Source organism: Oncorhynchus clarkii, chromosome 10, assembly GCF_045791955.1.
Source record: "Oncorhynchus clarkii lewisi isolate Uvic-CL-2024 chromosome 10, UVic_Ocla_1.0, whole genome shotgun sequence".
Lineage (NCBI taxonomy): Eukaryota > Metazoa > Chordata > Actinopteri > Salmoniformes > Salmonidae > Oncorhynchus > Oncorhynchus clarkii.
In genome coordinates this window covers 22,551,789-22,657,238 of record NC_092156.1, presented here as the reverse complement: position 1 = coordinate 22,657,238, position 105,450 = coordinate 22,551,789, and the positions used below count along the sequence as shown (strand labels likewise).

General features: G+C 42.9%; 3 protein-coding genes across 4 annotated transcripts in view; 1 reads left to right on the top strand and 2 right to left on the bottom strand.

Annotated features, from left to right (window-relative positions):
• Nucleotides 1-883: 883 nt before the first annotated feature.
• Nucleotides 884-32,082, top strand: LOC139418151 (fasciculation and elongation protein zeta-1-like). The gene is made up of 10 exons (XM_071167382.1): nucleotides 884-1,223; nucleotides 4,578-4,928; nucleotides 7,191-7,290; nucleotides 8,236-8,322; nucleotides 8,989-9,157; nucleotides 12,119-12,444; nucleotides 28,594-28,674; nucleotides 28,802-28,877; nucleotides 29,276-29,341; nucleotides 30,705-32,082. Exons 2-10 carry the CDS (start codon nucleotides 4,606-4,608, stop codon nucleotides 30,719-30,721), a joined length of 1,245 nt encoding a protein of 414 aa, XP_071023483.1. The 5' UTR covers nucleotides 884-1,223; nucleotides 4,578-4,605; the 3' UTR covers nucleotides 30,722-32,082.
• A 271-nt stretch (nucleotides 32,083-32,353) lies between these two features.
• LOC139418150 (endothelial cell-selective adhesion molecule-like) lies at nucleotides 32,354-88,263 on the bottom strand. 2 transcript variants are annotated; one of them, XR_011635277.1, is made up of 8 exons: nucleotides 88,059-88,263; nucleotides 46,649-46,794; nucleotides 44,961-45,162; nucleotides 42,085-42,240; nucleotides 38,415-38,537; nucleotides 36,347-36,476; nucleotides 35,497-36,169; nucleotides 32,354-34,395 (listed from the first exon to the last, which is right to left on the bottom strand). XR_011635277.1 is itself a non-coding variant. In XM_071167381.1 (7 exons), exons 1-7 carry the CDS (start codon nucleotides 88,123-88,125, stop codon nucleotides 35,671-35,673), a joined length of 1,323 nt encoding a protein of 440 aa, XP_071023482.1. In that variant the 5' UTR covers nucleotides 88,126-88,252; the 3' UTR covers nucleotides 32,354-35,670. The 2 variants fall into 2 exon arrangements, 1 of the variants encoding a protein (XP_071023482.1); XM_071167381.1 differs by having other exon boundaries at nucleotides 32,354-36,169; nucleotides 88,059-88,252.
• A 13,677-nt stretch (nucleotides 88,264-101,940) lies between these two features.
• Nucleotides 101,941-105,450, bottom strand: part of LOC139419475 (myb/SANT-like DNA-binding domain-containing protein 2) — an 11,433-nt gene continuing 7,923 nt past the window's right edge. Inside the window, exons 2-4 of the mRNA XM_071169423.1 lie at nucleotides 104,669-104,924; nucleotides 104,228-104,294; nucleotides 101,941-103,990 (exon numbers count right to left, since the gene is read on the bottom strand). Of these exons, the coding sequence (XP_071025524.1) occupies nucleotides 103,054-103,990; nucleotides 104,228-104,294; nucleotides 104,669-104,924 (1,260 nt within the window). The 3' untranslated portion in view covers nucleotides 101,941-103,053. The remainder of the gene's footprint in view (nucleotides 103,991-104,227; nucleotides 104,295-104,668; nucleotides 104,925-105,450) is intronic.

Below are 105,450 nucleotides of genomic sequence, written 5' to 3'. Positions count from 1 at the left end.
TGAAAAACTCAGCAACGTTGCAGTTCTTGACACAAACCGGTGCGCCTGGCACCTACCACCATAGCACCTTAACCATTGGGGTGGCAGGTAGCCTAGTGGTTAGAGCATTGGACTAGTAACCGAAAGATTGCAAGATCGAATCCCCGAGCTGACAAGGTAAAAATCTGTCATTCTTCCCCTGAACAAGGCAGTTAACCCACTGTTCCTAGGCCGTCATTGAAAATAAGAATTTGTTCTTAACTGACTTGCCTAGTTAAATAAAAATTAAATACCCTGTTCAAAGACACACATCTTTTGTCTTGCCCATTCACCCTCTGAATGGCACACATACAGTCCATGTCTCAATTGTCTCAAGGCTTAAAAAGCCTTCTTTAACCTGTCTCCTCTCCTTCATCTACACTGATTAAAAGGTGTATTTAACAAGTGACATCAATAAGGTTAAAAATAACCTTCTTCCTTCACAGGCTAGCAAGCAAGCTAACCACCACCACCAATCTCAGTGTCCCTCCTTTCTGCTCTGTTCCGTTCCAGCATCATTCTGACCCTGTCAAAATGCTAATCAACCAAGCTAACGTATTCACAGGCTCTGGTCAATGCAGCTAGTTTTCCTGCCATTCTACACAGAGAATGATAAGTAGCAGGTTCTAGGACAACCTAATAATGTAGCCATTGCGGACACAGTTAGCCTGGTCTCTACAGTACACACATGGTGCAGCTGCTTCTCCCTTCACCTCCTCACCTTCCCCCTGTCCTTTTCCTCATTAATATTGATGGCTTTGAGCCTTGGAAGGAGGGAGGAAGGGAGGGGGAGGAGGGAGTTATGGACAAAGGGAGAGAAGGAGGAGGGGAGAGGGGGATGATGATTCCGTTAGGCAGGCAGGTGATGTAGCGAGCGAGCAATGCACAGGCGCTCTCTCTTTCTCTCTCTGAGGCTGCTTACTATTTCGAAAACAACGCGCTGCTAGCAGCAGAAAGAGATAAGCGAGGGGGCTGTGTGTTAGTGGAGTAGAACGGACGGACAGAACAGCACCGGACATTGTCATGGTTCTGTCTTTCTTGTCCTCTTTTTCTCTCCAGTCTCTGGAATGACTGTAATTGCTGTTGGTTGGTCAGTGTTGGGATTTGCAGAGGAACGTGCCGTAGTGCAGATCTGCCTTGCCTAGGACAAGGAGGGACCGTCTCTCTGTTTCTAAGCCATTTTACAGGAGGCACAGTTACTGCAGGTAATCTATCATTCTATCTATCCTTCTCTACCTCCACCTCTCCCTCCATCATTGTTTTCCATCATCTCCCTCCCTCTTATGTAACCATGGTCTTGTCTTCCATCTCTTCGTCCCCTCATCCTCTCTCTTCTCTTCCTATCCCAAATCCATTTTCTTCCATAATGGCTATGGGAACTGACAAGCATGTTCTCATGTAGCCAATGAAAGTAATAGATGTAAACATATTCATATTCATGTTTACCACAGAGAGAGGCTACGGCAGGCAGCCACACAGCCATATGAATATGAATAGCAGGAGACGTGTTTGTATTGTTCTGAGATAAATATGATCCACCCTTCGCTAAATCGATTGAATTGTCCCAAATATGTCAAAAAAAGTATTATATATTTGTTATTTTATTGCCATAAGATCTTATGGAATGAAATTATGGCAATGGATTTGGCATAACAACAAATATTGATTTATTCTCCAGTCAGTGTGCTAGCGTTTGTTTTTGCCAATGTAAAATGGGGACAGCTATTTGGTTGCATTGTATTAAAGGACATCTGATGAGATTCTGCGATTGTTTTTTTTTGGTCTTGGTGGTTTGTGGGTGTTTTGGCCCTAGGCAAGGAGCAAAACAGTGGAAGGTTAAAAAAGTATTTAGTCAGCCACCAATTGTGCAAGTTCTCCCACTTAAAAAGATGAGAGAGGCCTGTAATTTTCATCATAGGTACACTTCAACTATGACAGACAAAATGAAAAAAAAAATCCAGAAAATCACATTGTAGGATTTTTAATGAATTTATTTGCAAATTATGGTGGAAAATAAGTATTTGGTCAATAACAAAAGTTTATCTCAATACTTTGTTATATACCCTTTGTTGGCAATGACAGAGGTCAAACGTTTTCTGTAAGTCTTCATAAGGTTTTCACACACTGTTGCTGGTATTTTGGCCCATTCCTCCATGCAGATCTCCTCTAGATCATTGATGTTTTGGGGCTGTTGCTGGGCAACACGGACTTTCAACTCCCTCCAAAGATTTTCTATGGGGTTGAGATCTGGAGACTGGCTAGGCCACTCCAGGACCTTGAAATGCTTCTTACGAAACCACTCCTTCGTTGCCCGGGCGGTGTGTTTGGGATCATTGTCATGCTGAAAGACCCAGCCACGTTTCATCATCAATGCCCTTGCTGATGGAAGGAGGTTTTCACTCAAAATCTCCCGATACATGGCCACATTCATTCTTTCCTTTACACGGATCAGTCGTCCTGGTCCCTTTGCAGAAAAACAGCCCCAAAGCATGATGTTTCAACCACCATGCTTCACAGTAGGTATGGTGTTCTTTGGATGCAACTCAGCATTCTTTGTCCTCCAAACACGACGAGTTTAGTTTTTACCAAAAAGTTATATTTTGGTTTCATCTGACCATATGACATTCTCCCAATCTTTTTCTGGATCATCCAAATGCTCTCTAGCAAACTTCAGACGGGCCTGGACATGTACTGGCTTAAGCAGGGGGACACGTCTGGCACTGCAGGATTTGAGTCCCTGGCGGCGTAGTGTGTTACTGATGGTAGGCTTTGTTACTTTGGTCCCAACTCTCTGCAGGTTATTTGTGTGGTTCTGGGATTTTTGCTCACCGTTCTTGTGATCATTTTGACCCCACAGGGTGAGATCTTGCGTGGAGCCCCAGATCGAGGGAGATTATCAGTGGTCTTGTATGTCTTCCATTTCCTAATAATTGCTCCCACAGTTGATTTCTTCAAACCAAGCTGCTTACCTATTGCAGATTCAGTCTTCCCAGCCTGGTGCAGGTCTACAATTTTGTTTCTGGTGTCCTTTGACCGCTCTTTGGTCTTGGCCATAGTGGAGTTTGGAGTGTGACTGTTTGAGGTTGTGGACAGGTGTCTTTTATACTGATAACAAGTTCAAACAGGTGCCATTAATACAGGTAACGAGGACAGAGGAGCCTCTTAAAGAAGAAGTTACAGGTCTGTGAAAACCAGAAATCTTGCTTGTTTGAAGGTGAGCAAATACTTATTTTCCAACATAATTTGCAAATAAATTCATTAAAAATCCTACAATGTGAGGCCTCTCTCATCAGGCCTCTCTCATCTTTTTAAGTGGGAGAACTTGCACAATTGGTGGCTGACTAAATACTTTTTTGCCCCACTGTACTCAGAGGCTTCTCTGCAGAAAATAAGGGTGGGTATGATGGGAGACAGAGAGACAAAGAGAGAGAGGAGGGGCTAAAGATTAATGTCTGTCTTTTGATGAAGTGGCACTTTGCTAAATAATGTGATGAGAGAAAGGAAGAGGCTTACACAATCTTGTTTTAAATGGATTCCTTTCCACGACACTCCCTGGCTATATGCAAAGATCCAGGAAAAACGTTAGTACATTTAGCTCTCACTCCTGTAATTGCACTGCATCAGAACTTGGACTGACACACAACTTTCATCAAACAGTCTTCCACAAGAATCAACTGTTGTTGTTAATTTTGTACAGATCACTCCATACTTACCAGGATAGCAATAACAAGAATTACATACAGAGTCATTTATCATTGAGGATGTCTGATAATTATAGCTATATGACCTCATATACTGTAGATTTAAGTGTTTAGGATTTGCACTTAAGTTGGTTAGTGTCCATCTTGAACAATGTTTCCCAAATTTCATGGTGCTTAGTACAATCTTGCTGTGAAACAGAATTTACCACAGCGATAAAATCTATAATTAGCACATTGTCTAAATTTAGGGCTAGCTATGCCCTTTCTTTTGTTGAGTATCACTCTTAAGACAACATAACTGGTGGACACTGTAGTGTCTTTATAATGACTGTCAGTCCCTGAATCCCTTTCCTCATCAATGAAATCCCACCAGTATTGCTTAATTAACCATTTTGGTTCCCCGGGGGACTGGGTCTTTCCTGGTCCAGCTGAGTCCCTTCCTCTTTATCTGGGAGGGACTTTGCCATTCCAGACGTGCTACAACATTTCTATGTGTATTTTATTGGTAAATATCCAATTGAAATTACTCTAGATAACTGATGTGTGAATTTATCATGTAATCAGGTATTTTTACTCCAGCCCAGCACTAACACACCTGATTCAACTAACCACCAAGCCTTTGTTTGTTGAATCAGATGTGCTACTGCTGATGTAGCAGATGGCCGAATTATCACTACTGTCTTCCTGAGACCTGAAGTACTGGTGCCGGTGCTGGGACCCAGAAATTCTTTGTCTTTTCTGGGTCAGTGGTATTGACAGTGTTTCTGGAGTATGATCCAATGACTCAAATTGAAAAAAGCAATCCCCTGTAAAGTCCATGTTGTTTTCAAATCTTGGTCTCTTCCTTCCCTATGCTAGGGCTTCTTTCTCTGTCATTGACTTGCGAATGGGGACACCCACCATGGAGGCCCCGCTTGTGTGCCTGGATGAGGAGTTCGAGGACCTCAGGCCCTGCCGGGTAGAGGACATGCCCCTCAGCCGACCCCCTTACAGCACCGTCTCCCTGACCCCCATCACCCGTGAGGACTTCTCTGAACTGGAGAACTTCTCTGAGATGATGAGTTTCAAGTCCATGGAGGACCTGGTCAACGAGTTTGACGAGAAGCTGAATGTCTGTTTCCATAACTACAACACCAAGACGGAGGGCCTGGCCCCCGTGCGCAACCAGTCTCACACCGAGGAGGACGAGGAGCGGCTGCAGGATGAAGAGTAAGTGTCGGCCACCACCTTTGTGGTTTTTAAGCTTAAGTCTGACCTCAGCATAAAGGGTCTGTGCTTTTGTGATAAGAGTTTAAGATACAAATGGTGTATCACGGGGGAAGTGATTTTTCACTTCATCTGCTTACCTTTTGAGTTGTACAATGCACCCCAGTAATCTTTTTGATAATATGGCACATTCTTTGCAGCAATCTTTTGAACAAAGCATTGGTCAATGCTTACTTGTTTAGGGAGTCCATCATGTCTGATGATGTCTTCCTCTTCTGTCTTCATACTGCATACTTTTGTGACTGTACAATCCTATTCATAAGGCACACTATTTACTGCAAACAGAGCATGTAAAGTCTGGGTATGGTGTGAAAGGAGCAGCTATGAACACTACACCTATTCATTCATTACAGTTTAGATAGCTGTGATGACTTGTGGTATTCTATCAGCTAAACACAGCATTGGCTGATATACCACTACTGTTATAAAAATACCACTGGATAGCTCATGACCCAGCACTCAGATCCTGATACTCACCTCACAGCGACCAAATCACCCACCAGCAGAAAAACAGAAAAACACAAACCACCCGTGTGACACTGCCCACTCCAGCAGTCCACAGCCGGTATAGGCCTTGAATTATTAAATGTATTTTTGAACGCTCTTTTGGTCTGTCGCTGCCTCTACCAGCAGGCAGCTAGCACTCCCATTCGCCAACAGCCTCTGAAGCAGAAACACAGACATTCTCGCATTGGGTGGAAATAAACCCTCTTGCTAAAAATAGCTTGGTTGTAGGTGCCCTTGGGTATGCCTATTGAACCATATTCAGAGTACATAGGACCGAAGGACAAAGTATTGATGATATACAATGATATACAAATTTGTATGTTGGGGATGCTGTTGTTAGCATGTAGGGGTGCATTAATGACCTTGTTTTGCATTTGATGATCTAGTGTATTCTACATTACACTGCAGAGTTAGAAACTGCATCATATGATGTTTCTGATTTGAATGTTTTGAAATTGGTTCCCCTATCCTTATGCTTGTAGTGATGCAATGAATATATACACACATTTATCCAAGCATTATTTTATCTAGCCAAATGTGATAGTTTATAGATTATTTATGTTATGCAACACAGTTGATGGAATGACCGGTTCAATCTAAAGGCCAGATTAGCTAAAGGTTTGCAAACATATGGGACAGTCCTGTACCAGCTAGTTCCTGTTTGGCAGATGGAGAGATGGCTGGTGTGTGGGTGTTTGTGTGTGTGTGGGACAACACAACAGGCATGACCTCTAAGGTCATGAGTCCTGACGAATGGCTGCTTGTTTCCTGCATGGTGAATGGCTGGGCAGTGCCACTAAGAGGATGGTATGGTGTGGATGCCATGCCAAGCTGGGTGAAAAACACGGAAAGGGAGAGTTCTACTCTGGTCATTTTCACAAGGCTAAAGCCTTGATTGGACCGAGGATCTTATAGTTCGAAGAGGACTTGCACAATGCTGTAAGGGGCTGTTTTTATCTATACTTATTCAAATTTGACACCTGTAAAAAATGTGTAAACTGTGAGTTTAGATTTTATTGTTAGTTGACTGTGTGCATTGCAGCCTGGACTGCAATGGGGAGGATTTTGATGTGCATTTAGATTTTGATTAATTATGTTGACAAGTTCAGGGACATCATTTTTGAGAGACCACCCAAAACAGAGTGAAATAAAAGAGCAACAAAAGAGAATGAAGCACAATAATGTGATGTGAACATCTCTTCTTCTGCATTCACTGTCTGCAAATATTCAACGGAACACTGATAGAAGAAAATGGCTGCAGATATACAATTGACCATTTCTATCAAATGTGATTTGGGTAGAGGAGGGTCATCTAGGGAGGAAGAGAAGGATGGATCTCTTCGATGTAATCCATCCTCCTCCTCAATTTGTTTTAATCACAAACCACCACTGAATTTGGGATTTGGGATTATTATTAAATTACCATTCTATGCCCCCCCAAAAATAGCCTGTTTCCTGATAGTTACAGCCTTGAGGACTGATAGTGTTTTGTGCTGTGTTGTGTGTGGGATGTCCTGACTGTTTCAGCATTGGTGACTGAGTGTTTGTCTTGTGCCGGATTATATGAGATGTCCTGTTGCAATGTTGGTGGCTAAGTGTGTTTGCATCTCCTTTTGTTTGTGTGCATTTTTACAGTGAATTTTTGTTGTGTTGCAGTGTTGGTGACTGAATGTGTGTTTGTTTATGTCCATGTTTCAGTGTGTGGGATGCGCTGATGGATAACTACATCCCTTCCTCTGTCTCCAGCTGGGACAACCCCAACTCAGAGGGATTCAACGGCAACCTCTCCGATCAGGAGGTAACGCCCTCCAATATACTCCAAAATACTTTAAGGTATTCGGAAGAATCATGTTTCTCCATTTTCCAACCCCCTTTCTTCTCAACTGGAAAGACAACATTCTGAGACAACATCTTGGAAGTACATTTTTTTCATTAGATCTTTAGACTTTTATTTGAATGGATATGTTTGACTGACTGCAGTGTGTTCTTTAGTGAGGCAATGTGGGAGAACATGCTGTAAGAGATCAACGTTTTAGCAAACGTGCAAGCTAGAGTGTGTCGTGCTTGTGGTGCTAACGTCACCTGACCTGACACCAAAAATCAAGGCTGAGCTGCCTTGATTGCATGCTACTTAGTATCTGTCAATCAACCCCCCTCCTCCTACACCTTCTCTCCATCTCCTCTAGCCTGCTCTCACATGCAACTGCAGGCACTGGGCCAGGGCCAATACGCAGACAGACAGTCCCCAGCAGGAAGCTACTGTATAAGCGACTCTCCAAACAGTGGAAAGCATTCCATCAGCATTTACCCTTCCATGCCCCCGGTTTAGTTTATTACTGATTGAGGCAAATGGCATAAAAACAATGCGCATCAAAAGCAATCAAGTAGAAAACAGACAGTCAAAGGACAATGGATATATTTGGGGCAATTTGAGTCTGATTAAGCACAACCCAAACACTTTCAAATTGGCTTCTAAACTCGAGGGTAGTAAATTGTATTTTAGGATGAAGAGCAGAGAGGGGGATAATGGGGTCATATTTGGGCCATGTTCACTAGCTCCCTAAATGCCAATGCTAATAATCTAAAAATGAATCCAATATAGGTGAATGGCTTTTCTGTACTCTTATTTATAAACCTTGTTTCCATGGTTTCTGTTTCCAATACTAAGAAGTTAAGCTACTTTAGCACTAATGTGGCTGAATGGGTTTCCATGGTTTCATTCGTTCTCTCTTGTATTCTACAGATTCATGAAAAAGAGGAGGAGGAGATGAACGAGAAGAACGACAATGCCAACTGCCTGAGCGAGGAGCCTCTCCTCACTGCTGATCAGGTGACTACAGACACATATACTTCCTGTTATCCAAAGGACTTGGTAGGACTTCCAGTTAAGTACTGAATATTACTGGGTTTAGTTAAAGTAACTGTCCAGTGTTTCCAGATTTCTATGAAATATGACCTATAATTATTTACAACACAAGTTAAACAGTTTTCCTTAAAAGAAAATGGTAATACGTATGTTAAAAAGCAGCTTTTCTGTGCTGGAATGGTGTGGGCGTACCCAACAACAGAATGGTGTAGGAGTATACCGGTCATTCAAAATATTAATGCAAGTAGACCGCTTATTGACAATCATCCTCTATGAGGAAGTAGCAAACATTTTTTAAATGGTCTCTTTGAGATATAAGTTAGAGGTGTGTTTTTCTCCAATTTATGCTTTGGCCACAAATACGAATAAAAGATGAGTCAACAAGATTATTTTGGTATGAGTTAACAGAATATTAACTTTTAAATGTGAGATTCTCTCTGGACAGTTACTTTAATCTAATTTAGACTCATTTAAAACATACACAAGTAAAATACATTAACTCCCCCATATACTATAATAATAGTGGTTAGAAAGGCCAAGTCAATTTAGGCCAAGGCTAAATGTATAGCTGCATTATAGCATAGGCTACTAAACATTCATCTACCTTACCTCCATCTCTCTCTCTCCAAGGTAATTGAGGAGATAGTTGAGATGATGGAGAACTCTCCGGACCCTGGTGAGACAGAGGAGGATGACGAGGAAGAGAGTGGACACTCCTCACCCAAGACCAACCCATCCCTTCTGGAAGAGATCAGACAGCTGTCCCAGGCCGCCAATAACAACATGCCTTCTTATGAAGGTAAGTGTACAAAAACTAAGGTTGACTGAAGGGTTAAACACCAAGTCACATTTACCAAGGAGTTAAATGAACATTTTAGCAATTCAAGGTCCAATTGAGATTTTCATTGGAGTTGTGGACAGACCAAAATCTATTTCCTGTTTATACAATAGTGTGTAAAAGGAAAGTGACCTTTGACCGATCTTGTAGTGGTTAAAGATGTGCTCTATGAGCTGTGACTGAATCACTGAGTAACCTTGTCTGAGACAAAAATATGTAAAGTTGTTTGAGTTAATGGCTAGGGTTTAGCTCAGTAGGCTAACACCCTGCTTATAGGACTTTGATTGGGTGAGGGTTCCTAGTTCAGACAATGTGGTTGTCTTATCAGTTTACCTGAGTAAACATCTGGAACTTTCATCAGTCTTCAGCCTCTATGGTGAATATAGGATGAATAACTGGACAAACCTGCAGCAGGCATTTTTCGTATGAGTCGATCATTTCAGAGGGCCATGTCACACACTCAATATGGTTCCCTGTGGAAAGACATTGTGTGACCATGTGGCTCTCCTGCATGAGACACATTTTTATTTGTCCTGCTTGGTGTGTGTTTGTGTGTGTTTACTTCCAAAAATAGTAGTAATATTGGACAGTATCACCCACAGTCACAGAAACAGTCAAAGGCCAGTTCCTCTTCTCAGAATTTAATGTCAAGACTAATGAAAAACGTCATAGGTGACATATGGGTGATATCATCCCATTTTCCTCCCATTTATGTAGTCAATTCATATACTGTATGCAGTAGCGGTGCATGGGTAACATCACTGGGGAAGCCAAGCCCATCCCCCCAATAAAGACATTACAATCTATGTGTTGTGATAATTGCATTGTTTGCTCTATAACCTGTTAATTCATATGCCTTGCAACTGTGATATATAGGCCTTATGACCGAGAAATAAGAAGACACAGTGGCCAGAATAAATACAACCACACCTTTATTTTATCACAAAACCAGATAGCAATCTCTGTCCAGTGAAGTGGTTCGAATCCTGGTTCCAATCCAGGCTGTATCACAACCGGCCATGATTGGGAGTCCCATAGGGCGGCGCACCATAGGCCCAGCATCGTCTGGGTTTGGCCGGTGTAGGCCGTCATTGTAAATAAGAATTTGTTCTTAACTGACTTGCCTACTTAAATAAAGGTTAAATTAAAAATTAAACAAAAGGCCACAAAGAATATTGCATGTACAGTAACAGACAATTACATGACCTACAAGCAAGTTAATGTTTCCGACATTTTCAGACCACTAAACAAGTATTGATTTAGAACCTCAGAGAGTTACTGCAAGTCGCAAAGAAAACAGCAGCTGCCTCCACTATTCCAGCACCATTTTAACTTCAACATCATCAAATCACATCTACTTAGTCTAATAGAGTGACAACTAAAATATACCCAAAAATGTTTTGTTCAATCCACGTAAGCTAAATGTGATGTGGCTGTCCATGGTTCTGATTTATGTGTGTGCGTGTGTGTTTGTGAATGTAGAACATTTTTTTGACTCGTAGAGAAATTCCAATGTCATCCTCCTCTCTTTCATGTTGAGGAAACAGTCAATCACAGTCTGTCATACCTATACACACTTTTATTGTTTATTGTCCTAGGCTACCTGGCTAAAATGCTAGCTCGCTACCCTAACTTCCATTCATGGGAAATGTTAGCTAGTTAACATTAGCCTTCTACATCTAGCTACATATTGAACTTCCATCCTCCCAGGTCAGGGGCACAACAATGTATGACTTAATGGTTGGATCAGAATCACTGTTAAAGTCATTGGCCAGTACGGAGAATGAAGTAAAACCACAAGTCCAAATCTCTATTTCCATCCATGGCTAATTTAGGAAAAGGCCGATTTTAGCTAGCTGGCTAGCTAGCCACCGGAGGACACCAACACAACGAGGTGCAACAGTTCAAGTATGCTCTCAATGGGATTTGATAGGAGTGACGCCAAATCCAAGCTGGCTTCCCTTGTCACTTTTTCTGGTACGCCAGGACCATTCACAGTTGAGCTCGCTCAGTTTAGCTCAATGCTGATTGGTACATTTTTTATACTTTTTTTGTCAAGCGAGGCTAGATACTCACTGGCTTCCCTTGCATTCAATGCTACGGGCGGCAACAATGTCATACTCGTTTGAACCAGACAGCATCAGTTTGATGGCCTACATGTAGAGAGACAGAGGGGCGCTGTTTCGCTCGCTTGGATGCTTTCTCCTTTAAGATACATTCAGCCTCTTGTGAATTGAAGTACAATTATGAAACACAGAGAGACAAAATAAATATTTGTATTATTATTATAAATTTTTATTATTGGTCCAAAAGATTGTGAAGCCTGGCTTCCCATGGCATCCATGAATACACATCAATTCAATTCCTGCCCTTGAGGCCTGAAGTGGTGCTGGGCTCATATTCATAAAGTGTCTCAAAGTATGCTGATCTAGAATCAGTATTGCCTTTTATATCACAATGAATATGATTATATTGACAGGGGGAACCTGATCCTAAATTAGCACTCTGAGATGTTTTATGAATACAGGCCCAGGTTTCCTTTTTCCCAAGCAGTTTATGTCATTGTGCTTTGTCCCTCAAGGAAAGCAATTTGATATCCCTTCTACAGTATATAACATTATGCATATTGAATCTCTGTTCACCTCTATGTACAGTTAGCCTGGTCCTAGATCTATTCGTAACAATGACTGTAAGAGTTGGCTATACAGCATTTGGAATCAACAGGCTAATGTAGCATAGCTCCATACCTGATTACAACCATTGTCTCCTCCCTTCTCCCTCCAGACCTATGTCAGTTTGCCTGGGTTCAGATCTGTCTGTTTGTGACAATGACCATAGGATTTGGCTATTCAGCTCATGCAGAGCGGGGCTCCAGGCTAATGTATCTCTATACCTGACCTCCATGCCTCTCTCTCCCTCCAGGCTTGAGTGTGATGCCCAGCTCGGCTCTGGTGGAGCTGCTGTGCCGGGTGGAGGCGGCCATCAGAGAGTACTCCGAGGAGCTGGTCACCCAGCTGGCGCGTCGTGACGAGCTGGAGTTTGAGAAGGAGGTGAAGAACACGTTCATCACGGCCCTCATGGAGGTGCAAAACCGCCAGAAGGAACAGCGGGACACGGGCAAGCGTAGGCGCCGGATCGACAAGGGCCTCAGTCTGCAGGGTAACGCGTTAACCACGACTGTGGTTGGTGGAACACCTACTTTGATCAACGCCTGCACAGACTCCAAGCCCGCCTCCATGCTTACGAAGGTTAGCACTGAGGGATTGACACATACCAATGTTGTATGATGATGATGGTGTTTGCATCAAAATCAAATCAAATCCAATTTTAGTCACATGCCCCTATCCAACAATGCAGTTAAAAAAATACAAATAAGAATAAGAAATAAAAAGAACAAGTAATTAAAGAGCAGCAATAAGATAACAATAGCAAGACTATATACAGGGGGTATCGGTACAGAGCCAATGTGTGGGTTAGTGCCCTTAGACTAACCATCAAACAAGCAAAGCATCAATACAGGATTAAGATTGAATCTTACTACACTGGCTCTGACGCTCGTCAGATGTGGCAGAGCTTGAAAACTATTACGGACTACAAAGGGAAACCCAGACGCAAGCTGCCGAGTGACACGAGCCTACCAGACGAGCTAAATGCCTTTTATGCTCGCTTCGAGGCAAGCAACACTGAAGCATGCACGAGAGCACCAGCTGTTCTGGATGACTGTGTGATAACGCTCTCGTTAGCCGATGTGAGAAAGACCTTTAAACATTAACAAAGCCCCGGTGCCAGATGGATTACCATGACGTGTACTCAAAGCGTGCACGGACCAACTGGCAAGAGTCTTCACTGACATTTTCAACCTCCCTGACTGAGTCTAATACCTACATCTTTCAAGCAGACCACCATAGTCCCTGTGCACAAGGAAGCGAAGGTAACCTGCCTAAATGATTACCGCACTGTAGCACTCACAACTGTAGCCATGAAGTGCTTAGAAAGGCTGGTCATGGCTCACATCAACAGCATGCTCCCGGATACTCTAGACCCACTCCAATTCACATACCGCCCCAACAGATCCACAGATGACGCACTGCACACTGCCCTTTCCCACCTGGACAAAAGGAACACCTATGTGAAAATGCTATTCATTGACTACAGCTCAGCGTTCAACACCAAAGTGCCCACGAAGCTCATCACTAAGCTTAGGATCCTGGGACTACACACCTCCCTCTGCAACTGGATCCTGGACTTCCTGACGGGCCGCCCCCAGTTGGTAAGGGTATGTAGCAACATGTCTGCCACGCTGATCCTCAACACTGGGGCCACTTCGGGGTGTGTACTTAGTCCCCTCCTGTACTCCCTGTTCACCCACGGCTGCATGGTCAAACACGTCTCCAACACCATCATTAAGTTCCGTAGAGGATCCTCGTCAGTAGAGGATGCCTGGTCGTTCTTTAAAAGTAATTTCCTCACCATCTTAGATAAGCTTGCCCCTTTCAAAAAAATTTAGAACTAAGAACAAATAAGGTCCTTGGTTCACTTCAGACCTGAAGGCCCCCGACCAGCACAAAAACATCCTGTGGCGGACTGCACTAGCGTCGAATAGTACTCGCAATATGCAACGTTTCAGGGAAGTCAGGAACCAAAATACACAGTCAGTCAGGAAAGCAAAGGCTAGCTTTTTCAAACAGAAATTTGCATCTCGTAGCTCTAACTCCAAAAAGTTTTGGGACACTGTAAAGTCCATGGGGAACAAGAGCACCTCCTCCCAGCTGTCCACTGCACTGAGGCTAGGAAACACAGTCACCACCAATAAATCCACGATAATTGAGAATTTCAATAAGCATTTCTCTACGGCTGGCCATGCTTTCCTCCTGGCTACCCCAAACCCAGCCAACAGCTCTGCACCCCCTGCAGCTACTTGGCCAAGCCTCCCCAGCCTTCTCCTTCACCCAAATACAGATAGCAGATATTCTGAAAGAGCTGTAAAATCGGGTCCTGTACAAATCAGCTGGGCTAGACAATCTGGACCGTCTCTTTCTAAAATTATCCGCCGCCATTGTTGCAACCCCTATTACCAGTCTGTTCCATCTCTCTTTCGTATCGCCCGAGATCCCTAAAGATTGCAAAGCTGCCGCGGTTATCCCCCTCTTCAAAGGGGGTGACACTCTAGACCCAAACTGTTATAGACCTATATCCATCCTGCCCTGCCTTTCTAAAGTCTTCGAAAGCCAAGTTAACAAACAGATCACAGACCATTTCGAATTCCACCGTACCTTCTCCGCTGTGCAATCCAGTTTCCGAGCTGGTCACAGGTGCACCTCAGCCACGCTCAAGGTACTAAACGATATCATAACTGCCATTGATTAAAGACAGTACTGTGCAGCCGTCTTCATCGACCTGGCCAAGGCTTTCGACTCTGTCAATCACCGTATTCTTATCGGCAGACTCAACAGCCTTGGTTTCTCAAATGGCTGCCTCGCCTGGTTTGCCAACTACTTCTCAGATAGAGTTTAGTGTGTCAAATCGGAAGGCCTGTTGTCCGGACCTCTGGCAGTCTCTATGGGGGTACCACAGGGTTAAATTCTCGGGCCGACTCTTTTCTCTGAAAATATCAGCGATGTTACTCTTGCTGCGGGTGATTCTTCAATCCACCTTTACGCAGACGACACCATTCTGTATACTTCTGGCCCTTCTTTGGAGATTGTTAACAAACAAGCTTCAATGCCATGAAACACTCCGTCCGTGGCCTCCAACTGCTCTTATCTTCTTGGTGACAGGGAGGCAGTATTGAGTAGCTTGGATGAATAAGGTGCCCAGAGTAAACTGCCTGCTACTCTGTCCCAGATGCTAATATATGCATATTATTAGCAATATTGGATAGAAAACACTCTGAAGTTTCTAAAACTGTTTGAATGATATATGTGAGTATAACAGAACTCATATGGCAGAGAAAAATCCAACCAGGAAGTGGGAAATCAGAGATTTGTCGTTTTTCAACTCTTTGCCATATTCCAATATACAGTGTAAATGGGGTCATATTGCACTTCCTAAGGCTTCCACTAGATGTCAACAGTCTTTTACCACATTCTCGTGAGGCACGTTCACGAGAGAGTTAGCTCTCGTTCCATTGCTTTTCCGGATTCTCCGGTTGTAACATTATTGAAGATTTATGATAAAAACATCCTAAAGATTGATTCTATACTTTGACAAGTTTCTACGACCTGTAATATAACTTTTCGAACATTACGTCCGTCGTTCGGCTGGACCTGAACGAGCGTTTGGATTTGTTTACCAAACGCCCTAACAAAAGAAGCTATTTGGACATAAATTATTAACTTTATCGAACAAATCAAACATTTATTGTGAAACTGGGATTCCTGGGAGTGCATTCTGATGAAGATCATCAAAGGTAAGTGAATATTTATAATGCTATTTCTGACTAATGTTGACTACACAATATGGCGAATATCTTTTTGGCTGCTTTGTTGCCTGAACGCTGTACTCAGATTATTGCATGGTTTGCTTTTTCAGTAACGTAAATCTGACACAGCAGTTGCATTAAGCAGAAGTATATCTCTAATTCCATGTATAACACTTGTATTTTCATCAACATTTATGATGAGTATTTCTGTAAATTGATGTGGCTCTCTGCACAATCACTGCATGTTTTAGACTGAACGTAATGCGCCAATGTAAAATGAGATTTTTTGATATAAATATACACTTTAGCGAACAAAACATACATGTATTGTGTAACATGAAGTCCTATGAGTGTCATCTGATGAAGATCATCAAAGGTTAGTGGTTAATTTTATCTCTATTTGTGCTTTTTGTGACTCCTCTCTTTGGCTTGAAAAATGGCTGGGTTTTTCTGTGACTTGGTGGTGACCTAACATAATCTTTTGTGGTGCTTTCGCTGTAAAGCCTTTTTGAAATCAGCCACTGTGGCTGGATTAACGATAATTTTATCTTTAAAATGGTGTACAATACTTGTATGCTTGAGGAATTGTAATTATGGGATTTTTGTTGTTTTGAATTTGGTGCCCTGCACTTTCACTGGCTGTTAGCGAGGCGGGACGCTACCGTACCACATGTCCCAGAGAGGTTAAACGCTAGTAAAACCAAATGCATGCTTTTCAAACGATCGTTGCCCGCTCCTGCCCGCCCGACTAGCATCACTACTCTGGACGGTTCTGACTTAGATGTGGACAACAACAAATACCTAGGTGTCTCGCTAGACTTTAAACTCTCCTTCCAGACTCATATTAAGCATCTCCAATCCAAAATTAAATCTAGAGTCTGCTTCCTATTTCGCAACAAAGCCTCCTTCACTCACGCTGCCAAACATACCCTTGTAAAACTGACTATCCTACCGATCCTCGACTTCGGCTACGTCATTTATAAAATAGCCTCCAACACTCTACTCAGCAAACTGGATGCAGTCTATCACAGTGCCATCCGTTTTGCACCAAAGCCCGATATATCCCCCACCACTGCGACATGTATGCTCTCGTAGGCTGGCCCTCGATACATATTCGGCGCCAGACCCACTGGCTCCAGGTCATCAATAAGTCTTTGCTAGGTAAAGCTCCGCCTTATCTCAGCTCACTGGTCACCATAACAACACCCACCCGTAGCAAGCACTCCAGCAGGTACAGTGCCTTGCGAAAGTATTCGGCCCCCTTGAACTTTGCGACCTTTTGCCACATTTCAGGCTTCAAACATAAAGATATAAAACTGTATTTTTTGTGAAGAATCAACAACAAGTGGGACACAATCATGAAGTGGAACGACATTTATTGGATATTTCAAACTTTTTTAACAAATCAAAAACTGAAAAATTGGGCTTGCAAAATTATTCAGCCCCCTTAAGTTAATACTTTGTAGCGCCACCTTTTGCTGCGATTACAGCTGTAAGTCGCTTGGGGTATGTCTCTATCAGTTTTGCACATCGAGAGACTGACATTTTTTCCCATTCCTCCTTGCAAAACAGCTCGAGCTCAGTGAGGTTGGATGGAGAGCATTTGTGAACAGCAGTTTTCAGTTCTTTCCACAGATTCTCGATTGGATTCAGGTCTGGACTTTGACTTGGCCATTCTAACACCTGGATATGTTTATTTTTGAACCATTCCATTGTAGATTTTGCTTTATGTTTTGGATCATTGTCTTGTTGGAAGAAAAATCTCCGTCCCAGTCTCAGGTCTTTTGCAGACTCCATCAGGTTTTCTTCCAGAATGGTCCTGTATTTGGCTCCATCCATCTTCCCATCAATTTTAACCATCTTCCCTGTCCCTGCTGCCACCACCATGTTTGACAGTGGGGATGGTGTGTTCAGCTGTGTTGCTTTTACGCCAAACATAACGTTTTGCATTGTTGCCAAAAAGTTCCATTTTGGTTTCATCTGACCAGAGCACCTTCTTCCACATGTTTGGTGTGTCTCCCAGGTGGCTTGTGGCAAACTTTAAACAACACTTTTTATGGATATCTTTAAGAAATGGCTTTCTTCTTGCCACTCTTCCATAAAGGCCAGATTTGTGCAATATACGACTGATTGTTGTCCTATGGACAGAGTCTCCCACCTCAGCTGTAGATCTCTGCAGTTCATCCAGAGTGATCATGGGCCTCTTGGCTGCATCTCTGATCAGTCTTCTCCTTGTATGAGCTGAAAGTTTAGAGGGACGGCCAGGTCTTGGTAGATTTGCAGTGGTCTGATACTCCTTCCATTTCAATATTATCGCTTGCACAGTGCTCCTTGGGATGTTTAAAGCTTGGGAAATCTTTTTGTATCCAAATCCGGCTTTAAACTTCTTCACAACAGTATCTCGGACCTGCCTGGTGTGTTCCTTGTTCTTCATGATGCTCTCTGCGCTTTTAACGGACCTCTGAGACTATCACAGTGCAGGTGCATTTATACGGAGACTTGATTACACACAGGTGGATTGTATTTATCATCATTAGTCATTTAGGTCAACATTGGATCATTCAGAGATCCTCACTGAACTTCTGGAGAGAGTTTGCTGCACTGAAAGTAAAGGGGCTGAATAATTTTGCAAGCCCAATTTTTCAGTTTTTGATTTGTTAAAAAAGTTTGAAATATACAATAAATGTCGTTCCACTTCATGATTGTGTCCCACTTGTTGTTGATTCTTCACAAAAAATACAGTTTTATATCTTTATGTTTGAAGCCTGAAATGTGGCAAAAGGTCGCAAAGTTCAAGGGGGCCGAATACTTTCGCAAGGCACTGTATATCTTACTGGTCATCCTCAAAGCCAACACCTCATTTGCCCACCTTTCCTTACAGTTCTCTGCTGCCAATGACTAGAACGAATTGCAAAAATTGCTGAAGTTGGAGACTTATATCTCCCTCACTAACTTTAAGCATCAGCTATCTGAGCAGCTTACCGATCACTGCAGGTGTACACAACCCATCAGTAAAAAGCCCATCCAATCTATCTACCTCATTCCGATATAGTTTTTATTTAAATTTTTGTTATTTTGCACACCAGTATTTCTTCTTCCACATCATCATCTGCACATCTATCACTCCAGTGTTAATTTGCTAAATTGTGTCGCACTGCTTTGCTTTATCTCGGCCAGGTCGCAGTTTTAAATGAGAACTTGTTCTCAACTGGCCTACCTGGTTAAACAAAGGTGAAATATAAAACATTTTTAAAAAGTTTGCTGACCACACAATAGTTGTAGGCCTGATCACCGACAATGATGAGACAGTCTATAGGGAGGAGGTCAGAGAACTGGCAGCGTGGTGCCAGGACAACAACCTCTCCCTCAATGTGAGCAAGACAAAGGAACTGATCGTGGACTTCAGGAAAAGGCGAGCCGAACAGGCCCCCATTAACAGGGCTGTAGTGAAGCGGGTCGAGAATTTCAACTGCCTTGGTGTCCACATCACCAATGATCTATCACGGTCCAAACACACCAAGGCAGTTGTGAAGAGATCATGGCAAAAATATTTGGTATCCATCCCCAGATCCTCAAAAAGTTCTACAGCTGCACCATCGAGAGCATCCTGACCGGTTGCATCACCACCTGGTATGGCAACTGCTCGGCATCTGACAGTGAGTTTCTACAGAGGGTAGTGCGTGTGGCCCAGTACATCACTGGGGCCAAGCTTCCTGCAATCCAGGACCTATATAATAGGCGGTGTCTGAGGAAAAAACATAACATTGTCAGAGACTCCAGTCACCCAAGTCATAGACTGTTTTCTCTGCTACCGCACAGCAAGCAGTGCCGGAGTCGACTCTTGATGTGCTTGGACCATGTTAGTTTGTTGGTGATGTGGACACCAAGGAACTTGAAGCTCTCAACCTGCTCCACTACAGCCCCATCAATGAGAATGGGGGCATGCTCGGTCCTCCTTTTCCTGTAGTTTTCTGTGTGTGTGCATGCGTGTATCTGTCAACACACAGGCATGCACACACACACACGCATGTGGGCTTAATGTCCATACACATCCATTTCCAAGCCAGACAGCTCTCTCTCTCTCCCTCACACATCAACATGGATAATGGACCGAGAGGTCCTAACTAACTGAACTTACGGGAAGAACAGACCGAGTACTCACAGAGGAAGTAACCATAGGTTCACTTACAGTAACAGCTAGGGTTGCAAACGCTCTGAAATTTTCCATGGGAAGTTGACAGTTAACAGTGAACCTTTTTTTGTAGGATACACAAGGCAGTTCTAGGTCTTGTGGCATATTTTCTTTAAAATATCCACATTCAATGGAATTACAACCCTCTGCATGCACAGTGCATTCTTCCATCACATGTGGAGTGCACTCTTCCATCACATGTACAGCTAATTCTCAAAATCTTGCACACTAATGAGATGCTATTGAGCCCACACTACTACACTGTCTGAGCCAAGGACTACATGCTTTCTGGTAAGTTTTGATTACAATACTGGGTGGTGTGAATATATTTTAAATGACATGCATGATTTTTTGTTAACTAGTAAATAGTAGCCTACAGCAAAGTGTGTTTAAATCATTTCTAACTTGTTAACAATTTCTGCTAGTTAGTTTTTGCTACCATGTGAGTTTTAGCTTGCTTTAGCCTGCTAACTGAGGAGTGTTAATTCACCTGTTTCATCTTAAAACAATTATTTTACAAAGGAGTTGTTTAATCTAAGTGCTTAACTATTTATCTGTACATGGAATTATATTTGTTTGTGTTTTTACTAGTTTTTTCCCGTAATCTTTACAGGAGAATGCCACGGGCTCTATCTGATGTGTGGAGACATTTCACTGCAACAAAGATGCAGAATAATCTGGCCAAGTACATAAAGTTCCTTCAGTGCTCACAACAAGCAACCTCTGACAAAAGTCCCTCTACTTCTATTTGAGGTGAAAATTATGAATCGGACACCTGGAGGAACGTAGTCAGAGAAATGCTGATGAATGTCTTGCTCGAGCTGTGTATGCAACTGGTGCACCTCTGATGCTCACAGGCAATGTGTATTGGAAGAGATTTCTGAATGTTCTTCACCCAGCATACACCCCTCCAACCAGACATGCTTTGTCTACTAATTTGCTGGATGCAGAGTTCAAGTGAAGGTCAAGCAAATCATAGAGAAAGCAGACTGTATTGCATTCATCTCTGATGGGTGGTCGAATGTTCGTGGGCAAGGAATAATTAACTACATAATCTCCACCCCTCAACCAGTATTCTATAAGAGGACAGACACAAGGAACAACAGACACACCTGTCTCTACATTGCAGATGAGCTGAAGGCAGTCATCAATGACCTTGGACCACAGAAGGTATTTGCACTGGTGACAGACAATGCTGTGGACGTGAAAGCTGCTTGGTCTAAAGTGGAGGAGTCCTACCCTCACATCACACCAATTGGCTGTGCTGCTCATGCATTGAATCTGCTCCTCAAGGACATTATGGCACTGAAAACAATGGATACACTCTACAAGAGAGCCAAGGAAATGGTTAGGTGTGTGAAGGGTCATCAAGATATAGCAGCAATCTACCTCACCAAGCAAAGTGGGAAGAACAAGAGCACCACATTGAAGATGCCCAGCAACACCCGTTGGGGTGGTGTTGTCATCATGTTTGACAGTCTCCTGGGGGTTAAGGGGGCTCTCCAGGAAATGGCCCTCTGCTGATATGGACAGCCCCATCAAGAGGATCCTCCTGGATTATGTATTTTGGGAGAGAGTGGTAAGCAGTCTGAAACTCCTGAAACCTATAGCAGTAGCCATTGCAAGGCTTGAGGGAGACAATGCCATCCGGTCTGATGTACAGACTCTGCTTGCAGATGTAAGAGAATAAATTCGTACTGCCCTGCCCACTCCACTGTTGCTCCAAGCAGAGGAAACTGCAGTTCTGAAATACATCAAAAAGCGACTTCTGCCTGAAGCCCAAACATGCCGCAGCGTACATGTTGGACCCCAAGTATGCTGGCAAGAGCATCCTGTCTGGTGCAGAGATCAACAAGGCCTATGGTGTCATCACTACCGTGTCTCGCCACCTTGGCCTGGATGAGGGCAAGGTTCTTGGCAGTCTGGCGAAGTACACTTCCAAGCAAGGGCTTTGGGATGGCAGTCATGCCAACATATCTCACAGCCACATGGTGGAAGGGACTTTGTGGATCTGAGGCCCTTTCCTCTGTTGCCTCCATCATCCTCCAAATCCCACCAACATCAGCCGCCTCAGAGTGCAACTGGTCCTTGATTGGGAACACACCAAAGCACGCAACAGGCTGACCAATACAAGGGTTTAAAAATTGGTGGCCATCTGGGCAAATTTGAGACTTTTTGAGCCTGACAACGAGCCATTCTCAACAAGGTTGAAAAGTGACAGTGAAGATGAGGCCATCAGATGTCTAATGTTCAAGAGGTGGACATTGAGGAGGTCCAGGGAGGAGACACGGAAGCCTGAGAGGAAGACAACCAAAGCTTTCGTTTCTAGACATTCAAACATTTTTGGGAGATGCGATGGATCATTGAGGATCATTCAATATTCCCTACTATTTTCGACATTGTAGAATAATAGTGAAGACATCAAAACTATGAAATAACACATATGGAATCATGTAGTAACCAAAAAAGGGTTAAACAAATCAAAATATAATTTATATTTTAGATTCTTGAAAGTAGCCACCCTTTGCCTTGATCACAGCTTTGCACACTCTTGGTATTATATCAACCAGCTTCATGAGGTAGTCACCTGGAATGCATTTCAATTAACAAGTGTGCCTTGTTAAGTTAATTTGTGGAATTTCTTTCCTTCTTAATGTGTTTGAGCCAATCAGTTGTGTTGTGACAAGGTAGGATTGGTATACAGAAGATGGTCTTTCACCAAATAGGGCTAAGTCCAGCGCAAATAAGCAAAGAGAAATGACAGCCCATTCTTACTTTAAGACATGAAGGTCAGTCAATCCGGAAAAATTCAACAACTTTGAAAGTTTCTTCAAGTGCAGTTGCAAAAACCATAAAGCGCTATGATGAATGAGATCCACCACAGGAAAGGATGACCCAGAGTTAACTCTACTGCAGAGGATAAGTTCATTAGCGAGTTACCAGACTTAGAAATTGCAGCCCAAATAAATGCTCCACAGAGTTCAAGTAACAGACACAACTCAACATCATCTGTTCAGAGGAGACTGTGTGAATCAGGTCTTCATTATCGAATTGCTGCAAAGAAACCACTAATAAAGGACACCAATAAGCAGAAGAGACTTGCTTGGCCAAGAAACACGAGCAATGGACTTTAGACCAGTGGAAATATGTCCTTTGGTCTGATGAGTCCAAATTTCAGATTTTTGGTTCCAACCTCCATGTCTTTCTGAGACACATTGCATTTTTTATTTGTTTAACACTTTTGTGGTTACTACATGATTCCATATGTGTCATTTCATAGTTTTGATGTCTTTACTATTATTATTACTAGTAAAAATAAATAAATACCCTTGAATGAGTAGGTGTGTCCAAACTTTTGACTGGTACTGTACCTGCCCAATACCATGGTAGTTCTATCTATTTAGTAATGACAATGTAAGAATGGAGGCTAGAGTCAATTACTGTAGCCCTCATCATAATGTACAAACAGTCAATTTACCATTGACCTGTGGTGATGTCTGATTTTAATATAATAAGCATTCATAACTGCTCCTTTTAAATTAACAGCCTTCATAAATGCTGTTGGGTTCAAATGAAAGTTTATTTGTCACGTACGCTGAATAAACAGGTGTAGATCTTAGTGAAATGCTTACTTACAGGCTCTAACCAATAGTGCAAAAAAGGTATTATGTGAACAATAGGTAGGTAAATAAATAAAACAACAGTAAAAAGACAAGCTATATACAGTAGCGAGGCTATAAAAGTAGCGAGGTTACATACAAACACCGGTTAGTCAGGCTGATTGAGGTAGTATGTACATGTAGATATGGGTAAAGTGACAATGCATATATGATGAACAGAGAGTAGCAGTACCGTAAAAAGTGGGGTTGGGGGGGCACAATGCAGATAGCCCGGTTAGTTTGTTGTTGATGTGGACACCAAGGAACTTGAAGCTCTCAACCTGCTCCACTACAGCCCCATTGATGGGAATGGGGGTGTGCTCGGTCCTCCTTTTCCTGTAGTCTACAGTAATCTCCTTAGTCTTGGTTACATTGAGGGATAAGTTGTTATTCTGGCACCACCCGGCCGGCCTCTGACTTCCTCCCTATAGGCTGTATCGTTGTTGTCGGTGATCAGGCCTACCACTGTTTTGTCGTCTGCAAACTTAATGATGGTGTTGGAGTCATGCCTGGCCATGCAGTCGTGGGTGAACAGGGAGTACAGCAGGGGACTGAGCACACACCCCTGGGGAGCTCCAGTGTTAAGGATCAGCGTGGCAGATGTGTTGCTACCTACCCTCACCACATGGGGGCTGCCCATCAGAAAGTCCGGGATCCAGTTGCAGAGGGAGGTGTTTAGTCCCAGGATCCTTAGCTTAGTGATGAGCTTTGAGGGTACTATGGTGTTGAACGTTGAGCTATAGTCAATGAATAGTATTTTCACATAAGTGTTCCTTTTGGTGTTGATGTGAGCCATTACCAACCTTTCAAAGCACTTCATGGCTACGGACGTGAGTGCTACGGGTCTGTAGTCATTGAGGCAGGTTGCCTTTGTGTTCTTGGGCACAGGGACTATGGTGGTCTGCTTGAAACATGCTGGTATTATAGACTTAATCAGGGACATGTTGAAAATGTCAGTGAAGACACCTGCCAGTTGGTCAGCACATGCCCGGAGCACACGTCCTGGTAATCCGTCTGGACCTGCAGCCTTGTGCATGTTTAAAGGTCTTACTCATGTCAGCTACGGAGAGCGTGATCCCACAGCTGATGCTCTCATGCATGCCTCAGTGTTTCTTGCCTCGAAGCGAGCATAGAAGTTATTTAGCTCATCTGGTAGGCTCGTGTCACTGGGCAGCTCTCAGCTGTGCTTCCCTTTGTAGTATGTAATAATTTGCAAGCCCTGCCACATCCGACGAGCGTCGGAGCCGGTGTAGTATGATTCAATCTTATCCCTGTATTGACGCTTTGCCTGTTTGATGGTTCGTCGCAGGGCATAGCAGGATTTCTTGCAAGCTTCCGGGTTAGAGTCCCGCACCTTGAAAGCGGCAGCTATATCCTTTAGCTCAGTGTAAATGTTGCCTGTAATCCATGGTTTCTGTTTGGGGTATGTACACTGTGGGGACGACGTCCCCGATGCACTTATTGATAAAGCCAGTGACTGATGCGGTGTACTCCTCAATGCCATCGCAAGAATCCCGGAACATGTTCCAGTCTGTGATAGCAAAACAGTCCTGTTGTTTAGCATCTGCTTCATCTGACCACTTTTTTTATAGACCGAGTCACTGGTGCTTCCTGCTTTCATTTTTGCTTGTAAGCAGGAATCAGGAGGATAGAGTTGTGGTCGGATTTACCAAATGGAGGGCGAGGGAGAGCTTTGTACGCGTCTCTGTGTATGGAGTACAGGTGATCTAGAATTTTTTTCCCTCTGGTTGCGCATTTAACATGTTGATGGAAATTTGGTAGAACTGATTTAAGTTTCCCTGCATTAATGTCTCCGGCCACTAGGAGCCCCGCCTCTGGGTGAGTGGTTTCCTGTTTGCTTATTTCCTTATACAGCTGACTGAGTGCAGTCTTAGTGCCAGCATCTGTCTGTGGTGGTAAATAAACAGACACGAAAAGTATAGCTGAAAACTGTGGCCTGCAATTTATCACAATTTACTCTAGAGACTTCCTTAGATTTCGTGCACCAGCTGTTGTTTACAAATATGCACAGACCGCCCCCCTCATCTTACCGGAGTGTGCTGTTCTATCTTGCCATGCTATCTTGCCATATCCATGTCGTCATTCAGCCACGATTCCGTGAACTTAGGATATTACAGTTTTTGATGGGCACCGGCGCAGAGGAAGGTTCCGGCCTTGGAGCTGGACTGGACACCTTGCCTGGAAGCTCCGGACCGTGGAACGTCGCAGGAGGTTCCGGACCGTGGAACGTCGCGGGAGATTCCGGACCGTGGAACGTCGCGGGAGGTTCCGGACCGTGGAACGTCGCGGGAGGTTCCGGACAGTGGAACATCGCGGGAGGTTCCGGACCGTGGACCGTCGCGGGTGGTACCGGACAGTGGACTGTCGCCGGAAGCTCCGGACAGTGAACCATCGCCGGAAGCTCTGGACTGTGAACCGTCGCCAGAGGCTCCGGACAGTGAACCGTCGCCGGAAGCTCTGGACTGTGAACTATCGCCAGAAGCTCTGGACTGTGAACCGTCGCCGGAAGCTCTGGACTGTCAACCGTCACCGGAAGGTCTGGACTGTGAATGCGTACTGGAGGCCTAGTGCGTGGAGCTGGTACAGGTGGCACCGGAATGGTGACACGCACTTCAGGGCAAGTGCGAGGAGCAGGCAGAGGACGTACCGGACTGGGTAGACGCACTAGAGGCCTGATGCGGGGATCTGGCACAGGTGGCACCGAACTGATGACACGCACTTCAGGGTGAGTGCGGGAAGCTGACACAGGACGTACCGGACTGGGAAGGCGCGCTGGAGGCCAGATGCGTGAAACCGGTGCAGATGGAACCGAACTAGTGTCACGCTGTTCAGCACGCCTGTATGGCAGCATTCTCATCGCTATCACCTCTCTCTGGAATTTTTCATCAAATTCCGACTCCGACTCCCAAACAGGCTCTGGCAATCTCCGCTGCTCGACCGCCAGCTCCATGTGCTACCCCCCCCCCCAAAAACCTTGGGGTTTCTGTGGCCAAATGCGACGCTGTCCTTCCATGCTCCTTGGCAACTCCCACCAAGGAAGGGTCTCGTGTCATCTCATGTCCTCCCAAGTCCAAAACTTCTTTACCTCATTTTCACGCTGCTTGGACCTTTGTGGGTGGGGTATCCTGTCACGATCTTGGAAATGAGCGGACCAAGGCGAGTATCGTCCCACATATTTATTTAAGTGAAACTACCAAAAACAAAACAACAAAACTTACAAAGACCGCGAGGACGTAGTGCTCAAACACACTAACACAAACAATCAATTTGTTTTTATCCCACAAAACACAGTCAGAGGCAACGATAAACAGCTGCCTCTAATTGGGAAACACATTAGCACCAACATAGAAATAATTATACTATATCACCCCCTAGTCACACCCTGACCTACTACACCATAGAGAACCAAGGGCTCTCTATGGTCAGGGCGTGACACTAATCTACTACACTGCTCAAAAAAATTAAGGGAACACTTAAACAACACAATGTAACTCCAAGTCAATCACACTTCTGTGAAATCAAACTGTCCACTTAGGAAGCAACACTGATTGACAATAAATTTCACATGCTGTTGTGCAAATGGAATAGACAACAGGTGGAAATTATAGGCAATTAGCAAGACACCCCCAATAAAGGAGTGGTTCTGCAGGTGGTAACTACAGACCACTTCTCAGTTCCTATGCTTCCTGGCTGATGTTTTGGTCACTTTTGAATGCTGGCGGTGCTTTCACTCTAGTGGTAGCATGAGACGGAGTCTACCACCCACACAAGTGGCTCAGGTAGTGCAGCTCATCCAGGATGGAACATCAATGCGAGCTGTGGCAAGAAGGTTTGCTGTGTCTGTCAGCGTAGTGTCCAGAGCATGGAGACGCTACCAGGAGACAGGCCAGTACATCAGGAGACTTGGAGGAGGCCGTGGGAGGGCAACAACCCAGCAGCAGGACCACTACCTCCGCCTTTGTGCAAGGAGGAGCAGGAGGAGCACTGCCAGAGCCCTGCAAAATGACCTCCAGCAGGCCATAAATGTGCATGAGTCTGCTCAAACGTTCAGAAACAGACTCCATGAGGGTGGTATGAGGGCCCGACGTCCACAGGTGGGGGTTGTGCTTACAGCCCAACACCGTGCAGGACGTTTGGCATTTGCCAGAGAACACCAAGATTGGCGCCCTGTGTTCTTCACAGATGAAAGCAGGTTCACACTGAGCACATGTGACAGACGTGACAGAGTCTGGAGATGCTGTGTAGAACGTTCTGCTCCCTGCAACATCCTCCAGCATGACCGGTTTGGCGGTGGGTCAGCCATGGTGTGGGGTGGCATTTCTTTGGGGGGCCGCACAGCCCTCCATGTGCTCGCCAGAGGTAGCCTGACTGCCATTAGGTACCGAGATGAGATCCTCAGACCCCTTGTGAGACCATATGCTGGTGTGGTTGGCCCTGGGTTCCTCCTAATGCAAGACAATGCTAGACCTCATGTGGCTGGAGTGTGTCAGCAGTTCCAGCAAGAGGAAGGCATTGATGCTATGGACTGGCCCGCCCGTTCCCCAGACCTGAATCCAATTGAGCACATCTGGGACATCATGTCTCGCTCCATCCACCAACGCCACGTTGCACCACAGACTGTCCATCAGGAGCATGCCCAGGCGTTGTAGGGAGGTCATACAGGCGCGTGGAGGCCACACACACTACTGAGCCTCATTTTTACTTGTTTTAAGGACATTACATCAAAGTTGGATCAGCCTGTAGTGTGGTTTTCCACTTTAATTTTGAGTGTGACTCCAAATCCATGGGTTGATAAATTTGATTTCCATTGATAATTTTTGTGTGATTTTGTTGTCATTACATTCAACTATGTAAAGAAAAAAGTATTTAATAAAAATATTTCATTCATTCAGATCTAGGATGTGTTATTTTAGTGTTCCCTTTATTTTTTTGAGCAGTGTATATTCATAATAACTCCGCATAAGCTGTATGAATGCATAGAGGAATGTTATAATGTATTTAGAATGCATCACAAGAAAGCTGTCTCATAGAAAGTGTTACTAAATCCGTGTTGTGATGACAGAGGGTTGTTGTTACTCACTGCCAGTGATTGTCTGTGTTCCAGCGTTTCAGTATGGAGGGTCTCTCCAACATCCTGCAGACAGGCATCAGACAGACATTTGGCAGCACAGGGATGGACAAACTGGTCAGACACTTAAGTATTTACAGCTCTTAGCCACCAAGTATATCAGTGTGTTAAATCTACAATGAAGCATGTGGGTTCAACACTGCTACATTACTTCCTTAACTGTCTCTTTGTCTTCATTGTTCAGTATCTAAACACGGTAATTCCATATGAGAAGAAAGCAACTCCTCCAACTGTGGACGACCTTCAGATGATCACTAATAGTAAGTAGGCAGGGAAATAAAATGTAATGCTAAGCTAATGGGTCGTTTTCCTAGTTTGTTTTTTGCCCAAGCACTCCGCATCTGATTCAAATAATCAAAGCTTGATGAAGAGTTCAATATTTGAATCAGCTGTGTAGTACTAGAGTAATAACCAAAACATGCACTCGTTAGGGTCCCCAGGACCGAGTTTGGGAAACGCTGTCTGAAACACACAAATTTACCCTCAAAGTTAGTTTTCTTTAGATAGTCTGGTACAAACCTCATTTTCTATTTGGTTAGTCTGTGTCCCATCTGTTAGGCAACTTGTAAGTCAATGCCTACAATGTTCAAAGAACTCAATCCCCAGCAGTGCTATACTCAGTGCTAAGAGCCACCTTGCTTTGCTTTTCTCCCCACAGTTCTTTATGCCATGAAGGAGGACAGTGAGAAGGTGCCTACACTGCTAACTGACTACATATTAAAAGGTAACTAATGCTTTATTAGGTTTAGAAACACTTAACATTGCATAGGTATAACTCTAAGTGTAAGGGAATAACTAATTGAAAAGCATTTACAGTATATTGTCCAAGTAAGGGTCAACAAAAGTGGAAAGTACAACATAACCTGATACATGGTACCTAAAGGGGCTATACTGGTATAATAATTAAGTGAAGCCAGTTCAGATGGGGAACTCGAGTGTTTACATAGTGTGTTTGATAGCATCAGCTGAAATCGTACCAATCGGATTCAAACAACACTTCCTACCTTAATATGGAGGTCTATAGAGTACCACAGTATGAGTCATAATACCCATAAAACCTAGCAGCCAAACTCGGAAATTGTTTCAATCGCTTTTCCACCATTCATTTTTTCCTGTTGTTTTTTTTTTAGAAACATTTAAATTAACATTTAAATTTCATGTATGCTTACTCTGGCGTGACATTTTGATAACTGTGTAAATCTCTCTAGGACAAGGTGACTTTTATCCATATATATTTGCCTGTATTTACCCTCCAAAAATGAAATGCTAATTATCTGCTAATGTAGCTATCATAAAGAACTACAAATGCCATGATGATCTGGACAAGACTTCCGAATCGAGGCAAAGGTAAGAATCTCTGGATTAACGATCTAATGTTAGCTACATTTAGTCATTAATAAATTGGCCACATTTCTTTAAAAATTGACAATTCTGTGTCTTACACAGTTATCAAAATGTCATGCCAGGGTAAGCCTACACGAAACAGAGCCCTTATTTTAAGTGTTTCGAAAATAACCTAGGGGAAAAATTAATGGTGGAAAAACAATTGGAACAATTTCCCTGTTTGACCACTAAGTGTTATGGGTATTATGACACCTCCACTGTGGGGCTCTTTTTGAGTTGATCAGTTCTTCACACACATCATCTGCTGCTGTGCTAACCTATATGATTGGCTTCTCTTTGCTGCTTAATATGGCTGCTGCTGCAGCCATTGTTCCCTCCTGCTATTTATTGTCTGTTTTCTGCTAGCCTACTTACTACCACCCCAGCCTCCAGCTGTTTGGTTCTGCTTTTGTTCCCGTCAGGGGGATTGGTATATCTCGCTCACTGCCTGTATTCTAATGGCACTAAGCTCCCCCGAGGGAGCAGAGCCTAATGCCAAGACCACGTGTTGTCATCTATTTTCTAATAAATGGTTAAATGAATGTGAGTTTCCTGTCTGAACTTATGTCATGTGAAAGGGGGCTGTAAAACAAAAAGAAATAGGCTAATGATAACGTTTAGCTAATATGATAGTTGACAAAGCATATAATTATTATAACGATGATTGAAGTATCCCTAATTAACCACAAAATGTTTGTATCCAGTGCTGTGTCCTACTTAAAGAATTCAAGCCATGGGCTGCTGTCTGACGGAGACATCGGAGGAGACTCTCCAATCTGGCAACCCTCCACCCGTCCAAGCTGCATGAGCTCCCCCCGCTTTCATTGTCAGCCATGGACCGTTACCATCTAAAACACTGTACCTTACTCATCTAATAAAACTACTCCTTTTTGCTGAGCTCACCTTGTCCTTCCTGCACACTAAGATCCATCCGGAGCCAAAATGGCTGTCTCCTGAATACTACTGTATGGGGCCACTGTACCCCCACTGACAAACTGATTTCTCTTCAGAGCATGACAAGCAAATACTGTCCAGTGACCACACAGTTATACAGGGATGAGTTTGTTTTGTTGAACAATTTGTACAGAGATGATTTGATGTTGTTATGAGATATTCACACGGCTAAGTTTTACTTCACTACACCTCAGGCCCAAAGAGGTTTGGTTCTGATGCCATTTTGTCTGTAGACCCAAATGTCACATTGTAAAGATTATAGAGGAGTTCTGGGTTCAAGTCCAGGCTCTGTCGCAGCCGGCTGCGACCGGGAGAACCATGGGGCAGCGCACAATTGGCCCAGCGTCGCCCAGGTTAGGGGAGGGTTTGGCCGGCAGGGATGTCCTTGTCCCATCACGCACTAGTGACTCCTGTGGCGGTCCGGGCGCAGTACACACTGACATGGCCGCCAGGTGTACTGTGTTTCCTCCGACACATTGGTGCGGCTGGCTTCCCGAGTTAAATGGGCATTGTGTCAAGAAGCAGTGCGGCTTAGCAGGGTCATGTTTGGGAGGACGCACGGCTCTCGACCTTCGCCTCTCCCGAGTCCGTACGAGAGTTGCAGCGATGAGACAAGACTGTAACTACCAATTGGATACCACGGAATTGGGGAGAAAAAGGGTTAAAGTTTAAAAAATGTTTTTTTAAAGATTATTGAGGAGTGATGGGTTTCACTTACATGAAGGAAAGTTGGGCTGAACAGTTCTCATTATTCAACAAACTTAACTCATTTGAATAAAAAAGCCATTTAGCTTTTCTGCCATGGTAGCACTGTAGCTTATTACAGGTGCTGTATATTTGAATGTTTTTGTTATTTCAGCCAATGATGTTTGAATATCCAGTGCTCTTTTCACTTTTGATAATTTATTTTTACTGTGATCTTATATTTGATATAGGTCATCATGATACTGTTTTGTTCATTTTATACTTTTATTTAATGAATAGAGTGTGTCACCCCATTCTGCCACATGGAGTTATATCATGGAGTTTGTCAATGATGAGATGGGCTCATTTTATGAATTCCTTTGAGCCATGTAGGAGAATACTACATTGCTAATCACAAGTTCAAATAAACATGCTACCCTAAAACTGTGTGCCAGAAGTGCTTTTTTGTCCCTCCCCTCTCTGCTGACTGAATCAAGGCAACACAATGCAATGAAGGTCTGTTTCCCCAGACACTGATTAGTTCTGGACTCAAAACCTCTGCAATGTACACAAACTGCAAAGTTATTTAGGCCACAGGGTGGTGACATAGTGACTCACTTTCGATTAATAAAATCATGCATCAATGTCAAGATTCCGGCCATAATTTTGTAAGCCTTCACACAACTGGGATCTGCATACAATATATTGTTAACTCTTCCTGTTTGAGATGTTTTTATTGGATCATACAATTGTAATGCTTCTCCAGGAGGTAAAATATATCAATTATACAAATGTTTTATTACACACAATCTATTGATACAATTCTATTCCATATACATAAGTATAAGAAACTCATGCACATAGTGGTCTATGGTTGAGCATATATGCACCATCTTGGCCATCAGTGTCTGTTCCATTATCAGTTCAAACGAAGCTAGTATTTAAAAAATATTCTGTAACATTCAACGTTTATATAATTCATTTCTCTTTTTGAATTCTATTCCTGTGTTACAATGCATATACATTACAATATCACAAAATAAAAAAGGCCAGTATTCATATTTTCCCTTTAATACAAAATAATTTGCCGTTGATGATTACTACTACATACACTTATTTTGAGTCTGAGCAAGTCTCCATACTCAAAGTTACAGCACACACACAAACACTCAATCCTTTTATGCACGTGTCTTTTTCTCCCCAAGCCTGACCTTCTGTGCTCATAAAAACAGACACAAGACAGTGTCTCTCTCTGCTCCAGTTTACTGACAATATATACTCTCAAGTGACAGAGGTTGATGTTGAGGGTAGGGTTAGAAGTGACAAAATGACATGCTTCATTGAAACTGCATTAATTTCAATCCAGCCATAAACATGAATCAGTCAACCAATTTAAAGTGACACAAACCTCCAACTTTTCATATTTAAAAGGGTAGTCTTAAGTGCAATATTTAGTTTCTTGGATCGCTAACAAGTCTTGTTCATAACCTAAGTCCTAGGGGAACAACATTACCTTGCTACACATAAACATGTCTGAATACATCAATCAAGAGAGTAAAAACTGGACAGTAGAGTCTTGCAAAAGTAAATGGTATCAAATAACACCAGATTGACTCGAGGGTAGTTTGATCAGTGACATAGCCAAATCCCTTTATTAAATCGAATTGCAAGGTCAGGTTGGTAGCAGTCAATAATATCTACAAAGCTGAACCTAATCATCGTTTAACAATAAGGGAGAGTTGAATGTTCAGGAAAAGGGGTACGGTAAGTTGAGCCAACATTGATCATACACAACATATACCATTTGACCAAATATTTAAGAGGTCATTATTTCATGGAGTCTGAAGAAACCACATGGAAAAAATGATAAGTTAGGTCCAATTTATTGTGTTATAGGGGTCATAATTCTTGTATCGAAACCATAGTATGTCATTTTTATATTGTTCTATAAATCAGCTGGAGTCTCTATAATCTTCAATATGAGATCCTAAACTTAGCATGAAAGTGCATCCTTGAAGCAGTGTGGGCTAATTTAGTCAAAATGTTTGCATTGGGGTAAGTGGCGCAAAGCAAGGCATTATCACTGGGATATGAGGTGACAGTACAAAGTTTGTTAGGTGTTAAGTCAGTGATAAAAGATTAAAATAAAACAACGCTATTGTGATTGTGTTGAATTTAGTTTGGGTAATAAAGATAGACATGGTTTTAAAAAGGTTGTGGTAATATTTCATTAAGTACACAAATTTGTATGCGGATTAATGTACCCTGTCCCGCAGCTTAATTTACCCCAGGGATACACAACATCCGGAAATATACAGTATCAGTCAAAAGTTTGGACACCTACTCATTCAAGGGTTTTTCTTTATTTTTACTATTTTCTACATTGTAGAATAATAGTGAAGATATCAACACTATGAAATAACATATGGAATCCTTTAACCAAAAAAAGTGTTAAACATCTTGTATTTTCGATTCTTCAAAGTAGCCATCCTTTGCCTTGACCACTTTGCACGCACTTGGCATTTTCTCAACCAGCTTCATGAGGAATGCTTTTCCAACAGTCTTGAAGGAGTTCCCACATATGCTGAGCACTTGTTGGCTGCATTTCCTTCACTCTGTGGTCTAACTCATCTAAACCATCTCAATTAGGTGGAGGTCGGGTGATTGTGGAGGCCAGGTCATCTGATGCAGCACTCCATCACTCTCCTTTGTCAAATAGCCCTTACACCGCCTGGAGGTGTGTTTTGGGTCATTGTCCTGTTGAAAAACAAATGATAGTGGGACTAAGCGCAAACCAGATGGGATGGTGTACCGCTGCAGAATGCTATGGTAGCCATGCTGGTTAAGTGTGCCTTGAATTCTAAATAAAATCACAGATGGTGTCACCAGCAAAGCACCCCCACACCATCACACCTCCTCCTCCATTTCAAACAAGTGCCTCATCTTACTAATTTGATATGATGACATTTGGGTCTATATCCATCAATTAACTTGTCGGCTTGGGATGTTGACAAGTAGAAACTCTGCTTTTGTATCCAGTCAGTCACAAGTGTTAATGAACAGCCTCAAATACAATTGAAAGCAAACCTTATTTACAATTTCCTTGCAGAGAGCGACCCAAAATCATTACAGCTCGATGGTGTAACCATAATCTTAGTCGCTAAATTCCATGTAATTGACAAAATGTGTCAAATTGTATTTTACATAATATAAAAAGCTATTCCTATGTGGTAAAAGACATACGTTTTAAGAGCTGTGTCTAAAGAGAATTGTCATGAAGTTTGAAACAAGGAACATGAAAAGGCAAAAAGTGTACTTTGCATTTAGAAAATCTAGTATGCCCAGTCAGTTTATTCTCTTAACTGCATGATGCTACGCAGGTATTCAGCAGTAGTCCACCATATTTGTTTACACTCATTTGAGAAGTTGAAATAGATTGAAGAACAGCATATTATTCATTTTATTCTAACTAATTTGGTCCTTCATAATCTAAATTGCAGGAATGCACAAAGAAGTAAAATCAGGGGATCTAGCACCAGTGTGCCATGACATCTTGTCAAATCCCTGTTTTGAAAGTGACATCATACAATGGCCTTGATAGGACGTGATAGAGTGAATACAATCTTGTCAGAGAAAGACCGATGACTTAAATAGTTGCATTGGAAAACTTTGTAAAAAAAATACACTGATTGAATGTGCAATAGAAAAAATACGAAATACTTCCCAAATGTATGAAATCCAGATCTGTACATATTTTGTATACATATGGAGAATAAAAAACATTTTAATACAATGTACTTCTGTATACTTCATTAAATAAATTAGCCATCTCTTAATCTCCATCTCTTAAGGTCTTACCAATGATCTCACTGCATTTTGAGCAGGTCAAACGCTCCATCTTCGATGGCCAATTCAAGCTTTAATCCTCGAGTTAGCTATATCTTTGTGGCATTTTAATCTTTTCCTTTTGAAAATCTATGTGAGTAAGTACAGTTGAAGGGTAAAGGGACACTGCACCACGACAGACTGGCACTACACCAGCGAGCCGGCCTGGTTCTGAGCTGGCACCATGATGGGAACCCCTCCCATGCGGGAAATGTTGGACGCGGTCACGACAGTGGGCAGAGGTGGCGGGTGCGGGGCTGTACGTGCTGTCTGGGGCTGGGTATAGCTCTGTGGGTGCTGGGTTCTGGGACTAACGTTGGCACTGGGTGCTGCAGAATTAGACAGTTGTCCGTGGGTCAGGGTTGTATCAGCGTTGTAGCTGTAGCCCGGCAGGGCGTGGCCATGGGTGGGTGTGGAGGCTCCATTGCGCGGCCCGAGGCGGTAGCCAGAGACGCTGCCTGTGGCAATGATGATGGAGGTGGTGTCAGAGGGAGGGTGGTGGGGATATAGCTGGGAAGAGGGCTCCCTCTGGTGGGGCCTGTTGGCGGTAGTGATGGAGGAGAGTGTGCCCTTTTTGGAGACCACGTCCGAGCCAGAGCCGCCGCTCTTGGCCCACGAGACGCGCTTGGGCGCCTGAGCGTCCTCCCTGGGGGTGGAGAGGAGGAAGAGAAGGGGTGAGAGACTGGCTGACATCCATTTGGCATACGCACACCTTCATGTCACAGGTATATAACAGTATACATCTTTGTATAGTATACTAATATGTGCACATTGATCACCACACACACACACACACACACACACAAGTGAAGGTGAATCTAACTTGATGTCATTGGCCAGGTCCTCCTCAGAGTCTCTCCTTCTCCTCAGGAGACCAACGAGGAAGAGGATGATGAAGATTACACCCAGCACCGAGCCCACCGTGGCCCCAGCAATCCTCCCTGCGTTGGTCGCTGGGGAAACACACAACATTAAAAACACACTTGCACTACAGATCTGTGGTATAGTACTTCACTCTCCAGGGGAAATGAAATAAATACATATATGTTTAGATGCTGTAGTAATTTAGCCGCTGTGGTCCAAAAGATAATAAAACTACGGCAGCATCATGTTATTTGTACATTAGTTTTGTTCTTACATTCACTCAATACCCAGCTCTCTTAACCCAACAGTACATGTACAGCAGCCTGTGACTGTTCAGTCTTTTTCAATGACTAGGCAGAGATCTGTCTTTGTGGCAATGTAAAGATAAGAACGTACAGACAGAAAAGACAATTAATCCTCTAAATTAAATGTCAATTTAATTAACAGAGTAGCATCAACCAATGTCCCTTTTCCACCAAATTGAGGTTTCCTTTAAAGAAGATGAATTGCATTTTTTGTCCTATTTTATACTGTAGTCTCCCAGCAAACTAAGGAAAGAAATGTTAGGTGGTAATAGATAACAGAAAGAGATAGCTACCACGTGTAGGAATTGACACACAGACACACCGTGTGTGTGTGTGTGTGTGTGGATATAGTACCAGTCAAAAGTTGACACACGTTCTCATTCAAGGGTTTATTTGTACTATTTTCTACATTGTATAATAACAGTGAAGACATCAAAACTATGTAATAACACATATGGAATCATGTAGTAACCAAAAAGTCTTAAATCAAAATGTATTTCATATTTTAGATTCTGCCAAGTACACCACCCTGCCTTGACAGCTTTGCACACACATTCTCTCAATCAGCTTCATGAGGAAGTCACCAGGAAAGCATTTCAATTAACAGGTGTACCTTGTTAAAAGTTCATTTGTGGAATTTCTTTACTTCTTAATGCGTTTGAGCCAATCAGTTGTGACAAGGTAGGGGTGGTATACAGAAGATAGCCCTATTTGGAAAAATAGCCCTATTTGGTAAAATAGCCCTATTTGGAAAAATAGCCCTATTTGGAAAAATAGCCCTATTTGGTCCATATTATGGCAAGAACAGCTCAAATAAGCAAAGAGAAAGCAAAGAGAAAAGACAGACCATCATTACTTTAAGACATGAAGGTCAGTCAATCCGTAAAATTTCAACATCTTTAAAAGTTTCAAGTGCAGTGTCAAAAAACATCAAGCACTATGGTGAAACTGGCTCTCAGGAACGCTACAGGAAAGGAAGACCCAGAATTCCCTCTGCTGCAGAGGATACGTTCATTAGAGAGCTGCCAGCCTCAGAAATTGTAGCCCAAATAAATGCTTCACAGAGTTCAAGTAACAGACACATCATCAACTGTTCAAAAGAGACTGCGTGAATCAGACCTTCATGGTCGAATTGCTGCAAAGAAACCACTACTAAATGGACACCAATAAGAAGAAGAGACTTGCTTTGGCCACAAAATACAAGCAATGGACATTAGACTGGTGGAAATCTGTCCTTTGGTCTGATGAGTCCAAATTTGAGATTTTCTTTCCAACCGCCGTGTCTTTGTGAGACGCAGAGTAGGTGACCGGATCTCTGCATGTGTGGTTCCCACTGTGAAGCATGGAGGTGGTGGTGTGATGATGCTTTGCTGGTGACAGTGATTTATTTAGAATTCAAGGCACACTTACCCAGCATGGCTACCACAGTGTTCTGCAGCGATACGCCATCCCATCTGGTTTGCACTTAGTGTGACTATCATTTGTTTTTTTAAGTGCACATTAAATGAAGGAAAACTAAATTTAAGTGAAGGCAGTGAATCAGTCCCAATTAAAATGCATTCTTGATGACTTGCTCTGGATATCTGCATGCTCTGGTTTTCAAAACGGTTTCACATACCAGGTGCCAACTGTTTTAGGAAGCACATTTCTCTACATTCTGACTGGACCACATAGTATATAGTGAGTTGTGTGTGTCCAGTGTTGCACTATAAAAGTACGTACAGGTGATGACCTCCAGGTTGATGTAGCATCTCTTTGTGCCAGCCGTGTTGCTGGCCAAACACACGTACTTCCCCGACATGTTGCTGCTCAGGTTGCTCAGCTTCAGGGAGCCTGTCTTCTCATCTGTAACACACACATAACCCCATCAGTGGTGGTCATGCCATTCAGGGAGGATGATTATTTGTATAAGCATGGCCTTATTTCTATTACAGCATATTGGATGACTGTCATTCATATTCCATTCACCCAGCTCAACGTAACATCGATAGGTTTAGGCTTCTACATGACACTCATTTTCCCTATACCTATCATGAGGTTGCTACAACCTAGCCTATGAATTAAAAAGTTTACAACATAGGTAGGTGCACAGGTCGAGGTACATTTGAGCAATCAAGGTGACAGACCATTGACTCATTCAACACTACTTTGCACTTTTCCCTGCATCTAGCTGATCTAGGGTGTGCAAACTAGATTTTCTATTGGACAAATTCATGTATGTTAATCACCGTTTCGTTAGGTTAAAAAAACTAAAATTTTTCAACAGAATCGGCAGAATGAATTACACCCCTGATCACACGCAAACACAGTTCACTTTCATAGCAGTCACATAACAGCATAATTCCCTTTGGTCGTTTTATTCCTTCTCTTACCTTTTCAATTCGCTTGTGGACTTCAGTGCACAACACATCAGCTTTCTGTGACCAGCCGGGAAAAAAACATTTCCAAGCCAAATCTTCATTTTATAACCACTATAAACAGCCTATGTCGTTGTCACCATATTAACGTCAGTCAACATAGCTACTAAAACTAATGCTCTATTAAACCACATACAATCATGCAGTACAGTGTACAGTCAGCAGTTACACAGGTGGGTCTCGTGGCAATACATTTATAAAACCAAACGCTTACGTTTACTTGGAAGAGTTCCAGTGTTGGATAGCCATAGCCAGCTAGCTAACATAGCATCCCTCACTGTGGGAGCCGGGACTTTGAGTACGCGAAATTAGCTCGCTGAATTCGCTAGCTAAGTGAAAGTGTAAAAACAAATCTCTCGCTTCTCCTTCATTTTTGAATAAATTCAATTTGTTCAAAACTGTTAAATTGTCTTCTCGGAGTCAACTACTCACATTTTATGCACTACAATGCAAGCTAGCTGTAGCTTATGCTTTCAGCACTACATTAATTCTCTGATCTTTAAAATTGGGTGGACAACATGTCAGTTCATGCTGCAAGAGCTCTGATAGGTTGAAGGATATCCTCCGGAAGTTGTCATAATTCATGTGTAAGTCTATGGAAGAGGGTGAGAACCATGAGCCTCCTAGGTTTTGTATTGAATTCAATGTACCCAGAAGACAGAAAAGAGCTGTCCTCTGGCTACACCATGGTGCTACCCTACAGAGTCATGTTGAAGCTACTATAGACCTTCATTGCAAAACAGTGTGTTTTAATAAATTATTTGGTGACGTGAATATATGTAGTATAGTGTTAACTTAATGTTTCACTATTTTTATGAAATTCACTGAGGATGGTCCTCCCCTTACTCCTCTGAGGAGCCTCTACTGACACCCATACAGTGTCCATATTAGGACAGCATCGTCAGCCCTGCCACTTCTGCGGCTGTCCTTATATGGAAACTGTGCATTGATTATATGCGCTTTTTCCTCATCATTAAATCACCACTAACCAGAAAATTAAAATGTACCAAACAATGTGGGATACTTATCCAATTATTGCACCCCATTAATGACAGGAAATACATTATCTAAGTATGGGAACACTGACTATGGGTTTGGGAAAAAAGTGGATTTGAGCAGTCACATTAGGATGCAACCTTGTGTGCTTCAATCTCATCCTAAACAGATTAGCCCCTAAATCTCCAAGTCAAAACAAAAACAGAACAATGACACAGCTATGCCTACTGAAACTATGATTTGTTTATGCACAATCCTTTTGATTGCCTGTTTCATTTCACATTAAGTGTCCTTAAATGCACAGATACAGTTGAAGTATTCCTGACAATTCCTGACATTTAATCCTAGTAAAAATTCCCTGTCTTTTATCAGTTGGGATCACCAGTTTATTTTAAGAATGTGAAATGTCAGAATGTCAGAATAGTAGAGAGAAGGATTTATTTCAGCTTTTATTGCTTTCATCACATTCCCAGTGGGTCAGAAGTTTACATACACTCAATTAGTATTTGGTAGCATTGCCTTTAAATTGTTTAACTAGGGTCAAACATTTTGGGTAGCCTTCCACAACCTTCCCACAATAAGTTGGGTGAATTTTGGTCCATTCCTCCTGACAGAGCTGGTGTTGGTCCATTTCTCCTGACAGAGATGGTGTAACTGAGTCAGGTTTGTAGGCCTCCTTGCTCGCACACGCTTTTTCAGTTCTGCCCACAAATTGTCTACAGTACTGAGGTCAGGGCTTTGTGATGGCCACTCCAATACCTTGACTTTGTTGTCCCAAAGCCATTTTTTCACAACTTTGGAAGTATGCTTGGGGTCATTGTCCATTTGGAAGACCCATTTGCGACCAAGCTTCAACTTTCTGACTGATGTCTTGATGTTGCTTCAATATATCCACATAATTTTCCTCCTCATGATGCCATCTATTTTGTGAAGTGCACAATCCCTCCTGCAGCAAAAATACGATCTTTGTCCCCATGTGAAGTTGCAAACCGTAGTCTGGCTTTTTACGGAGGTTTTGGAGCAGTGGCTTCTTCCTTGCTGAGCGTCCTTTCAGGTTATGTCGATATAGGACTTGTTTTACTGTGGATATAGATACTTTTGTAGCCAAAGGTCAAGGTCCTTTGCTGTTGTTCTGAGATTGATTTACACTTTTCTCACCAAAGTACATTCATCTCTAGGAGACGGAACGCGTCTCCTTCCTGAGCGGTATGACGGCTGCGTGGTCCCATGGTGTTTATACTTGGGTACTATTGTTTCAGGCGTTTGGAAATTGCTCCCAAGGATGACCCAGACTTGTGGAGGTCTAAAACAAATTCTGAGGGCTGATTTCTTTAGATTTTCTCATGAAGTCAAGCAAAGAGGCACTGAGTTTTAAGGTAGGCCCTGCAATACATCTCCAATTGACTCAAATTATGTCAATTAGCCTATCAGAAGCTTCCAAAGCGAAGACATAATTTTCTGGAATTTTCCAAGCTGTTTAAAGGCACAGTCAACTTAGTGTATGTAAACTTCTGACCCACTGGAATTGTGATACAGTGAGGTATAAGTGAAATAATCTGTCTGTAAAAAATTGTTGGAAAAATGTCCTAAGCAACTTGCCAAAACTATAGTTTGTTAACAAGAAATTTGTGGAGTGGTTGAAAAACAAGTTTTAATGACTCCAACCTAAGTGTATATAAACTTCCGACTTCAACTGTATATGGCAGCCACACACACGTTTGTATAGTGTATTACAAAGTACAGATTGATACAACACACTCATAACCATTATACCCAGTTGGTTGTGTACAATACATAGTACATGTAACTTTAGACTCAAAGTCTTATCAAACTGCAGAAAGAGAGCAAGCTCTCCCTGAAATACAGTACATTTATAATAAATACACTATTTCTGGGTAAACAAAAGGTTTTGGTTATGATGTTGGTTAATAAAGTTAGAACTCCATGTTTCAGATGTCAGACTGCAGTTAGTTACTCACTGAGCATGGGAGAGAAGAAGACTTCAGATGTGGGGCTGGTCTTCTGCCACTTATACATGGGGATGGGCTTGCCTGACTTGGACATGCAGCTCAGCGTGACGTTGCCTTTCAGAACTGGCTTCCCCGACAGAGCGCACTCTGGTACAGCAGGAGGGACTGAGATATAGGAGAGAGGTTGAACATTTGTGATGAGATGCTAAGTTACAGTATTTGAATAATGATAGATAAAAGAATGCTAAGGATTTAGGGTAGTGGCAAACAGTGAAACTATTGTGTGAAGATACATACAGGAACGTATGTACAGGTATGCGGGTGCGCATGTACTGTATGCGGGTATATGTGCAAGTAGAGCACATCTGTAAGTGTGTGTGTGTGTCTTATCAGCATTTGATCATATACAGTGCTTTCAGAAAGTATTCATACCCCTCGACTTATTCCACTTTGTTAGGTTATAGCCAGAATTCAAAATTGATGCAATTTAGCAAATGTATTGAAAATTAAAGAGAGAAATCTCATTTTAGATAAGTATTCACACCCGAGTAAATACTTTGTAGAAGCACCATTGGCGCCGATTACAACTTTGAATCATCTTGGCTATGTCTGTATCAGTTTTGCACATCTGTATTTTGCAATTTTCTCCCATTCTTCCTTAACAGAGCTTGAGAAAATCTGTAAATTATTTTATTTTATTTATTTATTTCACCTTTATTTAACCAGGTAGGCTAGTTGAGAACAAGTTCTCATTTGCAACTGCGACCTGGCCAAGATAAAGCGTAGCAATTCGACACATACAACAACACAGAGTGCAAATGAGGTAAATTAAGGATTAGATGGGGTGTGGCGGTGAACAGCAATCTTCAAGTGTTCCACAGATTTTCAATGGGATTCAAGACTGGGCATTGTCTGGGTCACTCAAGGACTTTCAAATTCTTGTTCTGAAGCCATTCCAGCATTGCTTTGGCTCCATGCTTGGGGTCATTGTCCTGTTGGAATGTAAATATTCACCCCAGTCTAAGGTAGTTTGCACTCTGAAGCAGGTTTTCATCAAGGATTTGCCTATATTTGTCTCCATTCATTGTTCCCTCTATCCAGTCTCCCAATTCCTGCCTCTGATGAAAAGCCTTTCCATGCTTCACGGAAGGGATTGTGTTTGACAGCTGTGCCTTTTGCCCTTTGCATTCAGGCCAAATATTTACATTTTTGTCTCTTTTCAGACAATCTTTTGCCTTACGCTCAGTGTCTTTCACTTGTCTTTTTTGCAAACTCCAGGCGTGCTGCGATATGCCATTTTCTCAGGAGTGGCTTCAGTCTGGCCACTCTCCCATAAAGCCCAGATTGGTGAAGTGCTGCAGATGGTGCAACTGGCTCTCATGAGGACCACCACAGGACAGTAAGACCCAGAGTTACTTCTGCTGCATAGAATAAGTTCATTAGAGTTATCAGTCTCAGAAATCGGCAATTAACTGCACCTCAGATTGCACCACAGAGTTCAAGTATAAGACATCAACAATTCAGAGACTGCGTAAAATCAGGCCTTCATAGATGAATTGCTGCAAAGAAACCACTACTAAAAGGACACGTACTTATGCCAAGAAACACAAGCAATGAACATTAGACCGGTGGAAATCTGTCCTTTGGTCTGATGAGTCCACATTTCTGGTTCCAACCGCCGTGTCTTTGTGAGACGCAGAGTAGGTGAATGGATGATCTCCACGTGTGGTTCCCATCGTGATGCATGGAGGAGGTGTGATGGTAATTTGCTGGTGACACAGTCTGTGATTTTATTTAGAATTCAAGGCACACTTAACCAGCATGTCTACCACAGCATTCTGCAGCGATACAGCATCCTATCTGGTTTGCGCTTAGCAGAACTATCATTTGTTTTTCAACAGGACAATGACCTGAAACACCCCTCCAGGCTGTGTAAGGACTATTTGACCAAGTAGATTGATGCGCTGCATCAGATGACCTGGCCTCCACAATCACCCGACCTCATCCCAAACCATCTCAATTAGGTTGAGTTGGACCTCGGAATAAAGGAAAAGCAGCCGACAAGTGCTCAGCATTTGTGGAAACTCCTTCAAAACTGTTGGAACGCATTCCAGGTGAAGCAGGTTGAGATCATGCCAAAAGTGCAAAGCGGTCATCAAGGCTACTTTGAAGAAACTCAAATATAAAATATTTTGATTTGTGTAACACTTTTTTGCTTACTACATGATTCCATGTGTGTTATTTCATAGTTTGATGTCTTCACACTATTCTACAATGTAAAAAATAATGAAAAACCATTGAATGAGTTGGTGTCCAAACTTTGACAGAATTGTGATGAGGCAAACAGTACCAATCTTGGAGATCTGTGGACAGTTCCTTGGACTTCATGGTATAGTTTCTGCTCTGACATACACTGTCAACTGTGGGACCTTATTTACTGTAGAAAGGTATGTCTTTTCTAAATCATGTCCAAACAATTGAATTGGCCACAGATGTACTCCAATCAAGTTCTAGTGACGTCAAGGATGATCAAAGGAAATAGGATGCAGCCGAGCTCAATATGGAGTGTCATAGCAAAGGTATGCGAATACTTATGGAAATTAAATTGCTGTATTTCACTTTCAATAAATTAGCAAACTTTCCTAAAAATATGTGTTTCACTTTGCCATGATGGGGTATTGTGTGTAGATGGGTGAGCGAAAGCAGTCAGTCAATTTAATTCATTTTCAATTCAGGCTGTAACATTTTGAATAAGTCAAGGGGTATGAATACTTTGATGGCACTGATTACGTACATGCATGCCTCATTCTACATGTACAGCTCATAAGAATACACAGAAGGCGTACTGCGTACAAGAACTACATAAGGGGTCTCCTGGTCCTTACCAATGACGTCGAGGATAAGTTCCCCGGTCAAGCCCTGGGCCCCGGGGATGATGACCTGGCAGAAGTAGCGTCCCGAGTCTGACTCCTTCGTGTTGTTGATGTACAGAGACAGGTTGGCAGAGGGCATGGTGGCTGTGAAGCCCACTCGCTCCTCAAACTGCGGGCTGCCTAAACTAATTGAGTCTAGGGTGTAGGAGATTATCTGTGTGGGTTGGATGGAGGGGACAAGAGCCATGAAGATTGTTGAAAAGGTCCCTAGAATATCCTTTTTCTTTATTTTACACCATGTAGTCTACCATTAAGAAGAGGTTCTCTTAGCTAATGTTATCTTCTTAATAGAGCCATGACAAGGCAATATTGAGTACATTGGAGTGTGAATAGAAGTAAAGTACGTTAAAATATCATATAGATCATTATGCAAACAAGCAAGACAGAATTATCATTTGGAGCTAAAGACGAACAGTTTGATTCAGAGTTGAGATAAAGGCGCACAACTCAGACATTCTGTAGTTAAATCCGAGTACCGCTCCATGACTGGGCCTTTAGCCAAAGCAGCTTGCTCTGTTCAAGCCAACAACTGCAACCTCCCAAATTACTGTTGGTGAGTGCTACTGTAGTGGAATGGTAACTTCTAGACTCAAACTGGATTTTTTAAACTTTGTTTTTCCCCTTTGGGACTTCCCTTTGGTCCATCTGTATACTAATGTAAAACAAATCTGTGATTAGCAAATATAAGCCCATGCACATCCCTGGATAGTACTGTCTGTGGATGCAAGTTTGAAAATCCAAGCCAGATGAGAGCCTTATGGCCAACTGCCCGCTTTCACCAGCTTGATTCGTTTTTGTTTTGTAAAGGGTTAAAGCTGCATCCACAACCACCGGGGGGAATTTGATTAATTATTCAGCAGTCTTATGGCTTGGGGGTAGAAGCTGTTGAGGAGCCTTTTGGTCCTAGACTTGGCGCTCTGGTAGTTGGGAGCTTTTGAGCAAAAATTACACAATAATCAATAATAATAATAATCAACAGACAAATGATAATTATCACTGAAGTCTGAGTTAAACATTAAAACAAACCCTAACAAAATTAAATACATCCATCATTTCAAATTAACTTACAAAAGTAATATTACAGATTTGATACATTTTTACAAAAAATAAACTTCCATGTATAAAGTACTTCTATGCTCCCGAGTGGAGCAGCGGTCTAAGACACTGCATCTCAGTGCAAGAGGCGTCACTATAGTGCCTGGTTCGAATCCAGGCTGTATCACATCCGGCCGTGATTCCGAGTCCCATAGGGTGGCGCACAATTGGCCAAGCGTCATCGGGGTTTGGCCGGAGTAGGACGTCATTGTAAATAAGAATTAGTTCTTAACGGACTTGCCTACTTAAATAAAGGTTAAATAAAAAAGTATTTAACTGGTATGCAGAGCTAATGCAGGTACCTTACTGGGCTCTGGGACATTATATTGTAGCCTTAGGATGTCACAGACTAATCATGACCACTGCAGGATCAAATGGATCTTCACACATCCCAATTTGAGACGCACAAATATGCCATTGCCTTAATGTTTGGTGGGAAAGTTCAAGTTACTTTACACGTCTCAAGTAAGAATGGCCCTAAATTGTCAGACAGCACAGATGCTAAAGGCACCAAACACAGAACATAACAGAGCCCAAACACTCACCAGTTGAGAGTTATTGGCTACAAAGTTCCAGAGGACGGTGTTCTTGCCGATGCTGTAGCTGGTGCTGTACCAGGCCTGCAGCACCACCTTCTGACCTTCAATCACCTTCATGATACTCTGGGGCATCTGGATCTGGGCCAGCACACCTGGAGGATGGAGAGGGGGAGAGGAAAAACAGAGTACTTACTTAAGAAACCTGTCCGAGTGTGGTTGTGACTATCTGGCTTAATAGGTTGAAAAAAAGCCCCTGCGTTTTGAAATTGTTTCTGGCAGAAGGGAAAAAACAATAAGACATGCTTTTCCCAAGCTGTGTTAGAAATGATAACCTGCTAAGTTTTTGTTGTTTCACACACTGCAAGCATGTTTATTTTTGTAGTTTCTCAAGATAATCACACACACAACACTGCTGTATCCCCACAACCGCTTCCCCACCACTGCATCCACCCCCCCACACACACACCACCACACCCCCCCCCCCCACACACACACACACCACCACACCCCCCCCCCCCACACACACACACACCACCGCATCCCCCCCCCCCACACACACACCACCACACACCCCCCCCCCCCACACACACACCACCACACCCCCCCCCCACACACACACACACACCACCGCATCCCCCCCCACACACACACCCCCCCACCGCATCCCCCCCCCCCACACACACACACACACACACACACACCACCGCATCCCCCCCCACACACACACACCACCACACCCCCCCCCCCCCCCCACACACACACACCACCGCATCCCCCCCCCCACACACACACCACCACACCCCCCCCCCCCACACACACACCACCACACCCCCCCCCCCACACACACACCACCACACCCCCCCCCCCACACACACACCACCACACCCCCCCCCCCCCCCCCCACACACACACACACACACCACCGCATCCCCCCCCACACACACACCCCCCCACCGCATCCCCCCCCCACACAGAAACGCATCCTCCCCCCACACACACAGAAATGCATCCCCCCCACACACACACAGAAACACATCTCCCCCCAAACACACCACTGCATCCCCCCCACACACACACACAGAACCGCATCCCATACACACAGAACCGCATCCCCCCACACACACACACCACCGTCGCATCCACACACACACACAAAACCGCATCCCCCCCTACACACACACACAAAACCACATCCCCCCCACACACACACCACCGCATCCCCCCCCCCCCCCACACACACACCCACACAACCGCATCCCCCCCCGCACACACACAGAACCGCATCCACACAACCGCATCCCCCCCCCACACACACAACCGCATCAGACCCACACACAACCGTACCCCCCCCCCCCCCCACACACATACACAACCGCATCCCCACACACCGCCACACACACACACACATATCAGAAAACCAGTCAGTTTCTGGTGTGACCACCATTTCATGCAGCACAACATCTCCTTCACAAAGTTGATCAGGCTGTTGATTGTGGCCTGTGGAATGTTGTCCCACTCCTCTTCAGAGGCTGTGAATGTCATGAATGTCAAGACAATGGGACTCAGGATCGTCACGGTATCTCTATGCCTTCAAATTGACATCAATAAAATGCAATTGTGTTCATTGTCTGTAGCTCATGCCTGCCCATTCCTTAACCCCACCACCACGGGTCACTGTTCACAATGTTGACATCAGCAAACCTCTCACCCACACAAACGATGTTGGACGGCGGTTTATGGTAGCGAAAATTAACATTAAATTCTCTGGCAACAGCTCTGGTGGACATTCATGCAGTCAGCATGCCAATTGCAAGCTCCCTCTCAACTTGAAACATCTGTGGCATGGTGTTGTGTGTCAAAACTGCAGATTTTAGTGTGGCCTTTTATTGTCCCCAGAACATGGTGCGCCTGTGTAATGATCATGCTGTTTAAAATCAGCTTATTGATATGCCACATTGTCAGGTGGATGGATAATCTTGGCAAAAGATAAATGCTTACTAATTGCTGGTCATCTGTGAACATTTGAACATCTTGGCCATGTACTGTTATAATCTCAACCCAGCACAGCCAGAAGAGGACTGGCCACCCCTCAGAGCCTGGTTCCTCTTTAGGTTTCTTTCTAGGTTCCTGTCTTTCTAGGGAGTTTTTCCTAGCCACCGTGCTGCTACATCTGCATTGCTTGCTGTTTGGGGTTTTAGGCTGGGTTTCTGTATTGCACTTTATAAGGGCTTTATAAATTGATGTAAACAAATCAATGTGTGTATGGTAAATTTCTGGGATCTTTTATTTCAGCTCATGAATCATGTGTTAAAAAATGTTCAGTATAGCTATGGTAAAGACAATGATAATAAATACATTTTAAAATAACACCAACAACCCAAAACAGACAATCAAAGCCATATACAGGTGGTTGTCAGACCCAGAAGACATGAGAGCAGAATTAGCAGAGGTCCTTGAAAGCATTTCTGAACAGCATGGTCTTGAGCTGTGCCTTAAATGGAGGGCAGTCTCTGCAGCCCTAATAGTGTCTGGAAGTGCGTTTCACAGCAGCAGAGCCGCACAACTGAAAGCCCCGTCACCAATATTTTTTGTATGTGCTGCGGTGCTGCTGAAGGGAGATGGACATAGAGGAACAAAGGGTGCGTGTGGGACAGGATGACAGAATGAGGTCAGACAGGTACTTGGGCACAGAGTTGTGGATAGCTTGGTGTGAACCAGGAATTTGTAGTTGATGCGTGAGCATATGGGGAGCCAGTGGAGGTTGAACAGCACTGGAGTGATGTGCTCGTGGGGGGAGTTATGGGTGAGGACACGTGCAGCACAGTTGGACATATTGTAGCTTGTTTAGGGACTTGGCAGCTGCGCCAAACAAAAAGATTGTTACAATAGTCCAGACGGGATAAAGACATGGATGAGTCGCTGAGCTGCAGGTTGTGATAGCAAATGTCTTAACCTGGCAATGTTCCGCAGATGGAAACACTCGACTTCGGTAATACTCCTAATGTGGGCCTCAAATGAGAGCTGACTGAAATATCAGGTTGAGAACCTCACTGGAGGCGAGGCCCTTGACAACATCAGTATCTAGTCAGTAGGTAATGAGAGAGCACCTGCATTTGGAGTGACAGGTGTCGAGAGGCAGGAAAAGGGGATACCTAGTGAGTTGCACAACAATGCATTCAAACCAACCCCTCTGAATCAGAGGTGCAGGGGGCTGCCTTAATCAACGTCATCAGCACCCGGGAAGCAGTTGTCATTGAGGGCTAACTGCCTTGCTCAAGGGCAGAACAGCAGAATTTTTTTTTTCACCTTGCCAGCTCTGGGATTTGAACCAGCGACCTTCCGGTTACTGGCCCAATGCTCTTAGCCACTAGGCTTCCTGCTGCGATTAAGAGTGTCATGATAGATAAGTTATGATACAACATATAAATGTTCAGTGAGCTTAGTTCCACTGATACCCAATCAGAAGCCAAAATATAAGCTACAGGTAGCTTAACTCCAATGTTTGTAAACAAAGTAAAAATAAACCAAAACACTGTATAGCCTCAAAACTATACTTTGGATATCATGGATAGTCAGTCCTTGCATACATAGCGCTCACTTTAAATTTGGTTACATTTCTCCAGGCCCCTCCCTCAGCTTTTTACCAAAACACAGGAGGGTGACGTTTTGTTAGCTTCAATTAACTATTACAGCTTTAAAACTTATATTAAGTCAATTTTCTCCAACAAGGACTCATTGAGAAGCTATTGCCTTCTTGATCACAGAGGTGTGGGATTAATGGATAATGAGTGGGAGTAGAATGGTGTCCATATTAGGACAGCCTCAGTCTAGGGGCAGGTTTGCAGCAGTGTTCGATTACTAATTCCCCCCCAAGGGAAGAGCAGTGCGTGGCTCATGTAAGCAGGCCCAAATTACAGGAAGGGCTGTAGCTAGGTCCTGTTTACTCCCTCCAGAATCCTACCAGTAGATACATCTGTAGCTAGCTCTTTGATGAAGGTGCTGGTTTATATAGCGTCCCATCGTGCTAAAAGTTAAGTGGAGGGAGGCACACATTTAACTTCCTCACCCGCCTTATGAACAGCACAAAGTTAAGAGGCAGTCACTTTGTAGGAATGTCTCGTCCCTGTATTATGATGGATGGATGGTGGTGATAACTGGGGGAAGATATTTTACAGCCTGCATGAAAGTCCCATAAGTGATTGGGTTTGATGAAGAAATATACTTTCAAAAGAACTTCTTACGTCATCGTGGTGATTATGAGTGTCCCCAATCTAGGGGAATATCGATAATAATCCAAGCAAAAGATGAATCCACGAGCACATCAGAGATAAATTGAGTCGATCTGATGATTACTATTCGGCGAAACAGTCCAAGTACTTCTTCTGAAGAGCATTGGACACGCTACAGAGAGAGAGAGGCACATCGAATAGGATGGGCGTAGTAGCACCATTCTCCTGGAGATAAAGCACCAAACGGGCTCCAGGGAAAAGTCACCCACTAACACCAGGCACCAAACAGGGAGGGGCTTCCAATAAGAAATACTCATTCTTGTTTTCCATTGCATGCCCTAGATTGGGGATCAGGGTCTACAAATCAAAGCAGTAGGCGCTAAGTGCTGAAACAGACTCACAACAAAATATTCCCTGTAAGTACATACTGTTTGAGCAATTTAATTATACTGTAGTACTAGGTCTAAGTATTGATCAGGAAATACAAGATTAACAGCACATACACTGAGTGTGACAGACTGGTGGAGTGATAGACATCTGTTTTTTAAACTGTGTGTGAGAGATCACTGGACTTTTAGGCGATAACCATGCAGAATTGAGGCCAGTAGGCAATCTACTGTAGTCTGTCCAAACACACTCCTCTCAGTGACAGACAGTGAAAACTCATAATCTGATAAGGCGCTCTCGTTCCCAGCCTTCTAGTATAACTAAAAGAAACAGCAGACTTGAGTACTGACCCCATCTCCCAGAAACAGTTTCTCCTGCTCCCTTCTTGGCTTATCTGTACAGCTTTCCAGTCGAGAGAGACAAGAAAAACATTTTAGTCATTAGTTTAATTACAGGGGCGAGGACAAAGTGTATTGGCAGAGGGAAATCAGGTACAGACTTCCGAAGCTTAATGGTCTTCATATAGACAGATAGATAACAAAAAGCCTTTATATACCCAATAGGCTATATTCATATGATGACGATAAGTAAGTATGATGAGGAAGCAACAGCTCTGTTTCCATTCCAAAGAATGAATGTTGCCTCAAAGAACACACAATTTTACATGATCATGCCACTCAATAGTAAGAGTTACAAGAAACATGGGTTTTGCTAAGTCCTGAAAGAAGAATACTCATTTGAGAGAAAAGTGTTTTGAGTAGAGTGCTGCTGATCTACTGCAAAGCTCAGAAGTCAGCATCCTCTACACAGGGGCAAAATTAAAGAACATCTCCCTCAGACTCTTCCTTTACATTGTGCAGATCGAGGACCTGGGCCTTCTGATAGCGAGATCAGGATCGGGCCGTGCTCCAGAATTAGCCGTGTCTGTCAGAGAAGCACAGGTCAAGAAGGAAATTACAGACAGGAAGCCAGCTAGTCACACACAGCTGTGGACACCTGGTTTCAAAAACAGGCATTCTGCGATACGACTTCCTCCCAAGACCTCTGGTAACTTACCTCACATTTGTTCTACAATTGTGACCTGTGATGTCATATCATGATGGGCCAAATGTAATCTGCACCGAGTCGGTGTAGGAACTGGGGGAAAAGGTAGAACTGCAAAAGCATAAATATAATAATGAAATTGACAGCTCGGTACAATACTTATAGCACTAATCCATATGATTTGTTACTACTTTTAGATTGGATCGTGTAAAAATACAATATAGATTTAAAAAATCTGCACAAAATGTAAAGTAACGGAACACAATGCATACTTTAGTGTCGAACACTACAGTGCATAATCCATCCATTCATAACGCCATACAAGACAACCTCAACTCTTCGAAACCTATGTGCTTCATCTTGAAACAAGCCATTATGTCTCAGTCCATGGTGATGAAAATAAATTACATGGTGTTGTTAGGTAATGGATTGGAACGTTACCCGGCCTTCACAACGCCATCTGATCTCTTCAGGGATCCGATCAGATAGACTGACGGGAAGATCAATCTGCACAATACTGAAAAGGTGGCAATCCTCTAAGGACACATTGGATTATAGCCATGGCGAAGCCTGAGCTGTGACATATCAACACACTGGCTTCAATATCTGATTCTAGTGTGCTGTGTGAGAGCAAGTGGGTGTGTGGGTTAGAGAGAGAGATACTGTGTACGTTTCTGTGAGTGTGCACTGTTTCTGTGAGTGTGTCTGCTAACTTTTCTACTCTAATCAAACTCTGGCTGGGATCATCTGGCGGATGTCATCAGGACTGTCATGGTTCTCCGTTGTAGTTCGGTGTCGGGTATGGGTGGTCGGTGTCAAAGTGGTCACTAGGGAATCTGATTGTGTCTTGACATGTGTATGACAGTAAGAGGCCTAGAGGACAGGAGTGGGGTTAAGGTGGAGCGGGAAAAGGTTACATTAGGTAGGGATGCAGTAGAATGGAGTTTGAGGGAGAAAAAAAAAAGTAGAAATGATCATTGCTGATTATCAAACAGTGTGGTTACCGAAAGCCTATCCATTTTCAATGCTGTTCCACCAACCTCAGCCAAAGTCTCAACACAACCTCTGGTTAGGAGTTTCTAGTGGGAGTTCAGTAGTGGATATAGGCTCAGTGGAAAGCAAACAAACAGTCTTTAGAGCGCAGGGACTATCGTGATAAAAAAAAATGGCCAGCAGCAGAAAGATGAGTCTTTGAGGAAGGAGTGAAAGGTTGGCGAAGGGCTAGGCTTTGGGGCGGCAGGTAGCCTAGTGGTTAGAGCATTGGGCCGGTAACTGAAAGGTTGCTGGATCGAATCACCGAGTTGACAAGGTAAAAAAAAAAAAAAAAAGTTGTTCTGCCCCTGAACAAGGCAGTTAACCCACTGTTCCCCGGTAGGCCATCATTGCAATTAAGAATTTGTTCTTAACAGACTTGCCTAGTTAGATTAAAATGTTTTGGGCAGGGAGGACCTCAGAGAGGGGACTCAGGTGAGTCCTGTGGCTGCCAGAACACAGTTAAAAGCAGGGTGGCAAGTGTGTGAGGCATGACATCAGCATAATCACCTTACCAAGGTGGCTAATACTTAAGGGAATACCAGTCCCCAAAACACCATATGTTGTCTATGGCCTTGTCATGTCCATGTAGCCAAGTGCTTATTACTCCTAGCGCCCATCCCATCACGCTCCTAGGAAGACAAGACAGTACAGAACAGAACTAGGCTAACGAGGCTAGCACTGCACACGCCAAACTATTTCAGGCTGATTATGGTATACAGCTGCATCAGACCTTGATTCAATCTTACAGAAACAATAATTACAATGTGTTAAATATTTAAGATGCTGACTTACACGCCCTTGAGAAGACAGCAGAGGAGGATGTAATATCAAAGATAAGGCGGAGTGAGGCATTAATCTTGTTTTGACGTGGCCACAGATAACAGCTCACTCAAATGGCAGCGACAACACAGGCCTGGTGTAGCAATACTAATTGGGGCTGTTCAACATGCCAATAACACCCAATAGAAGCAATCTGTGATGTCACTTTCAGTAAACCTTTTTCACCCCCTCCCGAACAAAAGAAGAAACATCCTGGTTGGCCAAGATTAGAAAGTCATAATGCCACTGGAACAGGTTCTCATATCCCTTACAAATAAGTGTACTGCAGTAACACTGCAAAATTACTGCAGTAAAAAAAGAATACTTATTTTGGATGCAGAATTTGCAGCACACTGCAGTGACTGCATTTTATTTTCATAAGGGAGGAATCAGAGGGAAAGCCTCAGAATTGAGAAGCTAAATATAGACAGGTTATGGTGTTACGAGCGACTAAAACGAGAAATGCCACAATCTGCAACTGAGACAAGAGGCGAATCACTGGGGCTGGATTACATTACTCTGAGGACTTTCCCCCATACCCTGTCAGATCGGTTTACTGACGCTTTCTGTAAATATACTGGCATGGATTTATAGCGGGATACGTGCTCTTAACCCGACACACACACACAGGAATGACTGCTCTTATAAAACTAACAATGTCATTTATTTTACCAGGTAGGCTAGTTGAGAACAAGTTCTCATTTGTAACTGTGACCTGGCCAAGATAAAGCAAAGCAGTTTGACACAGAGTTACACATGGAATAAACAAAAAGTCAATAATACAGTAGAAAAAGTCTATATACAGCATGTACAAATGAGGTAGGATAAGGGAGGCAAGGCAATAAATAGTCCATGGTGGAGAAGTAATTACAATATAGCAATTAAACACTGGAATGGTAGATGTGCAGAAGATGAATGTGCAAATAGAGATACTGGGGTGCAAAGGAGCAAGATAAATAAATAAATAAATAAATAACAGTATGGGGATGAGGTAGTTGGATGGGTTATTTACAGATGGGCTATGTACAGGTGCAGTGATCTGTGAGCTGCTCTGACAGCTGGTGCTTAAAGCTAGTGAGGGAGATATGAGTCTCCAGTTTTAGTGATTTTTGTGGTTCGTTCCAGTCAGGGTAGCCTAGTGGTTAGAGTGTTGGACTAGTAACCGGAAGGTTGAAAGTTCAAATCCCCGAGCTAACAAGGTACAAATCTGTTGTTCTGCCCCTGTTCCTAGGCTGTCATTGAAAATAAGAAATTGTTCTTAACTGACTTGCCTAGTTAAATTAAAAAGGTAAAATAAAATTGGCAGCAGAGAACTAGAAGGAGAGGCAGCCAAAGGAAGAATTGGCTTTGGGGGTGACCAGTGAGATATAGGGTAGGTGCTGCTACAATAATTGGCAGGGGAATTGGAAATGGTGAGTTTACAGTTCTAATGTGTTTACCAAGCCTATCGGAGGGAACACTTGAGTAATGATACCATATCTGGAACAGTCATTGAGAAGGTATGGTCTCTTCCGGTCATGAAGGCATGGTGTCTTAAGTTAATTAAAGAGATCATAAGAAACAATCAGAAGCCTAGAGGCTGCTAGTCCCATTGCATCTCGAGAGAGAACTGACTTCCCGGAAACTCTGGTCATCTTTCCTGCCTTAGAAGGTAATCTTCCACACCCTCTGCGACTGCTGCCCCTGAGGTTGGCTGAGTGGAAAATGTTCCCCTTTCGGTGTCACCACTGGTTTGTGGTGGCCAATTCCATGTGAGAAGCCCACAGTCAATAGGCAACCATGCGTTTGTCCATCTGACTATGCTTGAAAGTAGGCCTGTTCCTATGTCTTCGCCTGGATTCAAATAGCCACTTTTTGGCAGAATCTTTGGATTGCGATTCATTCTTTATGGAAAAATATCCAGTCGCTCAATGTCTCCAGTTTTTGGCTGACCAACAATGACAACGTGGCCACAGATAGAAATCTGAGGCCCATGGAGTAAATAAGCAAAGAGTATGAGGAGTATAATGCAGGAGTCTTTCTTATGCCGGGTCAGTTGAGTTGGACATTGTTGCATATTTTGATGGAATGTGTTATGAGGCTGGTTGATAGTAGTCATAGTAACCTGTGAAAGGTATGGAAGGATCAATTTAGGAATGCTCAATGTTTACTCTACAATTGCTTTTCTAAACAAGTAGCACTTTCTTTTGTCATGACCTCATATCAGCACTGTTCTAGCAAATACTTTGAACACGTTCCACAACGAGTAGTAAAACAAAAACTTCAAAACTGACATATTTTTACAAATCCTCAGTCGACAAGGTGTGCCGATTGTTACAGAGCCTATAAAAACAAACACGCTCCGGACATCACATTTCCAATTGGGAGTCACATCTGCCTGAGGTTTTTGGCATGGCAAGAATTTTTTTCCTTGCAGAAAAAAGTACATTTGCACAGTAATGTAGCTCTGAACTTGAGCCGCTTTACTGGGCTGAAATATGTAGTCGGTTCACTGCCAAGACCACCAGTAGCATTTGCTTAACCCTACTTAGGACTCTTAACAGGGCTTGGCTTTCATACACAACTCCCCTGAACATTCAGAAAAAGATAAGCAAATTTGTATGAATCATGTTCAGCACAGCTAGGGTGGCCTTTCGATGTCTGTGGGGGATATGGACCAAGTTTTTGCATATGAAGCGTTTGAGGCACATGTAATACACAGACATATTAGCCCATTGTTATGGTGATTGTTCAAATGTGTTTTTAGACAAGGTTTACAGGGGGGTGGGGGGTTGAAATTTGTATCGTTCACCATTCAAAGCTCTGACTATAGGACCCTTGAACCACATGCACATCTGTTTGACTAAACATACAATGACAGACTGATGCTTGTGAAATAATCTGGATCCAGCAGGGTTGATTATTACAGTTTGAGTAGCCGTCTGCACCAGCAGGAGTGTGAATGAGTGTTGACTCAATACGGTCCCGAGCTGCTGTGAGAAGCCACCTTCCACTGAGGGGTCAGTGGTACAGCAGGACGTGGCATAGCTCTAAGCATCAGGGGGAAATAACTTGCTCAATGTGATTCTATGGATCAAATACCGCAATATGGAAACGCAGACGTCATGTAACATCAACAATGACAAAATCCTCCACAAAGATTGTGTGATATGAGACAAAGAACAATCTCCATTACATCAAAACAAGACTCGTCTATACAGGCTATTGAACACGTCAGTGGATGATGCATTTGATTGTCAAGCGTGTAGTAATATGAAGACAGTGGAGAAGTCAGAGGAGTGAAACGAGACGTTGACGAAAGATCGCTCTCAGACAACTGGGACTTGGGCTCACATAGAGGTAATATTTGTGCAAACATAGGCACCACCCACAAGATCCCACAGACATACAGTGCCTTCAGGAAGTATTCATACCCCTTAACTTTCTCCATATTTTGTTGTGAGCTTCCCAGATACGGTTTGACAGTTTGTGCAGAAATTCTTCAGTTGTGCAAACCCACAGTCTCAGCTGTCCGGGTGGCTGTCTCAGACGATCCTGCAGGTGAAGAAGCTGGATGTGGATGTCCTGGATTGGCGTGGTTACACGTGTTGTGAGACCGGTTGGATGTACTGTCAAATTCTCCAAAACGACATTGGAGGCAGCTTATGGTAGAGAAATTAACATTACATTATTTGGCAACAGCTCTGGTGGACATAAAATCATTCATGCAGTCAGCATGCCAATTGCACACTCCCTCAAACTTGACATCTGTGGCATTGTGCTGTGTGACAAAACTGCACATTTTAGAGTGGTCTACTGTCCCCAGCACAAGGTGCACCTGTGTAATGTTGAAGCTGTTTAATCAACATCTTAATATGCCACACGTCAGGTGGATGAATTATCTTGACAAAGGAGTAAATTGCTCAATAACAGGGATGTTTATTTTTTTATTTAACTAGTCAGTTAAGAACAAAATTGTAAATAATAATGACAGCCTACCGGGAAACAGTGGGTTAACTGCCTTGTTCAGGGGCAGGATGACAGATTTTTTACCTTGTCAGCTTGGGGATTCGATCCAGCAACCTTCCGGTTACTGGCCCAACGCTCTAACCACTAGGTTACCTGCCCCTTGGAGGGAACAAATTTGTGCAAAAAAAAAAAAAAAAATTTAAAAAAGCTTTGTGCAAATGAAGATTTTCTGGGATCTTATTTTAACTCATAAAACCAACACTTTACATGGTGTTTATATTTTTGTTCAGTATAATATATTAAAAAGATATATATAAAAAAATCCACTGACATTATGGGGTATTGTGTGTAGGCTAGTGACGCCAAATCTCAATTAAATCAGTTTTAAAATGTCAGGCTGTAATAACGAAATGTGAAAAAAGTCCAGAGGTGAGAATGCATTCTGAAGGCACCATTTCCACAGTGACAGTGTATGAGACCCAGAGAGATGGGGAGGGGGGGGCACAGTGGACAATATTGCTTTGGTGAAAGAAGACTAGATGTACCAAGCTAGATAAGGGGTGTGTGGGCACAGGGGTTGGTGACAGTTCCACCCTCCGCCGCCTCCCTCCTTGCACCCAGTCCTGTCGCACACTTGGAGATTGGGAGTGCTGGGCCCATGCTAAGCCTGCTCGTCACGCTCTAATCCTATCAGCTTTCAAAGCCATCTCTGAAGGTAAGGCCCCCAAAGACAGGCAGAACCTCAGGCCAGAGGGAAAATATGACTTAGTGATGACTCATGAAAAAATAAAGTCTGACAAAAAATAAAAAATCTATACATGCATGCAGACATGAACATACATGGCTATAAATACATCATATGACTGACAGCCAACATGCCCATATGATATGATGTTTTGGCTGAAGGTCTGAGGTGTTTTTGAATTGATAAAAGGAATTACATGGAGAAGCCAAACGGTTAATGTTCATTGTGCATCATTTCAGTATAACCAGGTAGGCATACATGAAGCCAACAAATACATCAAAGTCATGGCAAACATGATATCTTCTTAAAAAGTAAGTCTGGGAGACAGAGCTGTTTGAGCCTTCCGTCTCTGGGTTCACTTACTGGATATCTGAAGGATTCCTGAAGGCTCAGTAGTCTAATGGGGAGCCAGATGGGGATCCAGATAGAAAGGGAAAAGTGCTCTACTCCTATCCAGGTAAGGGTCCAGGCACATCGCCTTAGAGCCTATGGGTGTGCCCAAAATGGCACCCTATTCAATATATAGTGCACTACTTTTGACCCTATGGGTCCTGGTCAACCGTAGTGCACTAATAGGAAATAAGGTGTCATTTGGGCCAGAATGTGTCACCATGATGAATGACGAGCATTGCCAGTCTGTCTCTGGCGTCACCCAGCGCCCTTCCCACAAGACAATAGACATTGAAAGTAGGACTTGAGATGCCTCATCCAATCCCCCCCCACCCCATTCTCTCCACAAGCTTTTCTTTTCTACTACTCTCCACAGATGAGTACCCAGTTGTAGGAAGGATAGGGCATGGTGCTGGGTTGCAGCATCAGGGTTCACGTTTCCTTTTCAAAGCATGTGTGATTGGACGTTCACAGTTCTATACTAAAACAAAAACGCAACATGTAAAGTCTTGGTCTCATGTATAATGAGCTGAAATAAAAGATCCCAGAGATGTTCCATAAGCACAAAAAGCGTCGCTCTCAAAATTTGTGCACATCCCTGCTAGTGAGCATTTCTTGCAAGCCAAAATAATCCATCCATTTTGACAGATGTGGTATATCAAGAAGCTGATTAAACAGCATGATCACTACACAGGTGCAACTTGTGCCACGGACAATAAAAAGGCCACTAAAACATGCAGTTGCGTCACAACATCACATATCTCAAGTTGAGGGAGTGTGCAATTGGCAGGCTACTGCAGGAATGTCCACCAGAGCTGTTGCTAGATGTCGCCTCCAATGTTGTTTTAGAGAATTTGGCAGGACTCTACATCCGGCTTCTTCACTTGCGGGATTGTCTGAGACCAGTCACCCGGACAGCTGATGAAAATGGATTTAACTAATGGTTTGACAGTTTGTGCAAAAATTGTTTCAGGGAAGCTCATCTGTATGCTTGTCGTTCTCACCGGGGTCTAGACTGCAGTTGTAACTGACTTCAGTGGACATATGCTCATCTTCAAATGACACCTGGCACGCTGGAGAAGTGTGCTCTTCATGGATAAATCCCGGTTTCAACTGTACCGGGCAAAGGGCAGACCGTGAGTGTGACGACGTGTGGACGAGCAGTTTTCTGATGTCAACGTTGTGAACAGAGTGCCCTATGGTGGTGGGGTTATGGTACAGGCAGGCATAAGTTAAGGACAAACAAACAATTGCTTTTTATCAATTGGCAATTTGAAGGCACACAGATACTGTGATGAGATTCTGAGGCCCCATTGTGTTGCCATTCATCTGCTGCCATCAACTCAAGTTTCATGATAATGCAAGGCCCCATGTCGCAAGGATCTGTACACAATTCCTGGAAGCTGAAAATGTTCGTCCTTCCATGGCCTGGGAAAACATTCCACAGGCCACAATCAACAGCCTGATCAACTCTATGGAAAGGAGAGGTGTCACACTCAAATCAAATCAAATGTATTTATATAGCCCTTCGTACATCAGCTGATATCTCAAAGTGCTGTACAGAAACCCAGCCTAAAACCCCAAACAGCAAGCAATGCAGGTGTAGAAGCACGGTGGCTAGGAAAAACTCCCTAGAAAGGCCAAAACCTAGGAAGAAACCTAGAGAGGAACCAGGCTATGTGGGGTGGCCAGTCCTCTTCTGGCTGTGCCGGGTGGAGATTATAACAGAACATGGTCAAGATGTTCAAATGTTCATAAATGACCAGCATGGTCGAATAATAACAAGGCAGAACAGTTGAAACTGGAGCAGCAGCACGGCCAGGTGGACTGGGGACAGCAAGGAGTCATCATGTCAGGTAGTCCTGGGACACTGCATGAGGCGTGTGGTCACACCAGATACTCACTTTTCTGATCCATGCCCCTACCTATTTTTTAAGGCATCGGTGACCAACAGCTGTATTCCCGGTCATGTGAAATCCATAGATTAAGGCCTAATTAATTTATTTCAATTGACTGATTTCCTTATATGAACTGTAACTCAGTAAACTATGAAATTGTTGCATATTGTGTTTATATTTTGTTCAGTGTATAACTGATCAAATGAAGACTGCCGTTTGGTTTTGCGGTGCAATCGCTGACAAAGTCATCCTCTGTGTATGGTTCTCATCCTTGAGTTTGCTGGTTTGTCATTCTTTCATAAACGATCGGCGGAATGTCATCTCTTCACGGGAATGACTAACCTACCAACAATGGTTTAGTGGTATTCTCTATACTAGGAATAGCCGCATCCTAGCTGCGTCCTTAGAGCATGCGCAGACCAGCTGGCGGGCGTGTTTACGGACATATTCAATCAATCCTTATCCCAGTCTGCTGTCCCCACATGCTTCAAGAGGGCCACTATTGTTCCTGTTCCCAAGAACGCTAAGGTAACTGAGCTAAACGACTAGCGTCCCGTAGCACTCACTTCCGTAATCATGAAGTGCTTTGAGAGACTAGTCAATATCACCTCCAGCCTACCCAATAGGTCCACATACCATGCAATCGCAACCCCACTGCCCTAACCCATCTGGACAAGAGGAAGACCTATGTGAGAATGCTGTTCATCGACCACAGCTCAGCATTCAACCCCATAGTACCCTCCAAACTTGTCATTAAGCTCGAGACTCAGGGTCTCAACCCCGCCTTGTACAACTGGGTACTGGACTTCCTGACAGGTGCGTTCTGAGCCCTCTCATGTACTCCCTGTTCACAAACAACTGCGTGGCTATGCACACCTCCAACTCAATCATCAAGTTTGCGGACAACACTACAGTGGTAGGCTTGATTACCAACATTGACGAGACGGCCTACAGGGAGGAGGTGAGGGCCCTAGGAGTGTGGTGTCATAAAAATAACCACACTCAACGTCAACAAAACAAAAAGGAGATGATCGTGGACTTCAGGAAACAGCAGAGGGAGCACCCTCCTATCCACATCGATGGGACAGTAGTGGAGAGGGTAGTTTTAAGATCCTTGGCGTACACATCACGGAAACACTGAATTGGTCCACCCAAACAGACAGCGTGGTGAAGAATGCGCAGCAGCACCTCTTCAACCTCAGGAGGCTGAAGAAATTTGGCTTGTCACCAAAAGCACAAACTCCCACAGATGCATGATTGAGAGCATCCTGTGTGGCTGTATCACCGCCTGGTACGGCAACTGCACCGCCCACAACCGTAAGGCTCTCCAGAGGGTAGTGAGGTCTGCACAACGCATCACCGGGGGCAGCCTACCTGCCCTCCAGAACACCTACACCACCCGATGTCACAGGAAGAACATAAAGATCATCAAGGACAACAACCACCCAAGCAACTGCCTGTTCACCCCGCTATCATCCAGAAGGCGAGGTCAGTACAGGTGTATCAAAGCAGGGACCGAGAGACTGAAAAACAGCTTCTATCTCAAGGCCATCAGACTGTTAAACAGCCACCACTAACATTGAGTGGCTGCTGCCAACATACTGACGCAACACCAGCCACTTTAATAATCGAAAATGTATGTAAAAAATGTATCACTTTAAACTATGCCACTTAATAGAATCTTTACATACAGTGGGGCAAACAAGTATTTTGTCAGCCACCAATTGTGCAAGTTCTCCCACTTAAAAAGATGAGGCCTGTCATTTTCATCATAGGTACACTTCAACTATGACAAAAAATTAGAAAAAAATCCAGAAAAATCACATTGTAGGATTTTTAATGAATTTATTTGCAAATTATGGTGGAAAATAAGTATTTGGTCAATAACAATAGTTTCTCAATATTTAGTTATATACCCTTTGTTGGCAATGACAGAGGTCAAACGTTTTCTGTAAGTCTTCACAAGGTTCTCACACACTTTTGCTGGTATTTTGGCCCATTCCTCCATGCAGATCTCATCTAGAGCAGTGATGTTTTGGGGCTGTTGCTGGGCAACACGGACTTTCAACTCCCTCCAAAGATTTTCTATGGGGTTGAGATCTGGAGACTGGCTAGGCCACTCCAGGACCATGAAATGCTTCTTACGAAGCCACTCCTTCGTGTGTTTGGGATCATTGTCATGCTGAAAGACCCAGCCACGTATTATCTTGAGTTTTTACCAAAAAGTAATATTTTGGTTTCATCTGACCATATGACATTCTCCCAATCTTCTTCTGGATCATCCAAATGCTCTCTAGCAAACTTCAGATGGGCCTGGACATGTACTGGCTTAAGCAGGGGGACACGTCTGGCACTGCAGGATTTGAGTCCCTGGCGGCGTAGTGTGTTACTGATGGTAGGCTTTGTTACTTTGGTCCCAGCTCTCTGCAGGTCATTCACTAGGTCCCCCCGTGTGGTTCTGGGATTTTTGCTCACAGTTCTTGTGATCATTTTGACCCCACGGGGTGAGATCTTGCGTGGAGCCCCAGATCGAGGGAGATTATCAGTGGTCTTGTATGTCTTCCATTTCCTGATAATTGCTCCCACAGTTGATTTCTTCAAACCAAGCTGTTTACCTATTGCAGATTCAGTCTTCCCAGCCTGGTGCAGGTCTACAATTTTGTTGCTGGTGTCCTTTGACAGCTCTTTGGTCTTGGCCATAGTGGAGTTTGGAGTGTGACTGTTTGAGGTTGTGGACAGGTGTCTTTTATACTGATAACAAGTTCAAACAGGTGCCATTAATACAGGTAACGAGTGGAGGACAGATGAGCCTCTTAAAGAAGAAGTTACAGCTCTGTGAGAGCCAGAAATCTTGCTAGTTTGTAGGTGACCAAATACTTATTTTCCACCATTTGCAAATAAATTCATAAAAAAATCCTACAATGTGATTTTCTGGATTTTTTTTCTCATTTTGTCTGTCATAGTTGAAGTGTACCTATGATGAAAATTACAGGCCTCTCATCTTTTTAAGTGGGAGAACTTGGACAATTGGTGGCTGACAAAATACTTTTTTGCCCCACTGTTCATTACTCATCTTATATACTGTACTCTATACCATCTACTGCATCTTGCCATCTTTATGTAATACATGTATCACTGGCCACTTTAAACAATGCCACTTTTATGTTTACATACCATACATTACTCATCTCATATGTATATACTGTACTCGATACCATCTACTGCATCTTGCCTATGCCGTTCTGTACCATCACTCATTCATATATCTTTATGTACATATTCTTTATCCCTTTATACACACAAGTGTAAGGTATTTGTTGTGGAATTGTTAGGTTAGATTACTCGTTGGTTATTAATGCATTGTCGGAACTAGAAGCACAAGCATTTCACATACACATGCTAACCATTCGTATGTGACAAATAAAATTTGATTTGGATATGCTGTAGGAAATGTAGTTCAGAGTGAATATTTAATTCCTGTGCAACCTATGATAAAGCTGGGACACAAACTGATGACTTTGAATTGGTAGCCTCTATCTGGGAAAATAATACTTTGTTGCTCTTAAGACCACACAATTACCCCTCAGATCCCAGCTTTTCAATATTTCATCATAGAAACCCCCGGATGCTTTTCTCCAACTACAATGAGGATTCACTGGTGCATACACTCTGGTCCAGACCAGCAGTCTCCTGTATTGAGCTTGCGTTAAATTGAGAATCCAGAGATGCCTTTTTCCCCAAATAAATACATTCTGTTGTTATCAGGGGTGGGATCAGTGCGGATGGAATTGTGCGTGGCCGCGGAATGTTCCCGGGAGTTTATCTGGGAATCCCAGGCTGCCGGGAGAGGAAGTGGAGTGTCAGGGAAGAGGAAAAGGCCAGGACGCAGAGCTTTCCTGCTGATAAACAGCACCAGGGGATCGGCTCTTCTCCAGAGCATTTCACTATTCCATTTACCCCCCCCCCTCCTCTTCTGTATCTGAGGGTCCAAATTTAACTTAAAAAAAAGGAATTCTGCCAAAAAGTCAGTGTGATTTGTCCATTGGCTTGCATTCAGAATAACAAATGATGTGAAGAGACGTATTTCAATGTAGATGTAGTACCAAATGGGATCTGGTTTATGACATGTCTAATAGAATGCGAGTTTGTTTCCATCTCTTTAACTATTCATGGGTTGGGGTGAACAAGTGGTCAATGAATCCTCTGGTGAATGGATTGCACCTTAACCCCAATTAGAATTCACTTAGCCTTCTGAACTTTCCTCCTTACAAGGCAATGCACACACATGTGCCATGATCATGTGATATCTAGACCTACAAATGAAATTAATTTTCTGCAGTGGAAACAGCTGGCATAACATTTTTTGGGACAAGTTAGAGCTTACAGGTGTAATAGAGCTGCAATGTACAGTAGCCTATACTCGATAGGTGCTAAACAAACACCACTCAGTGATTGTACACAACAGCATTGAGAGAGAAGGGCATGGGACGGGCAGTAGGTAACTGATAGCTCAGCAAATCCCTAGGTATTGCTCAGCCTCACAGGTTCTCTTCATCTTAACTCGGTCACTCTGACCTGCAATGAACAAATATGTGAACATTTGGTCCCTGTGTGGAGTGCAGAAGCTGGGAATTGTTATTACAATTATGTTCCAGGGTGAACATTTAAAACCTTTAAGCTACCATTTTAAACCGCTGGACATGAATACAAGAAGAGTGAAGTGTCGGTCTGAAGGGCACCAAAAGCACTAGAAGATATCTAGGTGTAAATGTTTGGATGGGTAAACAATTTCCCCAAACTGCAGACAAAATGTACCTGCAGTAATAAGAATACAACACCCTGACCCAACTAAGTGCAGTTCTTAGAAACCAAGGGGAAAATTGAATCTTTGGGCACCAATAACCACCATCAGTCTTTTCTCTGCTGAATGCACACAGGGGGACTGTGGTTGCGTCAAAGGCATGAGAAGCTATCAGAGATGTTAGCTAGCTGAGAGGCTACGTGGCCAACCACAATTTCTGTATGGAAAGAGCAGCGAGTGGCTCAACAAGTCACTCCAGAGTGACTCCACCCCACTTATGCTTTCTAAGCTTACAGGTATGAACATCGTATGCAACGTGCCAGGCTTCTAGATCACGTCAAACTCATTCCACTGAATTATATGCTCAGTTCTGTATGACTGGAATCATATTGCCACAAGTACAGTGCCTTCAGAAAGTAGTCAGGCCCCTTGACTTTTTCCACAGTTACGTTACAGCCTTATTCTAAAATTGAATAAATTGCATTCACCCCCCCCATATCTACACACAATACGCCATAATGACAAAGCAAAAAGTTATTTTTAATAAATTATCACATCGAAGCCATTATCACATCTCGAAGCCACTCCTGCGTCATCTTGGCTGTGTGCTTAGGGTCATTGTCTTGGTGGTGAACCTTCACCCCAGTCTGAGGACATGAGCGCTCTGGAGCAGGTTTTCATCAAGGATCTCTATACTTTGCTCAATTTATCTTTCCCCTTGATCCTGACTAGTATCCCAGTCCCTGCCGCTGAAAAACATCCCCACAGCATGATGCTGCCACCATCATTCTTCACCGTAGTGATGGTGCCAGGTTGACTACAGACATGGCATTCAGGCCAAAGAGTTCAAGCTTGGTTACATCAGACCAGAGAATCTTGTTTCTCATGGTCTGAGAGTCTTTAAGTGCCTTTTGGCAAACTGCAAGTGGGCAGTCATGTGCCTTTTACTGAAGAGTGGCTTTCGTCTGGCCACTACCGTAATGGCATGAATTGGTGGAGTGCTGCAGAGATGGTTGTCCTTCTGGGTGGTTCTCCCATCTCCACAGAGGAACTCTGGAGCTCTGTCAGAGTGACCATCGAGTTCTTGGTCACCTCCCTGACCAAGGCCCTTAGCCCATGACTGCTCAGTTTGGCTGGGTGGCCAGTTCTACCAAGAGTCTTGGTGGTTCCAAACTTCTTCCATTTAAGAATGATGGGGGCCACTGTGTCCTTGTGGACCTTCAATGCTGCAGAAAGTTTTTTGGTACCCTTCCCCACATCTGTGCCGACAATACGGTCTTGGAGCGTTACGGACAATTCCTTCAACCTCATGGCTTGGTTTTTGCTCTGACATGCACGGTCAACTGTGGGACCGCATATAGACAGGTGTGCCTTTCCAAATCATGTCCAATCTATTGAAACATTTACCACAGGTGGACTCCAATCAAGTTTTAGAAACAGACGATCAATGGAAACAGGATGCACCGGAGCTCAATTTCGAGTCTTCTGGCAAAGGGTCTGAACACAAAAGGTATGTTTTTTTATTTTATTTTTTTATTTTATTTTACATTTGCAAACATTTCTAAAAACCTGGTTTTCACTGTCATTATAGAGTATTGTGTATAGATATATAAAAATATTTAATCAATTTTAGAATAGGGCTGTAACGTAACAAAAATGTGGAAAAAGTCAAGGGGTCTGAATACTTTCCGAGGGCACTGTAAAAGTCCTCTTCCCCCTGCACAAGGGAATCTAGGCTATTGGTTTACAGATGCACAGTCGAGAGCATCCTGTCGGGCTATATCACAGCCTGGTATGGCAACTGCACCGCCCGCAACCACAGGGCTCTCCAGAGGGTGGTGCGGCCTGCCCAACGCATCACCGGGGGCAAACTACCTGCCCTCCAGGACACCTACAGCACCCAATGTCAGAGGAAGGCCAAAAAATATAATCAAGGACAATCAGCCGAGCCAAGGCCTGTTCACACCGCTACCATCCAGAAGGCGAGGTGAGTACAGGTGCATCAAAGCTTCGATCTCAAGGCCATCACAATTAAAATAGCCATCACTAGCAGACTTCCACTGGGCTACTCAACCCTGCTTCCCTATATACAGACTTGGAATCACTAGCCACGTTAATAAATGGAACACTATAGTCACTTTAATAAATGTTTACATACAGTATACATATGAGAGGAGTAAAGCAGTATTTTAGTCATTGCCACTCCGACATGTCTCAATCTAATATTTATATATTTCTTAATTCCATTCTTTAACTATTAGGTGTGTATTGGAAGATACTACTGCACCGTTGGAGCTAGGAATACAAGTATTTCCATACACCCACAATAACAGCTGCTAAATATGTGCATGTGACCAATAAAGCGTGATTATTAGTCTCTCAGATCTCAACCGAGAGGGCTCAGGAAGGATTGCCTGTGCGTGTTGACTCCATATAATGGACACTCAGTGGGTCCTTCAGAAGCCATGTTCAAGTCCATATACATCTCCAGGATCTGGGCTAACTAAACTAGTAGACTGCCACAAGAACAAAGCAGACCACATAACATGTGCTCCAGCAACTAACTATATAGTGAGTGTACAAACCATTAACACCTACTCTTTCCAAGACCAGGTGAAAGCTATTGTCCCTTATTAAATGCACTTCAAAAAAATCAGAGTAAATGAAGGGGAGGAGACAGAAATCCTTCTTTAACCTAAGCCTTGATACAATTGAGACATTGATTGTGTATGCGTCCTAGCCATGTCTGAATCCTAGCTTAGGAAGGCCACCAAAAATTCCCATCCCCAACTACAACATTTTCCAACAAGATAGAACTGCCAAAGGGGGCGGCATTGCAATCTACAGCAGAGAACCTGCAGAGTTCTGTCATACAATCCAGGTCTGTGCCCAAACAATTCAAGCTTCTACTTTTAAAAATCCACCTTTCCAGAAACAAGTCTCTTATCGTTGCCACTTGTTATAGACACCCCCCCCCTCAGCCCCCAGCTGTGCCCTGGACACCATATGTGAATTGATTGCCCCCCCATCCATCTTCAGATTTCGTACTGTTAGGTGAAACAAACTGGGACATGCTTAACACCCCGGCCATCATACAATCTAAGCTAGAGGCCCTCGACCTCACACAAAATGATCAAGGAACCTACCAGGTACAACCCTAAATCCGTAACCATGGGCACCCTCATAGACATCATCCTGACCAACTTGCCCTCTAAATACACCTCTGCTTTCTTCAAACAGGACCTCAGCAATCACTGTCTGCGTCCACGGTCAAACGACCACCCCTCAAAAAGGGGGCAAAAAAGTATTTAGTCAGCCACCAATTGTGCAAGTTCTCCCACTTAAAAAGATGAGGCCTGTCATTTTCATCATAGGTACACTTCAACTATGACAGAATGAGAAGAAGAAGAAAAAATCCACAAAATCACATTGTAGGAGTTAATGAATTTATTTGCAAATTATGGTGGAAAATAAGTATTTGGTCAATAACAAAAGTTTCTCAATACTTTGTCATATACCCTTTGTTGGCAATGACAAGAGGTCAAATGTTTTCTGTAAGTCTTCACAAGGTTTTCAAACACTGTTGCTGGTATTTTGGCACCTTCCTCCATGCAGATCTCCTCTAGAGCAGTGATGTTTTGGGGCTGTTGCTGGGCAACACGGACTTTCAACTCCCTCCAAAGATTTTCTATTGGGTTGAGATCTGGAGACTGGCTAGGCCACTCCAGGACCTTGAAATGCTTCTTACGAAGCCACTCCTTCGTTGCCCGGGCGGTGTGTTTGGGATCATTATCATGCTGAAAGACCCTGTCACGTTTCATCTTCAATGCCCTTGCTGATGGAAGGAGGTTTTCACTCAAAATCTCACAATACATGGCCCCATTCATTCTTTCCTTTACACGCATGCTGTTGTGCAAATGGAATAGACAACAGGTGGAAATGGTAGGCAATTAGCAAGACACCCCCAATAAAGGAGTGGTTCTGCAGGTGGTGACCACAGACCACTTCTCAGTTCCTATGCTTCCTGGCTGATGTTTTGGTCACTTTTGAATGCTGGTGGTGCTTTCACTCTAGTGGTAGCATGAGACGGAGTCTACAACCCACACAAGTGGCTCAGGTAGTGCAGCTCATCCAGGATGCCACATCAATGCGAGCTGTGGCAAGAAGGTTTGCTGTGTCTGTCTGCGTAGTGTCCAGAGCATGGAGGCGCTACCAGGAGACAGGCCAGTACATCAGGAGACGTGGAGGAGGCCGTAGGAGGGCAACAACCCAGCAGCAGGACCGCTACCTCCGCCTGTGTGCAAGGAGGAGCAGGAGGAGCCCTGCAAATGACCTCCAGCAGGCCACAAATGTGCATGTGTCTGCTCAAACGGTCAGAAACAGACTCCATTAGGGTGGTATGAGAGACCGACGTCCACAGGTGGGGATTGTGCTTACAGCCCAACACCGTGCAGAACATTTGGCATTTGCCAAAGAACACCAAGATTGGCAAATTCGCCACTGGCGCCCTGTGCTCTTCACAGATGAAAGCAGGTTCACACTGAGCACATGTGACAGAGTCTGGAGACGCCGTGGAGAACGTTCTGCTGCCTGCAACATCCTCCAGCATGACCGGTTTGGCGGTGGGTCAGTCATGGTGTGGGGTGGCATTTCTTTGGGGGGGCCGCACAGCCCTCCATGTGCTCGCCAGAGGTAGCCTGACTGCCATTAGGTACCGAGATGAGATCCTCAGACCCCTTGTGAGACCATATGCTGGTGCGGTTGGCCCTGGGTTCCTCCTAATGCAAGACAATGCTAGACCTCATGTGGCTGGAGTGTGTCAGCAGTTCCTGCAAGAGGAAGGCATTGATGCTATGGACTGGCCAACCCGTTCCCCAGACCTGAATCCAATTGAGCACATCTGGGACATCATGTCTCGCTCCATCCACCAACGCCACGTTGCACCACAGACTGTCCAGGAGTTGGCGGATGCTTTAGTCCAGGTCTGAGAGGAGATCCCTCAGGAGACCATCCGCCACCTCATCAGGAGCATGCCCAGGTGTTGTAGGGAGGTCATACAGGTCACACACACTACGGAGCCTCATTTTGACTTGTTTTAAGGACATTACATCAAAGTTGGATCAGCCTGTAGTGTGGTTTTCCACTTTAATTTTGTGTGTGACTCCAAATCCAGACCATGGGTTGATAAATTTGATTTCCATTGATAATTTTGTGTGATTTTGTTGTCAGCACATTCAACTATGTAAAGAAAAAAGTATTTAATAAGAATATTTAATTCATTCAGATCTAGGGTGTTATTTTAGTGTTCCCTTTATTTTTTTGAGCAGTGTATTTCAAGGCCTACCTTCCAACTCAGTGCCTCTTTGCTTGACATCATTGAAAAATCAAAAGAAATCAGTCAAGACCTCCAAAAAAAGAATTGTAGACCTCCACAGGTCTGGTTAATCCCTGGGAACAATTTAAAATGCCTGAAGGTACCATGTTCATCTGTACCAACAAAAGTATGCAATTATAAACACGATGGGACCATGCAGCCACCATACCGTTCAGGAAGGAGACGCATTCTGTCTCCTAGAGATGAACGTCATTTGGTGTGAAAAGTGCAAATCAAGAACAACAGCAAAAGGACCTTGTGAAGATGCTGGAGGAAACCGGTACAAAATTAAAACGAGTCCTATATCGACATAACCTGAAAGGCCACTCGGCATGGAAAAAGCCACTGCTCCAAAACCTCCATAAAAAAGCCAGACTACGGTTTGCACATGGGGACAAAGATCGTACTTTTTGGAGAAATGTCCTCTGGTCTGATGAAACAATAATGACCATCGTTATGTTGGGAGGAAAAAGGGGGAAGGGGGCTTGCAAGCCAAACAACTACCATTCCAACCGTGAAGCACTGGGTTGGCAGCATCATGTTGTAGGGGTGCTTTGCTGCAGGAGGGACTGGTGCTATTCACAAAATAGATGGCATCATGAGGGAGGGAAATTATGTGGATATATTGAAGCAACATCTCAAGATGAAACATTGACATTTCACATTCTTAAAATAAAGTAGTGATCCTAACTGACCTAAGACAAGTTGGGGAAAACTGAGTTTAAATATATTTGGCTAAGGTGTATGTAAACTTTCGACTTCAACTTTATTCGTCGCCAAACCCACTGGCTCCAGGTCATCTATAAGTCTTTGCTAGGTAAAGCCCCGCCTTATCTCAGCTCACCATCGCAACACCCACACGTAGCACTCACTCCAGCAGGTATATTTCACTGGTCATCCCCAAAGCCAACACCTAATTTGGCCGCCTTTCCTTCCAATTCTCTGCTGCCAATGACTGGAACAAATTGGGGGGGAAAATAAATCAAACTGAAGCTGGAGACTCATATCTCCCTCTCTAACTTTAAGCATCAGCTGTCAGAGCAGCTTACCAATCACTTCACCTGTACACAGCCCATCTGTAAATAGCCCACCCAACTACCTCATCCCCATTTTGTTATTTATTTTTGCTCTTTTGCACCCCAGTATCTCTACTTGCACATTAATCACTCCAGTGTTAATGCTAAATTGTAATTATTTTGCATCTATGGCCTATTTATTGCCTTACCTCCCTAATCTTACTACATTTGCACACACAGTACAGACTTTTCTATTGTGTTATTGACTGTTCGTTTGTTTATCCCATGTCCAACTCTGTTGTTTTTGTTACACTGCTTTGCTTCATCTTGGCCAGGTCAGTGGTAAATGAGAACTTGTTCTCAACTGGCCTACCTGGTTAAATAAAGGTGAAATAAAAAAATAAGTGTGCCATTCAGAGGGTGAATAGGCAAGACAAAATATTTAAGTGCCTATGGTAGTAGGTGCCAGGCACACTGGCTTCGGTGTGTCAAGAACTGCAATGCTGCTGGGTTTTTCCACACGCAAAAATGTTCCATAAAACTTGACAACTGTGGGAAGCATTGGAATCAACATGGGCCAGCATCCCTTAACGCTTTTGACACCTTGTAGAGTTCACAAATTGAGGCTGTTCTGATGGCAAAAGTGGGTGCAACTCAATATTAGGAAGGTGTTCTAATGTTTTGTACACTCAGTGTATAACCCGTACACTCAACTTTGAAGTTGTCAGGGAAAACAATCCCAATTTCCGATAATGATAAGACTCAACAATAACACTGGACTACCGGTTTGTCTATCGTCACGTGAAAGTAGCAACATTCCGTGTTGCTTTTAATCAGTATTCCCAAAGACAGACATAGTAGCCGTGTTCCGTATGATTGGCAGGTAATGGGCGAAACAGTTCATCTGAAGGAGTAGGGTCACTTGATCAAGTGGAGGGATAATTAGACTGAATTATTGATAGCTTGTCAAGGAAAAAAATATTGTGGGATGTCCTTGACACCCACATGACTATTTTTACACTGGCAGTAAAGACCGATGAGGCGATGAGCCTCCTAGCACTGTTAGGGGCCTGATCATTTCTCTTCGTCTCATTTCTCGATGTGTCTTCCTTAGGTCTTCTTTGATGACAGGTAATGTTAGGGGGTAATACCGTTGCGATCTCGGAATCCGAAAATGTGTGTTATTAACTGCAATAGGAGGTTTTTATTTTCGGTGACGAATTCAACCGCCGAGGTCGGGAGACCCAAAGTGATTAAGTAGGAGATTAAAAGGAAAAGTATGAGACAGCCAGTCGTGTCACCCGAGTGGACATGGGCAAAATGAAGATAAATGGATGAATCTCTGAGTCGCTGGTGGTGAGCGGGTTGCACTGGAAGAGCAAATAGCGGTAGGGTATGCAAAGAGCGTTATGGGGACTGATTAGGAGTTGGTCGCTGAATGTAACTTGGATGATTGCTGCATTGCATTTCTACAGTGCTTTTTCAACACATGGCTCTGTGAGACTGTTAGAGCTTGTGTGCGTCTACTCCTGCCCAGTTCAGGATAACAGTCAAACCAAACAATCTTCTAGGGAGTCGAGCATTACTACTTTCTGTCAAGCCTCATCTCAAAATGAGTGCAATTATGCAGCATCACGGGTCACGATAAGTCTGTCCTGGGTAAGGGCTGAGACCAGGTAAAATACTGTGTCATGGATATATTTCAGGGCAAAGAGTAGATGTGGAAACCCAAACAAGATCTAAACCGAGTGGCCCACTAACCTTCCTTACTGTGCTTAATGATTAGGTTAATGGACATGACTCCCATGGATCGTAACTCCCTGAGAAATCAATAGCTGTAATGAACAGTCACTAATGAAGTTTCAAAACATCAATGACCACGTGGACTAACAAATGGCCGACCATCACACTTCGTCTTTGCATAAACCGTTTGTCTCAGTACAAAGCATTTGTAATGTACACGTTAAGCACCATTTGTGGCTGTCTAAACCTACAGTAGCAAAGCACACCAATTTACCTACAGATCTTATGCCTATTTTTGAATCCCAACGCTCAAGGTGGATAGTTCCCCCTCAAGGAAATGTATTATTTGTACGGCAGTTGGTTAACAGTAGCATTTACATATTTTCCTTCCACTCGCCAGAAAAACATTGAAGTAACACTAATCTAGACTGCCTTCAGACTTAATCCAAATATATCCTGTTTAGCATTCAGTTTAAAAACTTCTACCTCTTTAAAAGACATCCAGAGAGATTATGGAGGCTCTGTGTGGTACGGTGCTGTGCCTTTGTAGGCTATTGTAGACGCATACAGAAAAAACAAGTAACCACCAAACATGAGGAAATTCCTCAATCGCTAGCAGAAGGGGACAAACCAAAAGGCAGAGAAAGATCTAGGGGAGGAGGAAGCGTTCAAAGAGGTTTGGGAATCACTTCATTATGCTAATGCAACGTCTTACAAAAGGTATAGCATAGTATGCATTTAGTTTACATCAGTTCCTAATACAGTAAGGGAAGCTACTGAAGCCAACATGACCATTCAAAACTGAAAGGGGCCACAGCAACGTTGACTAAACAGTTGGCGACAATGACAGAAAAGTCAACCCCGGAGGCAAATAGTCTTCAAAAATCAATGCCTTTAGTGGCCATTTAATGCTGGTGGGGCATTGTCTACTACAAGTGATGACAGAAAGTGACTTCTGGGCCCAAAAACAGCTTATCAAGCACTTCCTTTGGCGAGGGTCATGGAAATTACATTTGTACAATACTATTTTAGTGAGAACACACTTGAGGTTCCTAATTCAATTAGCATTCCATGTTTTATCTCAAGGCTGCAGTCACTTCTGTGTAGAATTAAGGAGTATGATTTAATTATGACAATTCTCAGACAACAATGACAGGGTGGGAGATTGACAGAAATTGTGAAATTGAGATATCTTTCATACTTTTCTGCACAAGGAGCACATTTTAAAATGTGTGTACAGCACACTGACACTCTGGGGATGCCTTACATAAACAACAATTACAGTTCAAAAGAGAGAAAGCTGCACCTCCGAGCTCCAAACCACACACACACACACTATGGCTCCAGAGGACTGTTGTGTGACCAAAAAACAGAAATCCTGTAATTACACAGCACCATGGGAAGGCTGAGAGGACTGGAGGGAAGGTAAGAGCAAATAAAAAAAGTTAAAGCTACAAAGTAAAGGCTTGCCTATGGATCTATATAACACACACCCCCACACACTACATGCTTTCACCTCCTATCCCAGCTTGTTTTCAGTGTATTGAGGTGTACTTGTTCTAACCTCATGGCTGACCTGAGGTGCTGATGAGACGCTTGAGCTCCAGCCCTCTGGGGAGGGAGGAGGGAGGCTGACCTGTCCTCCCTGGGGTAAAGTTCTGCTGAGCAGGCAGAGGGGCCAGCTGTGAAAGACATGCAAGATGTACTAATTTGTTTACATCCCTGCAAGTGAGCATTTCTTTTTTGCCAAGATAATCCATCCCTTTGACAGGTGTGGCATATCAAGAAGCTGATTAAACAGCATGATCATTACACAGGTGCACCTTGTGCTGGGGACAATAAAATGCCACTAAAATGTGAAGTTGTGTCAACATAATGCCACAGATGTCTTAAAATTGAGGCAGCGTGCAATTGTCCACCAGAGCTGTTGCCAGATAATTGGATGTTCATTTCTCTACCTTAAGCTGCCTCATTTTAGAGAATTTGGCAGTATGTCCAAGAGGCTCCACAACCGTAGACCACGTGTATGAGGTTGTGTGGGTGAGCGGTGCCACAAGGTGGCAGTGGGGTTAAGGTATGGGCAGGCATAAGCTACGAACAAAATTGCATTTTAATGCAGAGATACCGTTACTAGATCCTGAGGCCCATGGTTCTTCCCATACACCGCTATCAATTAATGTTTCAGCATGATAATGCGTGGCCCCATGTCATAAGGATCTGTACACAATTCCTGGAAGCTGAAAATGCCCCAGTCCTTCCATGGACTGCATACTCAGACATGACGCCCATTCAGCATGTTTGGGGTGCTCTAGATCGACGTGTATGACAGCGTGTTCCAGTTCCCGCCAATATCCAGCAACTCAGCCAGAGGAGGAGTGGGACAACATTCCACAATCAACAGGCTGCTCAACTCTATGCGAAGGAGAGGTGTCGCGCTGCATGAGGCAAATGGTGGTCACACCAGACACTCACTGGTTTTCTGATCCACACCCCTACCTATTTTTTTTTATTTGTAAAGGTATCTGTATTCCCAGTCATGTGAAATCCATAGATTAGGGCCTAATGAAAAACAATTTCCAAGATTTTTGCTGAATTTATATGTTTTGTTTAACTTCTTATGGCTGCAGGGGCAGTATTGAGTAGCTTGGATGAAAGGTGCCCAGAGTAAACGGCCTGCTCCTCAGTCCCAGTTGCTAATATATGCATATTAGTATTGGATACAAAACACTGAAGTTTCTAAAACTGTTTGAATGATGTCGGTCATGTTGTTGTCAACCCAGCCCCTATTGAATACACAGTGGGATATTGGTTATGTTGCACTTCCTAAGGCTTCCACTAGATGTCAACCGTCTTTAGATAACTTGAATGAGGCTTCTACTGTGAGGTGGGGCCGGATGAGAGCTCGAATGAGGCTTCTACTGTGAGGTGGGGCCGGATGAGAGCTCGAATGAGGCTTCTACTGTGAGGTGGGGCCGGATGAGAGCTCTTTGAGTCAGTGGTCTGGCAGAGAGCCAGGTCCTGGTCACACGCATTTCACATGATAGCGACCTGCGTTCGATTGCTTTTCTACAGACAATGGAATTCTCCGGTTGGAACGTTAGTTTGAAATGTTTCTACGACCTGTAATATAACTTTTTGAAGTTTTTGTCCGACGTTCGGCTGGACCTGCACGACCTTTTGGATTTGTGTACTAAACGCCCTAACAATAGTAGCTACTTGGACATAAATAATGGACATTATCGAAGAAAACAAACATTTGTGGAACTAGGATTCCTGGGAGTGCATTCTGATGAATATTTATAAATGTTATTTCTGATATCTGTTGAGTCCAACACAGCGGCTGCATTAAGGAGAGGTATATCTATATTTCCATGTCTAACAATTGTATTTTCATCAACATTTATAATGAGTATTTCTGTAAAATGTGGCTCTGCAATATCACCGGATGTTTTTGGAACTAGTGAACGTAAAGCGCCAATGTATACAGAGATTTTGTTATATAACTATGAACTTTATACATACATGTATTGTGTAACATGAAGTCATATGAGTGTCATCTGATGAAGATCAAAGGTTAGTGATTAATTCTCTCTATTTGTACTTTTTGCGACTCATCTCTTTGGTTGGAAAAATGGCTGTGTTTTTCTGTGAGTTGGTGGTGACCGAACAATCGTTTATGGTGCTTTCGCTGTGAAGCCTATTTGAAATTGGACACTGTGGTGGGATTAACAACAAGATTACCTTAAAAACGGTATAAGATACATGTATGTTTGAGGAATTTTAATTATGAGATTTCTGTTTTGAATTTGGCGCCCTGCACTTTCACTGGCTGTTGTCATAAAGAGGCTTAAGGCACACTTATCCAATTTCTATTAAATCGACTCAGATTCCTAGCTATATCACCTGTCCCAACCAGAATGACAAATAGGGGACAAGGGATAAAGATAAACACTGGTATCTGTCCTTCATTCATCAAAACAACATGTGTTTGTTTGTAGGGAGGGGGGGGGGGGGGAAGAGACCTACACACAGGTCAAGATGACACTACAACTATTATTTTAAACACTAATGGCTTTTGTCATAGTAAAAAATAAAAATAACAAAAAATATATATGATTATCACCATTTGATAGAGCAGTTGCTATCATAACAGTTAATCAATTAGATGTATACAACACTTTTCCAGTAGCTGAAAACAATTTACATAGTTTGGGGAGGAGAAATGTCAGACCCCAACGATGGACCTGGATTCCATTCAATAGTAGCTACCCAAGTATCCAGATAACCCATTATAGTGATTAGGTGAGTGTGCACGAAACAAGTTACAGCGGGTTGTAGTGAATAGAAATTCCAGCTCATTTGACAGAATAGACAGTCTACAGAGGCGGTTCGCGCACTTGAAATAAAAGACTAAAGTCCTACATTTAGTTCAATTACAACTACTGTGATGAGTCCATAAACTAGTTTAATTAACATCTGAGGTACACAACTGTCAGTATTATTAATACTAAGGCGTAATCAATCATGCTCTCACACACACACACACAGTTGTGTGGGTGGGTGTGTGTGTGTGTGTGTGTGTGTGTGTAACTCCATGTAGGCCTACTGTGCATTTGAGGGATTTCATTATGTTCTCGCTCTCTTCCTTCCCCCACCCCACTCAGTCCCTCAAGCGTTTAAGGACGAGGGATAGCGTGTCAGGAGAATATAATGTCGCAGCTGGAATCTGATGGATGACATCTGTCCATGTCATCTCAGTTGATGACCGATTAGTTCTTAGGCCGCACTTCCTGTAATGCTTCCTAAAATGCAGATCGATATGGGAGAGGCATGACATCAGCAGCCTGTCGTGATGCGTAAACTGAGAGTCGATAACAAAGCAGCTCCACAACCCGTCATGTCATCCGATAAGCTTGAAGGTGTGTAAATAGTCATTAGTAACCAGATTGTCACTGTCCAAAATTATTCTGTGGCTTTGACATGTAATTTTAAGACATTTCATTAAGAGTCGGAAGAGCCCTTTCAAAACCAGTATAGCCCATCTATAAATATCTCCCGGCATTTGTTTGCCGTCTTCAGAAGGATATACAATGCCATACCGAGGAACAAATCAATTGCTAGCCATAAAAACATTGTAGGAGACTCAAAATAACACTCAGTCCCCTATATGCAAACACACAATAACATTTCTCAGGAAAGATTAACACACAGCAGTCATGAATCACTCACTAATGGGGGGCAATAATGTGAAAGCTATAGTAAGCACAGCCCTCTGCCCATCTGTAGTACTGGCTCAGGCCATTTACTTTTCCAGAAAAGAAGATGGAGAGGACTGGGCAAAGGGAGAGTGGGAGGTAGAGATGAGGAGCAAGAAAGGAGAGTGGGTGTATCTTTAAGGGAAGCCATAGGTCAGGCTCAGTGTTGGGACTTAGGAAAGTTGCCCACTGCTTTGCTCATGACCCCTGGCCAGTGTGGAGTCTGCCGTCAGCAGGAAAGTGCAGAGCAGAGCAGCAGGAAAGTGACGTCTGTCTGAGACAGTTGTCCGGGGGATGGCCTGTGTGGCAGAAGCCACTAATTGGGCTGAGTTTCATTCCAAAAGGTTGCCCCCTCCCCCTCTGCCCACATTCGCTCCCTCTGTGGATCAGAGATCACTATAGCAGGGCTCCAGACTGCAACCATTTAGGCACATTTTGTAAATCCTTTGACTTGGCTGTGCGAGTTACATTTTTAATTGGTTGCATCAGAAAGCTGCACATTCTACATTGTCACCTCATGCAAACTGTCACATTTTTGGGAAGAGACTAAAACCATGATTTGTTCAAACAGTAATGTGCATTATCCACATAATTAAAAGTATCTGCACTGATCCTGTTTCGCTGGGGCCTGCTGCTGTGATGAGCGAGCCACTCTCCCCCCTCTTCCTTCCCGCACTGGGAGAAAAAGAAAATGCACTCATTGTAGGCTATAACATTTCATAATCCAATTGACAGAAAGTTTGATGCACAAATATCATACCCCCAAGACATGCTAACCGCTCACCATTGCAATAACAGGAGAGGTTAGCATTTTTTGGGGAGGGGGAATGACGGGAGTCTTAACTTTCTCAATCACTCATTCAGAACAATCAATAATGGCAGTATACGGCAGTATACACATTAATTTAGAAGTGATTAGAAACATCCTATTCTTATTTAGAATAAAAAAAAGTGACAAAAAAAAAGATCAATAGAAACTAAGTCAATGTGACAAAATATGTACAAAAGTGCTGTAATTTCTAAATGGTTCATCCGATATGTATGAAAATACCCTCAAATTAAAGCTGACAGTCTACACTTTATCCTCAGTCATTGTATCATTTCAAACCCAAAGTGCTGAGTATAGAGTCAAAACAAAAAAACGTGTCACTATCCCAATACTTTTAGAGCTCACTGTATATGCCAGAGGCAATACACAGGATCAGAACTGACCACAGTTCTCTTGGACAACCCTCATTTTTCCTTGTAAGAACAAGTGCCACAGGTTGTTGTTAGTCATTACATCTAACAATAGTCCAGATAAATCCACAATCCCGTGACAAATCAAAAGCATACCAGTTGCTCGAGTCCCACACAAGGGACCAGCAACTTCAAATTGGGCCGGTAATCCAGGCTCTAAACAGGGCCTTTGGCAAGCCTTCAGTCCATATTATTTTACGAAATAAGCAATTAGAGGTAAGGCAAAGTTAGAACAACCCCCCAAAAAACAAAAATGTTTTTTTTTTTTTTTTTTTTTTTTTTTTTTTGGGGGCTCAGAAATCTGACACACACACAAAAAGGTACTGAAGTAGGTGAACTGGGAATTGCGTCTTCAGGGACGAGTCTCCAATTGTCAAGCTCAATGGGATGATCTTGTTAAATAAGTCAGTCCTTTGGAGAACACCTGGAAAACAAATTAAGATCTTCTCTTCCCAGGGATGGTGTGTTTGGAATGGAAGATTAATTGCACAGAGTTTGGCTTGGCTCTCAGATAAAGTGGGCTCCATACACCATGGTTGTGAACAACAGGTTCCATAAGGGACCTGTAATTTGGTCTTATCGGGTGTTCACACACCCCAAAACCCGTTCTCCGTTTCGACACATGGTCTACAATGTCACACACAGAACATGTCAAATCAAAGTTTATTTGTCACGTGCGCCAAATACAACAGGTGTAAACCTTAGAGTGAAATGCTTACTTACAGGCTCTAACCAATGGTGCCAAAAGGCATGTGTGTGTGTGTAGGGAAGTAAAGAAATAAAACAGTAAAAATACATTTGAAAAAAGGGTAGCAAGGCTATATACAGACACCTGTTAGTCAGGCCTATTGAGGTAGTATGTACATGTAGGTTTCGTTAAAGTGACTGTGCATATATGACGAACAGAGAGTAGCAGAAGCGCAAAACGAGGGGTTGGCGGGACACAATGTAGATAGCCAATGTGCGGGAGCACTGGTTGGTCGGGCCAATTGAGGTAGTATGTACATGAATGTATAGTTAAAGTGACTATTGTGGGAGCAAGATGTACATATAGGGAGAAACATAATACTGTACCACAAGAGAAAGATACACTTAGAGTGCATTTCCCATTCTGGTAAAATGCATTGTCTATTGTATAGGACAGGAAACCAAAGTAAGGCCATGAGAGCATAGGACAGCTGGACATACCAAGGTCAGAGGGACACACAAAGGAGGGGGTCAGCCAAATGACCAACTGACGGACTATAGACATAGGGCATATATTTTTAGGACATGAAGAGAAGAGACATTGTCTACTAGTCCTAATAAGGACAGACATACCAAAGAACACACCAAGCTAAACTTAAGGATAAGATGGGAATGTATTATTTTTGGGACATGAAGAGGTCCTGTCACCATTATAACTTAACTGAAAGCAGATATGGGCATTATTGGGCATGAACAAGCAGGATGCACAGATTGGGATATAATGGTGGCAGATGGACTGAGGGAAGTGACTTAATTTGCATGTGGGATGGACTCATATGTTGTATGTGTATAAAAACAGAGCCAGAGCTCTGGAAAAGTGTGTGTTCCGCAGACCATCTAGGCTTCTGATATGTTTGTATTAAAAGCCTATATTGAATTCACAAGTTCTTGTAAGTGTTATATTTTGTAATGATTCTCCATGACACTATGCATAAGATAAACAGAGACTAGCAGCAGCGTAAAAGAGGGGTTGGGGGAGGCACACAATGCAAATAGTCTGGGTAACCATTGGTTTACCTCTTCAGGAGTTTTATGGCTTGGGGGTAAACACTGTTGAGAAGCCTTTTTGTCCTAGACTTGGCACTCTGGTACCGCTTGCCATGCGGTAGTAGTCTAATCCGAGGTGAGTGATCACTGTCCTGATATCCAGAAGCTCTTTTCTGCCGTAAGATGGTTGCAGAAACATTATGTACAAAATAATTTACAAATATTGTGGGAAAAAAAACACATCATAGCACAATTGGTTAGGAGATCGTAAAACGGAGGCCATCCCCTCCGGCGTCAACTTCATTGCACATAATGTCAATCAATGTCTCTAGAAACAGGGGAGTGATAAATCGTTCTGGCAGAACAATGAGGCTAGTCATTATCGTCGAGCTGGGTAATATTAACATTTGCTTGTGCACTGTCAGTTTATATGTTAGGACTGTATTGTGTCATCAACCAGCTTGTTGCTTGTTCCATCTACCTATCACATCGTCTAACAAGTATAGCATTTTGAATATAAATTATTTGTTCAGAAAGTAAAAAAGGTAATTAAATGTAGGTCTAATTATTCAATAAGTGCAGTTGAAGTCAGAAGTTTACATACACCTTCACCAAATACATTTTAATGCCGTTTCACAATTCCTGACATTTACTCCTAGTACAAATTCCCTGTCTTAGGTCAGTTAGGATTACGACTATTTTAAGAATGTGAAATGTCAATAGTAGAGAGAAATTATATTTCAGCTTTTATTGCTTTCATGAAATTCCCAGTGGGTCAGAAGTTTACATACACTCAATTACCATTTGGGAGCATTGCCTTTAAAAATATTTAACTTGGGTCAAAAGTTTCTGGTAGTCTTCCACAAGCTTCTCACAATAAATTGGGTGAATTTTGGCCCATTCCTCCTGACAGAGCTGGTGTAACTAAGTCAGGTTTGTAGGCCTCCTTGCTCACACACGCTTTTTCAGTTCTGCCCACAAACTGTCTATGGGATTGAGGTCAGGGCTTTGTGGTCAGGGCTTTGTCATCCTTAAGCCAATTTTGACAACTTTGGAAGTATGCTTGGGATCGTTATCCATTTGGAAGACCCATTTGCAACCAAGCTTTAGCTTCCTGACTTGAGATGTTGCTTCAATATATCCACATAGTTTTAATCTATTTTGTGAAGTGCACCAGTCCTTCCTACAGCAAAGCACCCCCACAACATGATGCTGCCACACCTGTGCTTCACGGTTGGGATGGTGTTTTGGTAACAAGCATCCCCCTTTTCCCTCCAAACATAATGATGGTCATTATCGCCAAACAGTTCTATTTTTGTTTCATCACACCAGAGGACATTTCTCCAAAAGTACGATCTTGTCCCCATGTGAAGTTGCAAACCGTAGTCTGGCTATTTTAATGGTGGTTTTGGAGCAGAGGCTTCTTCCTTGCCGAGCGGCCTTTCAGGTTATGTCGATATAGGACTTGTTTTACTGTGGATAAAGATCATTTGGTATCGGTTTCCTCAAGCATCTTCACAAGGTCCTTTGCTGTTGTTCTGGGATTGACGTACAAAGTACGTTCATCTCTAGGAGCCAGAACACGTCTCCTTCCTGAGCGGTATGACGGCTGCACGGTCCCATGGTGTTTATACTTGCGTACTATTGTTTGTACAGATGAACGTGGTACCTTCAGGAATTTGGAAATTGCTCCAAAGGATGAACCAGACTTGTGGAGGTCTACAATCTTTCTTCTGAGGTCTTGGCTGATTTATTTTGATTTTCCAATGATCTCAAGCACTGAGGCACTGAGTTTGAAGATGGGCCTTGAAATACATCCACAGGTACACCACCAATTGACTCAAATGATGTCAATTAGCCTATATCAGAAGCTTCTAAAGCCATGACATCATTTTCTGGAATTGTCCAAGCTGTTTGAAGGCACAGTCAACTTAGTGTATGTAAACTTCTGACTCACTGGAATTGTGATAGTGAATTAATCTGTCTAAACAATTTTTGGAAATATTACTTGTGTCATTCAAAGTAGATGTCCTAATTATAGTTAACTTCTTGATGCACCCATCCCGTTACCGGGATCATTTTCATCAACATCCGCTGAATTGTAGAGAGCAAAATTCAAATTAAATTACTAAAAATATAGAATTTTCATGAAATCACAAGTGCAATATAGCAAAACACAGCTTAGCTTTTTGTTAATCCACCTGGCGTGTCAGATTTCAATAAAGTTTTTCGGCAAAACCATACCAAGCGTTTATGTAAGGACATCTCTCTCAGTAGACAAAATATTACAAACAGCTAGCAGCCGAGTAGATTGGTCACGAAAGTCAGAAAAGCAATATATTAAATCGCTTACCTTTGATGATCGTCGGATGTTTGCACTCACGAGACTCCCAGTTACACAATAAATGTTCCTTTAAGATAATTTTCATATCCAAAATACCTCCATTTGGTTGGCGCGTTGTTCAGAAATCCACAGGCTCGAGCGATCACGATGTCGCAGACAAAAAATTCCAAATAGTATCCGTAAGGTTCGTAGAAACTTGTCAAACGTTTTTTATAATCAAGCAATCCTCAGGTTGTTTTTACAATATATGTCGATAATATATCAACCAGGACTGTAGCTTCTTCAATAGGAGAGAGAGAGAAAATGGCTGTTCCGCATGCAAAACTCTGCTGGCACCCAGCCATCCACTGACGCAATGGGTTCTTTCTCACTAATTTTTCAAAATAAAAGCCTGAAACTATGTCTAAAGACTGCTCACACCTTGAGGAAGCCATTGGAAAAGGAATCTGGTTGATATCCCTTTAAATGGAGGCAAGGCATCCAATGGAACAGAGAGCTTTCAGGAAAAACAGCACTTCCTGGTTGGATTTTCCTCAGGATTTCGCCTGCAATATCAGTTCTGTTATACGCACAGACAGACAATATTTTGACAGTTTGAAACTTTAGAGTGTTTTCTATCCTAATCTGACAATTATATGCATATTCTAGTTTCTGGGCCTGATAAATAGGCAGTTTCAATTGGGTACGTTTTTCATCCAAACACAAAAATACTGCCCCCTACACTCAACAAGTTAACAAGACATTTGTGGAATGGTTGAAAAACAAGTTAAACTTATGTTGGAATTGTTATGTAAACTTCAACTGTATGTTCTCCATATACATTACTGATCCAAATTATCCAGATAACCCTGAACCAACTCTTGCGATCAGACTGAAAGAGCAAAAAGCTTTCAAGTGTAACAATACTGGTACATCTTTCCTTTGACCCACCTTACCCAATTCAGTAATTAGCAAAAACAAGTCCAGGGACATCAAGTTGTGGGGGAAAAAAATGAAACTAATTTATTTTCAGAATGAGATTCTGTGAAGTACTGGAAACACCACAAGGTCATTTAAACAGTTACAACATAATTATGTAGTCAACCAATTAAACTGAGACTAATGGAATTCAAATGAGCTAAACCAAAACGACTAGGGTCTGACTTAAAAATCCTAATTGATTTAGGGATCTCGGGACAATGTAAATAACACCATGTGATGGGCCTATGAAATATGATTACTGTATGTCTTATAGTGCCTGACATGGCAACATGTCCTGCTTTGTTGAAAGAACAGAGAGCATTCTTAAGTTCCAAATTAAACAAACCTAGCTTCTAAATGACCAACTGCGCAAGAAGCTGCCATGAAAACAACAATGCTGGCGCCTGGCTTGATAGTATTTTAATGGCATGGGGTGCCACACACACATGCTATGCAGCAGTGTACTAACAATACTCATTAGTATAATGTAGCCTACTTTAACTCCAGTTCCAAGACACTAGTTTTCCCAACTTCATACACAAAACTAATTTACATTACCCATTAATCATTTGATTGAAAAGGCAAAAAAAAACACCACAGGTTATCCTGTTTTCAAGAACACAAATTCTTTACATTACTAATTATGAAACATAGCCATAGGGATGAAGGCATGCCAGGAGATGGCTACAGATTGTTACACCAGATAATGTGATTTTACCACAGAGTTTTGGTATCCAGTACTGGGAGTTACAGTTTATGTACCGTTTAGTGTAGCACAGAATTTTAGACCAACCAAGTCACCCACACATCTTCTAAAATGTACGTGTCCAACAATGTTTGCGCCACCATATTTTAAATGGAGAATCTCTCATTGATTGAGACACGTGGTGCTGCATGTCATGATGACACTCACCTGTCTCAGTCAACGAGAGAAGATTTGAAATAGACAAGATGGCGGCGTACACATTGCTGGATTACTTCATGGAGAGTTCATTTTAGTAACGGAGCATTTTCTATATACAAAACGAACCACCTGCAACTGGACACAGACATTTTAGAAGATACATGTTTGCACAACAATGTAGTCATTGGAAACACTTTAGAACAAAACATACTCGCAATTTTCACATATGTTGATGTTGGGGTGGTGCTGGAGATGATGAGTATGACATTACCCTTCAAGGTTGGTCGAACATTATCTGTGCTACACCAAACAGTACCTAACCTGCAACTCCCAGTAATGGATACAAGAACCTGGTGAATCACATTACCCTGGTGTAACAATCTGTAGCTTGCCCAGAGAATGAGCAATCTTCCTGTTAGCAGGATGCTATTCACAACCATTTCCTCCCATGCTTTGGCCCTCACGGGACACACCTGCTGTAGAGTCAAACAGCTGAAGTAAAGGCCGAAAACTCATGTTGAGAAATTTGTATTATAATAGCAATAAGTCCGACAGGTTATTGTTCAGCTACCTAGCAGTTTTTTTCTACACTTCATACTCAAGACAAGAGTGTGAGTCCTTGTAATACTCCTTACTATTTGAAATACTATTGGCAATGCCTCACCTTGTTAAGGTGAAATAAGCTAAAGGGTGAGATTGCCTGCATCAGCACATGTGATTGTTTTGGAAACAAAAGGATATAAACTGAAGGATAAATTTGACAAAAACATTACGGATTTAAAATAGGTCAAGTGTACAATATTTTGAAAATTGTGTCCAATTCTAAAACCAGACAAATGGCAGACTTTTTTTAAACATGGTCAATAAACAAAATTAGTACCATAATTAGGGTTGCAAAATTCCAGTAAACTTTCTCAAAATTACAAGGATTTCTAGAAAACCTGATTGGAGGATTGCTGGATTTCCTGTTATTCCCTCTTTATTCCAGTTCTTTCAACCAGGATATCTGGAAAACCTGAGAATGTGGGTAAAATTCCTGGAATTTTGCAACCCTGTTGTATTTAAAACGTGGTTAAATTGTAAGAGTAACCTCACTAGTATGACCAAGACTGTTGATGTTAGAAAGCTTGACAGTGACGAAACGACACTTTGCTAAACAGTGTAAACTCACTGTTCAGGCAGTGTCTGTCCATCTAATAAATTAATTGTTCTTCCCTGCCTCAGGGCTCAGAATTATGCATAACACACTTGTTTCAAATCCCATGGAAAACAAACCGATGTTTCAGATTTAAATCAGAATGTTAAATTGAGGAATATTAAATCGTCCATTTCTCCATATTTCAATTATTCATTTTAGTATTACTAGCTATTCGGTCTTGTAGGTTCCTGTCATTCAGAGGCACCAATAAAAATGTTTCTATGTTGTCGGTGTTAGCTCGACAATTTTTGGTTGGTTACAAACACCTTAAAATATCCACAATAAGCAATTGAAAAACACCACTTAAGAGAAGAAAATGCGTTAATTCAAACTCAAAATGACCATCGTCTTACCTGGAAAATACAAGAGAAATGCAAGTGACAGCAAGGTGCCAAATTTCCGCAAAGTATACATCTCCATAGTTCAGTATGCGCCTTCGGTCACCCCACAATCTCTGTTTCCAGTCGTAACGTATACGGTCTTCCAGTTATCAGTGCGCAATTTCACTTTGGGTAATGTGAAGTCTTTCAATTTGCTTCCTTCCGCCAGAGAAAAGACAAGGGGTAGCGCGTTTACAGTAGGCAATGTGACCTCAGCGGCAGTTGACGTGACAGACTCGCGTTTGGCGTTCAACATCGGGCGCGAGGAATTGTTCCAATGAACGACTTCGGCAAGTGCCCAAGCCTACAAAAATGTCTTCGTCAACTTTCCCTTTTACGCTTTGGGACATTGAATATTTGGATAAAAAGGTTGTCATCATGAGAAAGCTCTGCCCTGCCACCTCAACGTGCGCCACCTGTGCTCATTAGCAACACCCTCTCGGAATTCCTCGCAGCGCACTACCGGTGCAGCAGTTCTATTTAAGCGTTAATGCCCGAGGAGATGAGGTATATGACCAATATACCAAGGCTAAGGGCTGTTCTTGCTCTCGACGCAATGTTGAGTGCCTGGATACAGCCATTAGCTATGGTATATTGGTCATATATAGCCTATACCACAAACTCCATAGGTGCCCTATTGCTATTATCTGGTAACCAACTTAATTAAAACAGTAAAAAGTTATTTTTGTCATACCCATGGTATATGGTCTGAGAACCCATGGCTTTCAGCCAATCTGCATTCAGGGCTCAAACGACCCAGTTTATAATCCCAAATAGAACCGTGGTACATTGGTACACATGATTGCATATTGCACAGCCTAGGCCTACATATTATGTAAGAGATAAACTCCCATGTTCTGTACATTAACTAGGAAATACATGAAAGACAATGCAGCCAGGGCCGGCTTAATGCAGTGGCTTACCAAGGCTAAAGCCCCTGTGCCCAGGCCTGTGGGGGGCCCAAGAGGCAGCAAAAAATAAACATAAAAAGGAAATATATACAGTATATACAGTGTATTATACAGTATATATTATATAATCTATAATATATATCCTACTGTTCAAAAATTGGGGTTTCTTAGAAATGTCCTTGTTTTTGAAAGAAAAGCACATTTTTGTCCATTAAAATAACATCAAATTGATCAGAAAGATTTTTCATGGAATATCTAAATAGGCATACAGAGGGCCATTATCAGCAACCATCACTCCTGTGTTACAATATCACATTGTGTTAGCAAATCCAAGTGTATCATTTAAAAGGCTAATTGATCATTAGATAACCATTTTGCAATTATGTTAGCACAGCTGAAAACTGTTGTTCTGATTAAAGAAGCAAAACAACTGACCTTCTTTCGACTTGTTGAGTATCTGGAGCATCAGCATTTGTGGGTTTGATTACAGCCTCAAAATGGCCAGAAACAAAGACCTTTCTTCTGAAACTCATCAGTCTTTTCTTGTTCTGAGAAATGAAGGCTATTCCATGCAAGAAATTGCCAAGAAACTGAAGATCTTGTACAACGCTGTGTACTACTCCCTTCACAGAACAGCGCAAATGGTCTCTAACCAGAATAGAAATAGTAGTGGGAGGCCCCAGTGCACAACTGAGCAAGAGGACAAGTACATTAGTGTCTAGTTTGAGAAACAGACGCCTCACAAGTCCTCAACTGGCAGCTTCATTAAATACTACCCACAAAACACCAGTCTCAACGTCAATAGTGAAGAGGCGACACCGGGATGCTGGCCTTCTAGGCAGAGTTGCAATGAAAAGCCATATCTCAGACTGGCCAATAAAAATAAAATATTAAGATGCGCAAAATAACACAGACACTGGACAGAGGAATTCTGCCTAGAAGGCCAGCATCCTGGAGTCGCCTCTTCACTGTTGACGTTGAGACTGGTGTTTTGTGGGTACCATTTAATGAAGCTGCCAGTTGAGGACTAATGAGGTGTCGGTTTCTCAAACTAGATATACAGTGCATTTGGAAAATATTCAAACCCCCTCCCCTTTTCCACATTTTGTTATGTTACAGCCTTATTCTATAATTGATTTAATCATTTTTTTTCCCATTCATCAATCTACACACAATAAGAAAGGAGGACCAAGGCACTCTTCATATAATTCGTTAAAATGCCTTTATTTGTATGGCATGTTCAATGGAAACAAAGTTTAAAAACCCTGATGGGTTTCAGCTGCATGGCCTTCGTCAGGGAGTACACAGATAATACAATGTCTTCTTTTGAACAGCTTTTTCCAATCTACACTGATTTGAAGAGGGAGGGGTTACAGAATTCATTGGACAACGCCTAGTAAGCATTACTATACGTTAAAAAGCTAAATACTGTAGATATGTTATCAAACATGCATCTCAATGCTAGATGCAACAGAACCCCTAGAAAGGACCCCTAGAAAGGTATTATGAAGTTTCCAGCTAATGGAGCACAAGGTGAAACTGAATTTAGAGATAAATGGGAGGCTATTCTCATCAAGTGTTCTTTTGACCTAATGCTACTTCTAATAGAGGAAGCTAAAAAGGACAGACAAGTAGTCCAAACAGAAAGAAGTAAAAAGGAACATTTCAGAACACAGTGACAATTCCAACAAAGCACAGTGCGATGGGATTATGAAAGAGAAAATAGACACATTCACTCTGACAATGAAGCAAGACAAGCTAAAGAAATGTAAAAGAGATGAAGTAGACTTCAGAGATGGTAAGGTCTTTGCCCGGAGAAAACCAACCCGCAAGAATTCAGAATCACAGATCTGTTTCTTTCAACTTTACGAGCAGCGACGATGAGGATCACCCCACACAGTCTTAGTCCGGCTCCTCCCAAGATTTTTTAGACCAGGAAGAGGAGCCACGCAGGTTCCCCAACAAGAGAAGGAGACGACACAGAATAGGCCAACACGGATGGTAGGAAGAAATCAGGACTATCAAACCACACGGAGCAGGACCAGAACAAGGCTGTGATCAGTATTTCTGGAGAACCCCTTTCTAATGATTGTGTAAGGGTCTTGTCTAAAGGACTGTCCTTTCCCCCCACATACTCGACGAATGAATTCAATACAAAGATTGACCTATTTTAGTTTCTACAGGAATCTACATCTGAAGGCCTGGTACAAGCAAAACATCTCTCCAACTACAGACACCAGTGTTTCAGGTCAGGCAGTTTCTGTGCCCTCAAAAACACATTTTAAGCTCAAGGTCACCTTTTGTCCCATTGTCCAGAATGCCACATTTGCATACATTTGCAAAGAAGGTGAGTTTTGATGTGGAGAATCTGTTTAAGGGTAAAATTGACTCTAACCAAACACAATGTAACCCTTCTAAGTCAGAGAGGGCTGCAGTTGAATCCTTGTCCAAAAATGGACGGATTGTGGTTAGAAGGCGAGCCTTCTATCCGTTCTATTGGCCAAAGTGCAATCATTGGAAAATAAAATAAATGACCTACGAGCAAGATTAAACTACCAACGGGACATTAAAATCTGTAATATCTTATGTTTTACCAAGTGATGGCTGAACGACGACATGAATAACATACAACTGGTGGGTTATACACTGTATCGGCAGGATAGAACAGCAGCCTCTGGTAAGACAAGGGGTGGCGGTCTATATATATATTTGTAAACAACAGCTGGTGCATGATATCTAAGGAAGTCTTGAGGTTTTGCTCGCCTGAGGTAGAGTATCTCACGGTAAGCTATAGACCACACTATCTACCTATAGAGTTTTCATCTGTATTTTTCGTAGCTGTCTACATACCACCACAGACTGATGCTGGCACTAACACCGCACTCAATGAGCTGTATACCGCCATAATCAAACAGGAAAACATGAATCTAGAGGCGGCACTCCTAGTGGCCGGGGACTGTAATGCTGGGAAACTTAAATCCGTTTTACCAAATTTATACCAGCGTGTTAAATGTGCAACCAGAAGGAAAAAAACTCTAGACCACCTTTACTCCACACACAGAGACACATACAAAGCTCTCCCTCACCCTCCATTTGGCAAATTTGACCATAATACTATCCTCCTGATTCCTGCTGACAAGCACAAATTAAAGCAGGAAGCACCTGTGACTCGGTCAATAAAAAAAAGGGGTCAGATGAAGCAGATGCTAAGCTACAGGACTGTTTTGCTAGCACAGACTGGAATATGTTCCTGGATTCTTCCGATGGCATTGAGTACACCACATCAGTCACTGGCTTCATCAATAAGTGCATTGATGACGTCGTCCCCACAGTGACTGTACATACATACTCCAACCAGAAGCCATGGATTACAGGCAACATCCTCACTGAGCTAAAGGGTAGAGCTTCCGCTTTCAAGGAGCAGGACTCTAAACCGGAAGCTTATAAGAAATTCCGCTATGCCCTCCGACGAACCATCAAATACGCAAAGCGTCAATACAGGACTAAGATCGAATCGTATTACATGTGGCAGAGCTTGCAAACTATTACAGACTACAAAGGGAAGCACAGCCGAGAGCTGCCCAATGACACGAGCCTACCAGACGAGTGAAATTACTTATATGCTCGCTTCGGGTCAAGTAACACTGAAGCATGAATGAGAGCATCAGCTGTTCTGGATGGCTGTGTGATCACGCTCTCCGCAGCCAATGTAAGATCTTTAAACAGGTCAACATTCACAAGGCCTCAGGGCCAGACAGATTACCAGGACGTGTACTGCGAGCATCCGCTGAACAACTGGCAAGTGTCTTCACTGACATTTTCAATCTCTTCCTTTCTGAGTCTGTAATACGAACATGTTTCAAGCAGACCACCATAGTCCCTGTACCCAAGAACACTAAGATAACATGACTCCCGACCAGTAGCACTCACATCTGTAGCCATGAAGTGCTTTGAAAGGCTGGTCATGGCTCACAACAACACCATTATCCCAGAAACCCTAGACCCACTCCAATTTGCATACAACCCAAACAGATCCACAGATGATGCAATCTCTATTGCACTCCACACGGCCCTTTCCCACTTGGACAAAAGGAACACCTATGTGAGAATGCTATTCATTGACTACAGCTTAGCGTTCAACACCATAGTGCCCTCAAAGCTCATCACCAAGCTAAGGACCCTGGGACTAAACACCTCCCTCTGCAACTGGATCTTGGACTTCATAATGAGCCGCCCCCAGGTGGTAAGGGTAAGTAGCAACACATCTGCCACGCTGATCCTCAGCATGGGGGCCCCTCATGGGTGCATGCTCAGTCCCTTGCTATACTCCCTGTTCACTCATGACTGCACGGCCAGGCACGACTCCAGAACCATCATTAAGTTTGCTGATGACACAACAGTGGTAGATCACCGACAATGACAAGACAGCCTATAGGGAGGAGGTCAGAGACCTGGCCATGTGGTGCCAGGACAACAACCTCTTCCTCAAACGTGATCAAGACAAAGGAGATGATTGTGGACTACAGGAAAAGGAGGACCGAGCACACCCCCATTCTCATCGACAGGGCTGTAGTGTAGAAGGTTGAGAGTTTCAAGTACCTTGTCCACATCACCAACAAACTAACATGGTCCAAGCACACCAAGACAGTCGTAAAGAGGGCACGACAAAACCTATTCCCCCTCAGGAGACTGAAAAGATTTAGCATGGGTCCTCAGATCCTCAAAAGGTTCTACAGCTGCACCATCGAGAGCATCCTGACTGGTTGCATCCCTGCCTGGTATGGCAACTGCTCGGCCTCCGACCGCAAGGCACTACAGAGGGTAGTGCGTACGGCCCAGTACATCACTGGGGCCAAGCTTCCTGCCATCCAGGACCTCTATACCAGGCGGTGTCAGAGGAAGGCCCTAAAAATTGTCAAAGACTCCAGCCACCCCAGTCATAGACTGTTCTCTCTGCTACCGCATGGCAAGCGGTACCGGAGCGCCAAGTCTAGGTCCAAGAGGCTTCTCAACAGCTTCTACCCTCAAGCCATAAGACTCATGAACATCTAATCAAATGGCTACGCAGACTATTTGCATTGCCCCCCACCCTTTTACGCTGCTGTTACTCTCTGTTACAGTCTATGCAAGTCACATTAATAACTCTACCTACATGTACATATTACCTCAATTACCTCGACTAGTACCGGTACCCCCTGTATATAGCCTCGCTATTGTTATTTTACTGCTGCTCTTTAATTATTTGTTACTTTTATTTCTGTCTTTTTTCTTAGGTATTGGTTAAGGGCTTGTAAGCATTTCACTGTAATTTCACTGTTGTATTCGGCGCAGGTGACAAATGTATATATATTTTTTGTTGATCTAAATGTTGTTAGCCAATCACAGACTGTGCTGTTACCAGTAGCCTACATCAGACAACTAGCAAGAGTTGTCTCCATAGCTTTCAGTCAAAGAGAAAAGTTAATGGGCTTTCCCAGAGGGTCCTTGCTTTTCGGGATCCTTGGGATGTCCCTACCTCAATTAAGTATAAATGTAAAATGGTTAAGTTTAGTGTTATAGTTTAGGGTTTAGGGTAGAGACTTCCCAATGAATCCAGATAGCAGTGACCGTTCATAGAGTGAGAGACAGGCACGGTATTTGAGAGCTCGGCGGCGACCCCGACATTCATTCGTTATTTTAGTTTTTTAAACGGCAGACGCGATTTTCAAGAGATCATTTCATTGGAGAGGATGAAAAGAACTACCAAGATGTCCTTGATCTGATTGAGGAGTAAGTGGGCTATATTTAAGTTGTGATATCGTTAGGAAATGTTTGGCCTACTGTGTTGATAAGGCAAATTTGGTTTATTTGAAAATTATTTTTTGTTGATAACGTATTGTCGAAAGCAGTAGGCAATATTATTTACTGTGTCGATGGAGGAGTAGGCTAGTCTACAATAACCTAATTTGATGTGCTAGTATTATTTATTTCATAGATTAATTAAATTGTAAATAAAAATATACACATGCGGTGCTATAGGATATATTTAAACTTATATGTTTTACATTGTAATACACTAACCTTACATGCCATTGTGTGCTGGAGCTATGGGTTTATTTGTCCACTGTCACTAGACCTACACATTCACACTCAAACTGAATTGAAGTGGGATACATAACTACTTTTCACTGAAGAAGGGAATGAGGTATGACATACAACTTTGATCGAAGACCTTAAAATCATGCCTGTCAAGAACAATGGAATCATAACGGTATCCTAATATAGTGTGGATGCAGGAGTAGCCTATTCTACAATAATGTAACTGTATGTGCTAGTATTATTTATCTAATTGATAAATGAAATGGTAAATGTGGTTGGGTACGCTACTTCATTCAATGATTACGGTATTTTACAAGGTAGATAAAGGAGTAGCCTATCATCTACAATAATAATGTAATTGAATGTGCTTTCTGAAGGAAATTGTAAGTGGGGATGGGTAGTCTACTTCATTCAGTGAATACTGAATGTCTTGCTTTCTCTGGGAGTATGTTAATGAAGGCTTTTCAGCTGTTGAACTATGGCACGGTCAAACTAATTTATAAATTAAACTTTCTTTTAGTCAAGAAGTGATGAGCTAGAGCAACTAATCATCGTCACTGTATCTGTTCTACCTACCACCCACACTAATCTCCTTCCACAAGCAACCACATCCTCTTCTCCTGTTCAAATAATTTGCTGCCACACTGAAAACAGTGTACATACATACCTCTGTGCCCATCTCATTGCAACATGATCCATCCAAGGCCAAAGCTGGACGCCTAAAATTTGAGAGATGTAAACAATATGCTACTGTGTGTGTGTGTGTGTGTGTGTGTGTGTGTGTGTGTGTGTGTGTGTGTGTGGAGTTCCAAGAAAAACTTGAGAAGATGGCAAAGGAGATAGTGATAAGAGTGAAGGCATACAGTATGAAAATAAAGACCCCTTGGGATCTAAAATGAGTGTGGGTTTTTAATTTTTATTTATTTATTTATTTTATTTCACCTTTATTTAACCAGGTAGGCTAGTTGAGAACAAGTTCTCATTTCCAACTGCGACCTGGCCAAGATAAAGCATAGCAGTGTGAACAGACAACACAGAGTTACACTTGGAGTAAACAATTAACAAGTCAATAACACAGTAGAAAAAAAGAGAAGAGTCTATATACATTGTGTGCAAAAGGCATGAGGAGGTAGGCGAATAATTACAATTTTGCAGATTAACACTGGAGTGATAAATGATCAGATGGTCATGTACAGGTAGAGATACTGGTGTGCAAAAGAGCAGAAAAGTAAATAAATATAAACAGTATGGGGATGAGGTAGGTAAATTGGGTGGGCTATTTACCGATAGACTATGTACAGCTGCAGCGATCGGTTAGCTGCTCAGATAGCAGACGTTTGAAGTTGGTGAGGGAGATAAAAGTCTCCAAATTCAGCGATTTTTGCAATTCGTTCCAGTCACAGGCAGCAGAGAACTGGAACGAAAGGCGGCCAAATGAGGTGTTGGCTTTAGGGATGATCAGTGAGATACACCTGCTGGAGCGCGTGCTACGGGTGGGTGTTGCCATCGTGACCAGTGAACTGAGATAAGGCGGAGCTTTACCTAGCATGGACTTGTAGATGACCTGGAGCCAGTGGGTCTGGCGACGAATATGTAGCGAGGGCCAGCCGACTAGAGCATACAGGTCGCAGTGGTGGGTGGTATAAGGTGCTTTAGTAACAAAACGGATGGCACAGTGATAAACTGCATCCAGTTTGCTGAGTAGAGTATTGGAAGCTATTTTGTAGATGACATCGCCGAAGTCGAGGATCGGTAGGATAGTCAGTTTTACTAGGGTAAGTTTGGCGGCGTGAGTGAAGGAGGCTTTGTTGCAGAATAGAAAGCCGACTCTAGATTTGATTTTAGATTGGAGATGTTTGATATGAGTCTGGAAGGAGAGTTTACAGTCTAGCCAGACACCTAGGTACTTATAGATGTCCACATATTCTAGGTCGGAACCATCCAGGGTGGTGATGCTAGTCGGGCGTGCGGGTGCAGGCAGCGAACGGTTGAAAAGCATGCATTTGGTTTTACTAGCGTTTAAGAGCAGTTGGAGGCCACGGAAGGAGTGTTGTATGGCATTGAAGCTCGTTTGGAGGTTAGATAGCACAGTGTCCAAGGACGGGCCGGAAGTATACAGAATGATGTCGTCTGCGTAGAGGTGGATCAGGGAATCGCCCGCAGCAAGAGCAACATCATTGATATATACAGAGAAAAGAGTCGGCCCGAGAATTGAACCCTGTGGCACCCCCATAGAGACTGCCAGAGGACTGGACAGAATGCCCTCCGATTTGACACACTGAACTCTGTCTGCAAAGTAGTTGGTGAACCAGGCAAGGCAGTCATCAGAAAAACCGAGGCTACTGAGTCTGCCGATAAGAATATGATGATTGACAGAGTCGAAAGCCTTGGCAAGGTCGATGAAGACGGCTGCACAGTACTGTCTTTTATCGATGGCGGTTATGATATCGTTTAGTACCTTGAGCGTGGCTGAGGTCACCCGTGACCAGATTGCACAGCGGAGAAGGTACAGTGGGATTCGAGATGGTCAGTTCCCTCTTGTGACTCCTACAGTCACCCCTGATGGGGGTTCTTGGAACACTGCTATTTAAGTCTGAGCAGAGAACGATGAAAACCTTCAAAGGTGGTGGTGCTATGTTGCGTGTGATCTTGAATACCAGGCAGATGTTTGAGTACAGAATTAAATGGTGTAAATTAGCAGTCTAAACTTGTTGAGAACACTCTTTGAGAAGGGGGTTCCAACCGGGTTCTTTGGCTGTCACCAATAGAGAACACTTTTTGGTTCCAGGTAGAAGTATTTTTGTTTCCATGTAGAACCCTCTGTGGAATGGAGCCCAAAAGGGTTCTACCTAGACACAGAAGGGGTTCTACCTGGAACCAAAAAGGGTTCTACTATGGGGACAGCGGAATAATCATTTTAGTTTTTAGATGGCACCTTTTTATCTGAGTGTAAGCCTATTGCAGTGGTGGTTCTGTGGTTTTCTGTAAAACATTTTTGCCATTGGTGGTGGAGAGTTAAGATAAAATAATCTATGAAACATCCCCACTTTTAACACACATTTGCAAGTAGGCACAGTAACCTATGTGTGCTGAGGCATGTGTAATCCCTCAACATTGACAGGACCGACAAAAAAAGACATGCTCACATGCAAACAAAGATAACCGTTAAGTAATTATTAGGAGACTAGATACAAATTGCTAATCCTGACTACCAATGTTCTAGCATTCATTTATTGAGGCAAGCAGATCAGAGATGTCAAGGTGGTACCCAAGCATATGACATGTGTATATGTGACACATGTATGGTCATATTTTTTATGTTTTATTTTGTTTGTTATTTTATGAAGCCATCCCTTGTATCATTTTCTAGGCCTCCCAGGTATTTACATTTAATGTATGTATATAATTACTGTCGGTAGGGGGAGCTGTGACTTCAATGGAGTGCGTTAGTGAGGTCTTGGAGATTTCTTCTCCAATCTTGGAGAATGACTACTACGAAAAACTAACGTTTCTCTGTCTCATAGTTTTACCCTATTAATTGCATTTATTTCTGTTATTAAACAGGGTGAGACTGAACATGGAAAATGCGCAGGAGAAAAGGAAAGAGTGCCACCGGAGGAGAATGAAGGGGACCAAGTGCTTCGACATCCGGGCGAATGACTTGGCTTGGAAGAAGGACGAAAGGAACGCGAGACCTGGGAAACCTTGCTGCTCTTTCGCTCCTAGCTGGGGTCCCCGTTTGTTAAGGTGAATATAAAAATCTCAGATAAGTATTTGCATTTGCCTCATCGTGGGCAGCATTGCCATGCTGTCAACAGTACCAAATAGTCAATCTCAAGACTAACCGCTGGGTCACGTTAAGTAACCTCCGCTTTCATGTAGGTACTGTTATTAAGGTGTATGACTCCAGTGGTCATGACACCCACCTGGAGTTTCTCTCACAACTCATCTCGCTATCTTTTCCAGGGATCATCCCTCCCTCATCAACCCCACTGACATAAAACATTTGACAAGTATCCTTTATTTTCTGTCTGCTATTAACATTATTGCATGTCTAATCAAACATTTAAATTAAATCATTCAATAACTGTATTTTTTACATGCCTTGTGGGGCGGCAGGTAGCCTAGTGGTTAGAGCGTCGGACTAGTAACCAAAAGGTTGCAAGATCGATTCCCAGAGCTGACAAGATCTGTCGTTCTGCCATCATTGAAAATAAGAATTTGTTCTTAACTGACTTGCCTAGTTAAATAAAGGAAAAATAAAAAACGACCCTGTTCCCTTTACTCTGCCCCTGTTCTCTAGGACCTAGGGGTTCTGCCTAACACACAGACATGGATCCACCTGATGTCCTCCATTACTAACCACCCTCCAACTTTTCATTGCATCAGCTACTGTTATTATCATGTTGTCATGTTGTCATTATCTGCTGAGAAAGAGCAAGAAAATGATCATACTGGGCACATAATGTGAGATGCACAGATTAGCTAAAAACACTGTAAACACTCAGAGCAAAGTAAGCAGCAGCACCTGGACTTTGCAGAGCCCCTTCCGAGACTGACTGCCTGTTGAATACAAGTGACAGGCAGAACCTTCATCCACACAGCACCCACACCTCTCTATTTTCCACACACCAGAATTCAGTATTTCAGTCTGATTACCATGTAAGTGTACAAAAAGTCTGTGAAAGTAAATTGACACACATATACCAAAAAAATCAACGTTTATATATTTAAATCTCAAATATTGCCAGATTGGTTTTCACAGCTGTTTCATAAGGTGTTCATTATTGTAAATGGTAACATATCCCTTGATGGTATACAACATTAATCATTGTTATATCATAGGACATACTATATATATATATATATATATATATATATATATATATATATATATATATATATATATATATATATAGTATGTCCTATGATATAACAATGCATATATATATTCAACCACATGGGTGTACCAATGAGCTAGAATTTTTTAAAATCATAATAGAGGACTAATTAAATAATATTATTGGGAAAGGGGGATACCTAGTCAGTTGTACAACTGAATGCCTAATGCATTTTTTATTTATTTATCCTTTATTTAAGTAGGCATGTCGGTTAAGAACAAATTCTTATTTACAATGACAGCCTAGGAACAGTGGGTTAACTGCCTTGTTCAGGGGCACAACAACAGATTTTTACCTTGTCAGCTTGGGGATTCAATCTAGCAACCTTTTGGTTACTGGCACAACGCTCTAACCACTAGGCTACCTACCCATTTAACCTAACCCCTCTGAATCAGAGAGGTGTGGGGGGCTGCCATAATCGACATCCACGTATTATTGCAGTGTAGATAAGGGAAGGCCTGTTTAAAATGAAAACATGCCAGCTAGACAAACCAATGTATGAATCAAATGTATTTGCATATGAATGGAGTGGAAATTAGCTGAAATTAGCCAAAGTTTTTTATTTAAATTATTTTTTATATGGTAAGTAACAATGTGTATGGATCATCAAAATGATATTTTTTCCCCCGATGCCTGTTTATTCATAAAACATAGAAGATGATAAATAACATTACATCGCAATGGTATGTCTATGCAAAATAATAGGAAAACAAAAGCGTATTAATAGGAATACATTTAGCCTAATTGGTAACAAATATGACATGGGAAAAAGTCAGGATCCTAGTCAGGCTATTGATTGTCAAATCCAGATTAAATACAGGTCTTCAGGTGAATCAAATCTGTAGGTGATTGTGGGCAAAATCAATGACAAACAGCTGAAATGTTCAGGCTTCATCATGATCTGTGATCAAAACAGGCTGGGGTGTTTTCGGTTACTTTTAGGCTAAGGTTATGTGTAAGAACGCAACTGCACTGAAATGAATAGCCTGATTCAATGGGATTCTCCAGAATAAAAACATTTTGATCTGTTAAGATCTTTGGTCTATGCATAGACCCCTACTGATTTTATATTTTTTAGGTATTTTTGGTATAGCCTCCCACTAATATTCTAAATTGCGGAGCATTTAATAAAACAAGTACATTTTCCTGTGATGTTGAGGCTGAGCAAGACCTTCGATAGGCTAGTAAACAATGCGGAAATAATTATGGAGTTAATCATTGTTATAGCCTAGATCGCTTTTTTCTAAGGCTAAGTAAACAAGGGGGAGCATGCTTTTTGCCCATCTCTCTTACAAGGGTTAGGCCTATATCCTCACATATCCCCTCAATTCAAGCCCTGCTTTTAACCATAAGACATCTCCACAGAAATGTATAGCCTAAGGATGACTGTGATTGTGTCTGTTAAACTGGTAACCCCGTCAAATAACATTGATTACATTGAGTGATTTTCAGGTCAGAGAAAGATGCCAGAGTTTCTGAATTGGAATTCCGAGTTGGATGACCGTTCAAAACAAAAAAGAATCCCAGTCTGAGCTTGTCCCCCCCCCCCCCCAGAGTTCAGTTGTCTTGAACGCACTGAAGTCGGAAGTTAGAGATTGCAGAGTTCCGAGTTCTTTTAAATGCGCCACTAGAGACCTAGGCTACCTCTTATTTCTGAATAAGGCTACCTCCAACAAAGAAGCCCTTGTGTCTGTATTGATGTGAGAAATAGGCATATCTACACAGTAATGGTGGCTGGCTGCGATATCAACTAACCTAAAGTTTTCTAGAGCTGATATGCCTATTTTAGCTAAATCGACAAATTAAATTGATTAGATTACTCTGCCAATGAAAAATATTTTTTCAAAATCATATACATGTAGACATTTGTAAGGCGTTCATGGTGAGATTTTTAATAATAAACTAAACAGACACTTAAACTAACACGTGATGCGTAACACATGTAGACGTTTTTAAGGCGTTCATGGTACGATCTTTCATAATAAAATTACAAGCAAACTGACATGATGTGTCAGTGCCACGTTACACAACGTGAACACTACGTCTACATGACGTGTACGCATGAGGCTTAATTCTGGAACTTATCACCCCCCATAGTTTGGGATTCACTAACCTAATGTAGCAGGCCAGGTATTCGCCTTCTGCCTGTAGCTTCTCAGCACCCTGTTATTTGCTGCCATCTAGTGACAAAGTGGTGCATGAAGCATGGGCTTTTCTGCAAGGAAGGATAGGACCTACAGGTCATCACTAGATAGCAAACACCCAACACCCACAAATGAGCACACCGGAACCTAAAACTAATCGGTGAGTGGCAAATGACGGTCAGCGCCCCGTTTTATTGTTTTTTCTAAACATGTAAACATACAAGACTGTGACCTGGAAACAATAATACGCAAAGACTGTTAACCAATAATAAAAAATATATATAATAAAACACCAAAACATTAACATACTTCTTTGAATGTCATATGTTTGCAAATACTGGAATGCTTGACAACATCAATATATATTCTTAAATATATATTTCTATATAGAGATCTTCAAATATTTTATATATTCATTCATATTTCCCCTTTAGGTCCTCTTTTCAATTGGTTCACATTCCTTACATTCCTTTACCCCTGGATCTTTTTGTGGCAATTTAGACCTGAAGATAGACATCCAAAGTCTAAGAAATGTAAATGTAAAGGCAGCGCACACACAATCTTTTAATATATATCCCCTGCTATATCCTCGAGGTAGGGAAATGCATCCAGCACTAGCCATTCCCTCTCACATTCCCTGATTAGATAGCGTGTATACAGATCAGGGTTCAAACACTATTTTAAATCTTTCAAATATTTTTTGGTGTTTGCTTCAGCCTGCCTGGAGTGTCAGATGGGTGGGGTTTGCAGTTTTGCGACTATTCTATTGTTTTTATTGTCCCAGGCAAGCTCAATCAAGCCCAGATTAAGTACTCAAAATGATTTCAAATAGTATTTGAACTCAGGTCTGCACTTAAATTGGGAGAAAGAGATACTGCATGTCCCTCTGGCCCTCTTTCAATCCTTCAGTCAATGGGAATTGAAACAACATGCGTTACAACGTCGCTTTGTTGTACTTTAAGGAGTAACCAACTGCAATTTCTAGACATTCCACCAGGGAGCCAGCGGAGAGGAAATCTAGCTCCGCCTCGATAAATTTGATGTAAATGGCCGAGCGTTCAGGGCCCATGGAGAGGCCCTCTTCCCTGGCTTGCTGCCCGGTGCCCCTGCAGTTCCCCTGGAGGAAGCGTGTGACGGCCGAGGGCTGCCTGCGGCTGTAGTGCTTGCCTGAGCTCTGAAAGTGCTGGAACAGGCACTGCTGTAGGGTCCTCTCCTCTGCGATGCCCAGGTAGCAGTAGGTCACTTTGGCCACCGTCTTCTCCCCCACTCTCCCTCCCGGGCCCACCACACTCTCGAACCCAGACCCGCCAGAGCCCGACGATCCAGAGAGAGGCAAGCTCTGGTCAGAGTCTTGGTGCTGCAGTGGAGAGTCTGGGGCCTCATCCTCCCCTGTGTAGTCTGACACCTCCTCGTAACCGATGGCATAAAGGCCATAAGTCTTAGGGATTCCCCCGGGTAGGAGGTACTGGGAGGCCCCGTTGCTGCAGCCCGTCACCCTTGACTGTGCTATTGGGATCCAGTCTACCTCCATGTGCAGCTCCAGGCAGCGTGCCTCGCTAATGGTGATGTCCAGGAACTTATAATAAACGTTCTTCCAGTTCATCTTCTGCACTTTGGTCATGATGACACGGCCCTCTGCCTTCTCCGGATTGAAGTACTCGCGCAGCCGCTTACCCAGAGGCACCTGAGAGCTGATCTCGGCGTAGTGGTAGCAGACGTCCTCGTGCCAGCGTGTGTTGTAGCCCACACCAAAGATGGCCAGCTTGTTGGAGAGGTGCAATCTGGAGAAGTCGGTCCACGTCTGGAAGTGCTCCCACTTCACCTGTACCGACTCCAGGATGCGCACCACATTCTGCATCACTTCCTGTTTCCTGAGAAGGACAGAAATACATGAATGTTCAAGATGAGGTTGGAACCAGTGGAGGGTTGGTAATGAGAACAGATTATACATTTTTATGAAGACTGGACGTTGAATAATGCAGTACCAGTCTCTGTCAGTGATTTGTTTTTAATAACATCTTGGCAGTAAAAAGTATTTATTTTGACCTTGTATCCATGTTACATGTACTGTTATCAGGTGTCATTAATTATATGGCAAAAACACATACTGAACTTGCTCCGAGGGCTCAGGTCGAAGCTGCAGGACACTGGCATTCTTTGGCGGCTGTGTTTCCTCTGAAGAAATAAAGGAACAGTATTTTTTATCATTAAAATAACACATCAAACGCTACCCTGACAGGCATATATGCTCATTACTCCTACAGTATTCATTTTGACAGAGTGAAGGAAGAGCCTGCATACTAAATCCAATTTTATTTGTCACATGCGCCGAATACAACAGGTATTACAGTGAAATGCTTACTTACAAGCCCTTAACCAACAATGCAGGCAGTGCTTCCAAATGTTTCACACTCTCATAGCTACCCCTAATAAGAACTACCAGTCCCCTGGATAGTCTACCTACAACTTTAACAAAAAAATAAGTCTGCTGACCTCTTCCCTATGTCATCACCAGAATCATCATCATCATCACCACCACCACCACTCACCAGTTTCCATCTCTCCCTCCTGGAAGGCGGAGGCCAGCACCTGGTTGCACCAGTCTTCTTGGGAGAAGTCCTCCATGGTGCTGCCGTCAGACTCCATCTCCTGGTACAGGCCACTACTGTTGATGAGGACAGGGGCACACGTCTGGGAGTCCCAGCCTCCCTGGCCAAACACCTTTTCCAGCTGCTCGATGGAGTAGCTACTTTTCCTCTTGCCGACGCCATGCTCCTTCACTCTGCTATAGCACCGGCGCAGCGTCTGCGGGTCATAATGGGTGTGTGAACCTCAGAGGAAGATCTTGAAGTTAGTGTTAGCTATTAGACTAGCTATAGGCCTATTCAATGCCACAAATACACCAGAGACGGCATAGTCACCCACAAAAGGACTGGGATCAAGATGAATGAATGGCTACATACATTTACAGAAATGATTTGCTTTGAAATGCATATAGCTGAGGATATTTTACTCTCTAAAATTGCACTAGATGCAAAATTCAGCACCCTTATGCAAACTTCCAGTTGGCTTTCCTGATAGCGATCTGGGTGCTTTTAGATATGTGGGTGTATTTACATATACAAGCGTTGCTTTCAACTGTATTGGGTTGCACAAAAACAGCCCATGGTAAGCAAGAAGTTCCATTTCAACTTATTGTGCCGGTGGGCAGGACAGTTGCTCATTATGACGGGAAGAAACAGACAACAAATATCTAAAGGATGGTATTAAATATACAACAGGCGGGCCTAATCCTGGATGCTGATTGGATTAAACCACGTTCTACCTGGTG

What these genes read in the sequence shown, in the direction of transcription:
- LOC139418150 (XM_071167381.1), bottom strand. Translation starts at nt 88,125, where the DNA reads ATGGAGATGTATACTTTGCGGAAATTTGGCACCTTGCTGTCACTTGCA. An exon ending in TAGCCAATAACTCTCAACTG is followed by an intron (nt 45,163 to 46,648) that starts GTGAGTGTTTGG and finishes CAACCCACACAG; the next exon opens with ATAATCTCCTACACCCTAGA. An exon ending in CTTCTTCTCTCCCATGCTCA is followed by an intron (nt 38,538 to 42,084) that starts GTGAGTAACTAA and finishes TGTGTGTTACAG; the next exon opens with ATGAGAAGACAGGCTCCCTG.
- LOC139418151 (XM_071167382.1), top strand. Translation starts at nt 4,606, where the DNA reads ATGGGGACACCCACCATGGAGGCCCCGCTTGTGTGCCTGGATGAGGAG. An exon ending in CTCTCCTCACTGCTGATCAG is followed by an intron (nt 8,323 to 8,988) that starts GTGACTACAGAC and finishes TCTCTCTCCAAG; the next exon opens with GTAATTGAGGAGATAGTTGA. An exon ending in CCTTCAGATGATCACTAATA is followed by an intron (nt 28,878 to 29,275) that starts GTAAGTAGGCAG and finishes TTCTCCCCACAG; the next exon opens with TTCTTTATGCCATGAAGGAG.